The sequence below is a fragment of the Sitophilus oryzae genome, unplaced genomic scaffold, assembly GCF_002938485.1.
Source record: "Sitophilus oryzae breed Bouriz unplaced genomic scaffold, Soryzae_2.0 scaffold_1586_pilon_pilon, whole genome shotgun sequence".
NCBI classification, from domain to species: Eukaryota; Metazoa; Arthropoda; class Insecta; order Coleoptera; family Curculionidae; genus Sitophilus; species Sitophilus oryzae.
This window is the reverse complement of record NW_022146265.1, coordinates 602,342-722,094: the sequence shown is the minus strand read 5'-3', so window position 1 is coordinate 722,094 and position 119,753 is coordinate 602,342. Positions and strand designations below refer to the sequence as shown.

The following is a 119,753-nucleotide window of genomic DNA, read 5'->3' as shown; positions in this document are numbered from 1 at the left end:
TTATGTCTTTTATTAATAATTAGTTTTGGGGCATGGTACCTTTTGAACTCTTAGGTTTTTAAATCCCATTTAATATCTTTATAAAAAATACTAGTTGAAGCCTGGCGCATCCGCCACGACATGCGACACCAGGAAAAAAATACTTTTTATATATTTTTTTTAATTAAGTAGATTATAATAAATGGAAATTTAATTTTTTATTTACTTAATCCATTTTGATGATAATACTAATAGACTTATTTTGAAATACTAGAGATATGATGAGAATTAAAATTATATTATTTATTATTACACAATATTTAGGTTTTCAGCTAAAACTTTTAAGTGCTTACAGCCAACTTGCAAATATTTATAGCACACCATATGTATTTTTGTTCACTTCATACATTTATTGCTCATTTTATATCTAATCTATTTTATTTATATGTACTTTATTGTTATATCCTATTTCTGTAAATTAGATTGTTATTTTATACGGTTCCTAGTTATAGATAAAATATAACTATTTTTTATTTAAAAAAATGTGGTTTAATTTTATGTCTTTTTGTTTTATGAAATGCCATGGCTGTGTTAAAAACACTAATTATTTTTAATAAAGGAGCCTTGAAAAATAGATTTGATCGTCTAATGCATAGATAAAAGAAAATAATCTTCTATTAAGATAGATATGAAACTTAATAGTAAAATTTTGGGTCAAAGCGCCCCTCCGTGTTCTTAGTAGAGGCTACGTTTGACCCAGCGCCTTCGCCTTTTCTGCTGTAAATATTTTTTATGTTTATATTTGATTTCAAAGGATTTAGTTTTAAAGTTACACTGATATATTAGTATATCAGAGTAACTTTAATAAAACATAAGAATATATATATATATATATATATATATATATATATATATATATATATATATATATATATATATATATATATATATATATATATATATATATATATATATATATATATATATATTTTACAGTTATTAAATATAAATTTTGACTACAAGGTAGAAAGTAAATTACAATATTTGATAAAACTTATAAGTATACCATTTTTACAGTTAATAAATAATAAAACTATTTCTGACTATGATATTTAAAATTTTGATAGATAGAATATTAAAAAACATACCGGTATTTGCAGACGCAGGCCCAAATTCAATAAAAACCAAAATTTTTCCTGCGAAAATCGGGCTTTTTTCACAGAAAAGGTATTTTCATAGATAAATGAAACAAGTTTAGATTGGAAAGTACCCATAAGGACAATGTAAACACTATTTGGCGCTATTCTTGCAACAGTCGCGACCCAAAACTTGAAAATTTCGGAGCGGTTCGGCTTTTTCCGGAATTATGTCGCCAAATATTGTTTATTCAAATTTATTATAATTTTCGTTTAATTTTATAAATAAAAGACAGTGTGTTGCATACAAGAAACTTTATTTTATATAAGGACGCATGTATGAAATACCTATGAAACATTGGAAACCGACGTTATACCACGATCCAAGATGGTGTTTGCAGTTCACAGTTAACAGCACAGCTTTTTAAGTTTCTAATGCCACTTTTTCACAATTATCACCGGTTGGAGTAAATAAAACTTGAATTAAACTCACAAGATAGCAATTATTACTTTGAAAATGGACGCTATAAACACTTTTCGGAATTTCTTTAATGAGAGCGGTTTAGATTTTGAAAGATTATTATGATTTTTGAAGATTCTGACTTTGACAAGAGAAAATTATTTCTGTTTTTGTTTGCCGTTGTTCTTAGCGACCGCTATAGCAGCGCCAGATCGCGTATAACGGTCGCGACCCAAAATAATTTCGCGACCTAAAATTTTTACGGGCTTTCCAATCCAAACTTGTTGCATTTATCTATGGGTATTTTTTGATTTATCAACAATCATTGTCAAGTTGACAATATACAGGGTGTTTTCTAATTAGTCTAAAAAATTGTGGTGTGATTCCTCATTCACAATTTTTATATAACCATTGGGTCTAAAGTACTTCCTTTCTGATCTACAGGGTGTTAAAAATTAAAAAAAAAATCGATATTTTGCTTAACATAAATGGTACACGACTGCTTTTTTAAAAAAAATATATTTTTTTCTTGACTGACCATCCTTTTTCAACAAAATTGATCTTTTGAGTTTTCCTTGTTCGTCAAACGGTTGCCGAGAAAAAAATAAATATACTTATTAAGAGCCCGCTTTAAGCCGTTTTCTAATGATTTTTTATTTTTTAGATTAATTAGGAAACACCCTGTATATGCATATCACAGGCAACCAAATAACCTAGTAACCTCTAAACATTATTTTTCCTACCACTAGCGACATACCGTGTTTTTAGTGAGTACTAAATTATTTTATTAAAATTTCACCATATAAGTTTCCAGGCAATGATCTAATGTTTTTAGTATCTTTGTCCTGGACGCTTACAAGATGCCCAAGTCCAATATGTCCAAGTCCAAGGAACCAGGGTGGCTCATTAGCATATTTGGAAAAAAACTTTTTTTACGAATAATTTGGTAACACACACTTGGTATTTCGATTCAAATTGTCGTTATGAACCGCATGTTACAATTTTAAATAAACCTTGTGCCATTTAAAAATTAAAAGTTGTAGGTAGTCATTTCCGGTGAGACAGGAAGTTACCAAAAACAATTGAATACGTCAAGCAATGCTAATTTATGTGATTTACTAACATACAAAGTTTTTTTTATCTGAAAAAATAAAGAAGTTATAGGGTGAGCCACTTTTGAGACGCACCCTGTAGTTATGCTCAAAATTCATGAAGCTATTTTTGATTTTGGAAGATTTGCACTATTTTTTATTTAAACATTTGTTTAAATAAAAAATTGTTTCATTTTAAACTACAAAAATCGAAAGACATGAAAAAAAAATATCAGATATATTTATAATGTTAATTATTTAAAAAAATTGTATACATGGAAGTAAAGAGGCAGGAAAATGTTGAAAACCCATGTATAAATTAACTGAGAGTCTATGTGCCCGTTTGGTCTCGGTTAGCAATTCTAGAAAGAAATGAAATGTGGTAATATTACAATATTTCCTAATTATACAATCTCATAAAATTTGAAAACGTTCAGATATCTGCGGTATTTTAATATATTTCTTTTACATTTGCTCTCAATAAAAGACGTAGTTTTTATCAAAGTCGAGCACTTTTCTTCAACGTTACGTCACTTAGATAATATCAAAAGCTAACAAAAACCAGTCTTAAATCCTGATAATTGACTTTTATTGAATAATTCTGAATCTCGGCCGCTGGCTGCATAAATGATTTATTTTCATGCTTGAAAAGTATGATAGGTATGAAAAACAGGACGACAGTTTACGTGAAAGTTATTGTTCAATTGATCGTGAAAATGCGTTACTTTTCTCGATTCAAATTAATTTTTTTCTTCTACTAAACCTACGCCTCGACCATTCTGTTTAAATTAGAATTAGAAGGAACCGAAGCGTTTCATCTGATTTAAATAAACGTTGAAGGCGCGTACCAGACCGTCTTTCTTTTAAGTAAGTTACAAAATAATTCAAGAGTTATATTTTTTGGCTACTATTAATTAAACCAAAGAAAACCAAAACAAGAGTAAAATGATATATAAAACAACCCCAAAATTCTAAAGTGGCAAAGAAGTACGACAGGGAGACAATATCCCCAAAGCTGTTCCGTCGACGAAATCTTCCGTTAACTGGACTGGACCAACAAAGGATTAAAAAGAGATGGAAAATATCTTAACCATCTAAGATTCGCTGATGACATACTCCTAATTGCCAATAGTCCCGAAGAATGAGGAAGATGCATATATTTTATTTTTCGCCAGAAACTGTTCAATTTATTAGAATAAATATGTGTAAATGCAAAAAAAAATTTTTCTTGAAAGCAGTACCACAATTTTATAAAACGGGCCATTAAAATACTATGGATAACGCAAACGACGCTTCGCGGATTGAAACGATATTCTATTGGTCTGACGTCACCCGCCGTTCTCGTCGACGCGCGATGGCCAGCAGCAGCCAGACGTGTTCCGTTTATGTACGTATTTAGGTGGCGTACTAAGACATTTTTGTTGCTTTTAGCGTTGCTTTTAGCGAAGGAGCTTTTTATGCTTTTTTGTGCAGTTATTATTTGTATGTGTTGTGTGTTCTGAGAATTTTTTAAGTAATGGCAGATTCCGGGTTTGTAAAAGCACAATCAGATAACTTGCCAAAAGTCGATGCTTTTATGTTGGCTGCTTTTATAAATACAAATTCCCAATTTATTGGTGCTGAATTACGAGGAAAAAACAGAGAGGTATGTAACATTTATTCTTTGTAGTACTGAGGCATATTTAAGTATAAGTAGGTACCTACTGTTACGAACTTTTATATAGTTATAAATATTAATGTTATAAACTTACTTTTCAGATCAGGTAGGGAGACGTATGGAGATAATGCTGTAGGTTATGTAGAAGTGAAAAGAGACAAAAATATTTGTTTAGTACGTGGAAAAATAACTCCAGAGCATAGCGTGAAAAAGAAAGTTTTTTTTATATATTGACACCCCCTTACCCTTGTTATTTTTAAAGATTGTTTTTTTTTACGAAATCATAGGAAATAAATTGTTTATCAGTAATGAAAATATTATACAAGGTGTCCCATAAGCAAACGCCAAAATTAAGTTACTTTTTTATGTGAAACACCCTATATATTTTTAGATTCTTCGGAAATTTCTAGATATTCTAGATATATTTCATGTATAATATCCTATACCTCTCTTCAAATGTTTACGAAATATTGACAGTTGAAAAGCGAAAAATTCAAATTTCATATACCTATGTAGGACAATATACATAAATATATGAACTTACATCAAAATGATATTCACAACAATAAATCGTAAAAATAGAGGATAATTTAACGTTTTTCTTTTCATCTCTTCTCATGGCCTTGCACCATTTTTTTCTGTTTTCGCTCATCCATTACTTTTTATAAATATCACTAATTACTAATTATGTATTAATTAACACAAATAACTAAAATTTTGACTCGGATTCAACAGCGTGTAAAAGCAACCTGTGTAAAATAAACACGCGTCTGGCCCCACTCAACCAGAAGAACGGCGGGTGACATCACAGCGGCAAGGGGCGGTAGAGAGCGTTTGCCCGGCCATTTAAATTAACAATATTTAATTATTTTATATTAGAGGCATTTCTTAACCGATATCAACGATTTTTTTTGTTCAATTTGTAATTATATGAACTATTTTTTAAAACCATTATTTAAAAACATGCATTTTCCTCATTACAAACACAAATTAACGAACTAAATACAGCCAGCAATAAAGTAGGTCTCAAAATGAATTTAGCAAAAACTAAAGTATCGTACAAAGAACTGGTAGACAGAAAAGATATTCTAGTAAATAACACAACACTGGAAAGAGTAGAAGAATATAATATAGATAATATATTTGGGACAACTAAAATACACAGCTCAGGATCTTCTACTATTCAGAGAAGAATTAAGTTAGCATGGAGTACCTACTTATCGAAGAAAGTCAATCAGATTCAAATCTAGAATGCCACTTTATCTAAAGAAGAAAACATTCGACCAATGTGTACTACCAGTCATAACCTATTCATGGAAACCGCAGGTCGCACAAGGCTCAATGGAACGAAATATGCTGGGAATAACCAAGAAAGACCTTAAAAGAATAGAGTGGATACGACAAGACAAAGAGGAATCATGAGAAATCAAGAGACCCAGAGGAAGACCATGGTATGGACTGAGATGGGACCATATACATGGACATTGTAGAACACAGGCGTATCAAGAAAATTTTACAAAAGGAAAATTGTAAATGGATAAAACCATGTAAGAGTACATACAAAAAAGTCGTTTACCGCATATATGGCTCTCTCGAGTAAGTATGATTTCAGAGCTTTGCGAAATGCGGGAAAGAATGAAAGTGACTTGATATTGAAAGGTAAATGATTGTACATTTTTTTGGCATTGTACAGTATTGAGCCCTTAACTAGTTCTGAGCTCGGGGTTGGCAGATAAAGATCGTGCTCCGCATTCCTAAGTGGATAGTTGTGAGATGGCTTTTCCGGAATAGCAGATATGTGCTTACGGATTAAGCAAACGGATTCAAAAATGAATAAGAAAGGAAGAGTCAGTGTTTTGAAATGTTTAAAGAAATTCTGGCAGTGAGTTCTATTGTTCAGTCCCAATAAGTATCGAACTGCTCTCTTCTGAAGTTTGAAAATACGATCAAATTTTGTCGCGCAGCAAGTACCCCAGAATGGAAGGGCATAACGGAGATGCGTCTAAAAAAGGGCATAATAGACCATTCTAGAGGTTGATGAGTTAAGTTCCTTAGAAACTGATCTTAGCGCAAAACAGGCAGCGCTTAATTTCTTTGATAAAGCTTCGATGGGCAAGTCCCATTTTGGACAGAGTCCACGACGTCAGTAGTGGTGTTATTAAGTACAAAAGGTTGTATAGTACTTTTATATGACAAAACTTTAGTTTTTGAAAGATTGAGGCATAGGAGATTACAATCGCACCAAGATTTAATGGTGCGTAAGTCACTGGATATAGTATTATAAAGTGCCGTAACATCTGGGCCGCTCCAAGTGAAACTAGTATCGTCCGTAAAGAGACAGATTTTACCGCTAATGTCTAGAATTGCAATGTCGTTGATAAACACCAGAAACAAAATAGGGTCAAGTACTGAACCCTGAGGGACACTGGCTGAATAAGCTGAAAATAATGATGATCTTTGATCTTAATGATTAACTAAACTACTGTCACTGTTCTGGAGTATCTCGTTGGACAAACTTTATAGAATAAAACTGTGTTAAGAATTTTATTAACAATTTGATTTGCTTTATCAGTAACTATAATAAAACATTCATAACAAAATGGTTTCAAATAGTTTTATTCACATTTTTACTTTTACATGATCGCTTAATAAACAAGTATGCAATTTATTTAATACTTCTTTTTCTTCACACTTCTTGTTCTTTCTCTTTGCTCTTTTTTCTAAAGCCAAAAATGTTGCTTTTCTTCTGAATTTTCCTGTTGATTTCGTGAAACTGAGGAGAACAATCGCAAAAAATCTTGACACCTTCGTGAGGCCATGGCGGTTTGAAAATGGGTTCTAGATTTTGGTCCAGGTAGGTACAGTACGGTATTTCTGCTACTTTCTTCATTCCTAACCTTTCGCAAATTTTTGCCCTAAAATTACAACACAATAATATACCGGGTGCGTCTCAAACCACCTCTATAAGGCCCACCTCTATATAGGCCCACCTCTATAACTTTTTTATTTTTTTAGATAAAAAAACGAGATTTCGTATGTTAGTGTATGACATAAATTAGAATTGATTGACGTATTCAATTGTTTTTATTCGCTTCCTGTTTCACCGGAAGTGACTATAACTTTTGATTTTTAAACGACACCCTTGGTGTTTTTTTACTTTATTCGATAGAAAATGACATTCTGAAAAGAATGACATATCATATGTCAACTTTTTACATTTTCGCAAATGATTTATTTGAAATTGTAAAATGCGGATCATAACGACAATTTTGCCCGAAATATCAAGTGTGTGGTACCAAATTAAGCGTAAAAAATGCTTTTTGCAAATATGCTAATGAGTCACCCTTGTTCCATTTGAAAAAATTGAGATATGATTAAAAATACGATTTGAGCACATTTTAACCGGTCAGGACAAGACACTAAAAACTTTAGACGATCAAATTCACAACACACCAAATCTCGTTTATTTATCTGAAAAAATAAAAAGGTTATAGGGGTGAGCCACTTTTGAGACTCTATAATTAACTACTGAAAAGAATTATTGCATATTTTCTAAAAAAAAATATATTAACTTGAAAAACAAGACACTTTGAATTCCCTGACTTACGATTTTAAATAGTATGGATACTGTGAAGGGAAATTCGATACAATAAACCTACCCGCTGACCAGTAATTTTTAGTCGGCCGACTGTTTAGTTGCAAAAGTGAAAACAATACATACTCATGAAGTCGATCGGCCGACTATTTGATTGCATGTGAGCACGGCTCCATAAGGATATGTTGGTTACAAATATGCAACTAAATAGTCGGCCGACTAAAAATTGCCTGTCACCGCATAGCCTAAGGCTACGCAATGTAATCAAATATTGGGCCGATCGGCTCCATAAGAATGTATTGTTTTCACTTTTGCGACTAAATAGTCGGTCGACTAAAAATTACATGTCAGTTAGTTACACCGGTTATCCTAAAAAACTCACAAGAGAAAGGCAGAAAAGTGCATGCTTTATTTAGAAATATGTAATAATTATTTTTATTCAAATATGCGATAATTGTTTTGAGTACGGCGACAAAAAACAAGTCTGTCCATCAAGAGAATAACTGACAATTACAGTTGTCTGTCAGTTTTTGGATGTCGTCTGTCGAAATCTACCGTAGGACAGACTTTACTAACGTCAAAAAAGAAGAAATTACGTGTAAATATTTGTTGCATCACATCGAACAACAGGAAATCCTGCGTCTGCTCCTAAGCTTTTTGATTCGCTGAGTAACTTATACGCCAATCCTTTCTTTCGGTGTGATCTTTTAACAAAAGCATAAGACATCTAAAAGAATAATAAAACTAATTAAACATATATTAGGCTTAAAACTCCGGCATGTTCCGCAATTGATAGGTCATGTCACACATTCATATAGCGATATCGAAATATACAGGGTCCGGCAACAGTGCGTCGGACATCTGTAGCTCCTAGAATAAAAAAACTTGAGAATTTTGTTTAAGTGTAAAAAACTATTACTTTAAAAAGCTACTGTAATTTTGGAGTTACGATTTTTTAAAAATTTTAACCCCTTCCCATACCCCCTTAACAACCCCCCACCCACCAAAAACTAATAGCCAGATTCTCGAGTGCCGCAGTATTGTTGTGCCAAATTTGGTTAAAATTGGTTTAGCGGTTTTTGAGTTATCGTGTTACAGACAGACAGACACCATGAAAATATTTTGTATTTAGGTCATTTATGACCCAAATAACTAATTTTGAGTGAAATTAAAAAAACTTTTTTTGCCGATCTTTAATAGCCTACCATACCTGTTGGAAAGGTCGGCTAAAAATTATTACAAATACAAGAACTGCCCTGAAATCAAAACTATATTAGGTATTTACTTTAGATTGTCTATACTTACTTTGCTATAAATATGGTACCTAATCCTAAATCATACAGGATGTTCGAAATTCTAAGACAAACTTTCTAAAATATATGTTCGAAATTCTAAGGCAAACTTTCTAAAATATAAAATATTTTTTCTTCGTTTTTTTAATGAAACACCCTGTATATTATTTTTCAATAGATGGGGAATTAAAAAATTAACATTTTTTGTATTTAGGGTGTTTCAACATGTTTAACGATATCGCAGATAGTCGCGGTTTTATATTTCATATGGAATTTTCCACAGTAAATTTTTATCAAAGCTACTCAATGATTTTTCTCGCGCATTTTACCGTTGAAACAGCCATATGAAATAATACTGCGTGTATCTGCAAAACCATTAAAAATTTGAAATACTTTAAATGCAAAAAATGTTCATTTTTTAACTCTCCATCTAATAAGAAAAATTATTTTATATTTTAGAGGGTTTGGCTTAGAATTTTTAACACCCTGTATGGTTTAAGATTACGAAAGTATACCAAAGTAAGTATAGACCATCGAAAGTAAATACCTCGCACAGTTTTGATTTCATAGCATACCTTATATTTCTTGGGTGTTCCGTTTAAAAAAATCATCCCGATCCACTCACACTATTTTGAACAATCCTATAGAAATTAAAATATTTTCACTAGTAATACCACTAGAGGTCAAATTATTTCCGGAAATTTTTTCGAGCTCATGAATATTTTGAAAGTTATCCCGAGTCAAAGACGAGGGATAATTTAATAATAATTCGGTAAGAAAATTCCACACCAAATTGTGTTTGAAAATCAAATAATTAAAATGTATTTTTCGATTTTTGGTCGAATTGATTATTTAGTTACTATCAGAGTTACTATGACAACTAAGTGAGACCCAAACCATAGATAAAAGAAAATCTTCTATTAAGATCTTATTAAGATAGATATGAAATTTAATAGTAAAATTTTGGGCCAAAGCGCCCCTCCGTGTTCTTAGTAGAGACTATGTTTAAACTAGCGCCTTCGCCTTTTCTGCAGTAAATATTTTTTATGTTTATATTTGAATTCAAAGGATTTATTTTTTAAGTTACACTGATATATTAGTATATCAGAGTAATTTTAATAAAACATAAGAATATATATATTTTACAGTTTATTAAAAATACATTTTGACTACAAGGTAGAAATAAAATCACAATATTTGATAAAACTTATTATAAGTATACCATTTTTACAGTTAATAAATAATAAAACTATTTCTGACTATGATATTTAAAATTTAGATAGATAGAAAATTAAAAAATATACCGGTATTTGGTTTGGCAGACGCAGGCCCAAATTCAATAAAAACCAAAATTTTTCCTACGAAAATCGGGTTCGTTTCACTGAAAAGGTATTTTTTGATTTATCAGCAATCATTGTCAAGTTGACAATATACAGGGTGTTTTCTAATTAGTCTTAAAAATTGTGGTGTGATTCCTCATGAGTTCTGAAAACAATTTTTATATAACCATTGGGTCTAAAGTACTTCCTTTCTGATCTACAGGGTGTTAAAAGTTTAAAAAATCGATTTTTTTGCTTAACATAAATGGTACACCACTGCTTTTTTAAAGAAAATATATTTTTTTCTTGACTGGCCATCCTTTTTCAACAAAATTTATCTTTTGAGTTTTTCTTGTTCATCAAACGGTTGTCGAGAAAAAAATAAATATACTTATTAAGAGCCCGCCTTAATCCGTTTTCTAACGATTTTTTATTTTTTAGATTAATTAGGAAACACCCTGTATATGCATATCACAGGCAACCAAATAAACTAGTAACCACTAAAAATTATTTTTCCTACCACTAGCGACATACCGTGTACTAAATTATTTTATCAAAATTTCACCATATAAGTTTCCAGGCAATGACCCAAACCTAAAAACTATTTCAGTTTTGAAGCTGTCAAGCGGCACGGCTTAAAAAAAATCTTAAAGAAGTTATTCTTCGGTCATGAAAGCAAAGAAAATATTCCCCAGGAGATTAAGCAGTTGACACCCGCGAATACTAGGAAATCGAAGTCAAGCGTATGGAAGCAGTTCATCTCAACTTTCATCTCAGTTTTGTAATTGAAATGTATCAAAATTATCATGTAAACAAATAAAAACCAGACTCTCAAAAAGATATTCTGTCATTATAACAGATTAACGTCAAAAAATTTCCAGTATAATTCGCTGTTGGGTGCCCACAAGGAAAAAAGTTTCACTAAAATTTATCCGTTGCCATGGTGATTTCTAAAAAAAAAACACGTTTTGATTGGTTAAAAATTACAGGTGTGGAATTTTCCTAAAATACATCCTCGTACATACTTTAGGTTTGCACTTAAACAAAATTCAAGTTTTATATTCTAGGAACTACAGGTGCCCGACGCACTATTGCTGGACCCTGTATAGAAAAGCCTTGAATCGCAATGTAAACAAAAATGACAACTTTCAAGTTCATTGGTCTCAATCATTTCAGATCATTCAGCCAATCAGTCATCCGTACCACAAGCTTGACAAAAGATCTCCCAATTAGGCGGTTAGGAAGTTAGCCGGGTAAGCCAGGTTTTTCAATAAATAAGAAGTCAATAAAAAAAATTGGTCAAGTGCGAGTCGGACTTGCGCACGAAGGGTTCCGTACCATTCATTGTCTATACAACATTAGAGACTATATTATTATAAATCTTTTTTTCCGATATAGCTAAAATTTTGAATGCGCGTATAAGTAATTTAAACAAAAAATGAAGAAACACATTACTGAAAAAAAATTGTATTAATCAATAATAAATATGTAAAAAGTAAAAATAAATATGTAAAAATATGTAAAAATTGAAAAAAAAACGATTAAAAAAAAGTCGCCTTGACTAGGATTCGAATCTGCCTTACTACGGCTCCAACGTCATAGCAGCGTAGTCCTAACGCTTTAAACCACGCGGCCACCGAGGACTTGAAAGATTCTATGTAAAATTCTTACTTAAAAGATAATGTTTAGTGAAAGTACTTTTTTATTTATAAACATTTATTTAATTCTATTTTTAGTATTTGTTCTGATAGCGGCAACATAGATACATTATCTGTAAAAATGTCAACTGTATAGCTATAACGGTTCATAAGATAGACCTTTGTGACAGACGGACGGACAGCGAAGTCTTAGTAATAGGTACCCGTTTTTACGCTTTGGGTACGGAACCCTAAAAATAAGGACACAAAAATCTCATATACAGATACAGTACCTCATATACTTTCTGTACACCTAAGCATCTCCACAAATCTGGAGCTCTCATCATGTAAGCATAAAACATAAGCAGTTTCTTAAGCTTATCACATTTCACGGCACAAGCTAGTTTTTCTTCCATTTCTGGATCCCAGGGACTCGTCGATTCGTTTATACAAGCTCCGACTATACATCCGTTGTATTTACATTTCGCCACTAAGATCAGAATGATTTTGTACATCAGAATACAGTAAAGATATCATACAATATACACATACAACATATATTTGATACCCATTAAACTTTTAGTTACGTAATCGAGGGCGCGATTTTTAAATTCGTTGTTGCTAACAATGGACATCTTGCAGTCAACATTGTTCTTTTTAGAACCTCTTTTAGTGCGAAGTGTACAAGATAGCTTAATAGCAGTAAAAAACTCATCGAAACTTTATTAGAATGTAATGGCCCTTTATGTCCCTTAAGTTCTGTTAAGAAGGTGAGTTTTGTTGATGTAAATAAGAACTGTTTATACAGGGTGAGTCTCAAATAAGTGCAAATATTTTCAGGGGTGGTATATTTCGACCCCAGAAACACGTCTATGAGGTTTTTTTCGCAAAAAAAAATGAAAATCTTACTTTTCTTTTAAATTTACCAGTATATTTTTCGAAAACTTTTTAGAACTGCCCCTTAATGTTTGATATTACCATAGTTACGGCTTTACTCCATGGTTACGGCCAAATTACGGCACTAAAAAGGATGCAAATACAGAAAAAATCCGGTGGCTCTCAAAATGTTTTCAAAAAAGATCAATTTTTTTAAAATTTTCAAACATAAATAACTCGGTTATTTTGGATTTATCTGAAAAATGGTAAAGAGAAAATATGTTTCTTTTATTGAGATCTACCAGCCCCGAAAATATTTACGACTCACCCTGTATATTTATAATTAACTTAGTTTTGTTTCTTAAAATATTTTAATTAAAAGAAAATATGTAAAAGTGGGCAACACTGTGCCGGTCAAACTTAATCATGTGAGTAAAAGTTTATTTGATATGAACTAACAGGTGCGTCTCAAAAGTGGCTCACCTCTATAACTTTTTTATTTTTCCATATAAAAAACGAGATTTGGTATGTTAGTATATATGATATAAATTTGGATTGATTGACGTATCAATTGTTTTCGGTCACTTCCTGTTTCACCGGAAATTACTATACTTTTGATTATTAAATGGCACGTTCGGTATTTTTTTATTTTATTCGATAGAAAATGACACTCTGAATAGAATGACATATCATATATGTCATCTTTTGACATTTTCGCATATGGTTTATTTGAAATTGTAACATGCGGTTCATAACGACAATTTGACTCAAAATACCAAGTGTGTGGTTTCAAATTATTCGCAAAAAACGCTTTTTCCACATGTGCTAATGAACCACCCTCGTCCCATTTGAAAAAATTGGCAATTGACATTAGACGATCAAATCTATTTTTCCAAGGCTTCTTAATTAAAAATTAGTGTTTTTAACATAGTCGTGGCCCTCTAAATTAAAATTTAAAATACAATTTTTTTAAAGCGAAAATGTCAAGTTAACACATGTTATTCTATTCAGAATGTCATTTTCTATCGAATAAAGTAAAAAATACCGAGGGTGCCATTTAAAAATCAAAAGTTATAGTCATTTCCGCTGAAACAGGAAGGGACCGAAGACAATTGAATATGTCAATCAATCCAAATTTATGTCATATACTAGCAAACCAAACCCCGTTTTTCTATATGAAAAAATAAAAAAGTTATAGGGGTGAGCCACTTTTGAGACGCACCCGGTATATCTATCTAATTATAGTAATTATATTATATACCAATGACATTACAGCATTTCAACTTTTATATAAGAATTACCTAACGTAAATCCTTCTTCCATTGCTTTCATGGCTCGTTCATCTAAGATTGGATTGGGAGCAATTTTTAACGAATAGCAAGTCGGTTCCTCTGGATAATAAGATTCGTGCATAACGTTAAGGACTTCATTATATTCATCCTTGTCAGCTCTGACAATTATATACGGAGATATTTCTTTGACTTTCTTTAATAGAAGAAATCATGGTTAGATTTTTAATGTAAATACAGTGCAACCTCTCTTTCATTAGAACACTCCAATTGCGATGTTATATCGGAACGTTCCTCTAAAGACTTGTCAATTACGATTCCTCCGTTTTTTAGTACCACGTTTGAAATTGAATGTATAAATTAGTGATGGGATAACTCCAGTGAAAATTCGCTCGAGTACTCGATTATTGAAATAATCGACATCGCTCGATTATAAACGAGCGATGCAAGTGACGAGTACCAAGCGACGAACGCAAGCGATCCTAGAATGAAATAAATTGAAATCCGATTTTAATGTGACATACTCGATAAAAAGCCGAGCGAATTTTCTACATACATTGCTGTTATCTAGCAAATTTATACGACGCCGTATATATATTTATCCGATGCGTATCTGAGGGACAAAATTTTACATTGACAATGCTTTGAAATAAACTAAATCAAGCGATCAAGCGAATCGCTCGCCGCTTGCTACTTGCCATTCATCACTGCGCACGCAACTTACTGCTTGGCGTTAACGAGTACTTACAACAAGCGACGGATGAAAAACCGTATTTTTAAATATGAGTGATATTTAGCTCGAACTATCACTCGGTTATTGCAATCGCTTAAAACTCTTGCTTAAAATTGCTTAGAAAATTAAGCAATTTTTAAATTTATTGCATTTTCATGCATCGGATATACAATTTGATTGGTGTCATTTTATATTTCCATTTCCATGACCATTTCGCTGCTTTACTTATAGTCTAAGAGCTAGCAATGTTTTCGAGAGAGAATTTTAAGAAAGCTGGTTCTTTAATATATCTTTTGCTATGCTCTCCTGAACAGAGTGCGGACCGTCTGGCTGCCGGTGGACGTTGCGTTCACTGCTGCGCATCCCCATATCTGTATTCAACATCTGTTCACTACTGCGCATCACAAATTCGCCCTGTATTTCAGGAACTAAGGAGGCTAGGACAAACTTACACATTAGGTATGTGTAGCATATTTAGTTTCATAAGAAAGTAGTAAAGTAGCACTTTGGTCAGTAGAGCATAGCAAAAGATATATTAAAGAACCAGCTTTCTTGTTTTCCCGACGTTGTATTATCTCTCTTGTACCGGGTGGCCAACTATATAAGAATGGACGCCGGCTGTATCTCAGAAACTACACTTATCGTATAACTTCGGGAAAAAAATTCTAATAAGTAAATCGACCAAGAGAAATCGCTGGAAATTATTCTCAAGTTCGAAAAATGTCCGCTAGGGGGCGTTTGTCTGATAGCCAATCAGAAAACAGGGGTTTTCCCTAAAATATGCAGGTGAACAGGTATTTTAAATATTACCATTATAATTATCGAGGAATTTGTAATTTTTTTGACATAGAGTGCTCTATCTGACAAAATAAAGTGGTGGGGGAAGGTTAAACTTGCTTTTATTAAAATAAGGATAACTCTGGTTTAGGTTAGCCGATTTAAACAATCTAGCGCTCGTTTAAAAGAGCTTTTCCTCCTTAATGATCTCCAGTATAAATTTTCTTTCCAATTTTTTTTTCGTGGTAACTAGAGGGCGCTGTTTGAGATCATAACAGATATTGCGCTTTTGCATAAAAAAAATAAATAGGAGGCTATATTTCTCGTTGCATATTTAAATAGAGCACAACATTTCCGAAATATTAGCGCAAATAATAGCGCAAATAATAATATTATCTTCTCTCTAACGGGAGATATTTAGAAAATAAATCATATTAGGCTGTCGCCTAGGATTATAAGGTTTAAAAATTATAGTAGTAGGCTAGGAAACAAAAAGAGGTAAATTGGTTACGTCAAAATATCAAAACATAGATTTTAATTTCAGTTTAATACCTACCATTTAATTGTTATTCATGCTGATGAAATTGCAACAAATGCACTTTTATCATGATGGATCCCTAATAAAATTGGCAATGCATCTCTTAGAAATTATGGATAGTTAATTTTATTCAGATAATTAAAAAAGTCCAGTCCCGGTCATTCGCCATCCTAGAATTCTTGCCTAAACATTTACTGACTAACAGTCTTGGTGCTAAACTACTTGCATCAAGGGTAGATTTAGACCAGTAGTGCATATTGTTAAGATTCGCACCTTCAGTGCTATATGAAAAGTGATCCGAACGACATAAACTTTATAATATAATAATAAATCACAAACAACAGATAAAAAACGAAAACAAGTGAAATAAAGGACAAACTTGGATTAGTAACTAAATGACGTTACATGAAATAAACCCTGAGTTTTCAGCCATACGAAATTCGGCCTTTTCTGTAGAAGCAATATGGCGGCACAAAATTCCTAGAAATTTTAATAAAATTATTGATAGTCCGGCTTTCGGAGACCTACCTACGTATAATTAATCAAGAATTTAGTAAAAATTATATGGATGGGCGATGTTACATAAACACGTTTAAAAATTTATGACGTCATTTTTTTTTAAGAAAACGCCCGAAATTTGGATGCATGAAAACTGAACTTAAACATTTTGATATTTTGACGTAATGAATTTACCTCTTTTTGTTTCTTAGCCTACTATTATAATTTTTAGACCATATAATCCTAAACGGCAGCCTAACATGATTTGTTCTCTTAATATCTCCGGTTAGAGAGAAGATAGAAAGTTGCGGTTTACGCTGATATTTTGGAAATTTTGTGCTCTATTTAACTGTGCAAAGAGAAATATAGCCTCCTATCTAATTTTTTAATGCAAAAGCGCAATATCTGTTATGATGTCAAACAGCGCCCTCTAGCTACCACGAAAAAAATTATGGAAACAAAATTTATACTGGATATCATTAAGAAAAAAAAGCTCTTTTACAGTGCGTCTGTCCGTTCTGTAGCTACGGGGTATCCGTGAGAGGGGAAACGATATTCTCTCGATGTTTTTCGTAAAAAAAATAGACGACGCGTCCCATCAATAAAAATTCAACAAATTTGCAAGTAGCCAATAAAATGAGTGGGCGGAGCGATTTGCGGTGACGCACTCGTCAAATCGACGTATAAAATATATTGCTGTTTATTTAAATGTTTTTTGTCCGCATTCCTTTCATAGACACAGATCCAGCAGATGTACTGTAAACGAGCCCTAGTTTGTTTAAATCGCCTAACCAAAACCAGAGTTACCCTTATTTTAATAAAAGCAAGTTTAACCTTCCCCCACCACTTTATTTTATGAGATAGAGCAAAATACTCTATATCAAAAAAGTTACAAATTTCTCGATGATTATAATGGTAATATTTAAAATATCTATTCACCTGCATATTTTTAAGAAAAACCCTGTTTTCTGATTGGCTATCAGAGAAACGCTCCCTAGCGAACATTTTTCGAACTTGAATATAATTTCCAGCGATTTCTCTTGGTCGATTTACTTATTAGAATTTTTTTCCCAAAATTATACGATAAGTAGTTTCTGAGATACAGCCGGCGTCCATTCTTAGTTGGCTACCCGGTACATTGTTGTATATTTTTTACGGCGCCGCCGGCTCCGGCACCGATTTTGCCGGTGTGTGTGCAAGCGCTCTAAATCAGTTCACTTCTGATCTGAACACGGTACCGAGAAAAAAGGAAAATAAACAAAAATAAACCAAAACACGCTGCAAGCTAAACGCGTCTGTTTACGGATTCCCCAATTACCGATTGCTTTTCAAATCTTGCTTTATTTTACAATATTTTATCAATAAATGAAAATGGTACACTTCCGCATGAAGTTTTTTGCGTGTCTATGTTTGGGATAAATTTCTAGAATGAAAAACAGAAACCTGTTCTCATGTAACTGGTTTCAGCTATTCTAAAGTTAAAAACTGAAAGGTATGTATTTCCGCAGAAAAAAAATCCTGATTTTCTATTTGGAAAGGCTTCCAAGTACTAAATAAACAAATATTTCTGACATAAATGATTTAATCTAAACTTAAGTAGCCCTAATCCCTGATTTCTGCTATTCTAAAGTAGCCCTGATTTCAACTATTCTGAAGTTGAAAAACTCGAAAAGGATGCATTTCCGCAGATATTTTTTTATGACATAACTATTCGCAAAGGCCTCCAAATACTAAATAAACAAATATTTCTTACGTAACTGATTTCAAGTAAACGCAAGTTGACCCAAGAAGTCTACTACTAATAATAACTTAAATAACAACTATAATTCAGTTTCATGACAGCTTTTGACGATTAAGAGTTAAAAGAATAAAACTTACATCCCTTGTTTTAAATAGAGCAAATGTTCGTTTGAAATCTTGAAGAATGGCTTTGCTCGGTGTGTGGTTGCTGAGAATTTTGAGAATGGTATGGCCGAAATGGGATGACATTTTCACGGAAATTTTGACACTGATTTAAATGGCATATCAGGTAAATTTTTCGACTTTTCAATGCTATCATAGATTTGCATAGATATTATTTACCTTGCAATAATTAGGTAGGTACTTTAAATTTATAAAAAAATTTTATTGCATTTAAACATAATATCATATCTTTTTTAATGCACATGTTTTGCTGCTTATTAGTAAAAAGAGAACCGGAGCTGCTTTTTTCAAACCAAATTTGTCTGGAACAAGAGTTATAATAGCTTAGTTCTGGTTTTTCTTATTACCGATTCTGAACCGTCTTAGAACTTTACAGTGTAAGGGCCGGTGAAGAAATTGCTGCATATTTCCCTTTGCACAAGCGTATCACAAAGCTCAGTAAGAAGAAAACACAAAGTAAAAAAAACACTTCAAAAAAGTAAGGGCAGAATCTTAAAAAATTACATTATAGCTATGAAAGCTAGAAACTATAATTATGGAGGCTTAAGCCCTTCATAATTACAGACCACACTAAGATAGTGGTTTGCTTTAAAATCAAATGGATTTTATAGTTCACATTGGATTCCTACAGCTTCTGCCATATCATGCATTTTGACCTCAATATTTTTCAGTTTTGTCATTCTTCCTCCCAGTGGCAGATCTAGAGATTGAGTCTGGGAGGGGTAGTGGCAGTATTTAAGTAAAACATTAGGTTTAAATTGAATTTGCGCTGATAGGTACAGTGGCTGTGAAAAAATATTCTTGGATTGACGTGGATTTTCAATTTTGATTGGTTTTATTTATTTCTTTTGTCAGAATTTAATTTTAAACCACATATTCACTTATTTATAAACTTTGTCCTGGAGTATTACTCCCATCACCTCACCCATATATTGCCAGCATTCGACACCATATATTCAAATTGTCTCTATGATAGCTTTGCAAATTCTTAGCTTTGGATGGATGTTTTACTTGACCATAGGAGAGGGTTAAAAAAACCAATTACTTTTTTGCCTTGTTAATATCTGCTGTGTATGTATTTCTTAGAGTTTCCTTCTTTTATGTATTCTCATATTATGTTTCCTTTATAACACTTCCAAAATATTTGTATTCGCTGCACGTTTTAATTCACTTTTAATTTCGTGTATGTGTAGTTCAGGATCTTAGGCTCAGGAAATATCAAATATGTCCATTGCCGATAAATCTCCTTTTTTATAAGCCATCCATAAAAATAATCCACAAAATATAAAAAACCTTGACAATGCTTGACAAATATAAATACGCACGTTTTTATTCTCAGCGGTTTTCTTAGATGAATCTCATCAGCGGTGAGTACACGATTCCTACTGCGTCATCAAAATTCATCGGAAACTACCGCTGGATTTTACTGTCAGAAAAACACTCGGATTAAATTTGTGACATTTGACAGAAATATCCAAAACATCATTGGAAAATGGAAAACATAATAATTTTTTGATAAATAACCTTATTGTGGAAGAGTGAGTTGTTGTTATATACCATCTTTATCTATGGTTGTTACTTGTTAAAGCAGTTGTGAATAAACATTAAACAATGATTTGCAGTGTACAATTGGTTAAAAAAGTTATAGAGGCATCTTCGTCCAGCGAGGAACAAGAAAGTTCATCGGATGAAGATTTACTCTTAATCCATCTCATGAGAAACCAACCAAAAAAGCATGCGAAGATTGAAAATTATATTTTGTCAGTTGTTCCACGATACTGTGACATGGATTTTAAGTCACACTTTAGACTTACGAGGACTGTTGTGGAGGTAAGACAATATAAATAAATCACAGTATATTAGTTTGTATCTGTTTCACTTTTTTAGAAGGTGTTGGAAGACCTACAACTCCAACCAATAAAATTAAATATTACAAAACCATCGGTGTCACCGGAACACGCTTTCTTGTTGACGCTCTGGGTTCTTGCAAACCAAGAATCATTTAGAGGAATAGCGGACCGATTTGGTCTAAGTCGAGGTCATGCCCACACGATATTTATACAAACAGTGAAAAGGATGTATGCTGCTCGAGATCGTTACATAATATGGCCACAAAATGCAGTATCTTTAAGAAGAAAGATACTAGATTTTAACAACTTACGGGGAAACTTATCGTTTCCTAATGTTGTGGGCTGTGTAGATGGGTCACACATATTAATTAACGGACCAAGAGGTGATGATTCTTATTATAACCGGAAAGGGACACATTCTATGTTAATTCAAGTTAGTAACACTTAATATTAAATGAATATTATGGATTATAGAATATTTAATATTTTTTTTTAAATTAATAATTTTCCCAGGGTATTTGCGACTCAGAAATGTTATTCACAGATATCTATTGTGGATGGCCAGGTTCAACTCACGACAGCAGAATGTGGAAGGAATCTCCCATTTATGAAAAACTAAAAACCAACTTATTAGGGGAAGAGTTTCATCTTTTAGGAGATACAGCCTATCCCTTAGAAACCTTTATAATGGTCCCATATAAAGATAATGGCCATTTGACTAAAAAGCAAAAGAAATTTAATCAGATTTTAAGCAGTACCAGAGTAGTTATCGAGCAAGCCTTTGGCAGGTTAAAAGGGATTTGGCGAAGACTAAAATTTTTAAATATCCAAAATCTCTCGTACTTTAAGTTTATCATAATAGCCACCTGCATGTTACATAATATTTTAATTAGAGAAAATATAGACCAGGTAGAAAATCTTGAGGCAGAGGAAGAATTTATAGAACAAGATATTGATAGTGTTCCATTAGAAAATATTGTTATTAATGCTAGAGCTAAACAAAAGAGGGAACAGCTTACTGTGCAATTAGAGCATTTTTAAAAATATTGATGTTTTTATTATTTTTTTTAAATTTTTTAGTCATGTCTTGTTAAATTTTAATGTTGGGTTTGTATCATAGTTACTTTTCAGCAAATATAATTTTGTAAACATTTCTTGGATTTTTTCATTTTCATATAACAGCAAAAGACAAACTCTACTAATCAACAGTATATTTCTCAAAAATAACAGTAGAATTCTTAACAATTTACTTGTTAATATCACATTATGCCTTTAATAAAATAAAACAAAATTCTCTACAAAAAGATGCCATGCAAAAACTGAAATATAAACAATATATACTTATTTTAAAAACATGAACAATCTTAAATAATGTTCTTTGTGAGCACAAACAAACATAAGAAATATATTTTTTAAGGAAATTTTGAAATATCCTAAACTAGAAAACAAACATTAAAAAAGACAATTCTTCATCTTTTGAAAACAAAGTATAAAATACAAGTAGCAATAATGAATCAACAGTCTTTGTTTTTATTTGTACTTAGTATCGCTGCTGCAAGATTATTTATAGCATCTATTTCTTTCAATTTAAGCTCTTTTCTTTCCTGCCACCTTAGTTCGTCCCATTCTCTTTGTTGTTTTTGTTTCTCCTTGTCTTTTTCAAACTTCAATGATAGATACTTATTTATTGACATTTTTTCTTTTTTCTTCTTGCTTTCCTTAGGATGAACATAAGAATCACTAGTTTCAAAATCTGTCTCATCTTCATCTGAATTCTGTTGAATGTCAACCGAAGTGTTTGCAGAAGTTGATTCCATACTGCTGCCTAATAAATTTTTTGGTGGAGCACTTGAAGCTTTGTGCCCTAAAACTTCATCCATTGTATCAAAAAATTCCCACTTTATTGCACTTTCCCCCGTTGTATTCTGCTTTCTCTTGTTTACTCTATAAGTTCCCAACAGGTTCCTATATTTGGAATCGCATGCATCTCCTGTAACACGATGGGATCCTAGCACTTCATTTAATTCATTTGCCACCTTGTCCCACAATTTCTTTTTTTTGCAACTAGGTGTGCAAAAATCTTTCTCCATGCAAAGCCTTATATTTAGTAATAATTTTATTGACTTGTTGTCCCATTTGAAAGACTCTATTGGTTGGTCATATGAAGTACCAGGTGTATCTTTCCATGATAATCCCATGCTTATTTCGTCTGATAAACTTTTTGTAGAATTATCTGTAGGAGTTATAAACGACTGTTGGCTTGAACCTGGCCCTGCATTATTAAATGGCATGAAATTTGATTCGTATACTGATTTAGCGTATTCATTTCGAATATTTTCATCTGCAAAGAATGTATATTATCAAAGAAAAGCAAGTCACTTTTTACCCTCTACTTACCAACAATTAAGTGACCGTAAGTTTCACAGTCAACTTGAACATCAAAAAGAATATCATTATAGTGTAGTCTAACTTTTTTTAGTTCATCATTATCTCCCATTTTTTAAAATATTTATTTATATGTAAACAAGACGTCAAAAATGCTATTTCTCAGTTTGAGGTTAGAATTATAATTTAAATCGGCTTCATCGCACTTGAACCTCGATGACTTTGATGGCTAATCGTATTTTCACCGATAAATAACAGATGACATTAAAAACATATCGATGGAATTCACCGAAGTTTCATCGATGAGATTAAAAACATCGAAATTTCGCTGTTGATACATCGGTGAGTTAATCGGTGAGAATAAAAACGTGCGTAATTTAGTAATTATAAATAATGACAAACCATGACAAAAATGACATTTTACCACAGATTCACAGATTTTCAAACCGAACCAAAGTCAACTTTAGTTAAAATAAGGGCATCATATAAAATGATATTTATTTATATATGATCAAGGGATGGGTTTGTTACACAGGTTTGGTATGTATTTTCTGTGTACTTATTAGTGGTGCGCGTTTAGGGATGGTCAGCTGCTGAGTGGCTGAGAAATCAAATATTTAGACACTTCTCTTTCCCGAACAAACTGATAATCAACTAGGTCGATATTATAGCTTTGTTCCAACGCAGAAATTAGGACCGTTCTAGAACGGTTATTGGTATCGCCGGGATCGAATTTGTGCGCATGTGTCGACTTGGACAGTTCCGTTACTATACCAAAATTAAATGCAGTTGGAACGGTTTGGGAATCGATTTTAGAATTCGTCCTGGCCGCAGTGACGTCTTTGACGCTGGAATCCAATTCATAACCTTATTTTTTGTTATTGTTATTGGTTAGATGTAAGAGTTAGGTAGATTTTTTTATACGATTTTTATTATCTAAGGGATTCAAAATAAGTAATATACCGTATAATCGAACAAAAAAAAACGGCTTAAGCTATTGCTCTGTCATTTTTTATATGTAAAGTTATATGGAGAATGGCATTGATCATCATTTCCAAGCCAACTGGACGCCGTTTTTTCTCGATCGTACGGTACTTACGTGCTTGAACTATACACTATAAGACAATGATTAATAAATTGGGGGGAGATTTATTTATATTTGTACGTTTGAATCATTCGTTCAAATCATTTTCGCTGGTATCCAACAAAGACTCGATATCGCGGTCCTCTTCGTCACTCATCATAGTTCAAAAATAGAGAAATATTTAAAATAAATGCACGATAAACATCAAATAAAACTTTAAGCTTCAAAGCGTCGTCAAAATAACATTAAACACATTTAACATAAACTGTTAAAATTAATAAGAGAAATGGCTAAAGGAACTTAAAGTCCAGAAAAAATCAGTGATCTGCTGACACACTCTTAATGCGCATGTCAGTCCCTATGATTCTTGCTTTCAGGCTGGTATCGAAATTACGGTCCCGGAATCGATTCACTAAAGCTTGTCGCCCACTTGTCCGGCACAGCACGGACCGTAGCTGCTCGTCGCCTGCAGGCGACGGAGAGCTTGGTCGCCCACTTTGCCGCAGGAAACCGGCAAGCCGTCACGTCGCGGTCGTATGTTGCGAAGATCTTTTTGTTTTAGTTTACATGTAGCAGTGACAGAGTCACTATGTGTGAAAGCAGCAGTTCTGATGAAGAAGTTATTGTAGCGGCCGCATTTTTGGCAGAAGAAGAAGAAAATAAATAGAAGATAAAGAGAAAAATGTGGGTCCACCCCATTAATCAAAAGCGGACTGAACGCGGAGAGTCCCATCATTTATTTAACGATTTAATTTCCCTAATTTTTTTCTTAGGACTGCTTTCTCGGACTTAACAATAACAACTGCCAAAATAATTGCAAAACATATATGCGATCGAAAGGCTTCCATAAGTTAATGCAGGCCAGCGCCGGCCGGCCGGCTCCGCGCGTACAGTTGACCGGCCCGTCCCGGCACGGACCGTCGTTTGACGGGGAGAGTCGGAGAGCTGGAATCTGTTCCGTCGACGGACTCGCCGTTCCGTGCCGTGACGGGCTAATGTGCGGTAGTCTATTCATTTGCATGGTTTTAATCCTATCCGTATTTTGACGGGCCGGAACGGGACGGGACGTGACGGCCAAGTGGGCGACAAGCTTAACGGTGACAAGTCTTGTTGGAACGCAAAAGTTATCGTTCACTAAACGATTCTCTCGTGGTTGGAACGCTTTTTCTCCACTGCGCAGAAGCGTTACCGTACCGAGTACGGTTCTTTCCGTCGTTGGAACAAAGCTTATAGTCAAAATTTAAGTTTAATATTAACAGTAATATATTTTCAAATATATAAAATTTGCTAATGAGCAAATTACGGTTTCAAAAACACAAAAACACATAAAAAAGTAGATTGTTTTTTATAATATGATTTATGATTTAAATACTTAATCAAATTATAGTTACTCTTCTAATTTAAAACAATTCACCTAAAAAAAATATTTAATATTTGATTTTATATTTCTTTTGCTATGCAATGATTTTATTAAACGCATTAAAAATGATTTTTTTAAAAGTTTTTTTTAAATTTCATGTTCTCGCCTTTTTGCCATCTATGATGTAGTAGATGTATTAAAATTAGGTGAAAAATCAAGGCTGGTCCGTGTGGAAAATTCTGCGGTAAGATCACGTGTGCGCAAGCGTACTTCCTTTCCTGCTCGATCACTGACAGAAATTTTCTCACTGCACATTCCGATCATTGGACCGATTTGTCCGTGTCACTTTTTACGACACTGTTCCGTGGTAAGTCGGCGAAAATTTTAGTGAGTAAAATCATCTTCAGTTTTTTCATCCGATTTGTGCCATCTTAACGAAAAAAGTGTGAAATTATAAGAGAAAAAAGGTTTGGTTTTTAGTTCTGTGAAAATCTTTGTGCCAAGTTATGTAATATCATCTTAAACTGTTTAATACATTTAATTCAGAGTGACCTAAAGTCGGCCATTGTCATTCTGATGTTTTCGGTCAAATTCCATATATAATTACTTTTGTCATTTATTGTCGGAAATTAAGAAGATTTTAAAGTATTTTGAATTATTTCCAACCTTTTTCCCTCTATAATAAGCAAGTTCATAGTTATTCAATCTAAATTTAGTTACGTAACTATATCATGAACTTTAGCTAGGCTAAAGTTTTTGACAGTTGCTGTTCGATCGTTGGGGTGAAGTGACATAGGTTTCTTTTGCAGGCTCAAGACCCTTAAAACAACTAAAAAATAAATAAAAATGTTTGCCGCCGCCAGACTGATAGCCCCTGCAGCCAGAAGCGCCGTAAGTTTCAATTTATTCAATTTTTTTTTGAAAATTTTCAACGCCCAGAACAGAGCCAAGTTACATAATGCTTTTTGATTCAGGTTTTTTTCTATTTTTCTTAATCTATTAGCGATTAAATTGTGAACCAACAGAGTTTCTATTCAATTTTTAAATATTTTTACAAAATTTATGAATATAAATTATATAATTTTGACATAACCTCTTCTGACCTTTTTGTACCTTCTTACAAAATGGGGATCTTTATATAATTATCTGAATTTACATGCTCTGCATAAGTGATAAATACAATATAATATTTTAGTAATAATTTATTACATAATAATTAAGGTACATGTGTTTCAAATTCTGACAATTATTGGATTAGGTACCTATGTACCTACTTAATTTATAAGCTTTTTTAATATTACATTAGATTATTACTGTTAATCTGCTTGTAATTCTTATACTTTTTTATTATAATTTTATTTCTAAATGCTATTTTTTCAATATGACTTAAAGTCATTGATTACTACATTGTATAACATGATTGTATAACATAATTTTTGTCTTTGGTTTTTACAGATCCTTAACAATTCAAAACAGTACCTCAGGCCACTGAGCAGTGCCGTTTCACAGAGCCAATCCTTGGTTCAAAGTGTACAACAGAACCAACAGAAACAGGTAAATTACTACTATTTATATTATTTTTTAGTAGTTTTAGATAATTTTTATACCTACTTACATGTTGCTGAATTTGGTATTTTTATTTCATCAGGCCAGTCTTTTGCCTGCTATCCGTGGATTCCAAACTAGCCCAGTTTCCAGAGATATTGACTCTGCTGCCAAATTTATTGGTGCTGGAGCAGCCACAGTTGGAGTAGCTGGTTCAGGTAAATTGCATGTCTAATTTTTAGCAAGAATCATGTAATATTATGTTGTGTGTTAATTTAGATTTTTGTTTTATGTAATATGTAACTAATGTGGCTAAACATTTTTTCATTGTTTAATCAACTAACCCATCCTAACCACAAACTTGTAGGTATTGGTATTGGCATGGTGTTTGGAGCTCTCATTATTGGTTATGCAAGAAACCCCTCATTAAAACAACAAATTTTCTCATATGCAATCTTAGGTTTTGCACTGTCCGAAGCCATGGGACTTTTTTGTCTCATGATAGCTTTTCTTATGCTATTTGCCCTTTAAACATATATTATTACTTAATATTTGTTCAAGTCAAGATGGAGTAATTTATGTTGAAGTACTCTTTGCTCTTTGTATTGTCTTTACATCAAAAACTGACTAGTTTTAAGAAAAAATGTCCTGCCATTGTAAATAATAAAGTTTTGATATTTTTGTAGCTCTGATTTTTTAGTTTTTTAAATGTATATTTTTTTTATTTGTGAAGATATGGTTAGATGTGTATGCTGAAAGTCACTAAAAGCTTTAATTTTTTTCTGATTTATGTGTAGATCTGATAACATTTAAGAGCATATGGAGAAAAATTATGTACTCTACTTGGCATATTATGAACTATATTTTAATTTATTTGGCAGACATTTTTGTGTTAAATGTTCACTTAAATTTTGTTGCAACAACTTGTCATTGCTTATTTTGTAGAATATTTATTTTGCACTAACCTTAAAGTTATTTTTCACATATTTGTCATAAATTATCATGTCATAAATGCACTATTGTGTTTTAGTGTTGTGTATTTGTTTTTAACCTGATAAAATTGCATGTGGTTTAGAGGTAAGAAAATTTTAATTTTTATGTATATGCACTATCATGAAGAATGTTTTCTTTTTATTAAACATGAGTAATTTGTATAATTGGGTATTTCTGGTCTTAGGTGCTGGTATTGGAACAGTATTCGGCTCCCTTATCATCGGTTATGCAAGAAACCCCAGTCTCAAACAGCAACTCTTCTCGTACGCCATCTTGGGTTTCGCCCTCTCTGAAGCTATGGGTCTTTTCTGTCTTATGATGGCCTTTTTGTTACTGTTCGCCTTCTAAGAAGGGCATTTATTATATAATAATAAATTTAAATATAACGTACCATACATCTTCATTTTTTTACCGTTTGTACAGTTTATATCGCCTCTTTTAATCACGTTCGACTCTTTTTGTAAGTCTAATATTGTTAAATTCGCGATGTAAACCATGCACACAAGTTAGGGCGTTGAAAAATTGTAATTAGAACATTCTAGAACAAGTATATGATTGTGTATAGAGACTTTGGGCTTACTATTTATTTGGGGACATTCTTTGAGAATGTTTTTTGAATCATATATTTGTTTCTGGTTCGTTGGACAATGAGATCAGTAAAAAAGAACCACATAGGTGAATTAAAGACCAGACTCGTCATATAATGCATATTGTACAGAAGTTCAATAGAAATCTTCAATAAAAATTGTTTAGTTGTGATTTTTTTCAATATACGCTATTTATTTTTATGTCCTTTCCTTTTTGTTTTTCAGTGACTCATTTTCTATAGTGATTAATAAAATATATTTCTGTTTCTAAACTGGTTAGCTTTTTTTAATCTATTTAGTTTTGTTAGAAAAATTATGGATCAATACTACTACTTTGATAACAGCAGTAACAGGTTTCATATTACAGCATATTTTTAGTAGCGAAAAATCGGCATTGAGCCAATTTTGATTATTACTAAATCCACTATTATTCTGTTCAAATGTATAAGACGTTGCCTACTTTCAAGATCTATAAACAGAACTACTGTAATAAGTTCTTACAAAAGAAGATAGATGGCACTACTAGGTCTTTACAAGTTATTAAAGGTTCTTTTGAAAATACTTCAAAATTGTTTTTTTACTTAAAAAAAGAAAGTGAATTTTTACAGTAAATTTTATCAACGCTGTCCAATGATTTTTCTCTCGTATTTTACCGTTGAAAGAGCCATACGAAATAATTCCGCTAGTATCTGCGAAACCGTTAAAAATTTTAAAATACACTAAATACAAAAAATGTTCATTTTAAAAAATGTTCATTTTTTAATTCTCCATCTAATAAAAAAATAATCTACAGGGTGTTCCAGATTTAAAAAAAACGAAGAAACGTTTTAAATTTAGAAAGTTTGGTGTAGAATTTTGAACACTGTAGGATTTAAGATCACGATATTTATAGCAAATTAAGTACAGACCATCTAAGGTAAATACATAATATAGTTTTGATTTCAGGACAGTTCTTGTATTTTTAATAATTTTTTTCAGAAAAGCTGAAAAATATTTTTTTATTAATTTATTATCTCTGAAACTATTGAAATACTAGTTGATGTCTGGCGCACCCGCCACACGATATCAGGAAAAAAAATACTTTTTTTTAATTAAATGAAAAACAAAAAGTCCGGCGGCCACCGAAAAAAGCAACTTTCTAGAGCAAGTCATTACTTCACTAGAGACGACACAGATAAACATTAGCATTTTATACCGGGTGCGTCTCATATATAGGCTCATTATAGGCTCACCCCTATAACTTTTTTAATTTTTTTTAGATAAAAAAACGAGATTTGGTATGTTAATTTATGACATAAATTGGGATTGATTGACGTATTCAATTGTTTTTAGTCCTGTTTCACCGGAAATGACTACAACTTTTGATTTTTCTCGATATTTTTTTACTTTATTCGATAGAAAATTGCACTCTGAATAGAATGACATATCATATGTCAACTGACATTTTTTCATATGGTTTATTTGAAATTGTAACATGCGGTTCATAACGTTAATTTGACTCGAAATACCAAGTGTGTAGTACCAAATTATTCGTAAAAAATGCTTTTTCCAAATATGCTAATGGGCCACCCTCGTTCCATTTGAAAAAAATGAGATATGATTAAAAATACGATTTGAGCATTTTTTAACCGACAAGAACAAGACACTAAAAACATTAGACGATCAAATGTATTTTTCCAAGGCTCCTCGATTAAGAATTAGTGTTTTTAACATAGCCATGGCACTCTAGATTGATATTTAAAATACAAATAATATATTTTTTTTTAAAGCGAAAATGTCAAAAGTTGACATATGATATGTCATTCTATTCAGAGTGTCATTTTCTATCAAATAAAGTAAAAAAATAACGAGGGTGCTATTTAAAAATCAAAAGTTGTAGTCATTTCCGGTGAAACAGGAAGTGACTAAAAACAATTGAATACATCAATCAATCTCAATTTACGTCATATACTAACATACGAAATCGCGTTTTTTTATCTGAAAAAATAAAGAAGTTATAGGGGGGAGCCACTTTTGAGTAGCACCCGGTATATGTAGATATTTGCTCATATCTTAGGATTATGTAAAATGATCTGAAAGGAAGCCAAACATGTAATAATATACAGGGTGTTCCATTTAAAAAAACCATCCCGATCCACACTCTTTTTAGATCCGCCCTGTAGAAATTAAAATATTTTCCTGAAATACATCCTAGTACATACTTTAGGTTTGCACAAAATCCCGAAGTTTGTTATTCTAGGAGCTACAGATGCCCGAACCACTATTACCGGACCCTGTATATGCAAAATATTAAAGACAACTCTTGTATATACACGCCATTGTATAACCTCCCTAAAAGTAATCGTATGGTAATCCTAGTGGCGCTCATGGATGCAATAATGCGTCTGTTTAATTTATTCTTGCAAGAAAATAATAAGATTATTTCTTATTATAAATAAGAATAATGAAATGAAACAATAACATACTTTAATGAAAAATGTTTTTATTATGCATATTCGGTTTACCCGTTTCTCATTTAGGTACCTATTCTAAAGTTACATTTTAGTTTTCCTTATCAATGAAAACAATCTTCAACATTATATTCTTATCAATAATTCAATTTTAATAATATTAATATAATTTACATAACAATCGATCTCTACTTGTTTGCCTATTGTAGTGATTATCATCGTTATTTTTTCAGTTAAGTCTTTCAGATACTTACGAAAAATCGTGGGTAGAAATTAAGAAATCTTTGGAATATATTGTTATTCGTTCGGTTTGATAAAAATTAGAGAATAGCATTTTGAACAAATCGCAGGAAGATGTACTTTGCAATCATTTATTTTGAAAGACAATGTTTACCAAAAATTATTTCTTCTTACAAGGAGAAATAATTTTTTTGGTATTTTTTAGGACTTGTTGGAGGTGCTGGATATTAAAACACACTTCTTGTCAATTTTTGTCTTAAAGATTAACATTGATAATGGTTCCAAAAAGCGGTTTGACTATTACTGCTTTAGGGATGGTTTTGGTATTTGTTGACCATCCTTGATATGAGCGTATAAAATATGTATTTGTCAGTTGCAGTAAATTGTAGTTCAAGTTGAAAGATAATAAAATATAACTCAATTTTTACACTTTCCCTTTAACCACTATTCAACATAGGGTTGCCAACAGTCCTCTATTTCAGAGGGCAGTCCTCTTTTTGATCGTACTTAGGGTTTCATCGAGACGAGAAATCTCGTCTCGAAGGCTATTTCTCGTCTCGTCTCGATCATCGAGACGAGATATTAACAAACTCTCGTCTCGATGTTTTTCTCGAATATCTATCTGTCTACCATACCTATTGGTATGGTCGGCTAAAAATATCATGTTATAAAGTCTGCACCAAAAGATAGGGTAAAATTTTTCTGTTAAAAGATTACTTTATAGAATACAGAGCTATTATAGGTATGATATGAACTAAAAGCCATGTGTAACAAAAAAATCGCAGACTTTGGCCCAAAATCCCAAAAATAAAAATTTATTGTTTTAAAAAGCGAAAATCAAAACGATTCCTTTATTTTTTAATTTAGTCTTTTATCACATATGGGTTTAAAATTTACCTAGCTACCTACGAAAGTTTAAAATTTTTACTTCGTTGTGCAACAAACTGATTTTTGTTTACTCGAAACAGTCTTATTGAAAAACTTTTTTTCTCCGACATTACTTAAATTCGTTTAACTCAATAGGAGTTAATAGTGAAATTTATACAAAAATTGTGCTATAAGAACAAGAATATATTATATTTACGGCATTTCTTTATTCTGAAAAGACCAACCGAACGAACAGTTTTGGGGAAATTATCTTTTGGTTATTCGTAAGCATTGTAGGAGAAAATATTTCCCAACATAGTTTTTTATTTCCATTTTTCTAGCCTTTCATGATCAACAGCTCATTATTGCAGCATCTAAAGTTTTTCGAGATCGAAAAATCTGGAAATCATTTTCCCGATCTCGTCTCGAAAAAAATTCTCAGTCTCGTCTCGATTTCGAAAATCTCGTGAAACCCTAATCGTACTGTCCTCTTTTCTCACGCGTATCGAAATGTCCTCTTTTTTTATACACCAAACTTCGAAAAAATGATCTTAATCGTAACAATGCTTAGTAAAATTGCTAATCTGGCAACTGGATTTCTTTTGTTAGCTCCACTCTTTCATACAGAAAAGAAATATTTACTTAAACGTAAAAGAAATATTGGTGGATGCGGCGTTAGAAAATAAAAAAGACCATTATCCGTATAAAGTTTTCATAACTTTTTGGTAAATTCTTGACATGAGCGTTATAATACATATAGGTTTAAACATTTTTTTCTTTTTTCGCTTGTCCAGTTTTTACACTCGTGTTCTCTATTTTTAATTTTGAAAGTGGGCAACCCTAATTCAAGATGTTCTTGGCTTTGACTGTATCTAAAGCCCTTTCTAGACATAACGTTTTACCCATTTACCAACCCCCCACCCCCACCAAAAACTAATGGCCAGATTCTCGGGTGCCACAGTATTTTTGTGCCAAATTTGGTTAAAATCGGTTTAGCGGTTTTTGAGTTATCGTGTTACAGACGAACAGGCTGACAGACAGCATGAAAATATTTTGTATTTAGGTCATTTATGACCCAAATAACTAATTTTGAGTGAAATTAAAAAAACTTTTTTTGTCGATCTTAATAGTCTACCATACCTAGTATGGTAGACTATTAATTAATTATTATATATAAATTATTAATAGTATGGTCGGCTAAAAATTGTTAACGAATCAATTGAATATTTAACTAATATTTGAATGTAGAAACTCCATCTTCCTGCGTATTTTTAATCAAGGTATTTTTAATTCGATCAAGAAATCTCTTTTATAACTACGAAATAAAATCTTGTAACGCTTACATTTAATATATTTTTATATAAATTATTAGATTGCAAAAGGAAGAACTTTTTTTTCTGTTAATAGGCTGATGCATTTACTTCTTAGTTAAGTAGTTATTACTATTAATTTTGCATTGATTGAAAAACGCTAATAAAAGTCTTCGTAAGTCAAGCCTTAATATAAGAACTAAATACGGAAGAGCCTATTTGATTTACAGTGCAAAACCACCGATTTCTATCGCTTATACGTCCTAGGTATACTCAAGATTAAGCTAATTTTCCATTCTCTTTTTATCCAAAATATTTCGTATTTAACGAAAAAATTCAACAACCTTACCGAAAATACTTAACGAATATAGTAAGCTCTAAGAGTATTTTATTTTTTAGGAAAACCGTTGAAGAAGTGAAAAGATGCGCAACCTTATGGGCGATTTACAAAAATCTGTCCGAGATGTAGCTGGCGTTACCGTCAAGCTGTTCGAGATTTAGTGTAGCTCTGAGCCGCGCCGCTGTGCGCTGATAGTCGTTTACAGCGCAGCGGATAAAGAAAACTGTACCGTAGTTCTGCTTTCAGTCGACAGAGTGGGTGGTTGCTGGAGACAGCGTTGCCAGAACTACGGATTAATCCGTAGATTTACGGATTTTGGGTACAGTACGTTAATAATACGGATTTTCTATCATTAAACAATTTAATATAATATTATATGATTAAACAAAGAACGGCGTCAGAGTTGGCTTGAAAATTAAGACCGCTGTTATTTCATATGTAAAATATTAAGGTAAGTGTCAATAATCGTCATTTCCAAGCCAATTAAACGACTTTTTTTGATCGTTCGAAATATTCAGTACCTATAAAATAATTTTTATTTTTGTTATTTATTCTGTCTAACACGAATACATTTCCACCGACACATTTTAATATGGCAAAACTATCGCTTTCAGTTCCACACCATCTTCGATGTTCCTTCGCTGGCCGAATTAGAGAAAAGAGGTGTTTTATGCGTTGGCCGCAGAACGAGTAGTGGCTCTACCATACAGCACTTGAGGCGTAAGGGGAAATCAATTCAGCCTCATGAATTTGCTCATTATAGGTTGCGCATCTTCCCAATTCTTTCAATCGAATATAAAAATGACAATCCGAAGACATACTGTATATCATATTTATATTATAATTTAGCTCCAAACTTGTTTAAAAATAATAAAGTAACTTTTGAATTTTTATCTTTCCAAAAATTATGTTCATTACTAGATAGAAGTAAAAAAGCATGGTGCAGTAAGATTGTAAATCAGTATTACTAAGCAATCCATGGTAGAATTTTAAATTCGTTATAAATCTAATAATTTTTTATCTATTGCGATCTTCCAATTACAAAATGCAATTTCTAGGTATCACTTGTTTATAGTCGTATGCTGAGGGCGATGTTTATTTGATGGCTAAACAACCGCCGGCGGTATTGTTAATGTATATAAGAAATACCGTCATCCGGCGGCCTGGTATTTCTAGAGGGTGGTTCAGATAAAAATAAGTAAAAAAGTTCGTATAAATGTATGTCCTCAAATGCTTAGTTTCGGAGATACAGAGTGTAGAAATTTTATTTTTATTTCGATTTGTTCCAAATAATTTCTGAAGTAACGTCAATATTTGGGTGAAAATTGGTGTCTGGGAGTTTCTTGACATGCGAAATTTCATTTTGATGTCAGTATGACTCCTACTTGTACTACTCCTACTAATTTTTCAACTGGTTGAAGAGTACTTACTTTTCGTCCATACCTGTATAAAACTACTGAGTAAAAAATACACATTTACGACATATTTTACTTAAAAAAGATATCTTGGTAAAAATCGCTACAAGTAATGGTTCTCGAGATATTTGGAATCTAAATTATTAATACCTGTCATCAATGACATAAATTAAACATGTTGAATAAATAGTTATTAGACTGAAATCATAAATTTGAAATGTTTGTGTGCTAAAAGTTACTGCTTTATTTGTTCGAAGAAAAAGTTATAATTAATTTTAAAAAAATAAAAAGTTCCCTAATTTTATCATTTCAGTCAAATAACTGTCTACTCTCAATATGTTTATTTTTTTTCAATAATGACGTATTGACTATTTCTATTCTAAATATCTTGAGAACGGTTGCTCGTAGCGATTTTACCAAGAGACTTTTTTACGTAGAACACTATCACTGAAATGTATATTTTTTCATTCGGTAGTTTTATATAGGTACGGACGAAAAGTTCTCTTCAAAACAGTTAAAACACATGTAGGGGGCGCCCCTTACAAAGAGGAGTAATATTGACTGTTCGGAGTTTAATAATAAACCTACTAATTTCTCTTATCATCGTTTATTTGCAAAAAAACTTAAAATTAATGTGGAGCCCCCTAAGTAACAACTACTCGGACTCGGCCATCTTGATCCGTCAACGTCAATCTGGCGCGCAAATGAATGCGAGGTTGCTGCAGTTCACTTTAAATCCTTAAAACTGACATCAAAATCAAATTTCACATGTCAGAAAACTTCCAGACACCTTACTTACAGGTTCCAGAATTTTCATCTAAATATTGACGTTACTTCTGAAATTATTTAGAAAAAATTCAAATAAAAATGAAACTTCTACACCCAGTATCTCCGAAACTAAGCAATTTAGGACATAATTTATACGAATTTTTTTGCTTATTTTTATCTGCAGAATAAGCTGCCGAAGTTTCCGGAATACAGTTCGGACCACCCTGTATATCTGTAAATGTCGGCGGATAATTGAATTGATTTGTTGTTGACGGCGGTATTCGCTTAACTTGGCAGACAAAAGCCGTCCAACGGCGGCAAACTGTATTTTAAACATCAAATACCGCCGAAGTGATAAAATAACCTAGCTAACATTATTTTTGTATGCAATAAAATGTAGCTTTATTTTTATAACAGTACCCAATCGCGGACCTGGAGGTCTTGGGAAAAACAATAACACATAAAATTTGGTAAAATAAGGGCGGTATATCTGTCTTTTAAAAAAGTATACCGGTAAAATTTACCTTGTTTATTTACCTCGGCGGTGTTCATGTTATTACACACTGATATGGAAGTGTGGTGTAGATTTTAACGCGTGAGACAGGCAGTGATGTAGGCAGCTTCATGGAAAATCAAATGTATTAAAAGAGATAAAAATTGGTTGATACATTTCTTCTATGCTGTATTGCCGGATTTTGCATCAAAAGTTCAAGCCGCACAAGTATGCGTTTACGGAAAATGTTGCATCTAGGGTTGGAACCTTATTTTTCACAATTAGTTACTTATTTTACTACAGATGCAATAGATTATAATATATAGCTTAGATATATTATCTTCATTTCAGTAGTATACATGAAAGTTTTTAAAATATTTTTTTTTTCTACACAAATTTTTCTACAAACGTAAAAACCGGCAAAACTGTATGTCGCTTTTGATTTTGTCTCTGTCTGTTAATCGGTCATTTACATTATTCTCTGTCTTACACGTTAAAATCCAGACCATACTTCTAAAGTGACCAAATCGGTATGTAAAACCGTCTACCGTGCTGGCAACTGTTACTCTTGGGTCGGTACTTACACATGTGTGGAAGTAAATCGCATAGGGATCTTATTAAGTCGGAGTGAACCCTGTGAATGAAAAAAAGCTATAGGGAAGGAAAATTACGACTATATATATTTTCATGCTATAGGGAAAATTACGATTCGTTAATAAATAAACAAATAATAAAGTATCCCGAGATGTAATTAAATCGTGAAGCTGAACGCATGATATACACCTTTCCCTAGTAAGTACTGACAGAGGTACTGATTGGGTCGACCGGTGGGCTGCGACAAATCTGCTATATCCCCTTCCATGTCTCTTAGCAGTATGTGCAGTTTCTCGGTTTAGTTCGTACGTTTGGCAACGTGTTTACGTGTTGTTTGTTGTTGTCTCTCTTTGTTCAGTACATTATAAACGCATTGTACTCTTCTTACATACGGAAATCTCAACCCAAGACTAACCTTTGCCAGTCCTTAGTATAACGGCGGTGTATATTTTGTCAATAGTCTATACCGCCGGCGCGGCGGTAACATAACCAGTTTCAAAATTAAACAATACTCTTGGAGCTTACTATACATAATATTCTTAATCCTGAATATAAAATTCGATTTTATTATCTTTGATTTTCATTAACACATAACCGATGCCTCACAACTCTTCGGGAACCATCTGTAAGAGCGCCATCCGCTTCTTGGCTACTTTCGATATGACCACGTCGATCGGCTTCGTGGTGTCGTATAACGAGGGAGCGTTCAGGATGATCACCCCCGTGCCCACCACGCAGGCCAGGGTGAAAATCCAGAGGAAGAGCCTGTCCAACACCATGGCTACGTACTTCCAATCTTCTTCCACCTAAATTTGAGAGGAAAAATTGGTTAAAAAATTCGGCAAAGACTGAAAATAGGCTTCAAATACGAAATTTTGGTAAAAACTTGAATTTTTGATAAAAGTTACTTTGATCGAAAAACGATTTGTGAAAGATTTTTTTTTAATTGACCCCCGAGAAGGGATGGAATAAATAAACAAAATTATTTTTTCGAAATTTCGGAGAAACGGCAAGGACTAGAAAAAAAGTTCAAATAAAATTTGCACAGCGTCCAATTTTACATAAAAATGGTCTTTCTATTTTTTTGCTCGAATCAAAATTAACCAAAATAGCTCGGAGGAGCGAGACGCTGGAGAAAGAGCCGGAGGCTCCAAGGAGCACGACAGTTTGCATTGAAATGAAATTTTGTGAGCATTATGCAGGTTAATTCAGAGCACTTTTTAAAAATATAGTTTTACAGGGTGTCCCCAAAAAAAGTTACATATCGAAGTTTTGTTTTTTGTAATGGAACACCCTATATATTAATTGATTTTCGGATTTTAGGAGAAAAATAAAGGTCAGTTTTATTAGAAAAGTATATGACTAAAATTTAAGGTTATTTACATTAACATTTTCTAAAAATAAAGAACAATTTTTAAATTACAATAAAAGCTAACTAAATTGGAATTTACCCAGTACAACCTAATATGTAGTTAAATTAACTATTGTACTTTAAATCAAATTAAAACTTGATCCAAAAAGTTTACAGGGTGAGACAAAATTAATATTGAACATTGGTCACCTTTAAAAGAAAGTTACTCTTTTATATTAAATGGAACACCATTATTGCGATATTTAGTGGGGAATTCATGTCTCTTCAAAATACTATTAAGGTTGCCTCAAAGATTTTCCTAGATATTTTCATTTATATGATTTAGAGTCAGTAGATCGTTATTATTTGATAAAATCTGTGGTGGCTGTGATATGTCTAATGTTACTTCAACATAGTTGTCTTATTAGTCCAACTTTAACAACTAGTTATCATTTTCTGTCAGTTAAAACACACACAAAGAAAAAAATCTCAGAAATTTGCCGAAAATGCAAACTTATCCAACATCAGAGAGAATTGATATGATTCTATTAGTTGTACCAATTAATATATATGTATTAGTTGTACCAATTAATAGAATACTCAAATGCTCCTGATTTTATCTAGTCTGGGCTTTTTTATGGAAGATAGTGTTTACAAAACTCGACCAACTATTGTCGACAACATGAGAGAATTGATTGTAGCTGCTTTTCTAAGTAGAACTCCAGATATATGCCTTTTAAAATGAAAAGATCTTTTGAAAAGACAATCATTTTATGCACTTACAGGAAATGAAGCATTCTGAGCATTTGATTTCATCTAGCTAATTTTTGTCACATAATTATAGATTTATATGTAGTTTTAATTCTGTAATGATTAAAATATGTTTTAAACGTATTTCTTTATTACCGTTGAGTATTTTACTCTACATCCTTAATTTTTATTAAATTAACAGAAGGTATACCACAGCCACCTAGATTTTTTTAAATAATAAAGATCTACTGACATAAAATCATAAAAATTAAAATATCTATGTAAATCTTTGTCTGAAGGGTAGGCATACTTAATAATATTTTGAAGATATATGAATTCCCCATTGAACACCGGGGATAATACACTGGGTGTTCGATTTAAATAAAGGAGAAACATGCTTTTAAAAGTGACTAATGCTTCATATTAATTTTGTCTCACCTTGTATAACTTTTCGGGTCAAATTTTAATTTGGTTTAACAGACAATGGCTACTGTAATTAAATATCAGGTTTTACAAGGTCAACTAAAAATTAGGTAGCTGTTATCGAAATTTAAAATTTACTCTTCATTTTCACAAAATGTGAAATATGTCAAAATCCTTAGATTTTAGGTATATGCTTCTTAAATAAAATGCACCTTTATTTTTTTCCTAGAATCCGAAAATCAATTAATATATAGGGTGTTCCATTAGAAAAAAACACAACTTTGAGGTGTAACTTCTTTGGGGGACACCCTCTGTATAATTCTATATAATTTTATAAAATGCTTTCAGTTAACCTACATATGCTGCCAAAATTTCATTTCGATATAAACTATCGTTTTCCTTGGAGCTTCCGCGGCTTATTCCGAGAGGCGCCACCCTGTACAGTATGTTAAAAAAATTATAAAAATAGGGCTAAAAGTTACAGCGCTTTCGGATGGAGCGGACCGTCCGCGACTTCGAACAAGTACCATGAGTTTATATGAACAATTTCACATGGGCGTGTATGCTCCGTCCGACGGAGTGCGTCGGACGGCTATCTTGAAAAAACGACGGACGGTACGCGACTTCGAGCAAGTACCATGAGCTTATATGAACAATTTCACATGGGTCGCGTATGCTCCGTCCGGATGGGCTATATTGAAAAAACATCCGCGCGTACGGTCCGCTCCATCTGAAAGCGCTGTTACAGCGCCTTCAGATGGAGCGGAGCGTCCGCAACTTCGAGCAAGTACCATGAGTTTATATGAACAATTTCACATAGGCGCGTATGCTCCGTCCGACGGAGTTCGTCCGGCGGTTATCTTGAAAAAAACACGACTGACGGTCCGTCGCATGTGAAAACGCTGTTAGACCTTAAACTTAAAGGAAAAAAAGTTCCGTTGCGATTTTTTTTGTATGTGGTATAGATATTCGGTAGAGGATTTAGTTTAAGCTTACATTTTCGAAACTGTCTTTGTTCCTGACGTGCTGAGCGATGAACTTGGAATCGGCGATCGTCTTCTCCAGATCCCTGCCGTCCAATTTTTCGAAGCCGGGACTTATGTCGCTCGGCACGTCGAAGGTGCCCGTCCGACAGCTGGCAGGACTGTATAGCTCCTCGTCGCCACCGGCCAGTGGCAGGGGAAAGGGGGGCTCGCCGAAACAGGAGCCTAATCCGGGAGGCGGGATTTCGAACCTCGTAGATGGAAGACCTGTGACAAATTCCCAATATAAAAGGGTGTCCCAATATTCTGCGGACATAGAATAAAAGAAACAAGTTTAGATTGGAAAGTGCTCATAAGGAAAATGTATTGGCGCTATTCTTTAACAGTCGCTCTCAAAAGCTTTTGATAATTTCGGAGCGGTTCGGCTTTTTCCGAAATTATGTCGCCAAATATTATTTATTCAAACTTATTATTATTTTCTTTTAATTTTTAAATAAAATACAGTGTGTTGAGTGTTGCACAGAAGAAACTTTATTTTATATAAGTATAAGGACATGTATGAAATACCTATGAAACATTGGAAACTGATGTTATGCCACGATCCACGATAGTTTTTGCATTCACAGTTCACACATTTCTCTTAAGTTTTTAATGCTACTTTTTCACAATTATCACGGGTTTGCAGCCCCGGATCTACAATTTTTTTGAACCGGGGCAAAAATTGATTGCCCTCTCTCCAGCGTTTGCAATAAATTAATTTCAAAAACTTACAAATATCTAGATATAGGATATAGGTAGGAATTTTTCGTAAACGGGACAGAATGAGCCCTTAAGATTCATTCAGAACCTCCGAATTAGTGGTTTCAATTAGCTTAGAAGTTTGTTCCTTTAATTTCAATGTAAGCATTCAGAACGTCTAAATTAGTTGTAGTCATTTTTAATTAGTAGAAAAAGTAAACAAATTTTTGACTTTTCCACTAATTATACTTCAAATTTTGCGAGAAATGTCATTTTGGCCATTGATAAGCATCCGTCAAGAGAAATCGTGGTTAGAAATCAAAAGTTTATTGTTTTATAACTTTGAATAAAAAGTTTTATAAGCTAAATATTTGGCTTTCTTTATGGATGCAACTGACTACCGCAAGCTGTTGTTAGGATATTCTATTAATTTTAATTGTGTTTTTTAAACATTGTGAATGATCGTAAACTAAAAAGTAAAAAGAGTAATTATTGAAACCGCTAATTTATTCCACTAATTGCGAGGTTCTGAATGAAACTTTAGAATGTGTTCAAAAACTAACTGGGCGTTTTAAAATAAAATGAATACTTGATAGAAGAACGTAAGGTGCATACTAGGCGCTTTGTGGAGCAATTTTTTTGATTTTCAACCATCTTATGATTTTGGCGCCCCCTGACATTGGCGCCCGGGGCAGGTGCCCCGGTTTGCCCCCCCTTAGATCCGGGGCTGCGGGTTTGAGTAAATAAAATTTAAATTTAGCTCACAAGATAGCAATAATTACTTTGAAAATGGACGCTTTAAACACTTTTCGGTATTGTTCATGTATTTTTTTCAATGAGGGCGGTTTAAATTTTGAAAGATCTTATAATGGTCTTATAATTTTTGAAGATTCTGATTTTGACAAGAGAAAATTATTTCTGTTCTTGTTTGCTGTATTTCTTCGCAACCGCTATAGCACCGCCCTACAACGTATGCGCTCAAAAACAGTTATAAGTTTTGGCGGCAAGCAGAGCGTTCCAATCAGAGTTGTTAAACTACACGTAGTAATTAATAAACTACATTTACTACATGTAACAAGTAGTTTTTAAATGTCGAGTAGTAAATGTGTAGTTTATGTAACTAATGTAGTTTTTTAAAATAACGGTGAAAACAAATCTATATTTTGTGAATTTGTTCCTTATGTGATATTTTTGATACTTAGTAGTTAAAAATTAGAATTTATAGTTTATTTTGTGTTTAATATTACTTTGTATTTCATAGAAAATACACTTTTATTGAAAAAAAATTGTTTTTTTTTCTGATGTTGTTTAACTTTAATATACTACCGTATAATATAATCGTATGATCGAAAAAAAACGGCGTCCAGTTGGCTTGGAAATGACGATCGATGACATTTCCCATATAATTTTACATATAAAATGACAGCGATCTTCATTTTATAGCCATCATCGTTGACGCCGTTTTTATTCGATCATACGCTATAACTTCATACTTACATGATAAGAATTTGGCTTGATTTTTGTTTAAAATCTAAATTGTTTATGTTTTACTATATTTTTGTAGGTAGTTTTTAATGTAGTTTTTATGTAGTTTTTGAAGGTAGTTTTTAAAATTTTAAAACGTAGTTAATACAAAAAACTACGCGTAGTTTTTGGCGTAGTTTTTTGCTTCATAAACTACTTAACAACCCTGGTTCCAATCTAAACTTGTTTCTTTATCTATGACATGAAACTACTACGTATTTTTGAAATCAAAATAATTTCATTGGACACAATTTACCTCTATACAAAAGTGCTTCGTGTGTCCGCTAGGGGGCATTAAATTTTAAAAAATAAACACATTTTATCAGATATTTTAAAAACCGTTATTCCGACTGAATGATTTTTTGGGTGTCGATTTTTTTTGTCGATAACATTTGACTTTCACATAAATCAAGAAAAAGTACGGCAAGGATGAAAACTACCTCCACCTCGACATAAATTTCATAAATTTTAGTATAAGTATTTTCCAACATAACCGACGACAGATTTTCTTTTCGTAAAATGGTCCCTCTAGTATTTACTACATTTTTGTCTCTTGTAAAAAACGCCACATCGCATAGGTTTTGAAGAAAAAATTGCCGGATTTATTTTTCCAAAGCAGAAATACATACTTACTAAATATAGAAAGAGTTTAAATATTCCGTGGACATAGAACAACTACGTATTTTTTGAATCAAAAAAAGTTAATTGTACATAATTTACCTTTATACAAAAGTGCTTTGTTTGTCCGCTAGAGGGCACCAAACAAAAATAAACACGAACGATAGTTAATTTAAAATTTATTATTTTTTAAGCTTCTTATGACGCTTATTGTCAAGTATAATTTATGATACTAACATAAAATTCCATGTTTTCACCGGCTAGATTACTAGAGCATAATAGATTTTATGCGCCTCCATATGATGTGACAAAAATATTTTTTGGAAGTCAGCTTCGGAATAATATGATTTTTCCTCAAAAAGTATGCGCAATGGAGTTTTTTTACAAGAGACAAAAACTGTAGTAAATACTAGAGGGATTATTCTACGAAAAAAATCTGAGTTGGAAAATATTTATACCAAAATTTCTGTAGGGGTGGGGGTAGTTTGCGCCCTTCTCGAAATTTTCTTGATTGTTGTGATAGTCAAATGTTAAAGCGCTTAGCAAAACATAGACAATAAACTTATTTAGATTCCAAAAATACCTAGTACTTGTACGTTTGCGGAAATTCAGGACATCCTGTATAGTATAGGCTACTATTTTATATAACATACGTTCACAGCTTTCTTTTTTTTACTCTTCAACTTCGAAGTCGTTCCAAAAACTTGAAGTAGATTAATTATAAAATAATACATACAATGAAATAAAATTCACAAGTTACATAGTATTAAGCATGTATTAGCTTCATTCCGAACCTCGTAATTAGTGGTTTCAATTAGCGTAGAAGTTTGTTCCATTAATTTCAATGATCAGTAATAAGCATTCAGAACGTCAAAATTAGTGGTAGACATTTTCTAGAGAAACTTATCAAAGTTTTAACTTTGATAAGTTTTTTAACTTTTCCATTAATTATACTTCAAAATTTGCGAAAAATGTAATTTTGGCCTTTGATTATCTTCCGTCAAGAAACATTGTGGTTAGAAATCAAAAGTTGATTGTTTCATAAGCTAAATATGCTTATAGGTTTTCTCTATGGATACAACTGACTACCGCAAGCTGTTGCTGGGATATTTTATTAATTTTTATTGTGTTTTTTAGACATTGTGAATGATCGTAAACTAAAAAGTATAAAGTGTAATTGAAACGACTAATTTATTCCACTAATTGCAAGGTTCTGAATGAAGCTTTATACTTTTTAGTATACGATCATTCACAATGTCTTGAAAACGCAATTAAAATTAATAGAATATCCTAGCAACAGCTTGCGGTGGTCAGTTGTATCCATAGAGAAAGCCTAAGATTTAACTTATAAAACAATAAACTTTTGATTTCTAACCACAATTTATATTGTCGGATGATAATCAAAGGCCAAAATGACATTTAAAAAAGGCGTCCGTTAATTTTCAGCAGCAAGTTTTGAGTCTTTTTGCTTTGTCTTTTGCAAAATGACATTCCCCGCAACTTTTGAAGTATAATTAGTGGAAAAGTTAAGAGTTTGTTAACTTTTTTCACTAATTGAAGATTACTACCATTAATTTTGACGTTGTGAATGTTTTTTTTTGTGAATTTAACCACAAATTTTGTGTTTTTTAGTGTAAAAACCCCATTTTTCTCTTGACAGATGATAATTAAAGGCCAAAATAACAGTCCTCGCAAATTTTGAAGTATAATTAGTGGAAAAGTCGAAAGTTTGTTAACTTTATCCACTAATTGAAAATTCCTACCACTAATTTTGACCTTCTGAATGCTTCTGAATTAATCAAAGGCCAAAATGACAGTCCTCGCAAATTTTGAAGTATAATTAGTGGAAAAGTTGAAAATGTGTTAACTTTATCCACTAATTGAAAATTCCTACCACTAATTTTGACGTTCTGAATGCTTCTGAACTAATTAAAGGCCAAAATGACAGTCCTCGCAAATTTTGAAGTATAATTAGTGGAAAAGTTGAAAGTTTGTTAACCTTATCCACTAATTGAACATCCCTACAACTAATTTTGACGTTCTGAATGCTTCTGAACCGAGGGGTGTCTCACTCGGGTAAAAAATGTACACGTACTGCCAAAATATCCTTCCACTGCTAAGCGACTGCCAATGACTGCGAAGAAGACTGCCGATGACTGCCATGTAATTATTATGGGCGACTGCCGTAAGACTGCCAGCGACTGCCAAGAAAATGTACAGGTAATTCCAATAGTGAGACACCCCTCGTTCTGAACTAATCAAAGGCCAAAATGTCAGTTCTCGCAATTTTGAAGTATAATTAGTGGAAAAGTTGAAAATTTGTTAACTTTATCCACTAATTGAAAATTCCTACCACTAATTTTGACGTTCTGGAGCTTCTGAACTAATCAAAGGCCAAAATGACAGTCCTCGCAAATTTTGAAGCATAATTAGTGGAAAAGTTGAAAGTTTGTTAACTTTATCCACTAATTGAAAATTCCTACCACTAATTTTGACGTTCTGAATGCTTCTGAACTAATTAAAGGCCAAAATGACAGTCCTCGTAAATTTTAAAGTATAATTAGTGGAAAAGTTGAAAGTTTGTTAACCTTATCCACTAATTGAATATCCCTACAACTAATTTTGACGTTCTGAATGCTTCTGAAGTAATCGAAGGCCAAAATGACAGTTCTCGCAATTTTGAAGTATAATTAGTGGAAAAGTTGAAAATTTGTTAACTTTAACCACTAATTGAAAATTCCTACCACTAATTTTGACGTTCTGAAGCTTCTGAACTAATCAAAGGCCAAAATGACAGTCCTCGCAAATTTTGAAGTATAATTAGTGGAAAAGTTGAAAGTTTGTTAACCTTATCCACTAATTGAACATCCCTACCACTAATTTTGACGTTCTGAATGCTTCTGAACTAATCAAAGGTCAAAATGACAGTCCTCGCAAATTTTGAAGTATAATTAGTGGAAAAGTTGAAAATTTATAAACTTTATCCACTAATTGAAAATTCCTACCACTAATTTTAACTTTCTGAATGTTTGTGAACTAATCAAAGGCCAAAATTACAGTCCTCGCAAATTTGGAAGTATAATTAGTGGAAAAGTTGAAAGTTTGTTAACTTTATCCACTAATTGAAAATTCCTACCACTAATTTTGACGTTCTGAATGCTTACATTCAAATTAGAGGAACGCACTTCTACTACTAACTTATTCCACTAATTGTGAGGTTCTGTATGTTTCTGAATTAAGCTTGGTTCTGTGTATGGTTCTGAATGAAGCTTTATTTCGATAACTTACCTAAATCAAAACTATCGTAACTAGTTTTGTCGTACATCTTGAACTTGTCCGACATGGGCATCTGGATGACATCCGTCAGCATCGAGTCCACCTTGTCCTCGTCCCCGTCCTTTCTCGGCCGCTTGATAAACAGATACGGCGGCAAAGTCTCGATAAACACCGTCCGCACCCACGGGGCCAACTTGTGGGTGACGGGCGACCGAAAATTGACGTTCAGCACCGCGATCGTCACCACCACCGACAGCGTACAGAGCAGCATGGTGAACAGCAGGTACTTGCCCAACAGCGGGACCGTGATGCTCGTGGGCGGGATGATTTCGACCAGCAGCAAAAAGAACACGGTGAGCGACAACAGGATCGATATACTGAGCGATACCTTTTCGCCGCTGTCGCTCGGGAGGTAGAAGACGAGGATGGAGAGGAAGGAGATGCCGACGCAGGGGATGATTAAATTGACGGTGTAGAAAAGTGTTTTTCGGCGCAGGGTGATGTTGAAGATGATGTCGGGGTAGGGCTCCTCGCAGCAGGAGTAGTACTTTTCGTTGCGCACGGCGGGCACCTTCATGATGTCCCATTCGACGGATATGTAGTAGTCTTGGAGGTCGATGCCGACGTCTATGTTATTGCTGTTTTCGGTTTGCTTGAGGTGTCGCAGGTCAATCTAAATCAATATGATTTTATTAGTGTCATTCAATACATGTTAGGAGCAAAAATTGTTAAAATTGTCTTCGAATCGACCGATAAGAGACCAGTTTACAAAAAATCACAGTTGAATGGAGCAGTTCGAACTAACGGCATTGTTCCTGTCTAGAATAATATATTTCCTATTTTATTCTAAAATGAATATAATTTTAGAATACAATTTTTGTAGCCGTTAGAGAAATTATCATAATTTTTGGAGATATGATACACTTTTATATACTTTTATAGAAATGTTATTAAAAAATACTTATGTATATAGGTTGTAAAATTTAACTGTTCAAATTACATTACTATACCAGGTGTGTCTCAAAAGTGGCTCACCCTTATAACTTTTTTTATTTTTTCAGATAAAAAAACGAGATTTGGTATGTTTGGTTGTATATGACATAAATTGGGATTGATTGGCGTATTCCATTGTTTTCGGTCACTGTTTCACCGGAAATTATTACCACTTTTGATTTTTAAATGGCATGGTATATTTTTCTTTATTTGATAGAAAATGACACTGAATAGAATGACATATCATACGTCAACTTTTGACATTTTCTTAAAAAAATCGTATTTTAAATTTCAATCTAGGGTGCCATGGTTGTGTTAAAAATACTAATTTTTAATCAAGGTGTCTTGGAAAAATAGATTTGATCGTCTAATGTTTTTCGTGTCTTGTCCTGACCGGTTAAAAGATGCCCAAATCGTATTTTTAATCATATCTTATTTTTTTTAATGGAACAAGGGTGGCTCATTAGCATATTTGGAAAAGGCATTTTTTACGAATAATTTGGTACCACACACTTGATATTTTGAGTCATATTGTCGTTATGAACCGCATGTTACAATTTCAGATAAACCGTATGCGAAAATGCTATTCAGTGTTATTTTCTATCGAATAAAGTGATAAATACCGAGGATGTCATTTCAAAAATCAAAAGTTAAGTCATTTCCGGTGAAACAGGAAGTGACCAAAAATAATTGAATACGTCAATTAATCCTAATTTATGTCATATACTAACATACCAAATCTCATTTTTTTATATGGAAAAATGAAAAAGTTATAAGGGTGAGCCACTTTTGAGACGCACCCGGTATATTATTTCTTGAAAAAAATCCGTGTTTTTCGCCACTGGAAGGTAAAGTACAAAATAAAAAATTATTTTTTTTTGTAAACGTTGAAAGTAAAATCAACTTGTCTAACCGACAAAAATGCTAACGTTTCAGGAGGTATATCTCCTCCCGTCAGCGTCGTCAGAAGCAAAAAAAACATAAAAAGAAAAAACTTTAAAACGTTTACATACAATAATTATACTATTCAAAAATAATTTAGTTTTCAACAGATACGTCTCTTAAATTCTGCATATAATGCCTTCAATCTACACAGGTTGTTCCATCCAAAAGTCGTCCAAATCATCCAAGTACATAAAAAATGGTGGACATTAAAAATCTCAGTTGGAATTGAATCATCTAAACAGAAAATTGAACAAAATTCATTGTTCTTGTCAAAATTATAATAATGTGATTTTAAATAAAAATGTTTCCTCGCCTATTAGTTTGCGTGAAACCCAATGTAATTTATTTCACACACCAAATGGCCGTCGTACGTCCAACTTCCGAAATTCATGGGACAGGTTTACTCGTTGAATTAATTACAGATAGTTTCGATATTGCGTACTAGTTTCATTAAGATAGCACGTGAGTTATACAAATTCAAATTCGAAAATTGACGAGGCCAGAAGGTATTATTGTCGGCATTCGAGGTTAAATCAGAAATTATAAACAGTAAATTATAGACATCTAGGGCCGTAAAGGTTGATTCTCACTATACCTTCCGTTTCCTTTCCAATCCATTCCATATCCGTTCCGTATTTTTTATTATATTGACGCTATACGTAAGCTTCCGTTCCGTATCAGTTCCATACTTTTTATTGTACAATTCTATCATTACGAAAGTTTTATTTAAAAAATTTGTGTCTTTTGAAAAAGGTAATAGTTTTAATTAAGAGGTGAAAGAATAAATAAATATCAGCAAAATGATAACAGAGCTGGTAGAAATGTAAGAACTTGATAACGCTGTTTCCTATACCCTTCAGTCCGTCCGCCAAAAAATGTATGGAAGGAAAGGATATGGAACGGATAGTGTGCATTGTCCTATTCATTTACATGATATAATATTTTGTGTAAACGGCAGGGAGCTGATATGGAAGGTATAGTGAGAATTAACGTTTATACGGGCTGCAGCAGAGCTTGTGATTTTAGACGCCATTTTTTTTTGGATGTAACTAATGTGTCATCTGCTACAATTTTAGCGATTTTTAATAGTTTGTATGTAGTGAACTTTGTATAAACTTTATTACAATCGTGATTAGTTTCAGCTTTCAAGTGTAAAAGCCGCAGGGATAATAAAAAGCCAGGAGTTACGTTTTATAGGTAAATAAACAGCTTACTCCACCTTTTTTTTTTATTGAAGTCGATAATTATTTTTCTGATATTACATGTACAGGGTGTCCCATTTTGGTTGAAATCATACGGTATCTCCGTTATTCGTGAAGATAGAAGGGTGCGGTTTTTACAAACCTCTGCCACTTTTTTGTCAAATGGAAGATGCTGTCAACAAAATTTTTATAACCCTTTTCGTTTCTGAGCTACAGGGTCTTTTCGAAAATTTTGCAATTTGGGACTGCCCCCGTATCTTCGTTATTATGGATGATATCGAAAAGGTGAAAACTGATTCTTGTAGAACTTTTTACGTAGAATACAGTGGCGTAGTCTGTTTTTCTACGAAAAAAATATTTTTCAAAATATGAACTAAAGTTATGTTTTTTCAAATGGAACACCCTGTATATTGACAAATCACTCTATATTTATTTTCACTATTTACTACAATATTTAAAATATATCATTTTCCTATTAGTAGGCCGTGATAAATAACAAAATCTAAATGGTATTTACTAAAATAGACATGCACATATTAAAATTTTATTTGGAATTGATATATTTTACTTTTGAACTGTTACCACTGAACCTCTAAATATATTTTTCTCTTTTTTATAACGGAATTTATTATAATGGGATGGGTTTGCAAATATTTAAAAGCTTGCATTATTGAAGCATTTTTCAAGTGTTCAACATCGTATTAGTTGCCACGATATATTTCATATTTCAAAAATCCCCAAAATCAGAGATCGAGAACAGACAAATCCGGGAATCAGGGAGGCTATCATATGGGTACATTGGTTCCAGTTCATTGATTTGAGAAATAATAATTTAACAAAATTCTAATATTTTCATTGTAAGTTAAGTTATGAGGGGGAGCTCCATCTTGCTGAAAGTATATTTCACGTAAATTAGCTAAAGGAATATTTAAAAGTTCCGATACGATAGCTTCCAAGATTTACGAATAGCGGTAGAGATTTAAGTTTCCCTAATATACAAAGAATTAATTAGTGGCTCTCATAATAAAATAAAGGACAGATAGCAATATTACTCTTAACAATTTGATTAGTTTCTTTTATTATCAATCATGGCCTACTAAAAAAATGATCTTTTAATATGTTTCTTTTTAAATATTGCCTTAAATAATGAAAACAAATATAGAGTGTTATATATTTTTGAGAAGCTTATAACAAGCCAGATCATATAATTTATAAATATACAGGGTGTTCTATTTAATAAAACATAACTTTAGTTCATATTTTTAAAAATATTATTTTCGTAGAATAACACACTACATCACTGTATTCTACGTAAAAAGTTCTACAATAAGCAGTTTTCACCGTCTCAATATCTTTAACAATAACTGAGATACGGGGGGGTCCCAAATTGCAAAATTTTCAAAAAGACCCTGTAGCTCAGAAACGAAGAGGGCAATGGAAATTTTGTTTGCATCTTCCATTTGACAAAAAAGTGGCACAGGTATGTGCAAACCGCACCCTTCTATCTTCACGAATAACGGAGATACCGTATGATTTCAACCAAAATGGGACACCCTGTACTTGATATGTGCTATAGGTACGTCGATACTAGTTTTGTACCTTTTGTTAACATTTTAATACGTTTTTTTTTCTCAATTAGTATGATACCACTGCATACACCATAGGCGAAGTCAAAATATTTATGAAAAATATAAATATCTCTTCAAGCAGCTAAGTTAAGAAAAATATGTGTCACGGCACTGTTTGGAGGTATGATAACAATTTGCTCTCGGATGTTTTAGTCCTTGTATTATAATAACTTAAATTATTATTTAAAAAAAATATACTTACATTAAATTCTACGTATAAAGGTGCTTTGGAAATGTTTTCATAAAAATACAAAATTTTCCGTAGCAAAAAAGTTATAGCGATTTCTTAAGAAAGCTCATTTTTGAAAAACACCCCGTAACTCCGAAACGGTATCATTTGTCGATGTACGGTTTTTACCATCATGTTTCTGATAAAAAATAAACTTCAGACACTGATATTAGTTTTCGTCTATCTCTTATAGAACAGGGTGTTTCCCTTTAAAAGTGTCCAATTTGGTCCACCCTGTACAATACCGGGTGAGTCTCAAAAGTGGCTCACTCCTATAACTTTTATTTTTTTCAGATAAAAAAACGAGATATAATATAAATTAGGATTGATTGACGTATTCAATTGTTTTCGGTCACTTCCTGTTTCACCAGAAATAACTACAACTTTTGATTTTTAAATGACACCTTCGGTATTTTTTTATTTTATTCGATAGAAAATGACACTCTGAATAGAATGACATATTAATATGTCAACTTTTGACATTGTCGCATATGGTTTATTTGAAATTGTAACATGCGGTTGATAACGACAATTTGACTCGAAATACCAAGTGTGTGGTGCCAAATTATTCATAAAAAAATGTTTTTTTTCCAAATATGCCAAAGAGCCAATCTTGTTCCATTTGAAAAAATTGAGATATGATCAAAAATACGATTTGGGCATCTTTTAACCGGCCAGAACAAGACACGAAAAACATTAGATGATCAAATCTATTTTTCCAAGGGCTTCTTGATTAAAAATTAGCGTTTTTAACACAACCATGGCGCTCTAGATTGAAATTTAAAATACGATTTTTTAAGCGAAAATGTCAATGTCGCATATCATGACATATGCTATGTCATTCTATTCAGAGTCATTTTTTATCGAATAAAGTAAAAATATACCGAGGGTGCTATTTCCGGTCTAACAGGAAGTGACTAAAAACAATTGAATTCGTCAATCAATCCTAATTTATGTGATATACAAACATACTAAATCTCCTTTTTTATTTGAAAAAATAAAAAAAGTTATAGGGGTGAGCCACTTTTAAGCCACACCATGTATATTAATGTAATTTGAATAGTTAAATTCTACAACCTACTTTAATTATTTTTTAATAAAATTACTATACAATTATCGAGAAAATTATATAAAAGTGTATGATGTCCAAAAATTATGATAATTTCTCTAAGCGTCACCAAAATTTTCAAAAATCTTACGGAAAGAAAGCTTTTAATTTCAAATGAAATATATGTTATTCTACACAGGAACAATGCGTTTAGTTCGAACTGCTCCATTTTAACTATACTTTTTTGTCGTTACGAACCGCATGTTATAATTTCAAATATACCAAATGTGAAAATGTTAAAAGTTGACATATATATGATATATCATTCTATTCAGAGTGATAAAAAAATGATTCAAAGATATAAAAAATCATAATTACAATGGTGCAATTTGAACTAACCGCATTTGTTCCTGTCTAATATAACAAATTGGCCTTAAAATTAAAATATTTCTTCGTCTATATACGGTCGGGTTAAACCCTGACGTAATTTATCTGACCTACCATATAGCCGTCGTACGTCCAACTTCCGAATTTCATGAAACAGGTCTGCTCGTCGAACGGGAAATACTCCACGTCGATTTCGCAGAACGATTTGTAAATGGCTGGCGGTTTCCAGATCACTTTACCGGTGTGGTGGAGAATGGCCTTAGTCATTATGGTCACTTCGTAGTTACCGTCGGCACTGAAACCATTAACGAGATGGAATTACCAGACGGAATTTAATAAGTTACCTCAATAACTTCAGAACTAATCGACCCAGAAACTGACGGATTAAATTTTAAATCATTTTACACAGATTAAGTTATTGACACAAAATGAAGATATTATATAAATGTCACATCCTAAACTACAGGGTTGTTCACCACATACCACACGGAGTATTGTGGCTAAACGACTAGATTTTTACAAATTGTAAGTTTTGGGCTCGATGAAGGACTATTAGAGCTACAATATAAAATTATTTTTACAAGATACAGATTGTCCCAAGTAAGTAAAAAATATTATTGTTGTATTTATTTAAATGGAACGCCCTGTATATTATTCCATTTTTAGATTCTACGAATGAAATAAATTATCCTGGTGCCGACATCGGCTCTGACCATAACCCCCTGATCGCAGACTTTCAATTTAGACTCAAACTAATATCGGAGAAAAGAGCAACAACACAGAGACATTATAACATTGATAGACTGAGGGAACCAGCAGTTGCAGACAGAATGAAAGTCGAATTAACAGAACTATGGGCAAGTTATAACAACAATCCCGGACTTAACGATAGTCCAGATGACATATGGAACAACATAAAACAAAACATTCTGACTGTTTCCAACGCTTTTCTGACACCAACAACAACAAAGAAAAACAAACCATGGATGACCGATGAGATACTCTCCCTCATGGAGAACAGAAGAATTACAAAAGTCGAACAACAACAACAAAGATACACCGAAATAAATAAAACTATTAAACAACAATGCCAACAAGCTAAAGAGAACTGGGTAACGGCAGAATGCCAAGAGGCGGAACGCATGCATGCTCTGCACGACTCTGTAAATTTTCATAGAAAACTCAAACAAATTAGTGGAATCACAAGAAAAGCACCAATACCTGCCCTAAAACACAATGGGAAATTGATTTTAGACCCGGTAGATCTATGCAGCACATGGAAAAGCTATGCACAGTTATTATTTGAAGACCAAAGAAAAGAGAGACAACCTCTCAATTGTGAAGACTGGTCGGGCCCGGAAATTCTTGAATCTGAAGTTCAGCATGCTATGAAAGCTATGAAAAATCGAAAAAGCCCCGGTCATGACAACGTGCATGCAGAAGTTCTTAAAATATTTAACTCAAAGCATCTCACATATCTATTCAATCGAATATACGATACGGGTAAAATTCCAAACGACTGGCTAAAATCAACTTTTATAACAATTCCAAAAAAGGCATATCCAAAAGACTGTAGTGACTACAGACTTATGTCTAATGAGTCATGCTCTGAAACTTTTTCTTCGTGTCATGCATGCTCGTATATACTCGAAATGTGAAGAAAAAAGCGGAGAGACACAGTTCGGCTTCATTAAGGGGCTGGGTACCAGAGAGGCTTTGTTTTCAATCAAGTTGTTATGATCAGATCAGTTGTTATGTTACAATCCAGAAATGTTATGATCAACGCCAAGATGTCTTTGTGTGCTTCATAGATTATCAGAAGGCTTTCGACAACGTTAAACACGATATTCTCCTAAACAGACTGCTCGAGATAGGAATAGACGCCAAAGACATTAGAATCATACAGGAACTATATTGGAACCAAGCCGCAGAGATAAGAGTTAACAAAAATTTATCCACAGACACGTTCAATGCCTGTCAAGGAGTCCGCCAGGGCTGTATACTGTCACCAATACTTTTTAATATATACGTCGAAAAAATATTTCAAATGGCCCTGGAAGGAGAAAGTGCAGGAATTAAGATTAACGGAGTTCCAATTAACAATATAAGATATGCAGATGATACGGCAATACTAGCACGAACTTTAGAGGATCTCCAGCAAATAATAAATAAGATAGAGGACATTGGAAATCGTTTCGGTCTTAAAATCAACGCTGCCAAGACCAAATTTATGGTAATAGGACGCCAGCCTACAATCAACACCGCATTGACCGTGGATGGAAATATTATAAGGCGAGTTCCACGATTTAAATATCTGGGTGCCATGATCAATGACCGATGGGACTGCGATGAGGAAGTTAAACTTAGAAGGAATTATGCAAAGTCGACATTTTTTAAACTTAAAAACTTCCTATTAGCACGCAGTCTCCCGCTAACACTTAGACTACGGGTAGTGAAATGCTACATATGGCCCATCTTACTTACGGCGCAGAAGCCTGGTCACTCAAGGCTAGAACCCTGAACCGCATCGAGGCTTTCGAAATGTGGACTCTCCGGAGACTCTTACGTGTGCCATGGACCGCACATGCAACCAACGAAGAAGTTTTAAGAACTGCAGGCTATGAACGAGAAATGCTTAATATAGTTAAAGAAAGGAAAGTCTTATACCTCGGCCATATCAAAGAATATCTTAATACCCTAGAAGTCTCGTCTCGCATCAAAATCTGACCTGTCGATGGGGCCTCGCTTTGGCGAGCGAGGCCCCAACTTCGTGGGGCCTCGCTATTTTGCTCGGAATTGAACGAACAGACGAGCGGCGTTGCCTTGTTTTGTATGTACTTTCTTGAATAATTTTAAATTATAGTTTTAAATTTCATCTATTGCTATAATCAGTCTTTCCGCTCTCCGCTCTCCGCACTCCGCAGTTTTCATATAATATTATCTATACCTATAATTCTCGTGTTACAGTTTTGGATGGTTTTGGTTACCGTACTTCTCCGAAACGGCTTAACCGATTTTGATAAAATTTTATATGTATATCAGTACGTCTAAGAATAGGTTGTTATCTATTTTATACTCTTAACTGATAAGGGTAGCTGAGAGGGTAGCCCACCCTCATTTTTTTTAGTTTTTGAAAAGAAAAAAATGTTTTTATTTTTTTATTTGGCATTAAGAAATACAAACAACCCTAAATTTTCACCGTTCTGCTATCATCCCCTATTTTTAATAGGGGTTGTTTTTATATTTTTTTTGTTGCCATCTCCGAAACGGCTTAGCCGATTTTGATGAAATTTTATATGTATATTGAGTAGGTCTGAAAATAGGTTGTTATATATTTTTTATACCCTTAAGTGATAAGTGGGTAGCCCACCCCATTTTTTTTTATTGAAAAAAAAAAAATATTTTAATTTTTTTATTTGGCATTAAAAATACAAACAACCCTAAATTTTCACCGTTCTACCATCATCCCCTATTTTTAATAGGGGATGTTTTTTTTTAATTTTTGTTACCATCTCCGAAACGGCTTGATCGATTTTGATGAAATTTTATATGTATATTCAGTAGGTCTAAGAATACGTTGTTATCTATTTTATATACCTTTAAGTGATAAGGGTAGCCCACCCCCCATTTTTTTTATTTTTGAAAAAAAAAAATTTTAATTTTTTTTATTTGGCATTAAAAAATACAAACAACCTAAATTTTCACCGTTCTACCATCATCCCTATTTTTAATAGGGGATTTTTTTTAAATTTTTGTTACCATCTCCGAAACGGCTTGATCGATTTTGATGAAATTTTATATGTATATTCAGTAGGTCTGAGAATACGTTGTTATCTATTTTTATACCCTTAAGTGATAAGGGTAGCCCACCCCATTTTTTTTTTTTGAAAAAAAATATTTTAATTTTTTTTATTTGGCATTAAAAAATACAAACAACTCTAAATTTTCACCGTTCTACCATCATCCCCTATTTTTTAATAGGGGTTGTTTTTTAAGTTTTTTGTTACCATCTCCGAAACGGCTTAACCGATTTTGATAAAATTTTATATGTATATTCAGTACGTCTAAGAATAGGTTGTTATCTATTTTTTATACCCTTATGTGGTAAGGGTAGCCGAGAGGGTAGCCCACCCCCATTTTTTGTTTTTTGAAAAGAAAAAAATGTTTTTATTTTTTAGTTGGCATTAAAAAATACAAATAACCCTAAAATTTCACCGTTCCATCATCATCCCCTATTTTTTAATAGGGGTTGTTTTTTTTTATTTTTTTGTTACCATCTCCGAAACGGCTAGACCGATTTTGATAAAATTTTATATGTATATTCAGTAGGTCTGGTTTGGTTTGGTTTGGTCACAACCTATTCCCAGGTTATCTATTTTTTATACCCCTAAGTGATAAGAGTGGTCCACCCCAACTTTTTTTTTATTTTTTAGACAAATTTTTTTTATTTTAATTGTTTTATAGGGAGTGCTTATTTTTTAGGGGGTGCATGTCCAAAATTTTCTTCTGGGTACTCACTTTCATCACTTAAGGGACCTCTCTACAAAATTGCATATTCCTAGTCCTAGAACGGATTTTACATACAAATTATACAAATGTTTACCCTTAGTTTTATCCCCTTAAGGAATGAATTCCAAAAATCGCTCTAATTATTCAATTACGCTACATAATAAACCTCTGTGCAAATTCTCATATTCCTTTAACAGAATTTATTGTTCCAGAACGTTCAACCCTTCATTTCACACCCTTAGAGGGCGAATTTCCAAAAATTGCTTCTTAGTGCTAAATTACGTTACATAAGGAACGTCTGCAAAATTCATACTTCTAAAACCGATTTTAACAAATTTTTGTACAAATTTTCATCCCTTATTTTTTAGGGTATGCATGCCTAAAATTCGCTTCTAGGTACTCACTTTCATCATTTAAGGGACCTCTGAACATAATTTCATACTCCTAGTCCCAGAATGGATTTTACATAAAAAATTATACAAATGTTCACCCCTAGTTTTACCCCCTTAAGGAATGAATTCCAAAAATCACTCTAATTATTCAATTACGCTACATAATAAACCTCTGTGCAAATTCTAATATTCCTTTAACAGAATTTATTGTTCCAGAACGTTCAACCCTTCATTTCACACCCTTAGAGGGCAAATTTCCAAAATTGCTTCTTAGTGCTAAATTACGTTACATAAGGAACGTCTGCAAAATTCATACTTCTAAAACCGATTTTAACAAATTTTTGTACAAATTTTCATCCCTTATTTTTTAGGGGATGCATGCCTAAAATTCGCTTCTAGGTACTCACTTTCATCATTTAAGGGACCTCTGAACATAATTTCATACTCCTAGTCCTAGAACGGATTTTACATAAAAAATTATACAAATTTTCACCCCTAGTTTTACTCCCCTTAAGGAATGAATTCCAAAATCACTCTAATTATTCAATTACGCTACATAAGGAACCTCTGTGCAAAATTTTCATATTCCTTCAACAGAATTGTTTCAGAACGTTCACCCCTCATTTCACACCCTTAGAGGGCGAATTTCCAAAAATTGCTTCTTAGTGCTAAATTACGTTACATAAGGAACGTCTGCAAAATTCATACTTCTAAAACCGATTTTAACAAATTTTTGTACACATTTTCATCCCTTATTTTTAGGGGATGCATGCCTAAAAATTCGCTTCTAGGTACTCACTTTCATCATTTAAGGGACCTCTGAACAGAATTTCATACTCCTAGTCCTAGAACGGATTTTACGTAAAAAATTATACAAATTTTCACCCCTAGTTTTACCCCCTTAAGGAATGAATTTCAAAAATCACCCTAATTATTCAATTACGCTACATAAGAAACCTCTGTGCAAATTTTCATATTCCTTCAACAGAATTGTTTCAGAACGTTCACCCTTCATTTCACACCCTTAGAGGGCGAATTTCCAAAAATTGCTCTCTTAGTGCTAAATTACGTTACAAAAGGAACGTCTGCAAAATTCATACTTCTAAAACCGATTTTAACAAATTTTTGTACAAATTTTCATCCCTTATTTTTTAGGGGATGCATGCCTAAAATTCGCTTCTAGGTACTCACTTTCATCATTTAAGGGACCTCTGAACAGAATTTCATACTCCTAGTCCTATAACGGATTTTACATAAAAAATTATTCAAATTTTCACCCCTAGTTTTACCCCTAGTTCATTCCTTTTTAAGGAATGAATTCCAAAAATCACTCTAATTATTCAATTACACTACATAAGGCACCTCTGTGCAAATTTTCATATTCCTTCAACAGAATTGTTTCAGAACGTTCACCCCTCATTTCACACCCTTAGAGGGCGAATTTCCAAAAAGTGCTACTTAGTGCTAAATTACGTTACATAAGGAACGTCTGTGCAGAATTTCATACTTCTAAAACCGATTGTAACAAACTTTTGTACAAATTTTCATCCCTTATTTCTAGGGGATGAATGTCAAAAATTAGCTTCTAGGTACTCACTTTCGTCACTTAAGGAAACTCTGTACAAAATTTCATACTCCTAGAACTAACATTTTTTGTACAAAATTTCACCCCCCAGTTTCACTACCCTTAGGCTATACATTTCCAAAAATCGCTTATCAATGTTCAAATGTGCCACATCTGTGCAAAAGTTCATACTCCTAGTAGGTACAGATTTTTTTGTATAATTACACCCCTTTATCTAATTACACCCCTTATGGGTCGAATTTTAAAAAATTACTTAGTAGTACTCATCTTAGAGAACGAATTAATATTCTCCGTATTTACTCCAGTTTCCTAATACTAGCACAGATAACACATAATCATACTAGTTAATTTTTTATTGGAATAGAAGTAATTTTTATTAGAAGGTACAAAAATTAAAAATCTAAAATTTTATTTTCATAGCTACGTTTTTATAGCCTTAGGATGCCTCATGTACTAACGAATACGAAATATATAATATAATCAATACATATTTCTTTAAATATCGAGAAATAAAATATGTTTTGGCAACACCGTACGAAATATCGCCGCGCGTAGTCCTCAAAATTTAAAATATTAGCATTTTCAGGCTTCGATTATGTTCAAAAGCGCCACCGTATGACAAATCACTAAAGCTTCCACACGAGAGTTCTTAAAACTATAATATTCTTTGGCCATATCCTTAGAGGAGAGAAATATTACATTCCTAAGCTGATTCTACAAGGAAAAATAGAGGGACGGCGAGGCCCAGGAAGAAAACAACATTCCTGGCTAAGAAACATACGGGATTGGTGTAACATCAGCGACGCAGCCACCATATTTCGAAGAGCCGAAAACGGCACTCTACACATTGTATGAAGAGTACAGACAATCGCCAACGTGCGGCTAAGCACAAGGCACAAGAAGAAGAAGAAGAAATGAAATAAAGGTAAATTTGATTAAGGTTTATCATACTTAAACCTTACCGTTTTTGAAATATTTTCAATTTTATGAAATTGCAGTAAAAATTTTAAGGCTTCTTTTCTTCAAGGGTATCAAAGTTTTTAGTACTAAATATTTACTGAAGATTATTTATTGATCAGATATTGTGTTTCAATAATAAAAATTTTATTACTTTATACAGAGTATCCAAAAATGTATATTAAATAATTGCTAGGTTTAAACGACAATAACTTGTTTAATTCAATCAACACCCTGTATATTTTACGTAAATCAGATGCACAATTTAAATGTCTATCAAATTGTGTTAAACCATTTTTTACCTATATCTTCAGGTTTTCGTAAAAATGTATTTTCTTATAATTTAGACATCATTTGTAACTATACCCATGGAATATTGACATTTTAGATTTTTTTAAAGCAACATATATGTACAAAATGTACAGGTGGTAAATTAATAATATTGCAAGCCCATTATTTGTAAACACAAAAATCTATTTCCGACCAAGAATTAGTTAGTTACATACCTACTTAATTGTTTTAATTAATAAATTATTCTAAATAAATGTGGATATGGCTCAGAAATTAATATAATAATATGTTATGAAAATGAACGTCTCTGTTGATATAAATAAGCATTCGTCAGAAAATGAAATAAAACTTATAAGGTGTTACTTTTTACTATACTGTCTAATACACATACAAAATTCAGTTTTTTAGTATTTGGAGCAATTATTATTAATCAACGTAAACAGTCAATTAATGTAGTTTGAATACAGGAATCATATTAATTAGTCATCTTTAACAAAAAATATTTAAACAGTTTTTTTTTAATAAAATAAGCGAACTATTTCGACAATATTAGTATTGTACTCTGAAAATTTGTTAAATCTTTAAAAATAATCTAAAATGTCAATATTCCATGGGTACAGTGATAAATGAGGTCTAAATTATAAGAAAATGCATTTTCTACGAAAACTTGTAGGGACAGGTAAAAAATGGTATAATTCAATTTGATAGACAATTAAATTGTGCATCTGATTCACGTAAAATATACAGGGTGTTCCATTTAAATTAAACAAGTTATTGCCGTTTAAAGCTAGTAATTATTTAATATAAATTGGACACTCTGTATAAGGTAGTTAAATTTTTATTATTGCAAAATTGCATTTCTGATCAATAAATAATCTTCAGTAAATATTTAGTGTAAAAAACTTTGGTAACCTTGGAGAAATGAAGCCTTAAAATGTTTACTGCAATTTCATAAAATTGAAAATATTTCAAAAACGGTAAGGTTTAAGTGTGATAAATCTTAATCAAATTTACCTTTATTTCAATCGTAGAATCTAAAAATCTAAAAATAGAATAATATACAGGGTGTTCCATTTAAAAAAATACAACTATAATATTTTTTACTTATTTGGGACACTCTGTATCTTGTAAAAATATTTTTAAATTGTAGCTCTAATAGTCCTTCAACGAGCCCAAAACTTAAAATATGTAAAGATCTAATCGTTTAGCTACAATACTCAAGATAATCTATTTTGTTTGGTACTACTATATATTTTTATTTTATTATTAACTTACTTATTGTATAGTACAATGTCGGGCAACCATATATGTTCTGATGGCACGTGCAACGTCTCGACCCCACCATAGTCATCGGGATTCCATTTCAGTTTATAGTCGTTCCATTCCTGTTTTATAATATACTCTATTAATATTTTGTGTTTTGATATACCTGTATATTTTTCATATACAGGGTGCTACAAATTTGAGGTACGAGCAGTGGTATCTAGTTAACCGTAATACATACGAACATGGTTAAATTGGGGCAAAGTTGTGCTTTGGGATGTTCACCGAGATGACATCAAAAAAGTTTTAAAAATTTCATGGAGTTTTTTGGAAAAAAAGAATTATTTTGAAAATCAATTTTATTTTTTCCTATCGTTACTTTTTAGAAAATCAAAAAACTAATAGCATATTCTCATAGCCACTTTATTAGAGCTATCTGACAGTAATTTTAGATTTTCAAATCAACTGATAATTTGTGAGAGACAGAGTCCAACTTAATTTTTTTACATTACTTACGTCCTTTGTAAAAGTGAAATCAATACTTAAATATACAATACAATAAATTATTATTTTTATGATTAGTACAAAATGCATTTGGAAGTATAAGAAGATATGTTTAAAAAAATATGAATAAAATTGAACGAAAAATAAATGTGTACAATAGGGAGGGTAGTAATCCTTTCGAACATGTAAAGCATTAGAAACTAGTTTGTAGAAGTTGATTTATTTATAATAACTACGATTAATACGCAGTAGCGTAACTTCAAATGTGATGTCACCGCAAGATTTTTTTGGGGCTCTTATATTAAAATAAAAAAAAAATAAAAAACATAATATAGCTTTGTGTAGGTATATCAAGTCAATGTTTAAAATATAAAAACAAAAAATAAATTTATTCCACATAAGAAAAAATAATAATAAAGGAACATAAAAAATAATGCATTACAAAATAAATCAACATAAAACAAAACAGGTACTAAAAGAACTCAAACTAAATAATAAAAATAAATATATAGACTTTTAGACTTTTTCTTATAAAGATATAGACTTTTTCTAATAAAAATATGATTGAAATTAAAATAAATTAATAGGAACAAATAAAATGTAAAAAAGGAACAAATAAAAATAAGGATTGAAAATCAGGTAAAAAGTTTAAACAAAACTTTTTATCCTTGCTTTAAAATTGGCAAAGGCGTTAATCAAATCTTTAACGATCATTTTTTTGGCTCAAATTAAAACATACTACATTATTAAGGTAAAAATGTAGCTTAAAAATTAAAGCAAGTCCAAAATATTTTTAATTTTTTCCCTTTTATTTTTGGAAATTGTAGGGGACGCTGTTCACATATATACGTATTTAGTAAATAAAATTGGAGGCCCTTGCGGGGCCCCCATATCACGAGGCCCACCCGCAGCCGCCGTTGCGGGGCGTACGCTATGCTACTGATTAATGCGATGCATATTATTAGATCATACACAGATTTCAAATTCACAATAAAAAAATAATACCTTTGAACTGCTGACATGGATATTATTTATTTGAATCTTTCAATTGGCTCGATTTTCCTAATTCAATGTTAATTTAATAATTTAAAAAAACTGAGTCGGACTTGAAATTATTTTAAATAATAATTAAATAGTTTTGTTGTTGTTAAGGTACCAAAAACAAAGAAAAATATAAAGTGTGGCACATCATTGCACTCGGGAGACCAAGTTCTTTCAAAACATGAAATAGAAATAAAAAATGCAGGTCCATATTTAAAAAAAAATAATTTGGCCTCTGTATCTCACAAATTATCAGCTAATTTGAAAATATAAAAATACTCTCAGATAGCCCAAATAAAGTGGCTAAGAGAATGTGCAATTATACTTTTTTGATTTTCTAAAAAGTAACGACAGGAAAAAATAAAATTGATTTTCCAAAAAATCCGTTTTTTCCAAAAAACTCAGCAATCCTTGACATTTTTAAAACTTTTTTGATGGCATCTTGGTGAACATCCGAAGGCGCAATTTTGCCCCAATTTAACCATCGTCGTATCTATTACGGTTTCTGAGATACCAATGTTCGTACCCTCAATTGTATTTTATTATAAGTTATAAGTTTTAACATATTTTTGTTCTAAAATCAAATTTTTATTTTAACGTGTCTTTATAGTAGGTATTAGTAAATTTACAATATATTTATTATTCATCGAGATTTCTTTAATTAATTAATTATTTTTTTTTATTAATTTTTTTTATCCTATAATGTTTTTTTTTCAAAGGCACGAATCAAAGAATATAATACAAGAAAAATGAAAAAACACATTCTTTGTTCGTTTCACAACTTACATCTATTATACAGGGTGATCAGAATTGTTTTCGGTAGCATCAGGGGTGGATGGGGAAGTGGAAACCGGCCCGGGAAAAACAAGCATCCGGCCCAAACCCACAAAAACAAAATGACCATATAATATAATATATAAGTAAGGGTGTTTTTCGCTCGTGCGAAAAAGTTTTTTACCTTTCGCGAAAAAGCTCTTTCGGTTTAAAAAAAATAAATTATCTTGATCAAAATTTTCATAAAGATCATTATTGGGTCGGACATCTGACATTTTTACTACAAAATGGCTCAGTTTTGCAGAGTTCTACTGTTTTATTTCCATTATCGATAACGGTAATTTGATTTTGAATAGGCTACGATTTTGAGTCACGATTTTGAGAAACTTTATAACTTCCTGATTCATTCAGTTCAGCTGACCCAATCCTCTGTAAAATACATTATTTTTAGCTGTTCAGGTATATACTTTCTTACAAATTGTAGAAAGAAATTCCCTCTTTTCTGGTACAGCAGCAGCCTCGTCCTGTATACGTGTTTTTAACTGAATGAACCGCGGTCGCCATTAAAACTGCTGCATTTTTTTAAGTTATTTTAAGTTATTATATAGTTGTTATCACGAAACTTTTCCTCTTACTTTTCTACATTACTCAAACGAAAAAAACCTAGGCAAGACTCTAGCTGGTATGTTACAGTCCATAATAATAATATTTGGATTTTCGAGACATATTAATATTTTATTATCTAATCTAGTTTAAACCTTATTTATCATCTGCTGTCTCAGCAATTTTTAGTAAATTCATTTTAGCAAGATTTTAAACAACAATTTAGACTTGGCTTTTAGTTCGTCCCCAATTCAAACCAAGCATAGAGCCAAGCAATTCAAACCAAGCCTGTATATTGCCAGATTTTCCTGTATATTTTAGAAAACTTTTTAGAAGTTCCTGTTCACCGCAAATTTTCCCACGGTATAGTTTCTTAATCTCTGATATTACGGCACTAAAAGAGATGCAAATACCGAAAAATTGAGATGGCTCAAATTTTTTTAAAAATAAATCTATTTTTTTAATTTCCAAACTTTAATAACTCGATTGGGGACTTATTTGAAACACGGTAAAGAGAATATATTATGTTTCTTTTATTGAGATCTACCAGCCCTGAAAATATTTGCACTTATAGACTCACCTTGAATAGTAAAAATTTTCAAACCGAACAGACAACAGATGTTTATTAAAATTATAAGTGTCCCAGGGAAAGGCATCTTACAATAGTTATTTTTTACAAATTGGTGTTTATGTTTAAAGACAACTGACGATTATACTGATGCAAATTGATTAGTGAGTTATGGAGTCACTAAGAATCTTACGTCACTTTAGTTACAAGATTAACCATTTAATTTTCGCTAATCCAATCTTTTTTTGAGCTCTGATCGGGACCAGCCTACCGGCCCACCGGGAATTTTCCCATTTTCCCATATGGCCCATCCACCCCTGGGCAGCATATTCTGCTGATAAAATTATGTAAAAAAAATCTTTTAAATCTATGTCCTAGAATGCATCGTTTCGGAGATATTGATAAATATAATAATAAATGCGGGAAGCTTAAAAGTAAGAAATAGTTCTTTTCTATATTTTTTGGTATGTGGTGTTTTGTTCTTGTTTGTTTTGTATTAACGCCATATCGTTTTTTTAATAAAATAACTCGATTAGATGTTTTCAGTTTTATACATTCTGCTGATAAAATTATGTAAAAAAAATCTTTTAAATCTATGTCCTAGAATGCATCGTTTCGGAGATACAGAGTGTAGAAGTTTCATTTTTATCTCGATTTTTTGCAGATAATTTTTGAACTAACGTGGATATTTTGTGAAAATTGGTGTCTGGGAGATTTTTTTACATGAGAAATCTGATATCGATGTCAATATGACTCCTGCTTGTAGGGAGCCAAACCAAACCCCCTACGTACATTTTAACTGTTTTGGAGAGTAATAACTTTTCATCTGTGCCTAGATTACCTTTATACATACTTTTAGCATCATTTCTTCGAAGAACAATTTATGATTAATTTAAAAAAATAAAAAGTTTCCAAATTTATCATTTCATTCCAGTAACTCAACATGTTTATTTTTTGTCAATAATATCATGTATTGACTATTTCCATCCTAATATCTTGAGAACGGTTGCTCGTAGCGATTTTTACCAAGAGACATTTTTTTACGTAAAATGTCACGGAAATGTTCATTTTTTCACACAGTAGTTTTATACAGGTATTAGTTATTAGGAACAGTCATTATTATTCAAAACAGTGAAAACATATATGTAGGTGGCGCCTCCTACAAATAGGGGTCATATTGATAGCAAAATAAAAACACTAAATCACCACAATACACCAAAACACTTTTACTTTTACACTGGACGCGCGTTTCGCTAACCATGTTAGCATCATCAGCAGATGATTATAAACTAAAGTACAATCTACAAGTTGAGCGTTTATATACTCGCCCAGTGGGCACCGAGTGGGCGTGGCAAAAACTAGCCAACCGAGTCAGAGCCAAATGAGTGTAACAGTTAGATTTCCGCCACTAGAGTAGTAGGAACAAAGAACTTGAAGGAATTGGACCGTTGTCTCTGTTCATACTATCTTTACATTTATTAATTCTGATGCTTTCATATGCATCTAATTGCCTGTAATTTGAGACTTGTTTAATTAATTTTAAATTATTAAGATCTATACAATGTTCTTTATCAACAATATGTTCGGCAACGCAAGATTTATCCGGTCTACCATATCTTATCTGAGCTAAATGTTCTTTAAATCTAGTTAATATTGATCTTCTAGTTTGCCCAACATATTTCTATCAATTCAAATATCATATTGATATCAAAATTCTATTCACTATTCAATCATATTGATATCAAAATCAAATTTCTCATGTCGGACCACCCTGTATATCCAATGTATAGGAACGAGCAGTGTCGTTGAGAATTTCAGAGTTTTTTCAATACGATTTAATAGCCGTGGTACTTAGGGCTTCATATAGGTATGTTGTTGGTTAGGGAACTTTTTACAAATTAAACATGACAAATCGATTTTTTTGGAAGTTAGAACATTATATATATATTTACTTCAAATCTTCAATTAATAAGTAACAATTTAATTTAAATTCCTAAGTATTTTTTATGACGTTATGATTTTTAATTAAGAAATATAACTATATTAAATACAATGTTATAGCTTACCTGTTCAACCCAGACGTTCGTAGTCATGATTTGATTTTTTAAATTCTGGAAATATAATAATTACGTTGAGTATTTCATTATGTCAAGTAAATTACGAGAATCAAGATCAAAGAGAGCTCTGAAAACTTTCAAGTGTAGCCGGCTTTGACGTTGATGTGATACGTTGAATGGAATACTTTCTTAAAAGTGAGAAATTAGATATTTGGTTGTTTGATATAAAACGTTTCTATATATTTAACGTTTTTAGGATTATTTAGTTTTTAATTAAGTTTATTTGTTGAAAATTTTACGCTATACAGTATGTCCCCGGATTGTTTTATAAGAGGAAAAACTTTTCTCTTCTTTGGTAAACTCTTGTCTAAAAATGGTATTCCATAAATAATTAATTGAATAATTATGTCGATCGTGACCATACTGTATTTTAAAGGCTTGAAATAATAACTAGAGATTTATGCGAATAAATTAACTTTATATCATAATTCTACTCACCACGTCTATCAGTTGCGACAGTTTCAGGCCCATTTTCACAGTCAGTCGGTCAGAATTATTGCCAACAGGTCGGATAAGTCTGTTGTAATTACTGAGCAAATCATCGTACAATCTTTTCGCATCTGGATTCGCGTCTGTATAACTTACCAGACCGGCTGCCAAAATCAATAGGGTCTCGAAAAAGAACTCCATTGAGTTATCTGGAACGAAAAAGTTTAAAAATCAATATCGGTTTATTTTCAAATACTACATTCTTAAAACTAAAACTAGTTTAGTATCCCAAACTTCTTTTAATTTGAAATAAAACTGTTTCGTCCAACTTCTATTATCTTTATTTGTTTTAACATACACAACATACAACTACCATATTTCGAACATATACAGGGTGGTCTGAACTTTCTGAATTAACGTCAATATTTGGATGAAAATTGGTGTCTGAGAGTTTTTGGACAAAAGAAGGAGGGCACTATAACCAAAGCTATAACCTATGGCTATAACTATGTTTTTTTTTTCTCAGGTAAGATTTCGACAGACGATGACAGAAGAAAAGCAGATGACGTGCATACCAATCTATTTATTTTATTAAAAATAGTTTCTATTATTTTTTAAGTTAACTATGGATGGGTTTAAATATAAATCCGCCATGCGTCGTCTCTTGTTGTTTTAAACCAGTTTCATTGGTTTATTTCAAAAATGACAGATCGTATTTCAATTTTATTGTTTTGACGGAACGATGAACGCTAAACGGACGCCGCGCGCCGATGCGTATGAACTCGCTTTTAGATTTTTGAAGCTTGTCAAAGTCTTGCCAAATTATAGGTTATAATTTTGTGTCAACTTTTGTCAAATACCCTGCGTTTTGGAAGATGATGCGTTCTGATTCGTGTTATTATGTGTATTTTGTGTCTTTTGAAATCAAGTGGAGGAAAATCCAGGGAAAATTAACTGTTTAGAGCACAGTTTATAGTTAATACTCGGTGCCCAGGCAGAACGTCTTATACACCAATAAAGTTACAATCAATAAAGTTTGTATACCATCTCGTCACAGATAAGTGCATCTCGTATATGGTACAAGGATCGTACTAAACATATATACTAGAAACTGGAGTAGCTGTAAAATAACGACATCACACGATAGGTAAATAATGGATTTTAGCACTGCAAAAAAATAATGTGAAAAGGTACTGGTTTAAAAAAGATTAAAGTTACCTAATTAATCAACCTTTAAGATATAAAATTCGGTAAGTGTTATTATTAATAAAATAGTTTGTTTTATTTATGTTGTTTTATTTATTCCTGTGTAATATTACAAATTTGTATTTGTACATAAGTGATATTGATAAATATAATAATAAATGCGGGAAGCTTAAAAGTAAGAAATAGTTCTTTTCTATATTTTTTGGTATGTGGTGTTTTGTTCTTGTTTGTTTTGTATTAACGCCATATCGTTTTTTTAATAAAATAACTCGATTAGATGTTTTCAGTTTTATACAGTTTTTATGGCAATATTTTAAAGTAATCACTTATCACTCAAATTTTAAATATATTAATTTCCTGCTATGCGTTCCAGTTGTACCAACTTATTTCTTTGAAAAATAAAATAAACTACTTTGAAATTAAAATGACAGACACATCACTGTCAAGGATCTTGTCGCTTGTCATTGGACAAAGCTTTGGACAGACTATACCTACATGTGGTTTAATTGTTTTGAAAAGTAATAACTTTTCGTCCGTACCTGTATAAAACTACTGAGTGAAGAAATACACATTTCCGTGATTTTTTACGTAAAAATGTTTCTTGGTAAAAATCGCTACGGGCAATCTATCTCAAAAACACGCAGAGTTGTGATAAAAATAAAATGGTCACCTCTAATTTTTTCGGAAAAAAATTAACAACAAAATCTACGACTAAAATCATAAAAATAAAAACTATCAATTTATAGGAAACTACACGAGCTACAAATTAACCTCTATAGTTGAACAGTCTTGAACTCTTCATTTTTAGGAATTTTTTGGGTTTGAAGGGTTCAAAGAAGGCGGTCCTTACACGCAGGTCAAACTAAAAAAACGTAATATTTCCGAAATAAAAAGCTCTACAAACAAATTGAAAGATAGCAAAAATTTTGCAAGAAAAAAAACCTTCAATTTTACTCTGTTGCATTTTTTACGTATCTTGCTTAGTTTTTGAGATACGCCAGAAAAATTAAATTTTTTTTAAAAATGAAAAAATAAAATTTTGATTATTTTTAACTTTTCTATTCTAAACCGCTCGAACTTGCAAAAGCCATTGTTAGTACCACTGTTCGGTTTTTATATGATTCAAAATAAAAAATATATAAATTGTAAAATTAGTAATTTTTTAATGGCCATAATGGCGTTCTTTCAAAATCATCGAACAACTAAATCATTTCCATAGATCCAGTGACGTACCGTGACTTTGAATTTTGAGACCAAAAACTGACAAATAATTTGTTATATATATAATGTTTTATTTTGCATAAAAATGTTAACTAATACGTTAGAATATATATATTTCTTTCCTAACTAAGTGGTTTTATCGCTAAATTTAACTAAAGCTAAGTACAACACAAATCTTAAATACGTGGACTATTATAACAACAAATACATCGTAAAAGACTATTTTGGTAGCATTCTGAACGAGGATTCAAGTTAAACTTTTTAGAAAATAATTTAAAGGAAAAATGAACCTGCTCAGATGCTTGTTCCGAGTAAAATCCTAGAGCTCTATGATTTGCTTTTATAAACTCTGGCACATGATGCAGAATTGCATGAATCTTTGGAGTTATCTTAATACCTAAGTTGAGTATTTCCAATCTAAATTGTTCGATGTCATATTCAAAATGTTTGTTTAGTGCTTGACCAAAACAACTCGAAACTACTTGATTGAATGCAGAAAACACTGCAATATATTTATTTCCTAAAAATAAGATGTTTAGGTTTTTGCTTGTATAACTTTGAATAGGATTCTTTACCGGGCGATATCGTCTTCAAAATATCCACTTTCTTTAAAAGTTGTCTGGCGTTATTTCCGTTACATTCTCCATAATGACCTAGTTTCAATCCCGCTTTTTTTATTCATTCTGTTGCAACATTGGTATTCTCCAATTCAAGACAATCAAATAGTTTTTGAACGACACCTAACAAAAGGTGAAGCTCAGGAGGGGGAATCTACTTTAAGACAGGTGTTTCTTCGTCGCCAATGATTAAAGGTATGTTTATACAGTTTTCTAAAAAATAATTGCCCTTTTTTTATATGGTTCATTGAACAACAGTTTAAAAAATACAAAAAAAAAATATTTCGAACAAAAACGCTTACTAAAATCTTTGGCTTTTGTTATTATTTCCTCCAGATTGTTGCTATAAATTTGTATTTTCTGTAATACTATTTATAGTTCTGAATGATCCTTTAATTTCCATTTTCTTTACATTTACATCATACCATGGGCAAGTGTGAGTGGATGAATTTGAGTGAAGACCAAGGAGAATCATAATAAGCTTAAAGTCAGCGGCTAAAGTATAGGAACAAATTCCACATATGGACTGCAGATCTAACGTCTCAAAGAGGCTTTTAATGTTAGCATAAATTCAGACAACTTTGATCTTAAGCCAATTATGAATAGTTTATTAATTCCAGCACTTTTATATTTCTTGAAATATTCGAGATCATCTTCAGGGAGCACATTCAGACAAACTTTAAGTGATCCACCACCAGTATCAATTCCAATTTTTACATGAAAATCTTCAGATAATTCTCTAATTTCCAAAATATATGATAGAAGACCATATAAATCTGAGCAGTATACAAAAATTAATATTAACTGAATTAACATTTTTCCTTTAAATTATTTTCTAAAAAGTTTAACTTGAATTCTCGTTCAGAATGCTACCAAAATAGTCTTTTACGATGTATTTGTTGTTATAATGGTCCACGTATTTAAGATTTGTGTTGTACTTAGCTTTAGTTAAATTTAGCGCTAAAACCACTTAGTTAGGGAAGAATTATAATTATTCTAACTTATTAGTTAATATTTTTATGCAAAATGAAACATATAGCTGTAATATGATTTTTTTGACAAATTATTGTTTCAGTTTTTGGTCTCAAAATTCAAAGTCACGGATCAAATTCACTGGATCTATGGAAATGATTTAGTTGTTCGATGATTTTGAAAGAACGCCATTATGGCCATTAAAAAATTACTAATTTTACAATTTATATATTTTTTATTTTGAATCATATAAAAACCGAACAGTGGTACCTAAATAGAGCCAACTGTTCATGTATTACGCTTAGTTTTTATTTTTATGATTTTAGTCAGATCTTGTTTCATAGGGTTTTTTTTTTCGAAAAAATGAGGTGACCATTTTATTTTTATTATAACTCCGGGAGTTATCGAGTTACGAGCTTTTTTAAAAAAGCATTTAAAAGGTCTATTCAAGCACTTTATTTAGCAGGTTATATTCATTTTCTTCGAAGAATGTGTCCTTTCGCCATTATTTTACGGTAAAATGTTGCAATTTAGTTTTCGAAAAATAAAAAATTACCTTTACAAAGTGATAACTCCGCTATTATTACACTTACAGTAATCAACAAAAAATGAGGCGTTTAGTTATTCCAAAAGCTTCATTTTTGCTTTATACAAGTTTGGCGATCAAATGCAAGGTTTTCGAAAATAAAAAATCGCAGAAATATACAGGATGGCGCCTCTCATACGCCGCGGAATTTCCAAGAAGAACGGTAGTTTATATTGAAATGAAATTTTGGCAGCATATATGGGTTAACTGAAAGCGTTTTATAAAAATATATAGAATTATACAGGGTATCCCCAAAAAAAGTTACACATCAAAGTTGTGTTTTTTCTAATGGAACACCCTATATATTAATTGATTTTCGGATTCTAGAAAAAAAATAAAGGTGAGTTTTATTTAAGAAGCATATACTTAAAATCTAAGGATTTTGACATATTTCACATTTTGTGAAAATAAAGAGTAAATTTTAAATTTCCATAACAGCTACCTAAATTTTAGTTGACCTTGTATAGCCTGATTTTGAACTAAAGTAACCATTGTATGTTAAACCAAATTGGAATTTGACTTGAAAAGTTATACAGGGTGAGACAAAATTATTATGGAACATTCGTCACTTTTAAAAGCAAGTTACTCCTTTATTTTAAACGGAACGCCCAGTATATTTTTCCGATGTTCAATGGGGAATTTATATATCTTCAAAATATTATTAAGGTTGCCTACCCTTCAGACACAGATTTTCTTAGATATTATATTTTTTATGATTTTGCGTCAGTAAAACTTTATTATTTGAAAAAAACTAGGTGGCTGTGTGATATACCTTTTGTTAATTTAACAAAAATTAAAGATTGTAGAGTAAAATACTCAAGGGTAATAATAAGATACACGTTTAAAACATATTTTAATTATTACAGAATTAATACTAGATATAAACCTATAATTATGCGACAAAAATTAGCTAGATGAAATCAAATGCTCAAAATGCTTCCTTTCCTGTTGATAAAAAATGATTGTCTTTTCAAAAGGATCTTTTCATTTTAAAAGGCATATGTGGAGTTCTACCTCGAAAAGCAGCTACAATAATTTCTCTCATGTTGTCGACACTAGTTGGTCCAGTTTAGTAAACACTATCTTTAACATATCCGAATAAAAGAAACCCAGACTAGATAAAATCAGGAGCGTTTAAGTATTCTATTAATTCGTGAATGCACACTGCGTTCGCCAACTAATAGGATCATATCAATTCTCTGATGTAGGATAAGTTTGCATTTTCATTTTAATTAGACAGCTATGTTGAAGTAACGTCAAACATATCACAGCCATCTAGATTTTATCAAATAATAAAGATCTACTCAGATCAAATCATGTAACCTTAATAGTATTTTGAAGAGACATGAATTCTCCATTGAATATCGGAATAATATACTGGGTGTTCCATTTAAAATAAGAGAGTAAAATGCTTTTAAAGATGACCAATGTTCAATATTAATTTTGTCTCACCCTGTATAACTTTTCGGATCAAGTTTTAATTTCATTTAAAGTACAATAGTTAATTTAACTACATATTAGGCTATACCGGGTAAATTCCAATTTAGGTAGCTTTTATTGTAATTTAAAAATTGTTCTTTATTTCTAGAAAATGTTAAATATGTCAAAAACCTTACATTTTAGTCATATACTTCTCTTATAAAACTCTCCTTTATTTTTCTCCCAGAATCCGAAAATCGATTAATATATAGGGTGTTCCATTACAAAAAACACAACTTTGATATGTAACTTTTTTTGGTGACACCCTGTAGAACTCTATCTTTTTAAAAAGTGCTCCGAATTAACCTACATATGCTCACAAAATTTCATTTCAATATAAACTGTCGTTCCTTTTACAATTAAAATGGGTGATTTATTTTTCACCCCCCCCGAGAAGGGGTGGCACTCACCCCCAGGATGAAAGCACACATCGCTACTATGTAATTTTTGTTTCTTACATATATCTCTATTCACTGTTAAAATTTCACGTCAATCGGTGCAGGTGTTCAGAATTCGGACCCTAAAACCCTCGCTTACTGGCCTAATCGAAAAGTATTTGATAAATGATTAATAAGTAACAAAGAAAAAATAAAAAACAAATAATGATTGAGGTAAGATATTTAAAGAAATATCGTAACAGTCCATCAGATCATAATAAAGTTATTAACCTATTGGCCGTTTCCTATTTCCTGATAAAATGATTAACAAAAACTGCCTCATCACGTCTCAGAATCTTCTTTGACATCCCTCGAATACTGAACTTGAACTTTCTTTTCAGACAAGTCGATAAAGGCCTTTTTTTCTTTGACGTTTCATCGCATTTGTCAGGTCAACATATTAGAATAAAAGAAACCCAAATCAATAGGACGATGGCGATCTAAAAATAGCTCGATAGAGTAAATTATATACAGCTTTATTTCTTAACAGAAAATTTAACTTAAAAGATAAAATAAAAAATAATAAAAAAGCAACGAAAATAAACAATCAGCAATAAAAAATACATAAGAAAGGAGTAAAAAATGAAATAACATTTTACGTGAAAAAATATTTTTACACTTCTGTATAAAGATATTTTTTTCTCGAAAAAGACTTTCCATCGTATTTGGCAGTTCAACACAATATTAAAATAAAGAAAATAATATACAGGATACAGGGTATACCTGGTTCAGCTTTCATTAGCTGCCGTTGTTATCAAATGGTTTTTACTAAGAAATTTGGATATGTACAAATTTTTCACCTACAGGCTTTACTACCCTATTGGAAGTAGCAAAAAACTTCAAACGTTGTATAATACAAAAGAGTGTATAACAGCCTCTACATTATCCACGAAATGTTTTACAAAATATCTCTGGAAATATTTCGTAAAACATTTTACAATACATTTCTTGAAATACTTTCAGAGACATACAGGGTGGCCCATCGAAAACGTTCCGCAAGGCATAACGGCCAGGGTATTTTTATTTTCAAAAAATCCAAAAACACGTCAATTTTGTTTGAGAGGGGGACAACTTTTGCCCCAAAAATGATTGCAGAATCTTCAACCCTCTAAGCGGGGGTGTCATCCCGCAGTTTTTTTCAAATGGGAAGGGGGGTCAAGTGGTACCGCAATGAAAAGGGCTATCTATTCTCTATACTTTCCCGCTTAGTTTTTCAAAATCGATCGAGTCATTGAGAAAATATGAGGGATTGAAATTTGAAAAGTTTATTTAAACATTTATCAGAGTAAATGATAAGGATAAAGTCCTTCGACCAATTTGCTGTTTTTTCTTATTAATTCTAGATGTTTACGCATTTTTCACTTGCCACCAGGTTGAAGTCAGGTGCGGTAGTTGCTAGATAGCTGTTCTGTGACTCAATATCGTTAAACTTTTTAACAATTATGGTGTACTCACTTGCAAAAAAAATGGAAATAATCGAACTTTATTTTAAGAATAAACTTTATTTTACTTTATTTTAAAACGTCTTCGTTGAGTTCTTGTACCAACTGAATTTTGTACGGGTGGAACTTGTGTTTTTTTAATATCCTTTTGACGCTTGTACGATTCACTTATTGGCTAATTTTCTTGTACTCAGCGTACTATCCATGGCAACTTGGCCCAATACGAATACCTACATAGCTTCATTTACTACAGGATTTTCCCTCTGCCTCTTTTTATTCATAACGGAACCAGTTTCGCGAAATTTTGCTACTAACTCGCGAACAATTTTGCCATAAAGGTGTTTGTCAGGATGGCGTTCATTGAATATATGCGCAACCCGATTGCCATATTCATTATTTTTAAAATAAAGTTCAATTATTTCGACTTTTTCTGCAAGTGAGTATACCATAATTGTTAAAAAGTTTAACGATATTGAGAAGAACTTCAACGCACAAGTCACAGAACAGCTATAGTCTGTCCAACGAGAAGATCCTTGACAGTGATAGATGTGTCTGTTATTTTAATTTCAAAGTAGTTTATTTTATTTTACAAAGAAATAAGTTGGTACAACTGGAACGCATAGCAGGAAATTATTTAAAATTTGGCTGACAAGTACTTCAAAATATTGTGAAAAAAACTGTATAAAACTGAAAAAATATAATCGAGTTATTTTATTTAATAAAAAACGGTATGTGTTAATACAAAACAAACAAGAACAAGACACCACATACCAAAAAAAATATAAAAAAGAACTGTTTCTTACTTTCAACCTTTACGAAACTTCCCGCATTTATGATTATATTTATCAATATAACTTACGTACAAATACAAATTAGTAATATTCCGCAGGAATAAATAAAACAAACTATTTTATTATTAATAACACTTACCAAATTTTATAGGTACCTTAAAGGTTGATTAATTAACTTTAATCTTAATTTTTTAAACCAGTACCTTTGGCATTACTAAAATCCATTATTTACGTATCGTGCGATGTCGATATTTTACAGCTACTCCAGTTTTTAGTATGTGTTTAGTATGGCCCTTCTACCATATTTGAGATGCACTTGTCTACGACGAGATGGTATACGAACTTTAATGATGGTAACTTTATTGGTGTATAAGACTGGTTCTCCAGTCTACAGTTCTGGAGTTCTGGGTCTACAGTTAATTTTCACTCGATTTTTCCTCCACTTGACTTCAAAAGACACAAAACACACGTAATAACACGAATCAAAATGCATCATCTTCCAAAACGCAGGGTATTTGACAAAACTGACAAAAGTTGACACAAAATTATAACCTCTAATTTGACAAGACTTTGACAACCGTCAAAAATCTAAAGGCGAGTTCATACGCATCGGCGTCCGTTTGTCGTTCATCGTTCCGGCAAACCATAAAATTGAAATACGATCTGTCATTTTTGAAATAAACCAATAAAACTGGTTAAAAACAACAAGAGACGACGTATGACGGATTTATATTTAAACCCATCCATAGTTAACTTAAAAATTATTAGAAACTTTTTTTAGTAAAATAAATAGATTGGTATGGGACGTCATCTGCTTTTCTTTTGTCATCGTCTGTCGAAATCTTACCTGAGAAAAAAAACAGAGTATATCTAGCAACTACCGCACCTGATCGTTCAACCTTGTGGCAAGTGAAAAAATGCGTAATCATCTAGAAATAATAAGAAAAAACAGCAAATTGGTCGAAGGAATTTATCCTTATCATTTACTCTGATAAATGTTTAAATAAACTTTTCAAATTTCAATCCTTCATATTTTCTCAGTGACTCGACCGATTTTCCAAAACGAAGCGCGAAAGTATAGAGAATAGAAAGCCCTTTTCATTGCGGTACTACTTGAACCCCCTTCCCATTTGAAAAAAATTGGGGGATGACACCCCCGCTTAGAGGGTTGAAGATTTTCCAATCATTTTTGGAGCAAAAGTTGTCCCCCTCGCAAACAAAATTGACATGTTTTTGAATTTTCTAAAAAAAATTACCCTGGCCGTTATGCCTTGCGGAACGTTTTCGATGGGCCACCCTCTATATTTGTCTTTTCAAACGATTTAAAAACAGTCATATTTATTTTCTTCGAAAAATGTGTCCTTTCGCCATTATGTTAGGGTAAAACGTTGCAATTTAGTTTTCGAAAAATCAAAAATTACGTTTACAGAATGATAACTCAGCTATTATTACACCTACGGTAATCAACAAAAAATGGATCGTTTAGTTATTCCAAAAGCTTCATTTTTGCTTTACATGAGATTTGCGTTATAAGGCAAGGTTTTTGAGTTATTTATAAAAATTGGCAAAAAAAATATGCAGTTTTTAGATGAAAAATCAACATTTTCAATCCTAAATAGGTAGGAAAATATTAATTTTCTGAAAAAATGTTATACAACATTTTTTGCTTAGAATTCATCCTTTTATTGATTTTTGTAATTAAAACGAGTGATTTATTTTTCACCCCCGAGAAGGGGTGGTACTCACCCCCAGGGTGAAAACACACATCACTACTCTGTAACTTTTGTTTCTTACATATATCTCTATTCACTGTTAAAATTTCACGTCAATCGGTGCAGGTGTTTAGAATTCGGACCCTAAAACCCTCGCTTACTTGCCTAAATTTAATTTTTGAAATAGATAGCCACATGTCGTTATTAGGCTTTACCGATTTTTTGACAGGCAGTTTTTTTCCTTCAAAAATTTTAAATTTTCTTTTTCTCAAAAACTGTTAATGTTAGGTATAGAGTGTTTGATATCAAAATTCATAAAATTTTACAGAGAATTTAAGTACGTATTAAAAAATGGCAGTACCCATTTAAAATAAGAAAGTTGCTGTCAATTTCCGGTATTTTTGAAAGTGCCTCCATATTGAAAATATTTTTAATCGTTGTGAAACAGTAATGTACAAAAAAATCTCCGATCTCGATATTGTAGTTCTCTAGAAACTTCGAATGCAGGCTCAGCCTGAGACACCCTGTATACAAAACTAACATAATATGCTCAAATTAATATTAATAACACTAAACCAAGTGTTTTTTTTTCGTTTAGTTATAAAGTAACTACATATTTAGAATAGTTTTAAATTCCATAGTGGTGCCCGGTGGCGCGCCGTAGAGGTTCAGAGCTCTCGTCTACCAATCTCAAGGTTGTGGGTTCGAATCCTAAAGCCGGCATTTTATCAGCCGACTATTTTTAATAAAATAAAAATAGTTTGGGTACCTAGGTCGACTCAGCCTTAAATGAGTACTTGGGATTCACAATACTGAGGTAATAACAGGCGGTTGAAGCGTAATGCTAGCCACGTTACCTTACATGTATACCGAACGGCTCTAGCCATGGCAAGCTGTACTTTCCTACTCCCAAAGCGTTCAACGCTATATACGGGAGCTATTATTATTTATTATTTTAGATTCCATTTAAATTTAAAACTCATATAATTCGTTTTCTGTTTAACTCTCGATATTACTAAAACTACTGTAAAAACGTATAAATTTAGAAAACTTAATAATCCTAAAATATGCAAGAAATGAAATTACAAATGTGAAGTGAAACTGTAAAGCAGGCTCAAAGAAATCCATTACGTGAACTCTTGAATTTAATTAACGTAATGTAACGTCCAGGTCACGTCCTAAAATGAGCGAGGCTATAATTCTATAAACTGAGATTCAGAATTGCTTTTAAAAGATCTTGCAATCGTATATTCGCGAATTATGGTAAATTTTTGATTTGTCTAGTCTAAAAGATGAACTGGTTATGACTACTAACTAAATGCTGATTTCGATATGTTATTTCGAATAAAACGATTATTATTATCAATGCTTGTGAAATATGCGTTTCAGAATATTAAAGTTTTCAAAAATAAAAGGTTTTTTATTTTGAATATTATGTTTAAATTTATTTGGCAATATAAGATAAATACACACACCGGAAAAGTCTAGGAATATTACAATTTTATCCAGCCATCGTCAGTAATTTTATTATTTGCATTTCTGATATAATAAAATTAAAATAAACAAATAGTTTACAGGACGTATTGGAAATAAAAATGCGAAATTTACCGAATTTTTCAAATTTCCCTTGATTTTTATTGAACCCAAAAAAATACACACATTTTTTTTTATTCTAAACTGCGAATTAAAAAAAAGATAAAACTATTTTTACCTAATAAAGGGTATGACCTCCTCTACTGTTCATTACAGCTCTATATCGTCTCTCCATGTTCCTGATCAGGTTGTCGATCTCTTCTTGAGTTGCCTGCCACGCTGCATTCACGGCCCGAACCAGATCCCTGCGAGTTCCACGAGGCATACCCATTCTCAAAATTCTTCTTTGGACCGCGTCCCATACGTGCTCGATGGGGTTGAGGTCAGGAGATTGTGCCGGCCAAGGTAAGATGTTTAATTGATGAGCATTGATAAACTCACTTACCACTCTGGCTGTATGAGGCCGTGCATTGTCATGCATGAGAATGAAGTTTCTCCCAAAATCATTGGCATATGGTAACACGACAGGCTCAAGAATTAAATCACGATATGCGATTCCTGTTAGAAACCTTTCAAGAAAAATGAGATCGGTTTTTCGGCCTAACTGGACTCCTCCCCAGACCATAACTGTTCCACCTTGATAAGGGTGCACTTCCTGAACATGATCCAACCGAATAAGATTTCCCGGTTCTCTCCATACCCTAAGCCTTCTCGAATCCGGATGAATTCCAAAGCGTGACTCATCCGTCAAGAGAACATTGGCCCATTGTTCATTCGACCACTGAACATGATCTTGAGCCCACAAATATCGTACCTCTCGATTTCCTCTCGTTAAGGGTTGAGATCTCCAGGAGCGTCTGCTTCTTAAGTTGACCTCTCTTAATCTATTGCGAACAGTGTCAGGACTAACGGTTACATTATGTGTTTCCTGGAGAATTAAACTAAGCTCTGGTGCTGTAAGAGTCGGTCGGCGTCGAGCATTTAATTGTAAAAAATGATCTTGCTGAGGGGTAGTAATGCGATGTCGCCTTGTGTGCCTTTCAGCAACATCACCACTTTCACGGTAGCGTGCACTTAATCGCAATATTACACTTTGCGTTGTATTTAATACTCTAGCTACGTCGATTTGGCGCATTCCAGCTTCAAGCATACCTATGGTCATTAGCATTTCGTCTCTGTTAAGATGTCTACGCTCCATAATGTCGTTTAATACTAAACAGAGTTATTTGAATGAATTCTGGCCAGTTATCATAAAAACATACCCAGTACAGGTTAAATTCGAACAATTGATGCTAGGTGCTTTTTATACATTTGACAAAAAATGCACAAACACTTCTGCAAATATCCCAAATTTAGAAATAACTAGTGTGACTACTTCGTTTCAATCGAAGTAGAAAGAATCGGCCTACAAATATGTGGTTGTTTATTCAAAACATTTATTTTTAACTTTAATAAAATGATATCCCTAGATTTTTCCGGTGTGTGTAGTTGTTAATTGACTCATTTATGTAGTATGGTGGTAGGTATACTTGTATACCTATTACCATAATTACGTATTAATACTGAATAGAAGATTCAAGATAGTTTAGAAAATTTAAATTTTTAACATAACTAAGGTCCCCCTCATAATGAGAGAAATGTTAAAACTTCTTTAGACTGTAACAATCCAAACTCATGCCTGACAAATTGCTCTAGAAATCGGTTCTGGTACAAAACCTAAACTCTATCTGGTATGCTTTAAAGCAAAAGAACTTTTCTCTACGGGGTGTCCCAATATTCCTTGGACATAGAAGTGCTACGTATTTTTGGGATCAAAATAAGTTCATTGGACACAATTTACCTCTATACAAAAGTACTTCGCATGTCCGTTATGGTGCGTTTAGACTTGAGCACGCACGCATTGATCCTCCGCGAATGCTCAAGTGTAAACGGCTGTGCGCGCACGCTCACTATGAATCTGTCTGTGCGCGAGCAGCCGCGAACGTGAGCCGTCTGGTGTCGGTTTTTGGTCCGTGCTCAAAGGGATTTTATGTATGCGCGAACGCTCAGTTTGCACCGGCAATTTGTTTTGTCTGCGGTCGTGCGTGCGTGCGTGATTTTTTTTCGTTTTCTTTATTAAAATTATGGAGTGGATCAATGAATCTTCGTTATTATTAATTGAAGAATATGAAAAGTTGCCTATATTATGGGATACATTCTTTGTATTATTAAAAAAATAAAAAAAAACGCATGGCAAGACCTTGTAAATAAAATTAATATTGAATATGTCGATATTAATGAAATTGCTATTCTAAAATTTGTATCTTTTGTTCGTAATCTTTGGTGTTATTAAATTTTGTAAATATTCAAAGTCGGGCCTGGTCATTCTTGTAAAGTTTTTGAACTGATCATAGCCCTCCTCAGACACTAAGTTGTTGCAGTAAATTATATCGATTTCTAAAAATTTGGGTTTGCTACCAGCAGGGTTCGGAAGTAGTTAATTATGACGCAATTTACCTGATTAACTACGTGTAGTTTTTCTTCAAAAACTACGTCTTTTTCCGTTTATTAACTACATGAAAACTACGTTAATAAACTATGTATTGATATTATGAATAATTTTGCTTTGTATGGGGGGTCTAAATAATATGATGTGTTAATATTATATTTAAAGCCATATTTCTTCTGTTTTCTTAAATACGTTGTGTTTTCTAATGATTCAACTTATTATAACATCACCTCAGACCTTTGATATTTGAAAGTTACATACATATGTTACATAAACTACACCCTCTACATAAACTACATTAACTACATGTAATGTTTATGTAGTTTTTAAGAGTAACATGTAGTTTTCCGAACCCTGGCCACCAGCGACGATGTTTTTGATTTTTCTTCTTTTTAATAATTAGGCTGTGCATAACAATGACTGCAGCCTCGACTATTTCTTGGTCGTCCATTATTTTCGCCAACACAACTCTGCTGTGCGCGCACAAATGGATCACTTCATTCGTCGAAAAATAAGTTTTTAATTTGAACGGAGCCGAGAGTGCGAACGAATGCCGTGCGCGCACGCTCAGCTCGTGCGTGCTCAAGTCTAAACGCACCATTGACAGCGTATGTCCGTTAGGACCAACTTTAAAAAAAATAAACACATTTTTTCAGATATTTTAAGAATCGTTATTTCGATTTGAATGAGATTTTGGATGTGTATATTTTGCTTTAACTAATAAGTGCTTTAACATTTGACTTTCACAAAAATCAAGAAAAAGTACGGGAAGGGTGAAAATTACCATCACCTCTATATAAATTTTAGTATAAATATTTTCTAAGTTATATAGTACAGTCAACCGACGACCATTTTTTTTTTCATAAAATGATCTCTCTAGTATTTACTTCATTTTTTGACTCTAGTAGAGAAACGCCACCGCATATACTTTTTGAGGAAAAAAAAATATTATTCCGAAACTGACTTCCAAAAAATGTTTTTTGTCACATCAAGCTATGGAAGGGCATACAATCTATTATGCTCTAATAATCTAGTTGGCGAAAATATGGAATTTTATGTTAGTATCACAAATTATATTTGACAATAAGCTTCATAAAAAGTTAAAAAAAATAATAAATTTTAAATTAATTAACGTTCGGATTTATTTTTGATTGATGCTCTCCAACGGACAAACGAAGCACATTTATATAAAGGTAAATTATGTGCAATTAACTTATTTTGATTCAAAAAATAGGTAGTTCTTCTATGTCCACGGAATATTGGAACTCCCTGTATATTTTGTAGCTCTGCTTTGGAAAAATAAATTCTCCAATTTTTTTTACAATAGACAAAGATGCAGTAAATAGTAGAAGCGCTATTTTATGAAAAGAAAATCTGTCCTCGGTGGAGTTGGAAAATATTTACACTAAAATTTATGTAAGGGTGGGGGTAGTTTTCATCCTTCCCGTACATTTTCTTGATTTTTGTGAAAGTCAAATGTTAAAGCACTTAGCAAAACATAGACACCTAAATTCTCATTTAAATCGGAATTACAGTTCTTAAAATATCTGAAAAATGTGTTTACTTTATTAAATTAAATGCCCTCTAACAAACAAACGAAGCAGTATAGAGGTAAATTGTGTCCGATGGATTTATTTTGATTTCAGAAATATGTAGTTGCTCTCTCTCCACGGAACATTGGGACATCCTGTATAGAAATGTCTAACCATGACACATAATATGATGATAGCTGCGGCTCCGGTGATGTACCCTTACCAATTTCAAGTTCACCGAGGTGGCCACCTCATAGCCTCATCGTCTTCTTATTATATATCATCCCATGCATGTTTTTCTTACTGAGCCTCATTTTATGAGAATATCCATTAGCCCCCCATACATTAACATATAAGTTGGACCGATTTGATCCGTCCGAATTGTGTCGGCGAACTAGGCTCGGCACATACCAAAACTCTCGTCATTTTTGAGCTCGAATTTGGCTCCACGACTTTATAGCCCGATTAGATTTGCCTGATCAAATCGTGTTATTAATTGAACAAAATTCGACGTTTTATAACAGATTTGGATCTGGCTCGCGATCTTTTGGAAGTCGTGACAGATTTAACCAGTGGTTTTGGATTTACTTGGCATATTTGTACTCAGTGAGTTGTAAAAATCAGTGGCGGATACAGAGGGGGGCCCAAGGGGCCAAGGCACCCCGTAAAATCTATAACTTGGGTTAAATACTATATACGCTTTTGGGTTAAAAATGGCGCTCTAAAAAGCATATTCTACATTACCTTTTAGTTGGGTCCCCCCTAAAATATATTCCGGGCCCTCCCTAAAATAAATTCCTGTATCCGCCCCTGGTAAAAATGAATAACAATCGTAGAAGACGCGCTATAGCTTTTTTTGAAACAAACTCCCGATTAGCTTCGGGTATTATTTTCCTACAATACTCAACCAACCTTTCATATGCTTTGTTTTTTAAATTTTTGTTCATGTACTCTTTGCATTTTACTTGCCACAAACATGGATAGCTTTGGTAAATGTTTATGAATTCTGTTAAAAATTCTTTGGGCAAGTAACGTGAGTCGGCAGACATTATTTTTAATTATTTGATCCAAATTCAAAACTCAACTAAGTACTAAGTTCGAAGACTTGATACGCGTCGCAAAATAGAGCCAAATATAATTTGACGGGTTTAAGCCTGTGATTTCATATGTGGGCGAAAGTGCACTGCTCGATTCGGCTCGGTTCGCCACATACACACGAAGTTTTATTCACGTATTTGGCTCGTGCCATATCAAATTGGTTAAGTTACATCTTCATCAGGGTGGGACTAAGGATTTGATATTGAAGAAAAATGTGGGTCGATTTCTGTATAATTGGAGAGGGGCTACAGAATGACGCCTTCGACGTTTCCAACCGATGCCTCTAAATGGACGAAATCATCAGGATTTTTCTCTTAATTATGGGTCGATTGGAACCAAACTCGGTACTCGGAGGTACCCGAATGGTGTCCTCAAACGGACAGATGGTATTTTAACTTTTTCTTGTTCATTTTTCAGTGGGAATGTTCTTACGGCTACCCTAGGGTAAGTAATTTCAGTACGATCATATCTATTGTGTTCATTAATTCATTTCTATTTCCTCATTCAATTTTTTGTTCATTTTAGTTTCTTTTTTTTTCAATTTTCTTTAATTTTTTCAGAATAATATGCAACACTATGTTGCATTTATAACTAAATTTTATTTTTGACGAATAATTATTTTACTATCCAAAATTAACTTAGCCAAATAAAATTCGTTAATCTACCAACTATATATACGCGTTAGCAGTAAAATATTTGGAGAAGTATTGTAAATACACATTAAAATGTTTTATGGTGAATGTTATGAACGCCTCGTAAATTTATAATTTAAGGATTTGTGTAAAATCGTCTAGTTGTTTTGCGGAAATAAAAGTTTTAGATGGTAGTAAAACTCCCTTAAAGTGGAGGTAAAATTATTCGATTCTAAAAAAGTTACTCTTGTATTTTCAATCCGTTATTTTTAGCGTCTATTGATTTCTGTTTTTTTTTTATATTATTAGCAAATATTTTAAATTATAGTTTATTTAATACGTAAATGGAGAATGTTTGAATACATTGGAAAATTGTATATTATTTTAAAAGTCATTTAAAACCGTATGGTCAAAATTTTTTGGACACATAACTTAAAGAATCCCAAAGAAATCCAAGTGACTTTGGAAGTACTTTACTTTTGCATTCAATGAATGCATACACCATGTCTTAATATATCTTTTCCCTTTATAGTACGTACTACAAAACACTCTTGATTAGAACCAAATATATATACAGGGTGCCATTTTGGTTGAAATCATACAGTATCCCCGTTAATAGTAATGCTAATAGGAGGATGCGGTTTGCACAAACCTGTCCCATTTTTTGTCAAACAGAAGATACTGTAAACAAAATTTTCATAGCCCTCTTCGTTAGGCTACAGGGTCTTTTTGAAAATTTTGCAATTTGGGACAGTCCCCGTATCTCTACCTCCTTTCACAAGGGGGGGGGGGTATTTTTTTATGTTTCAATATGAATGCGAGTGTCCATTTACATATGGGCTAGGTCTTTTGTATATGGCCTGTTTTACATATATGGTCTGGTAACATATTATACACTGTTATAACTCTAATTCTTTACGCTCCTGAGGAAGACAAGACTTATTGTATTCTTATTTATCTACCCAAATAAATTTTGCGACAAGCTTTTTCCTTCGTGTAATTTAATGGTATTAATTTAATTTAAAGTTTTCTTTTTTGTCACCATTTTCTTTTTATATATAATAGCTCTAAAGGCTTAAAAGGCTCATGGCTTGATTGGTTATCTTTTTCCATTTGTTTCTGTTTTTCGTCTTTATTCTCCACCCATCCACTCTTATCCTTCTCAAGTCCTCTTCAACATCCTTTTTCCATCTGGTTCTCGGTCGACCCCTCCTTCTCTTTCCACCTACGTTTTTACGTTTGATTATCATACTAAGAACCCTTGCTTCAGCCATTCTTTCAATGTGTCCCAGCCATCTTAATCTTTAAATTAGTAGTCTTTAAGTTTTAGTTGTACTCGGTGCCCGATAGAGTTGTTTTAATTCTTCATTTGTTCTTCTGGTCCTTATGTTGTCTTTCTTCTTTCCTCCAAAAATCTTCCTCAGTATTTTTCTTTCCCAAATCTCTAGCCTCGAACTTTCTGGTTGTATCATTGTTTGGTACATTCTGATTTTTAAACTTCTAGAGATGTTCTTACTCTTAATAATTTTCTGTGGTGCGCTAACACATCTATTTCCTGCCATTATTCTTGCCACAGAAACTGCTCTGTACCAGTTAACTGAGCTAATACAGGCAAGCCTGAAGAGCAACATTGTCGTCGGTCATTATGCCAATGCGACAATGATTAGAATGGTAATTGACGGAAACACTACTGGGAGAATTTTCAGGTCAGGGGCTTGGAACACCCTCAAAAAGAAAATTTCTCTTCTCCAAATCCCAGTGGATGACATACCAAGAATTTACAACTTTGAGAAACACCTCACTGTAGTATTGAGTAATAAAAAGGATTGGAAGAAAGAAACGCCCTTACTCAGCATATAAAAGACCATACCATAACGTGATATACTGATGCTTCCAAAACCAAAGCAGCGACAGGAGTATTTGGGTCGAAAACTAAATACTCCGAACCAATGGGCACCTACCCCAGTATCCTTCAGGCAGAAATTTACGCTATCGAAAGATGCATACAATTTATCTTAGATAGGAACTATCGAGACAGGAAATTGCCATCTTATCCGATAGTCAAGCAGCACTTTACGCGATTAACTCAGTAACCATCAATTCGAAGTTGGTCAAAGAATGCCTAGAGAAGCTCAATAAATTTGGCAAAGAAAATAAAGTTCACCTACTCTGGGTGCCTGCTCACCAAGGGATAGAAGGCAATGAATAAGCAAATGATCTAGCTAGGAAAGAAGCGAACACTCCACTAACTGGACCAGAACCGTTTTGTTTTCCAAACGGGAACCAACTGAAAGCGGAACTGAAGAATCTGGAAGACTCCATCCGTAACTTGGAATGGCTGTCCTCCAACGGCCTAAGACACTCGAAAAAGTTCCTCAGAACTTACGACCGAGAAAAATCAAAGGTTTTCCTTGATTTAAGTAAAAACAATCTTCGAATTGTCACGGGGTTTCTAACAGGACACTGTCCCCTCAACGAACACCTCGGTAGACTGAAGCTGAGAAACAATGGCGAATGCAGATTCTGTGGGGAAAATGGGGAAACACCAGCGGTTATCTTAAACCTTACCTAACTTTGAACGGCTGATGTCGAGGATGAAGAGCTGGCCTCTGTGCAGCCGTCTCAGATACTGGCTTTTGTTAAAGCCCTGAGACTGTATGATGAGTTATAACTCGGTATAACTCAAGAAAGGGGAACACACAATAGATCTATAAGGTCGCGGTGATTAACTCCCCCCCTAAACATTCTACATTCTACATTCTTGCCACAATTTCCTGAGTTACATTTGGTTCTCTTAGAAATACGGTTCCTAGATATGTGAATGTATCTACTTCGTCAAACTTGTATCGTTTCCCTCTCTTAGAATTTATTTGTAGACATCTTCCCTTCACAAAATCCCTATCTGACCACTCCATAAACTTAGTTTTCTTCTCATTAAACACTAAGCCTACTTTTTGCGCTTGATCTTCTAGTCTATTGATCTAGTTAAGATAACTAAATAATCATCTGCAAAGCATTGGTGTCTTTTGTATAAGAATTGCCTCTCTGTGTATTTCCGCATATTTTATAACTTTTTCTAATACTACACTAAGCAGTACTGGAGATAGTGAACCCCCGTGTCTTAATCCGTCACTGATTATAATTTTTTCCGTTGTTTTTTTTGTTTACTTCATTTACTGTTTTGACTTCATTTACTGTCTCTTGGAGTGTCCATCTTGGTCAGTTTCTTGCTAACCCCTAATTCAGTTAATGCTCTTTTTGGAGCATTTAAATAAAAATAATTATCATATCCATTACATTATTGTTTAAAAAATAATAATAATCATATTCATACTACAGTCGACGATTCAACAAACAACTAGATTTAAATTAAAACCAAAACCTGTAGATAAATTTAAAAGCCATCTTGATCAGTTTCTTGCTAACCCCTAATTCAGTTAATGATCTTTTTAGAGCATTTTAATAAAGGCTTGTTTAAAAAAATAATAATCATATCCATACTACAGTCGACGATTCAACACACAACTCGATTTAAATTGAAAGCAACCTGTAGATAACTTTAAAAGCCACTTGTAAGTATTCTACCAAAAATACAACATTTAATTGGAAAAAAATAAATTGAAGTTCTGGAGTTTCCCCTCTCGAAACATAAAATTTCTGTTGATATTTATCTTTTCGTTCGCCGTTTCATAACTCAATCGCTAAGAAAAAGTTACTTAAGAATCTGTCACCTCGGAAACGGGTCACGCTAAAAGACCAATAAAACTCTTAAGTGCCGAAGAAGGCCCTTCATTCAGTCTTGTTTCAATCGATTTGTTCATAATCTACCGTCTGAAATAAATCTGATAAGGTGACTACGCCGAAGAGGACATTGTTGTATTTCAGGGAAAAGAGGAGAGATGTATATTTTACAAGGGGTAATTTTTTTCTTTTTGTATCGAGAAAATAGTATATTGTTTTATTAGGAGTAAAAACGATAATTTCTGTGACGAGGCTATACGACACATTACAGGCGAGCCACAAAAATTTATTTTTACTCCGAATAGAACGTGCTAATTTTTGCAAATAATTTAAAAAAAATTAAAAGTAATAGGTAGGTACTTTGTTAGTAATTATACAGAGTGTTTCAAAAAACATGTGCCATCTCTCGTGGGGAGATTCCTCACGTAAAAATAAGATTTATTTTTCATATCAACATAGGTCCGATTCTGCTTTGTTTCGTAGTTACAGGGTGTTAAAGTCTTAATATTTTTTCGATTTATTATAATTTTCTTCCAAGTACTTTTAGTGTTTCGAATGAAATTTTGAGTCTAAGTCTAAATCTACAGTTTTTTCTAAAAGAAGCATGTACGCTACTGGATACAGTGTAAGCAGTTTGATACCGACTAAATATTGTCTTGATATTTTGTTTGATTTCGGCTTCCTTGATGAGATAAACGCAATTTTATTAATGTGCCTTGATCCAAGTCAATAGCAGCCTTTAAAAAATACTATCATTAACTTGCGAAAGTTTTAAATAAGTACTCATTGATTCATCATTAAAAAATATGAAAAAAAGCTCCTATAAACATTGGTATGGCAATGCATAGTTTTAGAGTTACAGGATGTTAAAACTTTTTAAAATTAGGTTTTTGTAATTATCTTAAATACCATTATTTTTTTTGTTTGAAATTGCTGTAGGTTGGACTAATAGTAATAATAACTAATAGTAGGTAATAATATTTAATAATAAATTAGGTAAAATATATAAATTATTAATTTTATTTTTATTTTAATAGTATTAATTGTCAATCTCATCAAGGAAAAACCATTGAAAAATCCCGAAAAAAAATCCCTCAGATACTATTTTAACAACATCTATTAGTTTTGTTTTTTGGCGTCTATTAGTTTTGTTTTTAGGTGGGTGTTCCGTATTTTTTCCCTAATGGTGACCCCCATCGTTATTCTTTCCATGGCTCTTTGTGCTACTCGTAGTTGTTCTGCTGTTTTTCGGGTAATTGCCATAGTCTCGAGGCCATACGTAAGCACAGGTAGAATGCAGCTGTCGTAAGCCTTTTTCTTTAGGTTGATGGGCACCTTTTTATCCTTGAAAATATCGTTCATATTTCCAAATGCTACCCAAGCCAAATGAAACCTGCGTTTGATCTCCGTATTTTGGTTCTCTTTACCCAGCTTGCTTTTATGACCTAAATATATATAATGGTCTACGTTTTCAATAACAACGTTGTCTACGGTAATGTTATGGATCTTGGTCTTCTTCAAGTTCATTTTAAGACCAATTTTCTGTGATTGGTCATTTAGCTCCTTTAGCATGGTGTTCAGTTCTTGAATGTCGGTGCTCAGCAAGACAATATCGTCCGCGAAGCTAAGATGACTAAGGTGTACCCCATCGATGTTTAGACCTCTATTGTCCCATTCTAATTTCTTGAAGACATTTTTTCCAGTGCCAGTGTAAATCACTTGGGAGAGATGGTATCTCCTTGTCTCATGCCCTTGCCGAGTGATATTTATTCTGTTTTGAGATTATCATCTAATTTAGCTTGGAAAGTTGCATTATCATAGATATTTTTAATAATGGAATATCTTGAATTGATTCTCGCGTCCTCCATTGCAGCTAGAAATGACCAGGTTTCAATGCTGTCAAAGGCTTTTTGGTAGTCTACAAAGGCCAAATGTAGCGGTATATTGTATTCAGTTGTTTTTTCAATGACTGTTTTAATTGTTTATAGATGATCGATGGTACTAAAACCTTTTCGAAGCCTGCCTGTTCTATTGGCTGATAGGAATCTAGTTTCGTAGTCAGTCGGTTGTTAATAATCCTAGTGGAGAGCTTGTACAGGTGCGAGAGAAGGCTTATTGTTCTATAGTTCTCTATATTTTTATAATCTCCTTTTTTTGCATAATAGCACAACTTCTGCGTTTTTCCATGCGTCCGGGATTCTACCCTCCATCAGACATTTATTTAACAATACTTCCACGGCGACCACCAATGGTTTTCCGCCCATCTTCAGCATTTCAGGTATAATACGATCTTCTCCTGGGCTTTTGCCATTTTTTATTTGTTGAAGTGCGTATTTAATTTCTGTGGTTGATATTTCTGGCATGTCTTCTGACCCTACGTTTGTAATGTATTTTTGTACTCTATCTTTATCTTTATATTTTATTTTTATATTTTATCTTTATATTTATATTTATATTTTTATCGTAAATAGTATTTACATTGTCCTTATGGGCCCTTTCCAATCTAAACTTGTTTCGTTGATCTATGAGATTAGTATGGACGTCACCTACTTTTTTTCTGACATCATCTGTCGAAATCTTACTTGAGAAAAAAAAACAAAGTATATAGTATATTATAACTGAGTCCTAAAGCCTCCGTATTTCAAAGATTAAAGCCCTCTACGAGTAAATCGATACTGATAGACTATACTGTTTTAAATAAGTCTGATAGGATATACGCCAAGTGGAACATTATGTGAATTTTAAGGAGTTTAGTAGAGTATATTGGGAATTCGCTTTTTCTACCACGAGTAATTTCGTGTCTGGGAAAATATTTTTTTATTTGTTTTTTATACGGACTTCTTACTGGTTTCAAACATTTTGCCGTGATCTCGCAGAGATTGATATTCGCTTTTTATTGGAATTTTCTCGATTTCTCTTTTCGGCTTGTTTGTTATGAGGAAGATAAAGTTTTATTAAAATAGGTCTGATTTAAAGAAACTTCAATTGCACGTGTTCCTTGAGCTACGTAGGTTTCTATTGAAATTAATATAATATTTATAATGACTTTTAGGTTGAATTATTAATAAATCATTTATACACTGTTTTAGTCATTACTATTTTTGACATATAGTGTACAACAGCGGCGTAGCGTGCCGTCAATTCAAGGGGATGTAATAAGTAACTGCAATTAACATTTTACTAACACAATAAGGTTTTTTTTATATTAAAGTCTTTAATTTTGAAGGTACAAAAATTAAATATACAAAAAATGTAACAGGTTAAAAAAATAACCAAATCAATTTAAAAAAGAACTAAATTTATGTAAAAAAACAAAGCTGTGAACGTATCTGTTAGATAAAATAGTAGACCAAGCCAACAAAAAAGTTTATTGAGTGTCTGACAACCATATAATCAATCAGAGTTCACTTTTACAAATATTTTCATTAAAATGGCAAATACACAATTTTATAATTTAGTATTAATATTCAAAATATGCTTTAGAGCCCTTCTTCAATAGTTTTTAATTTTTCTGGATACATCATAGAACTGAATCATTGCGCTGTTGAGATATTTTCATTTTTAGCGTTTACTTATATAGTTGTTATCTATAAAGCTCTGCCAATACACACATTAAATAATTGAAATTGAATATAATTATTTCCATAAATTTACTGAGAGTTTTAATTTATTATAGGAGATCTCTAAGTGATTTTTTTTAAATAAAAAGTTATTACAATATTTTGAACGGATGCGACGCATCACTCGCTTCAATGGAAGCTTCGCCGCTGGTGTACAAATGAATAAACACATAGAGATGAATCCTTTTTAAAAAATAAGTGAGGTTTTATGTAAAACTAGCGTGTACCCGCGACTTCGTTCGCGTCGAATTAATCATTTGTAATGGTGATCATAAAGCAAAACAAGAATTTCCATTAACATACAAATTTTCTGACATTTATGTCAGCATGAGAAAAAACAATATGGCGATATTATTATATAACTTGGTAATATTTGAGGGGTAATTTCATCTCGTTGGAATTTGACTTTCGAAAAATCCGGTTGCCAAAAATAAGCTTTTTACGTCAAGCAGTTTAAACAGAATCGTGGTTAATCAATTACCCAACTTTTTGGAACACCCTGTATGATTTCCAAGCGTTGTTCAAGCGTTTTCCCGAAAGACTAACCGTTTTTTAAATAACAAATAATATTGTAATATTTGAGGGGGGTTTTCACCCTCTTGGAATTTGAGATTCGAGAAACCCCTCCTTATCGAACCTCTACACCCCACAGTCAATCTGTTTACCAAAAATCAGCTTTAAACGTCAAGCAGTTTAAGCAGAATCGTGATTACTCATTGGTTATATTTTATGAAACACCCTGTATAAATTTTAAAAAAATCTTAAAATATGTAAAACAACAAAATAAAATATACGTATTTAAGAATTTTTCCGAAAAAGTCACCGGATTTTAAATAAAAAATATTCTTATAATTGAGGAGTGGTTTCACCCCCTTAGAATTCGAGTTTCGAAAAATCCCTTCTTATCGAACCTCTACACCCTAACGTCAATCCGTTTTCCAAAAATCAGCTTTTTACGTCAAGCGCTTTAAGCAGGATCGTGATTAATCAATGACCAGATTTTTCGAAACACCCTGTATACATTTTTAAAAACTCTTAAAATATGTATAAAAACAAAATAAAATATACATTTTTATTGAATGTGTTTTTTTCGGAAACTTGAGCGTTTTTTAAATAAAAAATATTGTAATATTTGAGGGATGGTTTCATTCCCTTGGAACTGGAATTTCGAAAAATCCCTTCTTATCGAACCTCTACACTCTAGAATCAACCTGTATGCCAAAATTGAGCTGCTTGCGTTGAGTGGTTTGAGCAGGATCGTGATTAATCAGTGAGTCACTTAAGGATTTTATATATAGTCTATAAAATGAATAACTGAATTTTGACCGTTATTTTTTACCAAGATGGCAAATGTAAAATCCCTCTGTCAAAAAAGTTACTGATATTCTTTAAACTGAGTGCCTGAATGAATCAGATAGGTAACTCTTTTTACTTTCGTGAAATAGAAAAGGAAAATAATAAAACAAGTGACAGTTCTTCCTCTTCTTGCAAAAATCAACACAAATTGTCATAATTGCCAAAAGTAAAATGTCATCAGCTTTTGACATTTCTAAATATCAGACCAATGCCGTCTCTAATAGAACAGCCTCGGAGCGAGATTGATGACGCCACGCTAGTTAGATACTACGGATTAATAAATATGTTGTAGAATACATGGAAAACATGTATTCATGATACATTGTTATTGATACATGTTCATTCATAATAGTTTACATGAAATATACATAATATACAATAATAATATGTTCGAAAAATTATATTTGCAAATAATACAATATCATAGAAAAAAAAAGGCGTCAGCGATGGCTATGAAATAAAGATCGCTGTCATTTTATATGTAAAATTATTCTAAAATTTTTGATTTTCTTGGGATTTTGGTTCGGGAAAAACACTGATTAAGTTTTCATTTGGTTTTTCATTATTTTTATTTGGTTTAAAAAAAACGTTTCGGGTAACATTATAGCCTTCATCAGTGTTGTGTCATATGAAAAAAATAGTGTCGAATATAATCCAAAAAACTACATATAAAATATTCATACCACACATCACATAATAATGTTTACTACAATTAATAAACTAATATAAACTTGTCAAAAAATGACCACATATTTTTTAAAATTATTATTCTTTTCACTAAAACTATCTACATTGACTATGGAGTGCGATTTCAGCCATAGTCAAGTGAGGCTGTTTAATTAGAGACGGCATTGCGTCAGCAGAGCCACAAGTTGCTAACCTAATAAAATTAACACTAGAAAAGCCCGCGGGAACTGTCAAATTCAAAGTTATTCGCTTCACAGACTATATTAGTATAGATTACGTGGGGTTGGGGCCTAATAGTACTTATAGTACCGTATGATCGAAAAAAACGGCATCAGCGATGGCTATGAAATGAAGATTGCTGTCGTTTTATATTATGTAAATTTATATGGGGAATGTCATCGATGTTCATTTCCAAAGCAACTGGATGCCGTTTTTTTCGATCATACGGGTTAAGTCAATATTTGTTATAATTTATTACTTGAGCAAAATATCAGATTACATTGGCTTATGCATATCCATATTAGGTATTTAGTATACTCCATCTTTCGAAACTTTTTTGTTTTTTTTTATTTATTTAATGTTTTAATGAATTCCACTTTTTATTGTTTCTATCGATATCTTAGACTTAAAGATATCTATTAGTAAGGCTTATAATTGAATTAATTTTAGATTTAAAAAAATAACCCACTCAATTCCACATTTTTTGTAAAATTATAAAATGTATTATAATTTAACATTATAATATATTGAATACATTATTTATTGGAAAAGCTGGATTGAATATTTAGTTTTTATATAAATGTATTTAAGTATTATCCGATTTCCAATTATTTCCTGACAGTAATCAGTGTGTAATGAACAAATAAAACATAATTAATGACGTTAGCTTTATATTAATCATAGATTTCAAATTTTGCAACTGCGTTAGACCTATTTTAAAAATTTTTATTTTGATATTTGAAAACAGTTTTTAGAGCCAATATTTATTTACTTTTTAGAAAATAGGCTTTAGTTTCAATTTTTAGCCGACTATACCAACAGGTATGGTAGGCTATTAAGATCGGCAAAAAAAATTTTTTTTTAATTTCGCCCAAAATTTGTAATGATCAGTAAGTAATGAGCAAGTGATATACAGGGTGTCCCAATATTCCATGGACATAGAACTACTGCATATTTTTGGAATCAAAATAAGTTCATTGGGCACAATTTATTTCTATACAAAAGTGCTTTATTGTCCGTTAATGAACACCAAACTTTAAAAACAAAAAACACATTTTTTCAGATATTCATTTGTTCACTTTTTCATCATTTTCAGATGTTCACTTATTAAAGTGGACATTGGTTATGTGGTTGTAAGGCACTCAATACACTTTTTATTGGCCTTGTCAACTTTGTTTTTTACCTAAATTTAGTTCTTTTTTTAAATTGATTTCATTATTTTTTTAACCTATTACATTTTTTGTATATTTTATTTTTGTAACTTCAAAATTAAAGACTTTAATAAAAAAAGAAAACAAACTAATTGTGTAAAATGTTAACTGCAGTGAGGTATTTATTACATTCCCCTTTTATTGAGGCCACACTAAGCCGGTGGCTATTTCCTATATTTCTTGTTAGTTTTCAAAAACCTATTCCGTGTTCTTGTAAGACGGACAGCACGACCGAGTAGCCAGACCGATACATAGCTAGAAGAAATCCAACGTTATTAACTCTTTCAGGGCTTCAAAAGCAATTCCTACAAACGACGGGAGTGAGAATATTAGTGGAAAGCAGTTAGCCTCGACTTCGCGTCAAATAGTTGGTAGAAGAAGGTTAAAGAGTTTCAGAGCAATCCAGACAAAATAAAATCGATTGAATAAATTTGTGTTTAGAATGGCCAAAGTGGACGATGGAAGAATGGCAAAATATCGTATTATCGGACGAAATTAGGGTCGGTCTTAGATCCAATTATTGTGGAATGTGTATTTTAAGAGGCCCTGAAAGACAGATCAGGCCGCTTCCAAAGTACAGTTTTTTAAGCTACTCGTCCACATTAAAAGTATTTTTGGATCTAATATACATATAGGTATATTTGATACCAATTAAACTTTTAGTTACGTAATCGAGGGCACAATTTTTAAATTCATTGTTGCCAACCATGGACATATTCGGCGCCGGGCTAACTAACTGGAATTTAAATTTCCCGCTGGGGATTCAGATGGTAGCTCTGCTGTGCCGGTCAACCTTAATCACGTGACTAAAAGTTAATTTGATATGAACTTTATGCAAATCAGAATGTTTATCGTTAAAGATTACTTCGAAGTGTACTCTACAGGGTGACCCAGACTTCCGAAAATGCTCTATATTAGGACTTTGGTTTGTGATTTTAATTAAAAATATTTTTTTACGTAATGTGGAGGCAACGGTAACGCACATTTTGAAACTATTTTTGTCACCATACAGGGTGATTCAAACATATTTTCAAACTAAAATTGTATATTTTTAAATGAAATACTAGATATCTCTTTCGTTCAGTGAATTTGCAAGGTTTCCGGTCCCTTCCTGTTTTGCCGGAAATGACTACAATTTTTTTCACTTTATTAGATAGAAAATGGCTGTGTTAAAAACACTAATTTTTAATCAAGGAAGCTGGGAGAAATAGAATTGATCATTTAATGTTTTTCGTATCTTGTCCTGGCCGGTTAAAAGATACCCAATTCCATCTCAATAATTTGGTACCACACACTTGGAATTTCTAGTCAAATTGGCGTTACGTTTATGGCCATGACACTCTAAATTAAAATTTAAAATGCATTTTTTTTAATTCAACATGTCAAAAGTTGACTTAATATGTTATGTCATTCATATACTACCGTCATTCGCATTGGCATTAACATGTGTGTAAGTGAGAGCGCCCACCAAAGTAACGTAGCATCTGACGTGGCGCGTGATCTGGCAAGTAACATGCAACTAGCAAAAGTTACGTACGTCGAATTGAACAAACGACAATAAGTGTGTCATTGCACACTGAAGTAGCGCTGTCAGAAACGTGTCATTTGTCATTGTAGCATTGTACTGCAACGCTATTGCTATATCTATCATTGCCATGTATGTGCCACGTCAGATACTACGTCACTAAGTGATAGCGGCCACCAAAGTGACGTAGCATCTGACGTGGCACGTGATCTGGCAAGTAACATACATCTTTTTTTTGGCATGCTACAACGACGAATGGCACGTTCCTAACAGCGCTACTTCAGTGTGCGCTGACACACTTATTACCGTTTATTCAATTCGACGTAACTTGCTAGATGCATGTTACTTGCCAGATGACGTGCCACGTCAGATGCTACGTTACTTTGGTGGGCGCTCTCACTAAGGGAGAGCGCCCACCAAAGTGACGTAGCATATGACGTTGCACATACATGGCAATGGTATGGCAATAGCGTTGCAGGAAGCGCACATATAAGTGATGGGGTAGTGGTATAAACATATCGTCATCAGAGGATGAAGATTTGTTAGCAGTTGTAAACCTAATTAATATGAACCAAAATTATCCAAAGCGTCGCTATTGGATACACTCCTTTTGCAAAAAGAGACAAAGGAACAGTGGATTTAGTGTTTTTAAGGAATTGAATATATATCCTGAAAGATTTTAAGCATTTTATAGAATAAAAAAAGAAATATTTGATGTGCTAGTTAGAAAAGCCTCAATCATTGATACAAAACGTATATTGAAGTCCGGATCGTCCTTCATTTTTGCCAAATTCGAGTAACGTGTTAATAGCACGTGGCGAAAAGTAGAACCAGTTCTATTTTTGAAGCAGTGGCATGGCATGCTACAATGACAAATGACACGTTTCTGATAGCGCTACTTCAGTGTGCGCTGATACACTTATTGTCGTTTGTTCAATTTGACGTAACTTGCTAGATACATGTTACTTGCCAGGTTGCGTGCCACGTCAGATGCTACGTCACTTTGGTGGGCGCTCTCACTAAGAGAAATTTCAATAAAAACGGTTTACCAATGTTCTTAAAAATATATTATTCTTATTTACCTTTTCGAGGGCTGTAACTTCCTCGGGAAGCTATCTTCTTTAGGGCATATATTCATAAAAACTCTTTGTTTTATTTTTATCTGTAGAAAGACCCACCGAACTTAAATACTCTATTTTTTGACACCCTGTATATTTTCAAATACATTTTATAGAGACTATTTGAAAATTAGTTACAAATAATTCGTTCTTGAATACATTTTAATGGATGTTTGCGAGGTTTGGTGAAGTTGACCTACATTCAGGGAGAAATTCGTATTTTCTTTGCATTTGGCTCTTTTATAGGGAACGGAGCGACCGATGCCAAAACTAGTAAATTTTTATGGGCACTAACTGACTGTCACAGTTCTAAAATGACTTTGAAGAGTCTTTATGCATATAAAGCATGAGCATATATTCAGAGTCAGTAATTACTTCTGTATTGACCAAGTTCTGTTATTTTTATCTTGTTATTTGAAACAACAACAAAGTATTGAAATCTTATATATTATATGGCAAAATAAACGACATTAAGTTATCAGGTATATATTTCATATCAATTAAACTTTGAGTTACGTAATCGAGGATGCGATTTTTAAATTCATTGTTGCCAACCATGGAGATATATTCGGCGTCGGGCTAACTAACTGGAATTTAAATTTCGCGCTGGGGATTCAGGTGGTAGCTCTGCTATAAAAAATGTCTCAAGCTGTCTCAAGCATTTATTTATTTATTTCCTGACATTGTCATCCGTTTTGACACTTTAGTTTTGTATTACAAGTTTTTGGTTTAAATAAATAGTGTTGTGATACGTTAAGCTTAAAATTGTTTACTAGCGGACCTAACAGAACAATGTTCGACTGCAAGGTTTTTAGAATCTCTTTTAGTGCGAAGTGTACAAGATAGTTTAATAGCCGTAAAATCGCAACTTCTTTATTATAATATTTTGAACAGGAAAGCGGTAGTAATGGCCCCCTTTATGTCCCTTAAGTGCTGCTAAGAAAGTGAGTCTTGTTGATGTAAATAATAACTGTTCAGTCTATACAGGGTGGCCCATCGAAAACGTTCCGCAAGGCATAACGGCCAGGGTAATTTTTTTTTTCAGAAAATTCAAAAACACGTCAATTTTGTTTGTAAGGGGGACAACTTTTGCCCCAAAAATGATTGCAAAATCTTCAACCCTCTAAGCGGGGGTGTCATCCTCCAATTTTTTTCAAATGGGAAGGGGGGTTAAGTAGTACCGCAATGAAAATGGCTTTCTATTCTCTATATTTTTCCGCTTCGTTTTTGAAAATCGGTCGAGTCATTGAAAAAATATGAAGGATTGAAATTTGAAAAGTTTATTTAAACATTTATCAGAGTAAATTATAAGGATAAATTCCTTCGACCAATTTGCTGTTTTTTCTTATTATTTCTAGATGTTTAAGCATTTTTTCACTTGCCACAAGGTTGAACGATCAGGTGCGGTAGTTGCTAGATAGCTGTTCTGTGACTTATGCGTTGAAGTTCTTCTCAATATCGTAAAACTTTTTAACAATTATGGTGTACTCACTTGCAGAAAAAGTGGAAATAATCGAACTTTATTTTAAAAATAATGAATGTATCGTTCGCGAGATAGTAGCAAAATTTCGCGAAACTGGTTCCGTTATGAATCAAAAGAGGCAGTTGGAAAATCCTGTAGTAAATGAAGCTATGGAGGTATTCGTACTGGGCCAAGTTGCCATGGATAGTACGCTGAGTACAAGAAAATTAGCCAATGAGACCGGCGTGAATCGTACCATAAAGGATATTAAAAAAACACCAAGTTCCATCCGTACAAAATTCAGTCGGCATAACTGTCGGTACTGGGCTGAGGACAACCCCAGGGTTTTTCACGAGGTGCACAAAAAAAACCCTCAGAAATTGAACGTGTGGGCTGGTATTTTTGAAAATTCTATTATAGGTCAGTTTAACGCTATTGAAAAGAACTTCAACGCACAAGTCACAGAACAGCTTTCTAGCAACTACCGCACCTGATCATTCAACTTTGTGGCAAGTGAAAAATGCGTAAACATCTAGAAATAATAAGAAAAAACAACAAATTGGTCGAAGGAATTTATCCTTATCATTTACTCTGATAAATGTTTAAATAAACTTTTCAAATTTCAATCTTTTATATTTCCTCAATGACTTTCAAAAACGAAGCGGGGAAATATAGAGAATAGAAAGCTCTTTTCAGTGCGGCGCCACTTGACCCCCCTTCCCATTTGAAAAAAGTTGGGGGATGACACCCCCGCTTAGTGGGCTGAAGAATTTGCAATCTTTTTTGGGGCAAAAGTTGTCCCCCTCACAAACAAAATTGACATGTTTTTGGATTTTTTGAAAAAAAAAATACCCTGGCCCTTATGCCTTGCGTAACGTTTTCGATGGGCTACCCTGTATGTTTGTTTCATATTAAATGTAGTAATGTGACTATTACTGGTGTTAAAATGTAAATAATTAATTTTAATTATGTGACGTCCAAGTTTATAATAAAAAGGTTTTGATAAAGATCTAATAAAGGTCGAAACGTTAACAATGAAAATGTGTTTGACCTAAAAACTGTTTATTACGGACCATAAACCTAAGAAACAATTCTTGAAAAAATATATAATAACTGTTTATTAATTTATTTTTGTTTCCTAAAATATTTTGATTAAAAGAAAATATATAAAAGTGGGCAACGCTGTGCCGGTCAAGCTTAATCACGTGACTAAAAGTTTATTTGGTATGAACTGTTGTATGTATCAGATATCAATAATCGATGACATTTTATACCGGGTGCGTTTCAAAAGTGGCTGACCCATACATTTTTTTTTAATTTTTTTTAGATAAAAAACGAGATTTGGTATATTAGTATCAGGGGTGGATGGGCCATATGGGAAAACGGGAAAATTCCCGGTGGGCCGGTGAAAACATGGGCCGGTGGGCCGGTCCCGATTAGACCTCAAAAAAGATTGGATTAGCAAAAATTAAATGGTTAATCTTCTAACTAAAGTGACATAACATTCTTAGTGATCCATAACTAACTAATCCATTTTCATCAGTATAATCGTCAGTTGCTTTTTAACATAAACACCAATTTGTAAAATAACTATTGTAAAATATCTTTCTCTGGGACACTTATAATTTTAATAATCATCTGCTGTTTGTTCGGTTCGAAAATGTTTATTATACAAGGCGAGTCTATAAGTGTAAATATTTTCAGGCCTCGTAGATCTCTATAAAATAAAGATAATATATTCTCTTTACCGAGTTTCATATAAGTCCAATCGAGTTATTAAAGTTTGGAAATTAAAAAAAATAGATTTATTTTTAAAAAAAATTCAGCCATCTCAATTTTTCGGTATTCGCGTCTTTTTTAGTGCCGTAATATCAGAGATTAAAAAACTATACCGTGCATATATGGGAAAATTTGCGGTGAACAGAAAGTTCTAAAAAGTTTTCTAAAATATACAGGAAAATTTAAAAGAAAATACTCGATTTTAAACATCTTTTTTTGCAATAAAACCCTCATAGATGTGTTCCTGGGGTTAAAATATACCACCCCTGAAAATATTTGCACTTATTTAAGACTTACCCTGTATAGTTTTACTACTCTTCTTTTATTAATAACTAATAAATATGACTGACTGGCAGCAGAAAAAAGAATGAATAGCATTAGGTAAATTTAAATAGTCTCGATCTAAGTGTATTCTCGAAAATCCAAATACTAAGAATACATGAAGAATACGGTAGCGTAGATTGACAACTGGGGGCCTTGGTGCAATATTTTTCGCGCTCCCCTTTGTAAAAACGTAGATGAATTTGACGCAAACTCTGCGGTTGACAGAGAAAATATAAAGATACAGCAGATACATAAGAGAGCCAAGTCTAAATTGTTGTTTAAAATGTTGCTAAAATTAATTTACTAAAAATTACTGAAACAGCAGAGTTAAATATGGTTTAAATTAGATTAGATAATAAAATATTAATATGTCTCGAAAATCAAAATATTCTTATTGAGTCATGGCATTATCATACAAGATGCCAAATGTAGTTTTTGCAGTTTTAATGGCGACCGCGATTCATTCAGTTAAAAACACATATAGTACACGACGACGGGGCTGCTGCTGTACCAGAAAAGAGGAAATTTCTTTCAACAATTTGTAAGAAAATATATACTTGAAAAGCTAAAAATAATGTATTTCACAGGGGATTGGGTCAGCTGAACTGAATGAATCAGGAAGCCTTATAGTTTCTGAAAATCGTGACTCAAAATCGTAGCCTATTCAAGATCAAATTACCGTTATCGATAATACAAATGAACCCTGTAAAACTGAGCCATTTTGTAGTAAAAATTCAGATGTCCGACCCAATACTGATCTTTATGAAAATTTTGATCAAGACAATTTATTTTTTTAACCGGAGAAAAAAGAGCTAACACCCTTACTTATATATTAATAAATAAAATATGTTTCTTCGTTATGGTCATTTTTTTGTGTATTTGGGCCGGTTACCTGTTTTTTCCGGGCCGGTTTCCACTTCCCCATCCACCCCTGATTAGTATTAATATAAATTAGGATTGATTGACGTATTCAATTGTTTTCGGTCACTTCCTGTTTCAGCGGAAATTACTACAGCTTTTGATTTTTCAATGACAGCCTCGGTATATTTCTACTTTATGACACTCTGAATAGAATGAGATATCATATGCCAACTTTGGACATTATAGCATATATGGTTTATTTGAAATTGTAACATGCGGTTCATAACGACTATTTGACTCGAACTACCAAGTGTGTGGTACCAAATTATTCGTAAAAAATGCTTTTTCCAAATGTGTTAATAGTATAGGTAAGATATCATCTTTGGAATGGTTAGTTCATAGAAAATCCACTAAGCTAAAAAATATACGATCTTCGATTAAAAAAATGCATCTTCAATATATATATATTACTACGTTATACAAATAATATTTGAATCTGTATATCTCTCAAGATGTTTTTAGAAATACGAAACTTGAAACGAAAGGCAATTAAATTTAAATTAATATTTTTCTATAGTTTAAAGAGAATAATTTGATAATTATTGTTAAAGTTCTCACCTGGAATACTAAACATTACTCCTGTTAATTATGTGTTAATATTTGTCTCTTTCATCTATATTACGGTAATTATGGAAGTTAATTATTAACCAATGTCTATTATAACATTTGCAAAATTGATTAATTAAATTGTCACTAACGAAATATTGAATTTAATATAATTGCTCTTAGAGAAAAATGTGATTTTTTATAAAAAATTTTGCTTGTTCTAAAATGGTTAATCTCGTTTACACTTTCCAAATTTCCATAGTCTAAGAGCTAGAGGAGAACGTTTCTGAGAAAGTATTTTAAGACGTCTGGCTCTTTGATATATCTTTTACTATGCTCTCCGGAACAGCATGTGGCCCGTCTGGCTGCCGATACCCGTTGCGTTCACTACTGCGCATCGGAAGAAGATTCTATATTTTTTATTAATTTAGTCCTATAAATTCTAGTATTAAATATAAATCGAACATGTCTCCATAGCGCAGTGCGTAGATGATTCAGAGTTCGAATCCGGGTCAGGGCAAAGACTTTTTTGTTTTATTTTCGTTTATATTCTGATAGAAAAGAGTATTAAATATTTTTTTTTAATCACCAGAATTATTTAATACTTTACTATCATAACATAAATGAAAATAAAATAAAAAAGGCTTTGCACTAACCAGGATTCGAACTCAATCATCGGTTCGTGGTCGGAAACTCTACGCACTGCGCTATGAAGACACGTTCGATTTATATTCAATACTAGAATTTAAAGGATCTTCTTTCAATGCGCAGAGTAGGGAACGCAACGTTTACCGGCAACCAGACGGGCCACATGCTGTTCTAGAGAGCATAGTAAAAGATATATCAAAGAGCCAGACGTCTTAAAATACTTGTTTTTGCGACGTTGCTATCTCGTTGCTCTCGTACTATAGATACCGTATTAGAGAAAATTAGAAAAAACATGAAAACATGGTTGATTTTTTCCTAAAGTTCTAAAAATCAAAACGCAATATGGTAATATAATTTCGTTTTCGTTCTTTGATAGATTTGCATTGAAGAATGCATTTTTCTCAGAATGTCAATAATAAAAAAAATGTTTCCTTTTGTAAAGACAATCCGGGGACATACTGTAGATCGGGAGTCATCACAATTATAAGTTTAACTCAATTATTCTTCTGGTTCTTACTTCGAAGTTCTAGCTGAACTAAAATAACTGACACAAGATCTTTATTTTCTTTTTGTGTCTTCTTTTAATGTCGCGTATCTATTTTATTGTCCTTTATATGATGTTTCTAATTGACCGTATTTTTCTCCCCTCAAAACGTGTCTTGTATATATAAGTTTTAGCCTTTTAGTGGTTGTCATATAGCATAGCATAACTGAATTTAAGACTACTATAAAACTATATTATTTATTTAATGGGTAGTCTTAAAATTATTTCTATTTTGAAGTTGTAAATGTTGCATTAGAACTAGAACTGAGTTTTTGAATGTAATTATTGAGTTTTAAGTGTGTTTTAGTCGTTGAATAATACAGCAAAAGTTACCAAATAATATCAGGAAAACTTAGTTAACTTCCCCATACTATGCACATTTTATTTACGAGCCAAACTTTTAATGTTGAATAAAATTAAGTTATTGCTCTTAGCTAGACGTAAATTCATCGCTTTTTGATCTACTCAGATATTTTTGATTTTACAGGGTGATCCAATAATATGTCGGCTGAACCGTTGATTGAAAGAATTGGGAAAATACGCAGCCTAATGGGCAAATTTGTGACAAGGCTGATTTGATTTCCTCTTACGTCTCACGTGCTCTACGGTGGAGACACTACTCGTTCTGCAGCCAACGCATAAAACACTCATTTTCTCTAATTAGGCTAGCAAAGGCATATCGAAGACGGTGTGGAACTGAAAGCGACAGTATTGCCATATTAAAATGTGTAATATCTGTAATAAAATAAATAAAAACAAAAATAAAAATTCGTTTACTTTCTTACTGAATATTTCGTTTGAACGGAAATCGTTTAGTTGCCTTGGAAATACGTCTATTAACATCTACCATAATATTTTACAAATGAAATAACAGCGATCTTTATTTCCAAGCAAACTCTGACGCCGTTCCTTTGTTTAATCATATAATACTATATTAAATTGTCTAATGATAGAAAATCCGTATTAACGTACGGTACCCAAATCCGTAAATCTACGGATTAATCCGTAGTTTTGACAACACTGTGTCCGGCAACCACCCACTGTGTCGACTAAAAGTAGAACTACACTACAGTATTCTTTATCGGCTATGCTGTAAACAACTCTCAGCGCGCAGCGGCTTAGAATTAAACTAAATCTCGGACAGGTTCACTAGCGGCGACGGTATCGTCAGCAGCATCTCAGACAGGTTTTGTGCCACGGAATTACTCATAAGATGCGTAATGCGTACGCAATAAACAAAAAATTCGCACATAAAGCAGGCGTACGGCTGTTAAATGCTTTTCAAAATACTCATAAGATTGTGCATCTTCTTATTTGTTCAGTCGACGATAATAGTATATTGTTTTATTAGGAGTAAAAATGATACTTTTTATGGCGAGGCTTTAGGTTTGACATACAGGCGAGACACAAAAAGTAGTTTTTACTCCGAATAGAACATGCTATTTTTATTTTTTTAAACGCAACAAATAATTTTTTAAACAATTTTAAACGTCCAAATAATATAAAAAGATTTAAAAGTAATACCTTGTATGTAATATGGTATATAATTATATGTCGAGAAACTATGGTTACGCTCGTTGAATTTGACACTTTATGTCAGTTTATAAATATAATCGTGCTTTTTTAGGCGTTAAAATTACTTTTTTATATTGTCAATTAATTGACATTGACAATCGCAAAAATTAATACTTTTGCGACGTTTGAAAAATGATAATTTTAATACTATACGCTTTATAATTATAATAGTTTTATATATTCTGCTCTCAAATATACTACAGCTATTTAAAATTATTTATAACACTATTGTTTTAATTTCTTCTAAATAATACTTCGAAGTTCTAGCTGAACAACTGACGCAAAATCTTTATTCTCTTTATTTGTCTTTTAATGTCGCGTCTTTATTTTATTTTCCTTTATATGCTGTTTCTAATAGACCGTATTTTTCTCCCCTCAAAACGTGCCCTGGATTTTTTGTTCTTTAATGGTTGTTATTACGTTATAGCTGTAGTGTATTTGGGAGTAGGATATATCACAAGTCTAAAGCTTATAGTCTTAAAATTATTTTTATTTTGAACTTGGAACTAGAACTGTAATTTGAGTTGAATATCCGGGAAAGTAGGGTTATTGAATGTTATTGCACCCAACAACCATGTATATACGCCCTCCTTTACGCGTTAACATTTTTACGGCAATTTTATTAACATTTGAAATAGTCAGAACACAACGCGATGCCCAGTTCTTTTTCACTTAATTTTTACTACCAGAAACAGCTTTACTTCACACAAACCTAGTACCTGAGTGTTTTATAGTTTTAATAACTGCACTAGCAAAAAAATAAAATACTTAAATATTATGACAAAGCCACGATTTGACGGCGTGAAATACATAGTGAAAACTTCTGATTTCTGCCGTATAGAGCGCTGCGGTCGGAATTTTTTGAAATCAACTAAAATGCCCGAAGCCAATACCTACTCTATTTTCAAAAACCTAGTTATATTTATCCTAATTTATTAAATCCTCTTGTTAATTCCTTCCGTACTTGTTGCTTTATCAAGAAGTAATTTCCGGTGATACACCTTTATCCACATTCCCAGAGTGCACGGAATATACTGAATGCACAACGGTATGTACGCAATTCGGATTTACATGGAGAGTTAACATTCTTTAGATGAAAGAAGAAATTCGGAGATTTAGTGGAAAACGCGAGTGCGAGCTGCTCCACCGGTATGTTGACGTAGAAGCCATCCTGCTACAAGGATGTCTAAGGAAATAAAAACTTCACTTATTTAAAGGAATATTTTAAAAAATATATTTTGATATACACCAGATCGCTTACAAGACATATAAAGCACGTGTTTATCATCTCTCAGTTCAGCTACAATAATTAAAAAAATCCTTCATGGTCAAGTTTTCCACAGAATGGAAACTCGCAATTAATATCTACGGTAATCGCCAAACAATTTCCGATACACGTGATCAACGTTGAGTGACAAGCGATGGCGACAGCGCTGCCAGATTGTGATAGATATATGGAATGAATCTCAATGTAAAATTGGGAAACAGTATATTTATTCTATCATCTTTTAAAAAAATTTACGTTTTATTTTTGATTTAATAATTAATATTTTAGAAATTAGTTTGTTTTGTAGCTTATTTTACTTATTACATATTGATAAAAACTAGTCCATTATGAAGATTATTCTAAGCGTTATTATGAGTTATTTGTTTATTGATGTACAACTTACAACACCACAAATGGTAATAACAAGTAAGAGGATGCCATTAATACAGAAACTAATAATCACAGAATTTACTAAAAACTAACGTAGAAATTACTTTGAAAGTGGTATAATGTGCTTACCAATCAAACTTACTTCTCTGACTGCAATCAAGGATAATAAATCACCTTTATTGTCACGTTCTGATTCAAAATGGTTTATCAGGGAAGTTACAAGCTGTTTGCTTCAACTGTTTAAATGCTTCAGCATATTTTCAACACACAATTTCAAGAAATGCAATACAAAAACTCGAAAATTTAGTTCTTAAAAGAACTGTTTGTGCTTAATTCTTAAAGAAAGACTGAATTGGCAAAAACCTAGAATTACTCACAAAGATTCAACAACAACACGATATTATATAAAATCATGGCTGACATTATGATAATTGTCAAATATTAAACGACAATGTTGCTAAACACAGTGCAATGTGACCAACCAAGAGATAATAAAATTCGGTTTAAACTAATTTTTGCAGCTTTAATCTAAATAAAATATATGTTACAATCATTTCCTCTATAAAATAATATGAAGAGCTGCTCTGTATTTAAAATTATACAACAAATTTAAAAAATTTGCCAAAATTTCGATATGATTGATAAGGTGCATCGGAAAATGTTTTACGGTTACCGTATCTATAATACCATTTTATAAGTTATTTCATACAGAGTTGGAAGGAATGGGAGGGTACCTCTCTTGGAGCACTGTATAGTATATGGCAATATTCAAATCAAATATTTTTATTTCTTCGGCATGTACTTGATCAAATTTAAAATTAAACTTACACGTTAAACCTACAATTTGATGCTTTATAACTTTAGTTGCATTTTTTTTTCTAACTAAAATGATGTTTCCCTTAAGAGTCCATTTCACTAGGCCGAAAAAGTAGCAAAATAAGCATTTGTCATTTAACGTTTTATGTAAAACTGGCTAGCCAGTGGGGTGTAGTAAGCCACAGCTAGGTATTTTTACACAAATGAAGAAGGAAATTAAAGATAAAGGATTATACTTTATCCGTATTGTAACACATTTTTAGACAACTTTTTTATTTTTAAGATTTTGATGGTCAAACATCAACAAAATATTTCTTATGTTTGGACTAAATTTTCTCGAAAATAAAGATAAATTTAAAATTCCGTTACAATACAAATAGATTGAAGTTTTGTGACTACAGTGATATATGCAATAATTTATATGGTTTTGTAACAAATTGCTCGCTATTTTATGGCAAATGCTGAAGCCCTGCAAACCTTAATCAAGCCTTGATCAAAGCACGTGTGTTTGGAATTTTGGGTGTGGGTTAACACAAGATCGGGCTAAGCCTTAGGCAGATTTCTGAAATATAATATATTTCCTTCGGCCACACACTAGCTTTACTCGACCCCTGAGAGAGATCCGAACAGTACAGCGAAATAGACTCTTTAGATGGACAATTCAAAGTGAATTTAATGTCTTTCGATTTTAGACATACTACTGAACCAAATTGAATGAGTCTATACTCATTTTACAGAGAATATAATCCTCTTTAAATTACGTTATACTGAAATATTCGCTAGAACCCAGAACATTTTGGAACTACAGGCGAAAATCTAAAAAAACAAAAATTTTACCATCTTGTGGGCCTCTTGAGTCGAGCAACCTTACAAACCTAGGAAACTTCTCTTTCACGTCAAATGAACCACTCAAATCAATAATTCAGTTTCCTGAGCTTTCCAACACTTTTTTCCACGTGACCATTTTAATATTACAGTTGAGGGTTGGAACCTTTGGTGTTACACAGCAAAATAAAACACTAAATCACCACAATACACCAAAACATACGTGGATGATATTTTTGCTGTTTTTGACACACATTCAGACACCATAGATAATTATATTTCTAAGTTAAATAATGGTTTTCCTCCCATTAAATTTACACATGAAATTGAGAACAACGACAGATTACCATTTCTAGATGTATTAGTTATTAGAAATACTAATAATTGCCTGGAATTTGATATCTATAGGAAAAATACCACTACACACAGATATACTCCTAATGAATCATATCATAGTTTTGAACATAAAATGGCTAGTTTAAATTTCTTAGATCATAGATTACTTAGTTTTCCACTTTCCAACGAAAGATATGAAATAGAAAGAAATTACATTAGGAATATAGCATAGTGTAATGGCTATTTTTCTTCACTAGTTGATAAAATAATTAGAAAACGTAGGTATAGGTTAATGATTTCTGAAAATTCGACTTTTCAAGTGGAAAAAGATACGTCAAAATATTTTTCAATACCGTTTGTCAGACAGTTATCCTGTGATCTAAAAAGAATTTTTAAGAATGTCAGTTATAAACTTGTGTATAGTGCTAATAATAAATTACAACAAGTAATAGGTAATCTAAAGGATAAAACACCTTCACTAGAAAGGTCGGGTATTTATGAAATTTCTTGTAAAGATTGTAATCAGAAATATGTTGGGCAAACTAGAAGATCAATATTAACTAGATTTAAAGAACATTTAGCTCAGATAAGATATGGTAGACCGGATAAATCTTGCGTTGCCGAACATATTGTTGATAAAGAACATTGTATAGATCTTAATAATTTGAAATTAATTGAACAAGTTTCAAATTACAGGCAATTAGATGCATATGAAAGCATGAGAATTAATAAATGTAAAGAGAGTATGAACAGAGACAACGGTCCAATTCCTTCAAGTTTTTTGTTCCTACTACTCTAGTGGCGGAAATCTGTTACGCTCGGTGGGCTCTGACTCGGTTGGCTAGATCTTGTCACGCCCACTCGGTGCCCACTGAGCGAGTATATAAACGCTAAAAAAATTGTAGATTGTATTTTAGTTCTTAATCATCTGCTGATGATGCTAACATGGTTAGCGATACGCGCGTCCAGTGCAAAAGTAAAAGTGTTTTGGTGTATTTTGGTGATTTAGTGTTTTATTTTGCTGAGCGCAAATAAAAATCTCTAAAAAGGGTTTATATGCTATCTTTAATTATAGCATTTACAAATTTAAATTTTATTTCACTAGTTGAAACAACTTGAGTTTAATAAGGAGTTTTGCCGTGTTGAAAATCTCAATTTTGCAGTTGCTTTTTCGTAATTAAGTGAGCATAATTAAAGAACTTGATGACTGCGTAAATATAGTAGTTCCACATCATATTTTAACAGCCTTATTTAACATAATAAAACTTTTAATTTATAAATTGTTCAAAGGCGTTCCTTAAATGGCATTTTAAGTGAAAATTCATAGATTGATCAATTGAAAGAAAACTCTATTACTAATTAATTTTAGTAATTACTAATTACTAAAATTTTTATGATATTGCTTAAATAACAAAGAACGTGTTAAAGTCTAACGTGTTAAAAATTACATCTTATCAATGTAATTTTTGGGTTAGGCGTGAGTTGTTTTTTTAGCAAGACTTTCTACAGACAGTCTTTGCCCATTTAATTATAAAATAAAGCCATTATTATTGCAATATTATAAACTATGATGCACATTTTAATAAATATACGGAATATCTAATTTGAAGCACCTCGAACTGGCCTATTAAAGTTCGTTGAAATTAAACATGTTCTTAAGTTCACACCCTCATCCTTCTACACCAAAACAAATATAAATATATTTTTATATAATAGAAAACAAATTTCTTGCAGTATAGGTATATAATAAAATTATATAAGAATTCTTGCCACTTAACTGCTGATATAGAAATTTAATTCTACTCTGTGTTTGTCATAATGGGGATGTTTCTATTTTATAATTTGGCTTGCCGGAAAAAATAGCCTTTTACCATCCTTTTACTATCGATAGTTGCGCCTCGGTGGTACGAAAGTACTACCATTGCACGCAGGCCGCTATCTCCTGTTCGAGACTTAATATCTAACCGACACTTTCCGACAAGTCGGAACTAACTATCTATGCGCTGTGATTGTCATTTTGTGGATCTGGACAAGCTCACCTGATGATGGGGTAGGGCTCCGAAACCGGTAGTGAAAGCAGGTTGATCCACATTATGACAAACACAGCGTAGAATTAAATTTCTATATCAGCAGTTAAGTGGCAAGAATCCTTCTATAGATATATTTTTATTCGACATTGAGACAGAATATCTATGTTAATATTTGATATAATATTAGTTTCAACTTAAATAACTTAAATCCAAAATAACAGAAAAATTTTATAACTAAGAAACTATCTAATATCATATGAGCCGCTATTGAAAATGATTCTTATCACAATCTTACAAATTATGATACACACTTTGTTAAATAAACTGATTTTTTTCGTAATAGTAAGCGCCTCGAACTGACCTAGTTAAGTTCAAAGAAGCTACATAATTTTTCAAGTTACTAGCACACACCCTGGCCTCTTCTACACTTAAACAGAGTTATTTTTTTTCTAACTCTGACACACATTTTAAGTTGAACGTATTATTTGTCGTAAATATTGTAACTTGTTGTTTTAAATAATTATAGAAATATTTATTTTTTATGGAATACAGCCTTGACCTCCTTGTAAGTATATTTTTATCGGAATTATTTATATTTTTAAAATTAAGATTTATAGACTTTTTCGTAATTTAGGATATGATCAAGAGATGATGTTTCAATCAGAATAAATTTAGCTATATTCAGTAGTAGACAGTTATAACATCTAAATATACAGGGTTTTAAATAAGTGCAGATATTTTCAGAGCTGGTAGATCTAAATAAAAGGAACATATCTTCTTTTTACCATTTTTTTAGTCCAGTTTAAGTCCAAAATAACCGAGTTATTATACTTTAAAAATTTCCAAAAAAATGTTTTTTTTTCTTAAATTTTGAGAACCACTGGATTAAAAACTAAAAAAAATACAAAAAATTTGTCAAAAAATTCCAAATTTTCAATTTTTTTCACGAAAAAGACCTCATAGACGTGTTTATGGGGTCGAAATATACTACCCCTAAAATATTTGTACTTATTTAAGACTCACCCTGTATAATGGTGTCAAGTTAATGATCTTTAAATTTTTATCTCGATTTTTATTGATAGCAATTTTTGTATTATTGTAACATTTTAAGTTTTGTTCTAATACATTTAGTAAGAAATCCAGTAATTTATACTTATAATTTAAAAAAAAATGTTCAAATAAAAATTATTCTAAAATAGAATGTTTTAAATAATTTTTTCTTTTTCTATGAACTATGTAAACTATGATGCATATTATATTAAATAAATTGAATGTCCTTGTAATAGTAAGCGAGTCTAACTTACCTACTAAAAATTTCAGCGAAACTACATAATTTTTCAGGTTACTAGCACACACCCTCTTCTCTTCCACACCAAAACAGAGTCACTTTATTTTTTTCTTAACTTTGACACAGAACATTTTGTTACTGTTAGTTAACAAGAATATTAATTTAAATTTACACCACCAAACAACCAATTATAAAAACTACCCTAAGTACACTGATCTTTTTACGAGAAAATTCCTACAGTGATTTCTTGTGTCTCGATTTACGTATCGGGTGCGACACATATTTTTTAAATAGCACGCTCACACCCTCGTCCTTGTACACCAAAACAGCTTTAGGAGATATTTTTGTTCAGCACTGAGACAGAATATTTATGTTAATATTTGATATCATATTAGTTTAAACTTAAATAACTTAAATCCAAATTAAACAGAAAAGTTCTATAAATATAAATATTCTAGTGTTCTATAAATAAAATAATATTGTATGAATTGTATTCACTATTTTCAAGATTTTATTAATAGCAATTTTATTCTTTATGTTTACTATAATATTTAAAATTTTGTTTTAGTTTTTTTAGTAAGAGATTCAGCCGCTTTGATTTATCATTTAAATATCTCTTGAAATGGAAACAGTTTAAAGCAGAGAATATTCTAAAGAAATTTATCTATTTAGTGAATTATTAGCAGAAACTCTTGGGTTAATATTCAAGTTTAATATTTATTTTTGTTCTATATTTTTTTTAAGTTTCTTAAGGGATAAAGGACGGGGTCGAAACAATTAATATTATTGTTGCAAGCAGATGATTATAAGCTTATTAATTTATCGGAATTATTTATATGGTTAAAATTAAGATTTATAGACTTTTTGGTAATTTAGGATAAGATGTATAACATTTTTAATAAAATAGATTTAGCTGTATGCAGTAGATATTTATAACAACTTCTGAATATACAGGGTGACTCTTAAATAAGTGCAAATATTTTCAGAGCTGGTAGATCTCAATAAAACTTTATATATTTATTTTTTTATTTTTTCTATTTTATATATCTTTATATACGTGCAAGTTGAAAAATGTTCGTGTTATAATAGGATTATATTCAATGACTAAATGTTGTAAGTTATAGAATTTTTTATATAGTTTTAATTATTATTTTCTTTTATTCACTGAGTGACCTTTGATGAAATGTGCTATAGGGAAAAAAATTATAGTTGTTTTTCCCCTTCTCTCTTTTTTTGTGTAATGATATGAATTAATCTCATCTCTTTATATTTATTATTGTAGTTATTTCTAAAGAAGTTAATAAAAATTAACGAAATATCAAGTTTAAAAACAAATTTGTTTAAATTGAATCTACAGACCGCTACCCGATATTGTTCCACATTAAATTTAGAAGTACGGTCGAGATTACCACTATCACATATCTTTATATATTTGATATTATCTTCTCTTTACCGTTTTTTAAATAAGTCCAAAATAACCAAGTAATTTTACTTTGAAAATTTTCAAAAAAAAGTCACTTCTTTCTAGTAGATTTAATCTACTCTCTATGTTGCCATATTATTAAGAAATTATGTTTTTTAATTAAAAGCTAAAAAAATCAACATTTGTAATTTTAGTCTATGAGTTTTCTTTCTCGCAAAAAAACTCATAGACTTGTTTCTGGGTTTGAAACATACTATTCCTAAAAATATTTGCACTTATTTGAGACTCACCCTGTATAATAGTGTCAAGTTAATCTTCAAATTTGTATTGACCGCAATTTTGTTCTAATACATTTAGTAAGAAATCCAGTAATTTATACTTATAATTTTGAAAAAAATGTTTAAATAAAAATAATTTTCAAATAGAATGTTTTAAATAACTTTTTCTTTTTCTATCAGAAATTCTTCAAATAATATTCAGATTCTTCATTTGCTTAACTATTACACTTTAGAAATTCAACTAAATTTTTAAATAACAAAGAACGGATTTGACACTTTTCAAAATTATGTCTTAGCACAATCTTATAAACTATGATATATATTATATTAAATAAACCAAATGTCCTTGTAATGGTAAGCGACTCTAACTTACCTACTAAAAATTTCAGCGAAACTACATAATTTTTCAAGTTACTAGCACACACCCTCTTTTCTTCCACACCAAAACAGAGTCACTTAATTTTTTTCTTAACTTTGACACAGAACATTTTGTTACTGTTAGTTAACAAGAATATTAATTTAAATTTACACCACCAAACAACCTATCATAAAACTACCCTACTGATCTTAACGAACACCTCAGTAGGCTGAAACTGAGAAACAACGGCGAATGAAAATTTGGTGGGGAAAATGGGGAAACACCAGAACATCATATCACTGAGTGCGCTGAGACGACGACCATTCGTACCATGAATCTTGGTACGTCTGATGTCGAGGATAAAGAGCTGGCCTCTGTGGAGCCGTCTCAGATACTGGCTTTTGTTAAAGCCCTGAGACTGTATGATGAGTTATAACTCATTATAACTCAAGAAAGGGGAACACACAATAGATCTATAAAGTCGCGGTGATTAACTCCCCTCCTAAACATTCTGATCTTTTTACGAGAAAATTCCTACAGTGATTTCTTGTGTCTAAATTTGCGTATCGTGATCTGTGCGACATATTATATTTTTTAAATAATAAAGGACGTGTTAAAGAGTATTAAAATTTACATTTTATCAATGGAAGTGTAATTTTTGTGTTAGGTAAGACTTAAGCCCATTTCTTTTTCCCATTTCTACTTTTTAGTAAGATTTTGCCCATTTAATTATAAAATAAAGCCATTGTTATTATTATCGCAATATTATAAACTATGACGGACATTTTATTAAATATGCGGAATATTTAATTTTAAGCACCTCGAACTGACCTATTAAAGTTCAGAGAAATAAAACATGTTCTTAAGTTCACACCCTCGCCTCGTCCTTCTACACCAAAGCAAAGATAGTGATATTTTTATTTAACATTGAGGCAGAATATTTATTTTAATATTATTTGATATCATATTAGTTTAAACTTAAATAACTTAAATCCAAAATAAACAGAAATGTTCAGTAAAGAAACTCTCTAATATTGTATGAACTGTATTCACTATTTTCAAGATTTTATTAATAGCAATTTTATTCTCTAATTTTCTATAATATTTAAAATTCTGTTTTAGTACTTTTAATAAGAAATTCAACCGCTTTGACTTAATTATCATTAAAATAACTGTGAAAGGAACTCTAAAATGGAAGCAGTTTAAACCAGAGAACATTCTAAAGAAATTTGTCTATTTAGAGAATTATTAGCAGAAACTCTTGAATTAATATTCGAGTTCTATATTTGTTTTTGTCCTATATTTTGTTTATAAGTTTGTTAAGTAATAAAGAGGGGACAGGGTCGAGATTATTGCCAATTATATCTTATCACAATCGTATAAACTGTGATACCTACTTTGTTAAATAAACTGAATTTCTTCCTAATAGTAAGCGCCTCGTTAAGTTCAAAGAAACTACATAATTTTTGAAGTTACTAGAACACACCCTAGTTTCTTCTACACTTAAACAGAGTTCCTTTATTTTTTTTTCTAACTTTGACACAGAACATTTTAAGTTGAACGTATTAATTGTCGTAAATATTGTAACTTGTTGTTTCAAATTATAGAAATACTATATATTTTTTGTGGAATACAGCCTTGACCTCCTTGCAAGTCTATTTTTATCAGAATTATTTATATGGTTAAAATTAAGATTTATAGACCTTTTGACAATTTAGGATATGGTCAAGAGATGATGTTTCAAGCTATGCATTAGCTATATGCATTAGTAAACAGTTATAACATCTGAATATACAGGGTGAGTCTTAAATAAGTGCAAATATTTTCAGAGCTGGTAGATCTCAATAAAAGGAACATATCTTCTCTTTCCCGTTTTTTAAATAAGTCCAAAATAACCGAGTTATTTTACTTTGAAAATTTCCAAAAAAATGTTTTATGCTTAAATTTCGAGAACCACTAGATCTTTTCTGGGTTTTCTTTGTTGTAAATTTAATCTACTACCTATGTTGCCATATTACCTAAAAAAAATTAGCTAAAAACTAAAAAAAGTCCCAAAAATTGAAATATCCCTAATCGTGCTTCGGGTGTCGAAATATACTACCCCTAAAATATTTGCACTTATCTAAGATTCATCCTGTATAATGGTGTCATCTTTAAATTTTTACTGATAGCAATTTTTGTATTATAACATTATAATTTTGTTCTAATACATTTAGTAAGAAATCCAGTAATTCATACTTATAATTTAAAAACAAAATGTTCAAATAAAAATAATTTTAAAATAGAATGTTTTAAATAAATTTTTCTTTTTCTAGCAGAAATACTTAAATTAATACAATAATATTCAGATTCTTGATCTGTTTAACTATTACACTTTAGAAATTCAACTAAATTTTTAAATAACATAGAACGGATTTGACACTATTAAAAATTATATCTTAGCACAATCTTATAAACTATGATATATATATATATATATATATATATATATATATATATATATATATATATATATATATATATATATATATATATATATATATATATTATATTAAATAAACTGAATGTCCTTAGTTAAGCGACTCTAACTTACCTACTAAAAATTTCAGCGAAACTACATAATTTTTCAAGTTACTAGCACACACCCTCTTCTCTTCCACACCAAAACAGAGTCACTTTATTTTTTTCTTAACTTTGACACAGAACATTTTGTTTCTATTAGTTAACAAGAATATTAATTTAAATTTACACCACCAAACAACCGATCATAAAAACTACCCTAGATTCACTGATCTTTTTACGAAAAAATTCCTACAGTGATTTCTTGTGTCTAAGTTTACGTATCGGGTGCGACATAAGATAACGAAAACGAAAATCGCAGTCCCGTCCGATTTTAGGGAACAACCCTAAGTTACTAACCATTGCAGCATCCCTTACCGAATCCCGTTAGGGGTTGGTCCCGATATCGACCGACAGCTTCCGGAGATACGCGACAGCTCCATGTCAGTCGATATACGGAATTTAAGAGGAGCACTTCCGTCGACGATATTGTCAAATATTTAGCAGTTGTTCGGTCATTTTTGAACGTTTTTTGAGTAACATGATATTTTTAAAGTACTAACATCGTTTTCTCTTGAATAAAGATCAGATAATGTGACACTTTTTCTGTATATTTAGACTGAAGACATTTATTTTGAGTACGCCCCTCTTAATAATGCGGAAATTAAGATTGTTTTAATTCCTTTTGCATAATAATTACCTTCGGAATCCTGTGGCGACACAAGAAATTTTTGAAAATTGTTCATATTTTGATCAAGAAATATGTAGAACTACCCAAGTAGTATTTTCACGACTTGCGACCACATGTTTACTAAACACAACGTTGGATTAGTTACAAAAAATAGTTAGCTCCGTACCTTGGGTATTAAAATAAATGTAAACGTTGTTGTAACGTTGTGCCGACGTTAAACTAGTACTATAACAAAGTAAAAGCTTCTGCGACGTCGAAAAA

General features: G+C 32.2%; 5 protein-coding genes across 10 annotated transcripts; 2 read left to right on the top strand and 3 right to left on the bottom strand.

Moving 5' to 3' along the window:
* Positions 1–6,922: 6,922 nt before the first annotated feature.
* Positions 6,923–18,916, bottom strand: LOC115879729 (dopamine N-acetyltransferase-like). Its single transcript, XM_030896694.1, has 5 exons — positions 18,756–18,916; positions 14,344–14,527; positions 12,460–12,656; positions 8,515–8,645; positions 6,923–7,238 (listed from the first exon to the last, which is right to left on the bottom strand). Exons 1-5 carry the CDS (start codon positions 18,864–18,866, stop codon positions 7,010–7,012), a joined length of 852 nt encoding a protein of 283 aa, XP_030752554.1. The 5' UTR covers positions 18,867–18,916; the 3' UTR covers positions 6,923–7,009.
* A 114-nt stretch (positions 18,917–19,030) lies between these two features.
* On the top strand, positions 19,031–21,804 carry LOC115879727 (putative nuclease HARBI1). 3 transcript variants are annotated; one of them, XM_030896692.1, is made up of 4 exons: positions 19,031–20,338; positions 20,423–20,630; positions 20,688–21,083; positions 21,164–21,804. In XM_030896692.1, the coding sequence occupies exons 2-4, from the start codon at positions 20,514–20,516 to the stop codon at positions 21,689–21,691; spliced, it is 1,041 nt and encodes a 346-aa protein (XP_030752552.1). In that variant the 5' UTR covers positions 19,031–20,338; positions 20,423–20,513; the 3' UTR covers positions 21,692–21,804. The 3 variants fall into 3 exon arrangements, with proteins under 3 accessions (XP_030752552.1, XP_030752551.1, XP_030752550.1); XM_030896691.1 differs by having other exon boundaries at positions 19,031–20,371; XM_030896690.1 differs by having other exon boundaries at positions 19,031–20,630.
* A 42-nt stretch (positions 21,805–21,846) lies between these two features.
* Positions 21,847–23,406, bottom strand: LOC115879728. The gene is made up of 2 exons (XM_030896693.1): positions 23,048–23,406; positions 21,847–22,991 (listed from the first exon to the last, which is right to left on the bottom strand). The coding sequence occupies exons 1-2, from the start codon at positions 23,145–23,147 to the stop codon at positions 22,165–22,167; spliced, it is 927 nt and encodes a 308-aa protein (XP_030752553.1). The 5' UTR covers positions 23,148–23,406; the 3' UTR covers positions 21,847–22,164.
* A 2,333-nt stretch (positions 23,407–25,739) lies between these two features.
* LOC115879746 (ATP synthase lipid-binding protein, mitochondrial) lies at positions 25,740–28,788 on the top strand. Of its 3 annotated transcripts, none has more exons than XM_030896724.1 (5): positions 25,740–25,846; positions 26,289–26,370; positions 26,935–27,033; positions 27,128–27,242; positions 28,202–28,788. In XM_030896724.1, exons 2-5 carry the CDS (start codon positions 26,326–26,328, stop codon positions 28,363–28,365), a joined length of 423 nt encoding a protein of 140 aa, XP_030752584.1. In that variant the 5' UTR covers positions 25,740–25,846; positions 26,289–26,325; the 3' UTR covers positions 28,366–28,788. The 3 variants fall into 3 exon arrangements, with proteins under 3 accessions (XP_030752584.1, XP_030752585.1, XP_030752586.1); XM_030896725.1 differs by having other exon boundaries at positions 25,794–25,866; XM_030896726.1 differs by having other exon boundaries at positions 25,833–25,946.
* Positions 28,789–37,444: 8,656 nt separating this feature from the next.
* Positions 37,445–119,133, bottom strand: LOC115879742 (acetylcholine receptor subunit alpha-like 1). Of its 2 annotated transcripts, none has more exons than XM_030896715.1 (8): positions 118,836–119,133; positions 68,219–68,418; positions 67,730–67,774; positions 62,186–62,295; positions 53,291–53,471; positions 46,757–47,417; positions 40,602–40,855; positions 37,445–37,887 (listed from the first exon to the last, which is right to left on the bottom strand). In XM_030896715.1, exons 2-8 carry the CDS (start codon positions 68,408–68,410, stop codon positions 37,684–37,686), a joined length of 1,647 nt encoding a protein of 548 aa, XP_030752575.1. In that variant the 5' UTR covers positions 68,411–68,418; positions 118,836–119,133; the 3' UTR covers positions 37,445–37,683. The 2 variants fall into 2 exon arrangements, with proteins under 2 accessions (XP_030752575.1, XP_030752574.1); XM_030896714.1 differs by lacking the exon at positions 118,836–119,133 and adding an exon at positions 114,200–114,292.
* Between the last annotated feature and the right edge of the window lie 620 nt (positions 119,134–119,753).

What these genes read in the sequence shown, in the direction of transcription:
- LOC115879728 (XM_030896693.1), bottom strand. Translation starts at nt 23,147, where the DNA reads ATGGGAGATAATGATGAACTAAAAAAAGTTAGACTACACTATAATGAT. An exon ending in TTACGGTCACTTAATTGTTG is followed by an intron (nt 22,992 to 23,047) that starts GTAAGTAGAGGG and finishes CATTCTTTGCAG; the next exon opens with ATGAAAATATTCGAAATGAA.
- LOC115879746 (XM_030896724.1), top strand. Translation starts at nt 26,326, where the DNA reads ATGTTTGCCGCCGCCAGACTGATAGCCCCTGCAGCCAGAAGCGCC. An exon ending in CCCCTGCAGCCAGAAGCGCC is followed by an intron (nt 26,371 to 26,934) that starts GTAAGTTTCAAT and finishes TGGTTTTTACAG; the next exon opens with ATCCTTAACAATTCAAAACA. An exon ending in AACAGAACCAACAGAAACAG is followed by an intron (nt 27,034 to 27,127) that starts GTAAATTACTAC and finishes TTATTTCATCAG; the next exon opens with GCCAGTCTTTTGCCTGCTAT.
- LOC115879727 (XM_030896690.1), top strand. Translation starts at nt 20,412, where the DNA reads ATGATTTGCAGTGTACAATTGGTTAAAAAAGTTATAGAGGCATCTTCG. An exon ending in TTACGAGGACTGTTGTGGAG is followed by an intron (nt 20,631 to 20,687) that starts GTAAGACAATAT and finishes TCACTTTTTTAG; the next exon opens with AAGGTGTTGGAAGACCTACA. An exon ending in CACATTCTATGTTAATTCAA is followed by an intron (nt 21,084 to 21,163) that starts GTTAGTAACACT and finishes TAATTTTCCCAG; the next exon opens with GGTATTTGCGACTCAGAAAT.
- LOC115879742 (XM_030896715.1), bottom strand. Translation starts at nt 68,410, where the DNA reads ATGGAGTTCTTTTTCGAGACCCTATTGATTTTGGCAGCCGGTCTGGTA. An exon ending in GACATTGTACTATACAATAA is followed by an intron (nt 53,472 to 62,185) that starts GTAAGTTAATAA and finishes TAATGGTTTCAG; the next exon opens with TGCCGACGGTAACTACGAAG. An exon ending in ACAAAGACAGTTTCGAAAAT is followed by an intron (nt 37,888 to 40,601) that starts GTAAGCTTAAAC and finishes TCTCAAATTTAG; the next exon opens with GTGGAAGAAGATTGGAAGTA.
- LOC115879729 (XM_030896694.1), bottom strand. Translation starts at nt 18,866, where the DNA reads ATGTCATCCCATTTCGGCCATACCATTCTCAAAATTCTCAGCAACCAC. An exon ending in GTGTACAGAAAGTATATGAG is followed by an intron (nt 8,646 to 12,459) that starts GTACTGTATCTG and finishes TTATTCTTTTAG; the next exon opens with ATGTCTTATGCTTTTGTTAA. An exon ending in GATGCAACAAATATTTACAC is followed by an intron (nt 7,239 to 8,514) that starts GTAATTTCTTCT and finishes TTGTAATTTTAG; the next exon opens with GGCAAAAATTTGCGAAAGGT.